Genomic DNA, 121,896 nt, shown 5'->3' with positions numbered 1-121,896 from the left:
TTCTGTATTTTGCAAAAGAATAAATCTATGAATAAAATGCTGGGGTTGAAGTTCCCATGCAAACAGCACTTCCCACAGTGATTCTATTTTGAGAATGGATTTCAGTGCACAATTATTCACCAATAAGAAAGTCGTGTTTTTGTGTGTTTTGTTTGTTTGCAGGTATATTTAAATATCTTTTATTTTGCAAGATGGCAACCAGATAGAGTAGTTGCTGAAATTCTCACTCACTGTTGTCGCCCCAATTCTCTGGATGGTGTGACAGATTTTGTGAAGAGCAGACCTCTTTGGAGCTCAGCATTAAACAAAGTGAAGGGGCCTCATTGTGTCAAGAGTATTTTAATTGGCTGTCTGCATTGTGTGTACTCATTAGATAATTGCCAACCTTCTCCTTCATCTCGTGTTACACAACCTGGTTACAGAGAACAGTGTTTGGAAAAGGGATCACTAGGACGACTGGCTGCTTCAGGACTTGAGAAACCACCAGGGGAGAGAGAGGGGGCGAAACCCAGAGGGAGGAATTGCCAGGGAAACAAAAGGCCCTGAGATGGTGAGGAAAAGCAAGTCAGCAGAGTGAAGAGCCCTGGAGGGAGGAAGCACTGGAAGCTCCCTCAGAAGTTGAGGTTCAGAGAAGACAATGAAGACACGCATGTGCACAAATAGGGTCGGGCAGACAGAGGAAGCTGCAGCAGAAGCAGGTAGTCACAGAGGGCAGCCTGCCAGGGGCGCGGGGGCTGGCGGGGTGGAGGTAAGCGGTGACCTGAGTACTAAGCCAGCTCTTTGTTCAGAGGGCTCCTGAGAAAACAGAGAACTGGGGGATGGGGGTGGCAGGCACTTCCCCCGCACTGTGGGAGGGAGGAACATGCAAGCCAGAAGTGGCGAGCCTGGTCCACCGAGACAGAGGCAGGCTTTTCAGAGGGCAATGACTCATCACCACAGTGCACCAGGACCAGGACAATCATGGACGGGGACTTGGGAGGGGCGCTGGGCTTGGAGGCTAAGGTCATTGCAGTATGACGTTGCCCCGCCCAGGTACAAATGGGCCATGATTCCAAAGATGGGTCTTAAATCAAAGAAAAACAAAAACAGTATTATCAGTGTTGGATTCCTCATCTTGCTCTGTTAAAGATTTTCTAAAAAGTATTTATGTCTGAAATCTAATCCACCTTGTAAAGAAGTCACTGAATGTGTAATAGCAGGGGAAAAAAAGGTGTGTGTGGGGGGTGGAGGCTGTACCCAAATATCCATCAGTAAGGCAACAATGAAACAAATTATGATACCAGACTAAGTCACACTGTGAAGCAGCTGAAAACAAGAGAGGTTAGCATGTATGCTGGAAGGTAAATCAGAGTGAGGTATGAGGCCAGTGGCTGTGCATGTGTGTCTGAGAAGGGCGACACAGGGGACATGCGCTTCAGATTGTAGACAGTGATGATGGACTGGGGTGGGGCAAAGGGAATGACAGGAGAGGAGGAGAGGAGGTGTCTTGATTTGTTCCTAATATTTTTATTGTTTGTTTACTTGTTAAAAAAAGAAAAAGTCACCAAAAGTTCTGACAAAGATGACATGAAGGAGAAACAGCAGAAACAGGAGTCACTCTAGATTTGCAAGCTCCTCCATGAGAAGGGAATGAAGGAGTCCGGAAGTGTCTGTGGGAGTAAGAAGTGACTGCTGAGCCGGGAGGGCACCTGCGATCGTTCTGAGAAGGCGCTTCTTTTCGCGGAGTGGATAGAAACTAGAAATGACATGTTGTAATTCATAATAACAACATGTTAGGTCTTGTCTGTGGATCTGGAAACATTTTTAACACAGCTCCTCTTACCCCTCTGAGTCAGGCCGATAGCGTGGTCCACGGGGAAATTGAGGGCTGCTGGTCAGGCCACTCAATGGACCATTAGGAAGACCAGACCTAGAACTCTGAGTTAGAGCCTGCTTGAATTCTGGAACAGGTTGCCTCATATTGTCTTAGAACGTTAGCTCTGAAAGCCACCTGTACACAGACAGAGCCAGTCCTGCCTAATGTCTGCTTATCTCAGCCTCAATGCCATTTCCTCAGAGCTGCCTTCCCTGACCGGCTCCAATCTCGCGTCCTCTGATCCTGCTGCTACTCCCTCTTATTGATCCCCACGTGCATCATTATAGCTGCATCCGGGCTCACTGCCTTCAATGCAGCCTTCACGCGCCCCAGGCTGCACGCCCCGCCTGGGCAGGGGCCCGCCTGTCCTAATTGCTTACCACCACATCCCCAACACTAGCATCTCCGGAATGATTACATGATGAAGCTCATCGAGTCTTCCTGTGAGTTCTTCTATCCCAAACTGGCATTTGAAACTTGGTGTTCAGTAGCGGGGCTGTCAGGAAGGTGCTGGGGGCATTTCTTAAGCAGATCAACAGGTGAATGCTTAAACCCACAGCCCTGGTGGCCCCAGTAGTATGTGTGATTCAGTCCCCATGGCCTGGCATTTAGATGTTTGGTGAGACAAATGTCAGCCCACGCCCAAGACTCAGGGTGCTTTGCTGCAAGCCTGGTGGTAGAAGTGGCACAGGGGCGCACCCAGAGGGGATGGAGGAACGCAGGTGACTGCATCCATCAGCCATGTGTCCTGCCAGGCTCAGGGGAGCCAGAGAACAAATAAGCGGTGGTGCCCACGAGGTTGAATGTCACCCCTACTCCCTCCTCCCCAGCCCCCAGCAGCAGCCCCCGCCCTATTGGAATGATATCCTGAAAACCCCACTCAGAAGCCAAGGGGAGTTTCCAGCTATTCCCATTTACCTTGGAGGAGGGTATTTCAAACTGCTCTTTGGGGGTGAGATTTTGCTGAACTCCCCCTAGGTCCATCCCACCACCAAAATAACTAGAAACAATGGCAGCAGCAGATGTTGCTCCAAGCTGCGCAGGGTGGAGGCTGCATCTCCCACTCGTGCTCCTGTGTAGGAGTCAGCCAGTGGGTGGGAGGGAAGGAGAGGTGGGTACAGACTGAATGGTACATGGCCTTAAAGGTGCCCCAAATGTTGCTGAGAAATTCCTATGTGTCAGAACTGGGCTCCTGGTGCTGTGTCAGGGGCTCCCTCCTTCTACCCTCAGCCTTTTCAGGTCTACTTCACAGCATCCTTGTAAAGATAAGCCTGGTGGAAGCTTGCACCTCACTCTGGGCACAGGCCGCCCTTCACCTATAGCCTCACCTGCATTGCCTCGCTTCCTTGGCCAGACAGGGTGATGCACTGACAATTCCTGAGGTTGGGGACTTCTGTATGTTAAGCCTGCATTGTCTCTATGTAACTTCACTCAATTTGTTCCCTGGAGCCACGCAGAAGTTCTGCCTGACAGCCTTTCTAGCATCCTGGACAGTCGATGATTTGTTTTTACCCCTAAATTCGTTTATCTCAAGCCACAAGTAGAGAGAGTGACACAGCCGGGAACCCTCGAGGGTTAGGCTGCCAAGATTTTTGTGCCTCTGGCTGCTCAGCCAGAAACTTCTTTGATTTTATGGATTTCAAATGAGAACCACCTTACCAGCCAAGTTAAGTCCAAGTGCACCACGACCAATGGCCTCTGAAACTAGTGGGCAGGATTTTGGGGAGGCCGTGGTACAGCTCCTAGGATTGACGAAGAGGAAAGGCAGGTTCCCTTGGGTACCTGGGAGAACCAGGCCCCGGGGCTTCTCTAGGGAGGGGTCTGGGTGAGTGGACTATGCCCTGTGTGGACTGAATTAAAGGGGCCCCCATCCTCCTCACACACACACCACCACCACCACCCTGCTGTGGAACATTTTTATTTTTTCTTGGTGGAATGGGAGAGCACTTTTCAGTTACTGACGAAACTTCCGTATCACAACACTATTGGATATTTGAGAACCAAGAATCACTTGTCTTCCTTCAGGTGAGGAAAATAAGTTCACTTCTCAAGAAATGTACATTTTCTCAGAAAACACTGATACAATGGACGCAGCAAGGCATAAAACCATAAACCAGGGACTATTGAACCAAGTAATTCCGGAACTTAAAGGTCAGCGAATGTGTGTCCCACAAGGAGGAGAGATTGCCACGCCAGACAGTCACTTCTAGATGACATTCTGACATTTTGCAATCCCCTGTTGGAGGAGGCGAACCACACCATGGAGGCTAAGATTCAGTCACCTCCTCATTCCAGGCTGGTGGTGTTCTGACATTTCCAGACCCAGGAATCTGCCTACAGCCCAATTGTATGATCTGCTCTGCAATTTACTAGCTATTATCCACCCTCTCCAGTCTCAGTTTACTCATTTGTATCCTGAAGCCTCAACAGATAATTTAATGATTAATTGAATTACTGTAAGCATGAATGCTCCAATAGATAGTGGGAGCTCATTAATATTATTTTCCCTCTTCTCGAGGTTTCCTCAAAGAAAGCGTGGGGTTAGGGGAAGTCAGTAACTGCAGACTTCCTCACTGGCTCAGAGGCAAAGCCCCCTAACCTATATCCTGACATTGGTGATGTCAGCTGCTTCTTCCTGAATGTTCGCCTGCTTCTGGTATAAGGATGTACATAGTTCATCTCAACCTCCCAAGAGATGGATATTAGTATGGCTATTTTTGCAATTAAGGAAACTGAGGCTCAGAAAGATGAAATAGCTTATCCAAGGTCACAGAAGTAATCAACAGCAGAGATGGACTTGAGACTCTGCTATTAACCCCTAGACAATGCTACACCCCTTCACCACCATGCAGCAGAAATCTCCAAAAATGGGTGAAGCACACACAGCTTTAGGGCAGCAAACCCATTCAACCTCAGAAGAATCTTGGCACACTCTTTTTGGGGAGTTCTAGATGGCCACACGTATGACCAAAGCAGTTCAAGGTGAAGGTCAGGGGCTAGCTGAGAATGGGAGACTGTCTTTGGCGGTGATTATGTCGAGGACTGGGCTGAAATACTGTAAGTGGTTACTGAGGGTGCAGTCTCTGCCCTAGGAGAGTGTGGGGGCAGGGTGGTGAAGGTGCTTAATTGAGAGGGGAGGGTGAGAGAGGGGTGGACAGGCACTTCCAAGCTATCAGATCCGGTGCTGTTCCGTAAACAAGTGCAACCCTCAGCTCCCTGGAGGGCCTGGGGAGCAAATGTGCGCATCTCGGCCTCTTTCCCAGCAGCTGTTTGCTGGAGGACACAGCCCTGCCATCTCTGGCAGTCCTTCTCCAGGCTTCCCCAGCCCCCAGCTCAGGAAGTGGAGCTGCTGAGAATCTCTCCTCCAGCCTGGCCTCCTGCTGAGAGTGTCCTCTGCTAGAGCATTTCCTGGCCTAATTAAGCTGGGTAATGAGTAGCTAAGAGGGTGGGGATAAATGCCCTAGGCGGCTTAGAGCAGGACAGTTTATGACAGGGGCGTCTGCAGCTGGTGACACTCTTTGGAAAGTTATTTCTCAGAACCCTGGGAAGTTGCATTCTGTTTCCACAGCAGAGTGAACCCCAAGGTAAGCACAGGGAATACCGCGTCCTCAGAGGGCCTGGCTGGGGTTCCTGAGAGGCGAGTGGTGCGTGGTGCTGTGGGTCTGGGGGAAGGGCTGATCCAAGCCGCAGAACAGTCTGGAGCCACCCAGGCTAATGCCCTTGGCTTCTCCCCAGGCTGGGTGTCCTTGGTGAGCATGTTTGACTCCCAGGGCTCCCAGGGCTGGGGTTTCATGTTTCGCCTGAACGATAGGACTATTACTATAGGCAGTTTCCTAAGACCCCATCCAGCTCAGAGGAAGGCAGTCTGAGCTACACACATCCTGACTCCTCTTTGGGCCTCTCTTAAGGTGCTAAAAATCGTGTCCTGGAAAATACCAGGCACCCCAGCAGCCAGGAATGGGCTGGGGGAGCGTCCAGGCAGGAATCCTGTGGGGAAGGGGAAGGCTGACACCAGGCCTGCCCTTCAGAGACACTCAAGGGCCAAAAGTTGACAGTTACCACCCCAACCTCTGCCGCAAGAACTCAAAACCCACCCCAACCAACACACCTAGTCACCTTCGCTATTGCACCTGTGTCTGTTTTGTGTGTCTGTTTAATCACCTTGCACTCACTTGTTAATTGCCCAGGGCACACCTGTGGCATGTTGGGAGAAGCGCTGGTTGGGCCTGGGTTCTGGCGCCAGTTCCATCACGCAGCCCCCGAGTGAACTTAGAACATCACATGACCTGTCATCCATCACATTCCCACTGGTAAAACGAGGGCTTTGGAGATCCTAGCATCCAGTGTGACGAGCCCGCAAGCTCCACTGCGCATGCATGGTGGGTAAAGGCCAACACTGCGCCACGGTTCCCAGGCCTTTCAAATTAGGGAAACCATTTGCACTTTTACACTGAGGAATAATCTGCCCGAATTGTCCTGTAGAGCAGAACTATGTCGAGTGAACATTGCTGGTGAAGGAAGGGCTCAGTCTCCCATACCCCTACAATCAATATTTTGGATCATTTCTAATTTCCTCACTAAGGCCTATTTGGCCATGTCCTGAGAGCCCAGTTCCTCCATTGCACCCTTGGTGCCTAGAGCCCAGGGCCAAAGGAAATTTATGGGGATCCCTGCCTTCTTTTTTCTCCCCTCATTGTTCTCATAATCTCATGGACTCTCTTGGCCTCTTGTTTCTCTTTTCCCCCCAGTTTTATTGAGATGTAATTGACATGACATCATATAAGTTTAAGGTGTAGAACATGATGATTTGATACATACCGGTATTGAGAAATGTTTGTCTTTCTAAACACTAGTCAGATCACAAATAAGCCGGTATTTCCCGTTTTTCCCTCTTGCTATAGTTGTCCACAGAGTAGAAGGAGACTTGGTGGCCAGAAGCCTGACCAGGGAGTGCAGCCTGAGCTGCTCCACCTCTGCAAGGATGCCCAGTGCTCTCAGAATTCCTGGGGGAGGGATCCTGGGGTTCAGAAGTGGGAGACCCTGGCCGGACCGGCCGGGAGCTTCTACTCGTTGACTTTGCCAAACGTCTGTCTAGCAGGGAAGCCTCCGGTGTGCTCCAGCCCTGCAGCAGCTGGGCAGGCCCAAGGAGCCAACTCGCCCTGAATACGTATGTAATCCTGGTTAAAAAGAGAAAGGGGAAAGGATCTTGTAATTTCCCAGGACACAGACAGCTGAAATCTGATACTCTTGTCCAGGGAGTCCTTTTACTAAGAAAGGCTGAGAGAGAGAAAGAAAAAGAAAGAAGGAGGGTGTGTGGGAAGCCATTGAGGACCAGGGGCCAGCAGGAAGCACTGAGCATAGTGGAATTCGAGCCCTCTGTGTGTCACCCACCTGTCCTTGGCCTGACGCCATTGGTGAGAGCCGAGACACACTTCTCCCAGTGTGGAGTGCAGCAGTGGTTTTCAGAGGACTGTCTGCCCCCCACCTCTGCTTTTTAGGAGTTGCTGTCGCTTCTGTAGGAGGCTGGGAGCTCCTCCTACCCTTCCCCACCTTTTGTGTGAAGGGGTCAAATAATGCTGTTGAGAAAAATGTGTCAAAGGCCAATAAGAAGTATTTCTTTCCTTTGTTCATTCATCAAATATCCACTGGCTAACTGGATGAACAAAAGCAACACCACTCTCTATGGTCAAATGTAAGGTCAGAGAGGGAATGACTCCAACCTGACTTGAAAGAGTCAGGGTTGTTCATCTGTGTTCAACTACAAAGAGTTGTGGGTACCTATTAGGCTAAAGCTAGGGGAGGGAGGCTGCTTTGTGACCAGCTATGTGCTAGGTGCAGTTCTGCGAGACACAGACATGTACAGCAAAGCATCTGTCCTTGAGGTATAGTGTGCCATCTGGCTGGAACAGCAGGGCTTCTAGCCCAAACCATTAAAGGACAGCATACAGAGAGGTCCATCCAGTGTGGAACCCAAATGTGTGATAGGCCCAGTGAATGGCCCCGTGGGTCAGCCCTGGTGGACCCTGTGGAGAAGGCTTCTTCCAGGTGAAACATCACCTACCCGGCTCTCTGAGCCAGCAGCCATTTATTGAGCTCCTACAGGGTGCCAGTTGCTGGCCTAGGCACACCGAATATGCTGTGAGCAGGTCAGATCATCACCCCCTGGTGGAGGTCCCCCTGCAGGGTTTCACTGCGCTCTCACATTGTATCATTTGTTTGTTTGTTTGTTTGTTTTCATACCATTTCATACCATAAGCATCCAAGGCAGTTTATAATTATTGGCACCATACCCTAAAACCAAAGACCAGCTTAATGGTTGAGGTCCAGCCTGTAGAGGAAGCTGAGACAAGAGAATCATTACATCAGAAAACCTAGATTCAGGTGAACACTATAACATCTGAGCCTAAAAATCATGTCTGATCTGCCCCGGTGGTTGTGTCAAAAAGGGAAACAGTGTGGCTGATAAAAAGGAAGCATTTTTTGTGCAGGTTCCTTCTTTGGGGAACTAACGTCCAGGCTTGCTTCTCACCACTTCTCATCCCACACACACTCCCAGCTACAGAAGCACAGGTGGCACAGCTCCTTTAAATGTGCGTTCCCTCATCAGGAACGCTCTACCTCTAACCTGGGCGAAAGACCACTGGCCATGCTGCAAGACCCAGCACACAGGTTACCTGGCGGGGATCCGGGCCCTGAGCCTTGCCTGTGTCCGTGCCCCTCCCGCTGTGCTCTGCCACAGCCCTCCGAGGGCACTGTGCTGCGTTCTTGTTTCCCCACCATCTGGTGAGCTTCTCCAGACCAGGAGCCCTTCCCTCATCTCTGTGTTCCCAGGGCATAGCAGAGTCCCTGGTGCAGAATAGCCAATCAAAGTATGCTGGTAACGATTTTTTTATTTTTTTGCAACTAATTGATGAGACGGCGATGATAATGGTGGCACTAAATCTTCTATTTTGAGATTTGGATCTCTGGTATAATTCAGTTTGGGACTTTTTGAAAGCTTTCTTTTCTTTCTTTGCCTTCCTCCCCTGAGTCTCCAAAGGGTTCCTCTAACTCTGGGTTTCAAACTTAACCGGTGCTTTACTGTTTACCTGAGAGGGAGCGAAGGAGAGAACTGACTGACAACTACCTATGAAGGCGTCCCCTGCATTAGTAAGGTCGTGGGTCGTGGACCCGGCCCGTGGAATTCCCGGCGCCCCATGGGCATTCCCAGGCGTATCCACTGATCCACTTACCAACTGATATCCTGGCGAGTCACTGGAAATGCTTCCCCAGAAGCATTCTTCCCCAGAAGATCAGATAAAAGGCGAAAGTAGAGGAGATAGGGAGCAAGAGAGTAAAGGGGAGTCTCACCTTTCAGCCTTGGGAGTCCTCTGTGGAGAATAGGTTGGGCTTTCAGGCTTTCGGTCCCACTGGAGAGGTAGTCCCAGGCAGAAACCGTCACTAATTTATGGTGCTAACTGTCACCAAGCACCAAGGTAACTGCCTTACATGTACTATTTCATTTAACTCTTACAATTACCATGTGGCCTAGGTGCTATTATTACGCCCATTTTACAGATGAAGAAACTGAGATTAAGTGACTTGCCAGAGAGCTAATACTAGTGGAAGCAGCTGTCAAACTCAACCTGACTGACATCAGAGCTACTGGAGAATGAGGCATTTTTCATTTGTGGCCTTTGATTGGAATTATTTTTCTCTTTAACTAGATTGTGAGCCCTTGAAGGAAAGGAGAAAACGCTTCTTTCTATCCCCGACAGTGGCTAGTTCAGTACTTTCCATATAACAGTGTGGGGACAGAGTCCCAGAGAGCAGTTTCCAGGCTCTCGGCCTCACGTGGAAAGGTGCTGGCTCAGTTATTAGATGGCCATCAGCTATAATCAGATGGCCATCTGCTGTGGCTGAGTGGCCATCCTCTGTTACCGGTTAGCCATTAGCCACTAATAGAACTGCCGTGGCTACGCTAGGGGGTTGGTTGGTTGGCAGAGAAGCGGACGGCGGATTGCAGATAATGTGGCTCCTGCTTCCTGTGTCTCTAACCCAGCTGCCAGCAAGAATATAGTGGTATGAACCCCATATCCATGGCTCTGTTGGTGTTCCTTTTTGGCCTCACCATATCCGGAATTCTTGTGCAGGGAGCAGGACCAGAGTCTCTGCATGACAAATAGGAACTTGTGAAATATTTTTTGGCAATGATAGTTCTTAACAAAGATATGTGGAGAATTATACTGCTGGTTTGCAGTGCAGTAAAATGGAACTTTACAATGCCCTAATTACCCAGTTGGTTTAACCACATTTGTGGTGTTCACAGGCCTTAGGACTTATAGCTGGAAGGGACCTTAGAACTCAGCAACTCCGCTCCCACACTCAACAAAGACCATTGCAGAGAGATGAGATGGCTTGTGTAAGGGCATGTAGCTCATTAGTTCAGTTACAGAATAAGGACAGGAACAGATCTGACTCCTGTCACCCTGAATCATTTTCCCAGTTGATTCAAAAATTCACCTCAACTCTAGAAACAAGGTGAGACTAAAGTCCAGAAGTGGGAAATTTCCTCAGAGGCAGCACTCCTGGGGGGTCCTGGGAGGTGCTGTCTCTCCCTCTCCCCTCCCACATCTGCCTTCTCGCGGGGCTGGGAACAGTCTCTTTCACTGAAAAGAAAGGTTTTTCTTTTTTACTTTATTTTTTTTTTTGGTTGGTTTTCTTTCTTAAAAGAAGGTATTGGTGAAGAGCCTTCCTTCTGTCCTTTACTGACTGACCCCCTGCTATGAGCACAGCCTGGGTCCAGACTCCTAACGGGAGGCTTATGCTCCCAGCTCCCAGCAGTGGTTCTCAAGCAGGGGTGATTTGACCCTCAGGTGTCATTTGGCAGTGGCTAGAGACTTTCTGATTCCCATAACTCGGGGGACGGGTGCTACCGGCATCTAGTGGGTAGATGCCAGGGAGGCTGCTGAAAATCCTACAATGCACAGGCCCCCACAACAAAGAATTACTTGGCCCAAAATGATGACACTGAGGATGAGAAACCCTACAAGTAGAAGACTGTCCTCTGACTTCCTCTCAGAGAACTTTTCACCTGGTTCTTCCTCCCCTATCTACTGGACCTACAAGTGCTCCCTCACAATCACTGGTTTTGGAACCCTTTGCTCCTGCCACTTCCTTTATCCATTGGCCATTTGGTGTTTCCATTTTGTCTCACATAGAATACAAAAAAAAAAAAAAAAAGGAAACTATTTTATTGAGCACCAAACAGGCCCCAGTGGAATGCTTGGTGTTTTATGTACGTTACATCTACTTTCCTTGTCACTTGACTTCACCTGAAAAACATAGAGTAGTTAGTTACAATTGTGAAGTAGGTAGTATTTCCATTTTACCAATGAGAAAACCAAGGCTCAGAGAGGTTATGTAACTTGTCAAGGGTCACACAACCATTGTTTCAAACCCAGCTCTGAGCTATCTAGTCCAGTGGTCCTGCTACTTTCCACAAAATAGTGAGCTATGCAGACAAATTGGAAACGGTAAATGGAAGGCAGGTTTGTTTTCCAAATCCATTCCCTGCCTTGTTTTTGAAACAATAGAGCTCTGAGGAAATATGGAAGCTTGGAGGTAAAGACAGGCTGGTATACTGTCTTCCTAGTTATAGTGTCTTAAGATGCTCAGAACTCAGGTGAGCCAACAGTAACCCAAATTTAAACTCTAAATTGCCAAGGAAACCTCCGGGGGATCTCCATCACCCAGCTTGCTGCACACACCCTCTCCCCGGGGGGAGGTACTAGGGCTCCTCTCCAGTCTCCCCCACTAAGGCCCCCAGGAATGCCTGTCATTGGCACTGGGGACTTATTAAACAGCACCAGCTCAGCTTCTGACTATCAAACCCAGAGTCTGTTAATAAGAGCAAGAGCCATGTGTGTGTGTGTGTGTGTGTGTGTGTGTGTGTGAGAGAGAGAGAGAGAGAGAGAGAGAGAGAGAGAGAGAGAGAGAGAGAGAGCGCCCGAGCACGCTACTACTAGAAAGGTGGCCTTTATTCAGGGTTTAAACTGGGCCTTGGCCTCCTGGCCTCTGATCTGCTTCCTGCTGCCCTCATCCCAGGGATCTGCCTCTCTCCTCTGAAATGGAGCTGGGCCCCTCCTGGCTTCTGCTCACATTAACCCCTTCCTTCCAGCTTTCCTGTGCAGGGGCTCTGGGCCAAAGGGCCAGACACTCACTGGCTCCAGGGCTGCGGATGCCATAAACTCTTTTTCCTTGGGGACCCCAGAGCTCCACGAATTACTTTCAGAAAGCACAACTGATTTGTTTGAAATGGCTCTGGGAGGAGGGAGAGCCCAGGGCTCTGTACACATGTTCCTCATTTGCTATTGGTGGGAGCAGGGGGTGGAGGGGGGCTGAAGTGGGGGGTGCTGGGGTTGCTGGGGAGGCAGGCACAGGAGGGGAGAGAGCAAGCTGCAGCAGCTGCAGCTGGGAAGTTTGGCTTCAGGGAGGAGTGGAGGGAGAGAGGGCAAGAAGAAGGGGTGGGACTTGGGGACGGCGGTGTCAGGGGGGAGGAGGGAGCAGGTGGTGACTTGTTTATCTGCTCAGCTGTTTTGTGTCCAGGAGCTGAGAGAGACAGAAGCAGCTGGGAGGAGAGAAAGCAACCGGCCAGGGGCCCTCTTGGTCCTTCTGCCTTAGCCACAGGTTCTGAAACCAAAGCAACACCGCCAGAGAGTGACTCATGGGGGCATAACCTCACCCGTACCCACTCAGAAGGGTTTCTTTGGGCCCCATATGCTAGTTTCTGCTATGCAAACACCTTGGCAATGCCCTCCCTCCCAGCCTTCCTGAGCGGTTACTACTGGGTAAGCAGCCCCACTGGGTTACTACTGGCAGCGACTCACACAAATATCGCCGGTCTGGTGTACTCCCATCTGTGAGCGGGCTCTGTCCTTGGGGGCCACACTAGCTAGCTCCTAGTATTAGCCCAGACCAAACCAGTGAAAACTGTCTCTGGTGGAAACTGGATGGCTGCCCCACCCCAGTTCTCTTCTCCCCAGTGCCTCCCTTCATTTTCAGCGCAGCCTCATTTGGGTTCCCAGTGTGTATGTCTCATTTGCATGCTAAATTGTTTAGAGACAAGGCTGGGTGGCTACTTAATTTGTCTGATGTCTTTTGACCAGGTTAATAAACACCTCCCCTCTCAGCACATGAGAATCTGGATAATAGTTAGGCTTTAATTACAGTGCAATTTCAAAATTTTGCTTATTTCCCCCCGGCCTTGGCTCTTTATCCACCTTATCATTTTCTTGTTGTTTGTTTGTTTGTTTAAATAAGAACTTGTGCTGGGATTTCTACAGATAATTCCCTCTCCCCTTCCCCAGGCCAGTCTGATGCCAGAGGACTTTTTCTGTCTCCCCTGTGGTTCACAAAGGGTCTATGTCCCTGGCACTGGGCCTGGCAGTTGGTGACAGTGTAAGAAACACAGATGCCTTTTGCCTCCTCTCCCATGTAATCGGTGGCCACCGGCTGCTTTAAGCAGCTGAAACAATTCAGGAAGAGCACAGATCCCAGCCCGCTGCTGTCTGGGTACAGTGGCCCTCGGACTGCAGGGCTGGAGAGATGGGGAAGGCTGTGGAGCAGTGACTGGGAGATTTGGGGAAGGAGGACTAGTAAGACTGGCAGTACAGGACTGTCTCCTGGGAGAGTCTGGCTGGAGTGGGAAGAGCTGGGAATATGGTGTCCGAGGCTTCGTGTCAAGTTAGTACCTACCTGCTTGGCTACTCACAAGTCAGGTGGTCCTGGCCAGACACCTCCCCTCTCTGGGCCTTCCCATGTAAATTGCAGGGTTAGGGGCTCTGATCTCAGGGTCCTTTTCTACTTTCCAGATTTTCTTGCTTTTAGAATGCTACTTTCTTTGTCTATAACCCATTTCCTTCTCCAGAGACCAGGTAGCCCCATAAAATTACCCCTTGCCGGTGGTTGGTAACACAGGCTGTTTTCCTGAACCCAGATGCTCCAGCTGTGGCCCCACCTAAAACTTTCATTATGAGGAAGCTCTGGAAGTTTCCCTCTTACAGGTCAAGAGTCCTAAAGGGCAGAAGAGCCAGGATACCATCTTCTTGAGCATTTCCTGTGCAGATTTCTGCAGAATCAATGGCCCTTCCACCAGATCTCTTGCACCACACCTCCCTCCAGACAAGCTTCCTGAGCTCTACTTTATGGAAGTCAGGGTTCTTTGCCTTCAGGTGGATGCCATTCAATTTACCAAGAGTTTGTTTGTTTGTTTTTTAGCACTTACTTTGTGACTGACATTGCTGGACCCAGAGGAATACAGAAAACATACATGACGTATCCTGACCCTTACAGAGCTGACTGACCTGTTGGTAAGCCAAAATGTACACATGAAACCATCAGGGGTAATTCTGTCACACATCTCCCGTTTCTCCCTGCAACTTTAAAGGACTTGGGAAAGGCAATCATCAAGCTGACTAATAAATGTATTTGAAAGGCGATAGTGGGACGTCTTCCTTATATTTAAGAAAGCGGCCACGAGGAGTTTATTCTGGCAGGTTGCACTTAGAAGTGCTCTGCTAACTGCACTTGCAGTCCTAACAGTGACCCCAGGTATTGTTTACTGAGTGCCTGCTGTGTGGACCATGCACTTTGGCAGATGTGTTACATATAGCATCTTACTGGAGTCCTCTCTGGAAGAGATACTGTCAAAATCTCCATTTCCAAAGAGGAAATTTATGCTCAGAGATCAATAGTTTATGCTCAAGAGTTTTTGGTGGAACCAATTTTTGAGCCTGTCTCTGTGAACTCCAAGGGCAGGGCTGGCATTCTAGATGAATTTCCAGGAGTGGCTGATCCTACAAATGTCAGTTGTAGGTGATATTTACCTCAGCGTCTCTGATTCAAATGTCCAAAGGCCCGGAACCTGTAGTCCCCACTTTGGTGGCCTTCTCTGCCTCCGTATGAGGAAATCCAGCTGTGATGAATCTGGTTGCTGAATTTCTTGGGATCCGGCTTTTGTGTTCCTCGATTCTCTGTGCTGCTGGTGATGGGTCAGCCCTGCTGAACTTGTGCCTCAAGGGGATGTCCATACAGGGCTGTCTGGTCAGCACGGGCAGCTGGAGTTGGCTTTGTTATTTGCTCATTTCAACTGGATTAAAAAACACTTTGAATACCTATTGTGTGTAAGACCCTATCCTAGTGATGGGGGTTTTGGTGAGGAGATAGACGAGCCAGGTATGGGTTTTCTCCTCAAGGAGCGTACAATCTCTAAAAATATTCTTCACATCTCTATGTTTCTCCCACTTTTTCCATCTGAGTTATGAATAATTTTGTCAAGTTTGATAAAATTGTTTGCTAGTATTTTATGGAAATTGTGCTAAATCTGTTCACTGACTTGCGGAACATCAACCTCATTTCTATTTTTAAGGCCAGGGATAACTTTCTACTCTGGGAAATGGTTCTAACTACAGGGCCCAGCCTTGCTGCTGATTATTTTACTGTTATTTCTTTTTTGCAGCTTTATTGAGATATAACTGACACATAACAGTATGTAAGTGTAAGGGGTACATGTTGACTTCACGCACTTGTACCTTACTGTGTCAGTCACCCTGTTCCTCTTCACACTGGGAGAGATGCCCAGCAGGGTTCTTGAGTCTCTGTGCAGGGTCTGTCTCTCCCAGCGGCTGCCCTTATGGCAGAGACGTTTATCTCCAAGATGCCAGCGAGGAAGCTGCCTTGTTGTCCACCCCTAGAACCAGTGCTTCCTGGTCTGGTTCTAGGGGGTGCAGCAGACTCGAAGTTCACTGGAGCCTCAGAGTCCAGGCTAAAACAGCAGGGGGCCCAACAGGTGGGGCAGAACACCGAGAGAGGGGACCAGGTGGGCAAGACGTCACCAGCAGAGGCCCTAACTTCAAGTCTCCCTCTTATAGTCAGTCAGCTTCATTGAATTTGTAAACTTGTTATAATTTTTTTTCATTTTCATTATTTTTGAAACAGAGAAAAACAGAAAGAGTAGTAAAAGGAATATTCATATACCTACCACCTAGAGTCAACTGTAGTTAACATTTTGCCATATTTGCTCTGTCTATCTATAATATCAATCTATCTATCATCATATAGATAGATAGATTAGATGATAGATAGATAGATAGATGATAGATAGATATTTCTGAATCATTTTAAAGTAAATTACAAACATTGTGACTTTTCTCCTTCAAATACATCTCCAGAAAGTAAGGATATTGTTCTATATAATCATAATATCATTATCACACCTGACAAAATGAACAATAATCTAATTTAATCTAATAACAAGGCCATATTCAAGTTTCCCCATTTGCCCCCAAATGTCTTTTGAAGCTGGTTTATTGAAACCAGGACCCAATCAAGGCTCATGCATTACATTTTGTCTTTATTTCTCTCAAATCTATTTTAATCTAGAGAAATTGCTTCTCCTTTTGTGGTGTCTTCGACTCTTGAAGAGATAGATCAGTTCTCATGTATAATATTCCATATTGTGAATTTATCTAATTATTTCCCCATTGTGAAATAATTCCTTTACTTGTTCCTTTATCCGTATATTTCCTCTACACTGAAAGTCATCTAAAAGGCTTGCTGAAATTCTGATTACAATTTGTTAGCAAGCGCACATTCCAGCATTGCCCTTGGTTCTAGCTTAATAATGGAGGCTGTCATCAGGAGGCTTTTCCCAGGGCAGACAACAGGCAAGAAGGAGGCAGAAGGTGGACTGGGAGGAGCCTGGCCCTTCCCTTGGCAGGTGATACAAACACATCTCAGAATGTGTGCCAGTGCGGAGGGTCTTCCTTTATCAACTGGGGCTGAAGAGGTGGCCTCAGGCTGAGGACTCTGGTGTGAGAGCCCCATTGCAGAAAACACTTGTCCAGACTGCTGTAAGCTGCAGCTTCCGTCCCCTCCCAGGAGCTTGGTGACAGCTCTGACCCTCTTGTCCTGGATCTGAGTGGCAGTGGTGTAGCATGGTGTAAGGGATAGATAGATAGATTAGATGATAGATAGATAGATAGATAGATAGATAGATAGATAGATAGATAGATATTTCTGAATCATTTTAAGTAAATTACAAACATAGTGACTTTTTTCCTTTGGAAAAAGACTTTGGAAACAGTCAGACTGAGCTCTGTAACTTGCCAGCTTTTTGGTCGTGGGCCAGTCACTTGAATTCCTTGAGCCTTGCTTTCCCTGTCTATGAAATGGGCATTGCATTAGGTTGGTGCAAAAGTAATTGCGGTTTTTGCAATTATTTTTAACCTTTTAAACCACAGTTACTTTTGCACCTACCTAATAATTATCCTACTTAACAGAGTAGTTTTAGGGATTAGTAATAATGGACCAGAGACACCTGCTACGTGGTGGGGGGTGCTCAGTAGGTAGAAGCTAATGTTAGTGAATAGAGCTTTGGGCACCGTGATGGGCCAGTGGCCAGTACTTGAGGCTGTCCCCTTTACATCCCAACAATAGTGCGACTGAATATTATTCCCCCAGGTGTTGGGGCAGGGTGAGCTCGAAGCAGCTGTAGCCTTCCTGACATAAGGGACTATTCATTCTCTAATTAAAACAAGCCAGTGGGTGGAGGCTGGCAGCAAACAAAGCCACTTCGTAGGTCTTCAGAGCTGACCACTAGTATGTGGTTATGAAGGGTGACCATCTTTGGTTGTTTGTTAATTTAATCCAGGATTGCTAGTGGAAATACATCTGCTGTGACAAGGTCTGTGCTTTTGTTGCTTGTTTCTTTGGTTAACCTCGCTGTCTTTTGCAGAACAGTTTTTAGAGCATATCATTTGCACATAAACTCTGGAGTTAAGATGAGGAAAAGCTCACCTCTTGAGATTTTAAAACAAACTCCAACATTACATGAGAAACCCACCCTAAATATGGTTAATGAATTGAGCAAATGATGGAAACCAGGGAAGTGTCCTCGTGTTGGGAACAGGATTTGTGATTAGAATATTACACTCATCAGGATGCTTTTGGTTTCAAATAATAGAATGTGTAACTAGATGTGGCCTGAACAATGGGGTACATCTTATCTCGCATAACAAGAAGTCCAGAAGGGGTGTCCGGATGATTTGGCAGCTCGACTCCTTCAGGGCTCTGTTTCAGCTTCTCTGTGATTCTCTCGGCTTTGCCCTCATGGTCTCAAGGTGGTTGCTGCTGGAGCACCAAGTGTTACATACCATTGTGACAATAAGCAAAGATGGCAAAAGGGGGGAATCTGCTCCAAAAGCCTCCCCCAACTAATGTCAGTGTCCCCTTATGTATTTCACTAGAGTAGGTCCTATGTGTCCTACTCTAAGCCAATCACTGTCCAGGAAGCCTAGGTCCCAGCATGGGTCAGACCAATTATAATTTACTCCCTAGGGCTGGGTCCACCTTCCCTGAAAATACTGTCACTCTGAACAAAATAATAAGGAACAAAGGAGGAAATGGGTGGACAACCAGCAATGTCTACTTTAGTAACTAACGAAAGTCATCCTCTGATCGACTCTGTCACAAGCCCTCTGAGAAATGTGTCTGCATTGAGTCTAGCAAAGGTAAGCCAAAAGCAAAGTTTGAGAGATTCCACCTTTATGTGTAGGGAGAGGTGGATTCCAAAAAGAAAGCAAGAAGCCAACCCTGAGCTTTCCTTTGCCACATCAGGAACCCTAATTATGACGCTCCAAAATAAGGCACGTGGCTTTGTTTTCAGAGAAGGCTGCACAAATGAAAAGAACAGCTCTTTTTTGGTGAGGACCAAGAATTAGCTTTATAACAACAAAGCGCCCACAACGGCTCTGCCATCTGCCAAGAGCCCTGGAACCAGGTGTCTGGGGCGGCAGGGCAAACATTTGGGACCGTGGTTCTGGGGACCCCTCTTGGGCCCCTCACTGATTTCATGAGGAACTAGAGAGTACATATTTGACTGAAAGGGACAGCTACTAGTTTTGCTTTGTATGAAGGAGGGTCTAATTTTGCCCAGTCTTCTGATTTTTCAAGAGAAGTTAAAATTTAAAATGTTTATGTGAAATTGTCTCATTTTTAAAAGCTAGAACTTTTTTTTACAAAAATTTTAGATATGTGGACCAAACACAATATTGTGGGTCAGATTTGACCTGCTGGTAAAATGAGCATTATTGGGGTAATGAAAATGTTCTAAAACATACGTAAGCTAATGGTTGCACAACTTAACTTGGTAAATTTATTAAAAAATCATTGAATTGTACTCTTGAAATGGATGAATTATATGATATGTAATATATGCCTCAATAAAGTATTAAAAAATTGGCTTGTGGGCTGTAGGTTTGCTGCCGATGGACCAGAATATTATTCCTAAAACCTTTCCAATCCTGGTTTTGGTTTTTGTCAAGGCACCAACCAGGATGGTAGCTGAGAATTGATAACATCAGTTTATGAGGGAGGAAAGCCTAGCAGGTGGGCAGTGGAGTCACCTGAGTTCAGTTCCCCCTTCCCCAGTGACCTTGGGCTTGTTAACTCTCTGGGCTAGTCACCTTCTCTAGACTCCGTTTCCTCATCTCTGCAATGGGTATGATAATAATAATACCTAGAAGAGTAAATGAAATAATATGTAAAGCATCTGGCGTAATATAAGTTCTCAAGTGATAACATATTTATTACTAGGAGTTCTTGCTACAAAACACACTACCCATTTAGTACCTGGACTATGGGTCTCCTTTTCCTTCCTGGGAGACAACTTGAACTCAAGTCCACTGCCCTTGACTGAGGTGACTGAGGTACCATGCTGACGCCCCAGGGGGCCATGGAAGGAGGCTCTCAGGGCTCAGGAATTCTCAACCCACGTTTTCAGCACAAAGATTTAGATTTGGAATTTCCCAGGCTCCTACCGTGTTTCTCTGAAAATAAGACCGGGTCTTATATTAATTTTTGCTCCAAAAGACGTATTAGGGCTTATGTTCAGGGGATGTCCTCCTGAAAAATCATGCTGGGGCCTATTTTCCGGTTAGGTCTTATTTTCGGGGAAACACGGTAGGAGCTGTGTGCATGTACTGAGGGAGAGACAGCAAACTAGTGTTTCTTGGGAAGCTCAGATTTAGGCTTTTCCTTAGGAACTCAAGGAAGATTGATTAGCATCCTTCTGTTCCTGTTCAAGTTATATTCAAGCTGAATCAATGCTTTTGATCAACTGCTAGTGTCCTTTGGAAGTCACACACCAGAGACACAGGGAAAGTTAAACGGGGATGCCGTGTCCTTACAGCTGCCTCCCATGCAGTTAATGTTTCTGTCGGGCTCTAGCAGTGGCCTATGTGGGGCCTGCTCCTCTAGGGTTCCCGGGCTCTGGACAGCTTGCCCTCTCCACCTCCATTTGTTTGGTTTTGCCCTACTGATCTCCACTCCACCCCAACAAATGCTACTAAAGGGCCCTGGGACATTCACCTTCTCTCCCAGTAAAAATAAATTCTAATTTACTTGGTTCTCACAGATTTTAAAGATATTCCCAACATATCACCTGAAATGAAGGTACTTTGGCCATCACTAGGGCCGGGTCACTGCCCTGTGCATTCATGTACATAAGGGAGAGTGAGGCCCCACTCGGGAGCCCTCAGCATACCCGAAGAAGCAGGTGGCAGCATTCCCGCCAAGCTACGAGCTACAAGCGATGCATGCACCGTGAACTGGGGGTGAAAACAGAGGGGCCTTTCAGAAGGCTTGTGTGGTGTTGAGGAGAGGTGGGGAGGTCCGCTGCACTCCCAGGCCAATCTGGACCCCGAGCCTAGAAATTATGGGGAGAGAGTGTGGGCACAGAACCAGGAGAGCAGTTTCCAGGCTCGCGGCCTCACGGGGAAAGGGGCCGGCTCAGGGAGTAAATGGCCGTCAACTGTGATCGGGTGGACATCAGCTGCGGCTAGTTGGCCGTCAGCTGTAACCAGTGAGCCCTGGTCCACTAATATAACTGTAGTGGCTAGGCTAGCAAAAAAATGGGGGCTAGCAAGAAGATGGTGGCTGGCAAGCGTGGAGTGCAGTTAGCACGGCGGGTTGCGGACAGTGTGGCTCCTGCTTCCTGTATCTCCAACCCAGCCGCCAGCGAGAATATAGTGGTGTGACTCCCCTCTCTGTGGCTCCGTGGGTGTTCCTTTTTGGCCTCACCATGTCCTGCGTTCTTATGTGGGGAGCGGGAACTGAGACCCCCGCATGACATCTTGCATGACAGAGAGAAACATGTGTCAGGCCAGACAATCTGTTCTGGTTCTCAGTACCCTGGGCTCTCTGTCCTCTCTCAGGTTCAGTTTGTCTAAATCTATAGGCTCCTCCCCTTTTTCCTCCTTCCCTCCCTTCCCACATCCTGTCAGCTGATGCCCTGTGCAATCAGTAGTCTCCTAAACCAACGAGGGCATCATGTACAGCAACTGAACTGAACGCTGCCAGAGGGCTGAGGGGCCGGAGGTACGGTGGGCATGGGGTGTGGGTTGAGCCCATTTGCCCTGTCCCTTTGCAAGTTCCCTGTCAGCTGTGTCTGCAGAGCGGGACAGGGAGTCCCTTATGTCACCCACCCCCACGGGTGGAAAGCTGACTGGAGAGAGCTTTCAGTTCACATTTGGTGGTAGGTGGTGGGTGGCAGAACAAGACCCACAATTATCTTGTGATTTTAGAAACTTGAAATGAAACTGGAGATCTTGAGTTGCCCACGTGACTGAGGCTTTCTGACCAGCTTCACTGTTTGGAACAGAAAAATCTATCGCATGAACAATGGCGCAGACTAGTGAATACTTTGGTCAGAGTGATTCAGCTGTTGTCTACCTGCCGCCTCATTGATCTTCCTCATTCCGAATTCCAACAGCAATTGAAGTCTATACCACACAATTTAGAACTTGGTTATATATTGCCTGGTGGTGTTCCTGTTGTCTCGTGGGGAGTTTGTCTGGCCTCCCCAACAAGAATGATAGGCTCCTTTAGGACTTGCTCAAGTATGTCTGATACGTCTTTAACCTGCACACCCCAATACATGTTTGTTGATTGGATCAGACAGGGCCTGCATTGCAGGGGACCTGCTCTCATCTTTCATGGCTTTACCTTCACAATGCTTGGTGTGGAGAGGTGCTCAGTAAATGGTTTCTACACAAAGGACTGATTTTTTTTTTCTGTTAACAAAGGACAAGACAGAACTTTCTGAAATTTTGCAGGGGAAACTTGAATCAAAACTTGACCTGCTGATTCTAACCTCTCCGCATTCTCTCTGATAGTCACTTCCTTCAGCTAGTGAAATGGATTGGGGTTAGTAGTATTCCTTACTCAGATACTGTTGTGTCCCTCCAAATTCATGTTGACACTGTAACCTCTAGTACCTCAGAATGTGACCGTAATTGAAGAGCAGGCCTTGAAAGAGGTGGTTAAGTTAAGATGAGCCTGTTAGGGTGGGCCGCAATCCAATCTGCTGGCTGTCCTTATAAGAAGAGGACATTTGGACACACACAGAGGCTAGATCAAGTGAGGACACAGGGAGAAGGCAGCCTCTGAACCATGAAGAGTGGCCTCAGGAGAAAACAAATGGGCAGACCCTTTGGTTTTAGACTTTCAGCTTCCAGAACTGTGAGAAGGAAATTTCTGTTGTTTAAACTAACCAGTCTGTGGTATTTTGTGTGGCGGCCCCAGCAAACTAATGTAGATAGAGAAGTTGAGACCCCTTCAGAAGGGAAGTAACTTCTGTTACAGAGACAGTGCCCAAACGGTCTGGAAATCCCCCACTGTTGTGTGTTCACATGTGTGGGAGTTGCCAAACAGGCACTGCAGTCCCCCTCAATCCTGGGTTTACTCCTGATGCTCCCTACGAACAAAACAAATGTGTCCGTCCAGAATTCTTCCTTACCCTGGCCTCTCCAAGCCCTTTTCCACGCTCTTACATGCTTGCCCCCACATCCGTTCCTGCTCCCTCACTGTAAGGAAGTGCGGGGCTCAGGCTACATTGTGGTTGAGGTGGCTCCTAGGAACATACTCCCAGGGCTCAGTTCTGTGTACAGGTGGATGGCATCAGGCTGCCCATCCACAGGTTGTCTAGTTTAAGCCGTTACTACCATCAGGCAGGTCGGAGTGGGTTAGGGGTAGGCAGAGGCCAAGTTCCAAGGCGCCAGCCAAGAAGCTATATCTAGGGGTGGGCATATGGAGAAGTGAGTCTAAACAAACCATGGGAAAAGACCAGACATAATGGGCGGAGGAGCGAAGGCAACTGGTGATTGGAGGCCTGCTCAGGCCACTTGGAGAATGGCCTGTTTGTCTAAGAGATCCTGTGACAGGCCTGGGCCCACGGGCAGTGGTGGGCAGACTCCCCTTGCAATTTAAACCCCAGAGCTCTTGCTTGTGTTTCTGTCAGACACCGTTCTTCCTTTTTCTCCTACAGATACCTGGGAAAGCTGTTTTCTCACCTGAGTTCCTATTTCCCAAGGTCAGTTATGCGTCATACATACTCTGCCAACTTTTGCCCAACTGAGTACGCAAACTCCTTTCAGTTTCTTAAAAACATTTTGCAATAATTGCAGGCAACTTTTGGTTCACTTGGGTGTGCCTTGTTTGTAATCTAGAATAGAGTTTTCTACCATGTTTCCCCGAAAATAAGACCCACCCCGAAAACAAGCCCCAGTTAAGTCTCAGCCAGACGGACGCATTTAGTACGTCATGACGATGTTCTAGAAGAAGAGGACATGACTGTATTTGAATAAATGTAGATTGTTGTACATGAAAAAACAAGACATCCCCTGAAAATAAGCCCCAATGGAGCAAAAAATTAATCTAAGACCCGGTCTTATACCGGGAAACACAGTACATAGGCCTTTAACTGATGTAGAGCAGCACTGCTGAGGATGGCGGCACGGCCACATTACACAGTCCCCACCCCTCCTGGCACAGTCCCCACAGGGCATAACTGGGCTGTGTCTGTGGGTGTGGCATGCCAGCTGAGCCTCTGTGAAAGGGCAGCCTGCCACCTCCCTTTGTGACCCGCTGAGTGTGCCTAACATTGCAGGGGACAGTAGCCCTATGTTTGTGCTTATCCAACACCAACAAACTTTCTTTTGTTAACCTTGAGCGCTTGAGACTGACTCAGTGGCCACTTGGAGATGCGCTCGGACAAATCCAGGACCCTCCCCGTCTTCTGAAATGCCCTCCTCTCTCCCTCTATCAATGCCATTCCTCATCCTACTCGTTTGAAGGCGAGGGCACATGAGGGTTGTGGACCTTGAGCGTGCAGCACAATCATCGGAGGCTTACAGACAGCTGGCGGCCCTACGCCCTCCCCCCTCAGAGTGTCTAGACAGTAGGTTTCAGAAGAGTCTGAGATTTTGCATTTTTTACTAGTTTAAAGGTAACACTGACAATTCTGGTCCAGGGGTCATACTTTGAGAACCACCAAGCTGGGGAAATAGACTGTGACATCTCTTTGAGTATGTATAAATAAATATTTGATTGTGCCATGCTTTCCTGAACACGCTCTCGAGAATGTAAGGAAAGCCTGGACCAAGATCATGGATAGGAGTAAACACAATAGAACCAATAGTGGATGTTTGGCCATAGTTTGCCTGAAAATGTAGATGGGACTGAGCATGATTTTTCACAGGCCTCTTCTTGACTCATGCTCCAAATTTCATCCAAGGAACAAAAATTACAAATAAAGAGAGTTTTCTGAGCACCAATAAAAAGTTATTATTAAACAAAATACTGAATAGCATATTAGTTTTCCATTGCTGATGTAAGAAATGACCACAAATAGAGCAACCTACACCCTCAGACACAAATTTGTTTCCTCACCATTTCTGTAGACCAGGTGGGGCTCAGCTGAGTCCTCTGCTTAACATGTTGCAAGGCCGAAATTAAGGGTCCTGATTGGAGACTCTGGAGACTAGTCTGCTTCTAATCTCACTCACATTGTTGGCCAGAGCCTGTTCCCTGAGGCTGTAGGACTGAGATACCCGTTTTCTTACAGTCTGTCAGCTGGGGGACAATCTGTGGTCCCAGCGGGTGCCTGCTTTCATTCTGTGAACGAAAAAGGGTCCACAAATGAACCTGACAAGCTCAGGGGAGGCCTGCATGGCGGGCCCTACGAACTCAAAGACCGAAATTAACCACATAGGATGGTCTGAACATAAAAATTCCTAATTAAAAACGGGTCATGGCAGGTAGTCACATCCTTGGCCTCTAGCTTCCTTGACAAAGGTCAATCTTTGCCTTAAGTGAGCCTGTCTATTGTCTTTTTTTCATCTAAGATAACATACCCTTAGAATGTCAGAGTCATCCCTTTTTCAGGGCACAGCCCACCACACCAGAGCACAAGACTACAAAACACTTCCTTGTTATCTTGTTCCCCAAATACCACCCCTATGTGCTGTAAAATGTTAATTATAACTATTCTGTACCCATCAATGCAAAACAACTATGTGTTTCTCTATTTTACTTTTTATCCCCACTTTGCTTTTTTCCACCCCCTTAATCTACCACCAATGGATTTCATGTAACCATCCTTACGTCTCCTCCTTTGATTCTAACATATAAAATAGCTGCCAAACTGCCATTCTCCTGACCATTTTCTTAATCTGTTGAGATTTTGCTTCCCAGCAATTGTCATCAGTTTGACTCAAATAAACTCATTAAAGTTCTCTGTAGGTTTGGACATTTCTTCAGTGGACACTTCCCAGGCTTTCCACATGGCCCCCTCCACCCCTCCAGCAGTAGCAACTGAGTCCCTCTAGCCCTTCAAATCCCTCTGCTTTCTTCTGCTGAATCTCTGACTCCAGCCAGAGAAAGTGCTGTCCTCATAAGGGGCCATGTGATCAGACTGGACCCACCCAGATAATCCAGGACGATCCCCTCATTTTAAGGTCTGTGACTTGAATGACATCGGCAAAGCTTCCTTTGCTATAAAACACATTATAGTCACACAGTCGAAGGATTAGGACGTGGACATCTTTAGGGAGCTATTCTGCCAAATAAATAATATGGTTGAAAAAGACTCAGAATAACAAAAATGTTTACAGAAAAGTCTTACTCTCATTCCCCGTCCTTTCCACCTGATTCCTCACCCATCCTACCAGCTAGCCACTACTTTTAGTTTCTTGTGTATTCTTCCAGAGTTGCTTTTTATAAACATAGTCATGCATGTGAATAGTATTCTTTCTTCTCCCTATTTACATTGAAGGTAGCATACTGTACACTTTTGTACTTTGTTTTTTTCTTTTTAAACTTAAATGTAGTTTGGAGACATTTTTCTTACAGTGCATAGAGAAAGATGTTTATCTATCTTTATAAAGCATAGCATTCCATAAATGGGTACTATAATTTGCTTGCCCTGTCTCCTATTGATGGACTGCTGGTCTGTTTCCCATATTCTGCCACATAATCAATAGCTTTCAGTGACTAACTTCATACAAACAACATTTCTTGCATGTGACCACTAATTTTTTTTTTTAATTCCAATATTTCTAAGGCCTAGTGACAAGTTGGCTTGGTGACAGTCTCTTACAGACACCCAGGCAGCTTGCCCGGGAAATAGAGGCATTAGTGTGAATTTGTGAATTTGAATCATTGTTGGACCTGGATAGTCTCAACTCCTCCAAAAGCATCTCAGCTTTTCTGTAGGACATCTGACCAGCCTGTATGCACTTCCCCTGCCCCCATAGTACACACTTCCAGGGGGTGCCATTAACCTCAAGTAGATGTGAATGGCACATCCTGAGGTTATGCCACCAGGAAGCGTAAGCTGCCACCCTGTCCCCACCCCACTTCGTCCTGCTGAGCTACTCTGACCAGAAGGAAATTCCATCTTGGGTCCTCCATTATTATTCCCTCTGGTGGGTGTTCATGCTCTTACCTAAAAGTGTCACTTCCTCTGACCCTTTGGAGGTCTCTGGCTCCCTGGCGAGTCCCTCCTTTCATATTTTCTCTGAGTTTCTTTCAGTTGTCTGGAGAAGATTCATAAACTGATTCTTCTTCACCTAAAATAGTAAACTCACATTACCGCAGGGCTTTGGGCACAAAAAGCACAGACATCAGCCTCTTGTCTTAAGCCAATTTCCTGTCCCATCCCCCACCTCGGTGAGCAGACATCTCATCTCTGCCCTTTACTATGGTGGTATCTTGGTTTTCTAACGTAATCTGTAATCCGTCTGGAAGACTGTTTGAGTTCTGAAACGTTGGAAAACAGCCGACAACTAGGCCTGAGGATCTTGCACTCAGCGGAAGCCGTGTGACATGTTTAACTTCTGAGGCGTGCTCGAAAACCGAAGCCTTTACTTCTGGGTTTACGGCGTTGGTAAACCGAAATGCTCATCAACGGAGCCGTTTGAAAACCGAGGTACTGCTGTATTTGGTTCTGTAGAGGCCTCACTTTCAGCTTCATTATGAGACAGAAATGACTGAAGAGCTCCTCAGGTGACCTGCTCAGCTCATTTCTTCAGATTCTCTCTGATGATTCACCAGCAATGAGTCTCCCCACCCCCAAAACAAAGCTCCACTATTACCACTGCAAATGACTCCAAAGGGGAGTCACTGCACACTCAGTGTCAGTCATCCAGGGAGGAGCAGTGTTGCTCCCTAACCCAGATCTGGAGGCTAGAGAAAAAGCAGACTGAGAAACAAAGGCAGGGCCTGGAAACTAGGAAGATCAGAGGACAAACAGTGAGATTAATGCAAATCTACATATCTTAAATCCATTGGAATGGATTTCCTGTCTCAGTGCATCAGATGGGGCAGGGCTCTAGACGGAAGTTAATATGCACCGGCACCTCCCAGCACCACAAAGTATCCTTTACGCACTTTACCACTGCCTTGCTTCCATCCTTCTTTAAACTTTCCACCTCAGGACTTTTGCACATGTTCTTCCTTGGCCTGGAATGCTTCTCCTGCTGGCTAACTTCTATCCATCCTTCAGAACTCATTTTTAATGTCATTTCCTATAGGAAACTCTCTTGCACCTCCCTGCTCTGGGTTGGGTCTCCTATGCTATTCTTAAATGTAATTATTTTCATATACATGAAAATGTATATGAAAATACATATGAAATGTATATGAAAATGTATATGAAAATACATTGTATACAGAGGGTGCAAAAAATCTATACACATTTTAAGAAACATCTCCTACATGTATACAGAGGGTGCAAAAAAATGTATACACATTTTAAGAAAGGAAAAAACTGTATTAAAATTGTAATACTCAATATATACCAATAACAAAAGATCAATACAACTCACATTTGACTTCTGCAAGTACAAGAGGAGCTCAAAGTGGTTACCATCAGCATCCAGACATTTCTGATCACAGTGAACTACTGCTTGAGCAACGTTAACCAAAGTGTCTACTTGTATCACTGCTCATGCTGTTTCAGTTTCTTCTAGAAGTATCGCCGGTGTAGCTGGTTTTCTATGGTATACCACATCCTTTTAGGTCCTCCATAGGTAGAAGTCAAGGTGTGTTAAGTCAGGAGACATTCTAGAATTTCAAATACCACTTCAAAATGGTATTGCTCCCTAAACGACAACTGTGCTTCTGCCATTTTCTTTGACTGTCCTGCCTGTCGCATGGTGACACTAGCATTCATTTGATTAATGCCATCTTTTGAGTGAACGTATTACTACACATCGCTACTGTAATTCTATTCAACTTTGAAAAGTAATACATAGATAACATCTCTTAAAATGTGTATACATTTTCTTTGGCACCCAAGTATAATTGGGTAATCATTTATCCATGCTCTGTCTCTCTCGATAGACAGCAAACTTCATGAGAGCAGGGGACACACCCATTACATTGCCTGGCATATGGGAGATCTCAATACATGGCTGGTGAATTAATGAATGAGTAGAAGGAAAGCGGAGGCAAAGAATCAATCATTGCGTCCTCAGTGAGCTCTTAATAAATACCAGCTTCTGGAAATGACAAAATAAAATTCAACATCGTCCCATGATCAGGAAATCTGCAGTTGAGCACATTCTCAGAAAGAAGAGTCAGGATTTGAGTATGAGAAATGCTGACGGGGGAGAAAGACAGGGCTGTGAAGGCAAAGAACTCCCCATTTGCTGAGTTACTGCCTTCAGTTTGTGAGGCAGTGTGTTCCTGTCCTAGTTTTGTCCCAGACGACCCCTTGGTTTTCTGTGTTCTTTCTACACGCTGACTTGCCCCTAGAACTTTTTATCAACTCTTCTGGGTTCTAGCATCCCCTTTCAGTCTTTTCCTTCTCTGCCCCAGTGGGTTTTTTATAATGCAGTGGAGCCCACCCCAGTTGGCCCCTTCCCTCCAGCCTGAGTCAGCTCATCACCCTGACAATAAATGGCACTTAAAGATTCATTATTTTCATTTGCATTTAGAAAGTAATCCTCTTGGCCCTGGGGCAATCACTTGTATTATGACTTTGAAAATATTTAAGGCCCCTGCATTTACATTTTAACACAGACCTTGCCAGGTTCCCATTTGGGGATGGAGTTACCCCAGATCTCTCCATTTGCATCAGGGCTAATGAAATGTTGCCTAGGAGGTTGCTGGGGCATACCTATAGTACAATTCCAGCTACAAATTGATGATGGTTAGCTGGAGGAGGCAGGTGCACACGGGCACACACAGCCCCCAAGCCCTGGCCTTGAGCCCACAGGTACAGGCCCCAACCTACTCACCATCCTGACTGAGACGCTGGGAAAATATTTGGAGGGTCTTTGCTAAGTCTTGGAAAGAAGGTCATAATTGTGGAGGCCATTCTAAGCCCTATTTGAGGGTGGTTTTGAAGACAGAGATGGCCCCATTCCCCATCTACCGACCTCCTCCTCTTGAACTGGTCTCTGGGGTAATTTGGTCTCAGCTCAGAACTTCCCAGTTTATCACTGTCCACAGATGGTTTTCATCTTGTGTGCCTCAGTTTCTCTATAAAACAGGGCTGGAAGCACATTACCTTTAGCATTTGGAGAGGGGAGTAAAGAGAATGTGGCCCTCAGGGGACAGGTGCCCACACGACGAGCAGGGCTGGTTTGGTGGGCTCAGCCAGTGCCTTTCTGATGCTTCTATTTAGGAAAGGCTACAGTCCCTGGTAATTGTTAAAAACAACAACAACAACAAACACAACAGGCCAAAAGGGAGTTACTTTCGCTAAACCACATCATGAAACCAAAGCTTAATAACTAACCTAATTGTCGTTTCAGCCTCCCCCAGGAGTGGAATTTTAAACCAATCAGTCTGGAATTCCATGGTCAGCCTTAGTGAGGTCATCTGCCTGAGAAGACCTCCTGACGCCCCCTACGGGAAGGTGTCCTTGCCTGAAATGATCCACTCTTAACTTCATAGTCTCACCCTCTCTCTGCCTAGAAAAACCTTCCATTTTGTACAACTCATCAGAGCACCCTTCTAGTTGCTAGAGGGCATGCTGCCCGATTCATGAATCGCTTAATAAAACCAATTAGATCTTCAAGTTTACTCACTGAATTTTCTCTAACGAGGCATTCCTTTCACCTCATGCTCTGTGAGCAGAGGACCCAGGCATTGTCTTGACAGGTGCAGTTCCTCCTTAGAAAGTTCCTCATTGAGTACCGAGAGATTCTGGGTGGTTGGTGAAAGCACAGGGGTTTGGAGACGGGCAGAACAGCTCTGATTATGTTTTATAAGAGTTTGTTTGAGCCAGAGTGGCAACATAGCCGGGGAGCAATGTCTCAGATGCCCCGGAGGATAACAGTTTTGCAGCTTCTTTCATGCATTTGAAATTAAGGAGGGGATGTAAGGAGATTACGTGGAAGTGGGAAAAAGCAAGACAGTCATGGGATTACAGGATACTTAAGGTTATATGCTGTCTCTTGAGGGGTCTGAAAGGGTGGTCAGGAATTAGAAGGAGGGTTCTGAAAGGGGGCATTTCAAAGGTGTGTTAACCTGGATGCACAGAAACAAAGGACAGGGTTGTTTGAAGCAAAGATAAGCCTTTGCTACAGAAGTTACATGCCTGGGACGTGACTACCCACCGTGGCCTGCCCAGTTGGGAACTTAGGATCAGATCACCCTGTGACGTTACTTTCCATAGCACCTCTTTTTCATCCAAGCGTTTATATGCAGAACTCTGCTCAGCTGGCCTTTGCTGACCTCCTGATGCCCCTCCCCAGTAAACACCCCAGGGCAGCGGGGAGCTGGACGGCCCCACGGGCAGCCAAGGGCGCTGCTCAGGGGCACGCCGAACCTCTCCTCCTTTACGAGGCCGCCACCAACTTCCTCCCTGACTCCCGAGGAACTTGGGTCTTTTGACGCGTGTAGATATATGTAGGTAGCCATATATTGGTGTTTCACTTTTTCACATGCACCTGCTTTTGGCAATGCAGTGGTTTTCAGCCTTGGCTGCACATAAGAATCACTAGGGAAGCTTTAAAAAAACAACAACCAAGTCCCAAGCCCAGGGACTCTGACTTAATTAGTCTGGGGTGGGGCTAAGACGTCAGTGGCTTATAAAAACTTTCCTGTACTGTGCAGTCCAGGCTGAGACTTGAGGGCTGGGACCAGCATTCAGCGGGGCTTTCTTCAGTCTGTGTGGATGGAAGGGTTAGTCACAGGGTCCTTTGCAAAGCAAGTGGCCTGAGGGCTCATACCGGCCCCTGGGCAATCCTAGGGGGAAGGGCAAATAGGAGTGTCCCGTAAGAAGGTGGTGAGGGCATGTGTGGCGGGACTGTCAGCTTGTTCACTCCTGGAGCCACCAGGAAGGTGCTTCTAGGAGGTGTATGACGCACACACTGCCTCCTGCTCCTCTGTGTGAGGAGATTGAGGTCCCACACGCAGTCCCTCCTCCTCTGAATGATCCTTTGTGTGCTTTGTTTCTGTTTCACACTCCACCTGTTTTCTCTTCTCTTCCTAGGCGGCTTTAAACAAAGGGCAGGTTTAGTGTACTGGTCCCAGCTCAGCCACTTACTGTGTGACTTGGATCGAGCTTACCATCTTCTCTTACTTGAGGTTCCTCATCTGTCAGACAGGGATGAAACACTTGCCCACCTCCTAAGGTCACCATGGGGATTACATGAAACGGTTGGTGCCCACTGGAAAGGCTCGGGGGATGTCTGCTATGGCTGCTGTTTTTACCTGGTTCCACCTCTTGGTAGCTGCAGAACTGACTATACAGGCTGGTTTTTGAATCCCTGTGGCCTCAGTGTCCATATCTTATGCAAGACAGACAATAATAGGTCCTTTGCAGAGTTGGAAGGCGTTAGTAGGTTAGGGGCAGAGCACAAAGGAGGCGGTCAAGAGCATGGGATCCTCTGCTTCCCACTCCTCCCTCATCTCAACCTCATTCTTCTAGCCCCTCACCTCTCTGTCTCTAAGTCTTCTCTCCTTGCTCAGGCTCCTGCCTTGATCCTCCTGAATCGTCATAGATTGGGAGGCTCTGGATAGAGTTTTTGGGATTAAGGATGCGATAGATGGAGAACAGGGATAAGGAAATGCACTTTACGGGTAAAAGACCTGCTTAAACCAGAGTAACAAAGAGCCATCAATGAACACTTCCGGGCCGGCCTGGTGGCTCAGGCGGTTGGAGCTCCATGCTCCTAAATCTTGCCGAAGGCCAGTTCAACAACTAGAGTCCTGCAAGGGATGGTGGGCAGCGCCCCCTGCAACTAAGATTGAACACGGCACCTTGAGCTGAGCTGCCGCTGAGCTCCTGGATGGCTCAGTTGGTTGGAGCGCGTCCTCTCAACTACAAGGTTGCCGTTTCGACTCCGCAATGGATGGTGGGCTGCGCCCCTTGCAACTAGCAACAGCAACTGGACCTGGAGCTGAGCTGCGCCCTCCACAACTAAGACTGAAAGGACAACAACTTGACTTGGAAAAAAGTCCTGGAAGTACACACTGTTCCCCAATAAAGTCCTGTTCCCCTTCCCCAATAAAATCTTTTAAAAAAAAAAAAAATGAACACTTCCAAATACCCTGTTCCTATGCTACTTCAGTGACAAGAACTGAAGCCTGAAAGAAGTTAGGGAAACTATGCAGCTTCTTTCATTCATTCATTTCTTCATCCACTGAACAAACATTGATGGAATAGTTACAGTGTGCAGGCACAGTGCTTGGGGAACAAGAGGGGAACAAGATGGTCTCTTATATCAGACAGAGCATCCTCCTGGTAGAAACACACAAGTACTTGGAAGGTTTCAATATGGCATGTTAGTGCTAAAAGAGGTGTAACAGAGTGAAATGCTGGCCTCTCTGACTCCATTTTGTTGAAGCCTGCTTTGTTCCCATGGCCCTTGTTTGTTGAACAAGGCCATGCTTAGCCTGACATGTAGCATTAGAGGAATTCCGCTTGCTGCTTGAGTTTTACAAAAACATAGCGTTATTGGAAACTGCCTCTCCCAAGGAGATAAGGGAAATATACATGATTTAACCTTGTGAGCAGACTCACATCAACTAGAGTGAACAGAGCAAGAACAAAGCAATCTTCTTTGGACCCCTGCTGGTGCCCAGCTGTTTGCAGTCGTCAATCAACCTCCAATTCCCACCTTCCTTGATATAAAAGAAGCCTGAATTCTGTACTTTCTTAAAATGGTTCTTTAGGATGCTAGTTCACCATTTTCTTGGCTCGCTGGCTTTCCAAGTTGTTTTCCTTGCACTGACACCTTGTCACTCAACTCATTGGCTGGCAAGCAGGATGAGTTTGGACTCAGTTACAGAGGCTGCTGAGCACGGGAGCCCCTGACCTGGTCTTTGCCCTGGGAGAGGGATCAAGACTTCTGAGAGTAAAAGAAGTCCAAGCTGAGATTGGAGTTGGCTAGGTGAAGGGAGAATGAAAAAGTTTTCCGGGCTCAGAACATATGAACATGTGAAAAGGCTTGCGGCCAGAAGGAGCTTGTTTGGGGAATGACAGAGAATTCAGTATGATGAGCTGGCGATTGTGGGTGAGCAATAAGGCTAGTGAGCTGTCATGGGGGACGTATGGAGGCTCTTTAGAAGAAAGTGACATGATCTGAGTTGCTTTACTAAAGTTTCTCCTCCAGAGAGAATAAAATCCTGGAAGGGATTGTGCTTTACAGACACATAAGATGGAATTCTTGGTATATAGGCAGTGCTCAGTTGGGTGGGTAGTTAAGTTTGAAAGGCAGCTGGTCCTTTTCTTTCCCTGCTCAAGAATAACCCAGAAACCATCAGACCAGGAAGTGTGACCCGTCCTGCAGTTGCCCTGTCAACATGTGGTAATAAAAGTCCTTCAACCCAAGAAGGCTAAGGTCGCCATGTCTGCAGGAGAGGAAATGTTGGCCGAAATGTGCACAATCACACTAGAGGCCATTTCTTGTCTTTGGATCCTAAACCCACCTTGAAGGTCTTAAGATGCAGATATGGGCATGATTGATGATGAATCCCTGAACAAGCCAGAGGAAAGGACCAGAATATGGGCTCACGAGGTATAACAGGTGTAACAAAGAAAAAGGCCCTGACCACTCCCCCCAAAAAATAATAAAAATAAGAATGGAACAAAGGTAAACGTTGCAAGACATTCTGGTCTCATTTACCTCTTCCGTATTACACCAGGTTAAGAAGACCCAAATGACTACAACCTGAAACAAACACTCACAATTTTCTTTTATTCCATATTTTCATATTCATTCATCCATTCATTCCTGCCTGCCTGCAGCAGCAGATGTTTTGGGGTGTCTGCTCTGAGTCAGGCACTGTGTAGAACATGACAGTGATAGCAGCTTTCAATTTCAAATAGAGGCATAGGTGAAACAATTGTGGAGATGCATAAACATAGAATTACAAATTGTGATTCTATGGAAAATAAGAAAATAAGAAAGGGATGTCATGAAAAGTGTAACAGAGGGACTAAATTTACATTGGAGAGTGTTCATTGAAAGCTTCCCTGAGGAAGAAATATTCACCTTGGGGGCTGAGGGATAGATAATATAGGAGGAGTTAGCCTGCAAAAGGAGGGGAAAGACCATTCCAGGCAACAGGAATTACACTGAAAACTTTAGAGTGCAAGGGTTCACTACATCGGAGGTACCAGAAGGTTTGTCAGTGGACCATAGGAAACAGGTGGGGAGCGAGATGGTTCCAAGACCACATGAAGCATGGCCTAGCGGCCAACAGAGTTTTAGATTTTCCTCTTACTATAGTGGGTAGGCTTTGAAAGTTTTTCAGCAGAAAGGGACAAGAAGGACATGCCGAGATTTGTGGTTTTAGATCTGGAGAATAAATCGAAAGGGGACAAAGTTGTTTTTCCTTGTTACCTGCTTGTTCCTTCTGATTCCTCTTACTTAAAAAAATTAATCTTAAACTCTTGATGAGGAAAGTCCTAATTCCTCTATATTTTCCGTTTTGGATATCTTCTTGTTTACTAAACGGATGACCTTTTCACTTTTTTGGAGATGACAAGGAGCCCAGAGGTTCCACCTGTTTAGGAGCAGCAGAAGTGGAAGTGCCAGGGGATTTGTGGGTATATTGGGAGCAAAAAGCCTTGAAAGGGGGGCTGGGAAAGAAAGGGGTGCATAGCAGGTATGTAGACCATGTATGCAACAGAGAAGTCACTGGGACAGCCTCATGTCTTAATTAGTCTGGCCCGGGTGACAAATTGCGTTACTTCTGATAATATGTAGTAATGGCTGAGATTTACTGAGAACTTCCTCTGCTCTTTTTAATTCTCACAATGGACCCTGTGGATCTTGCGAAAGAAGATGCGTACTAAAGAAGGGCTCCTGGTGGCTAACTGGGCTCAAATTAAAAAAAAATAAAAAAGAGTCTAGCAGCTGTCTCTACACAGGGGCCTCTAATGCAAACTGCACTTCAGGGAGAAGCCTGCACTGAGCAGCCCGCCTTCTGCTCTGTGTTCCTGCCAGCCCTTATAAAGGAATTCCTGGAATTGTATTTCAACCAAGAGGACTGAGACTTTCCCTGTCCAATAGGAGCTGTGCAACTATAACCCAATCAGCATCTTCACCAACCAATCAGAGGACTCCATTCTGGCCAATCAGGACAGTCTTTCAGCTGTCCTGATTGGTCAGAATGGAGCCACTCTCCATTCTGATTGGCCAATCAGGGCCAATCAAACAGTGAGGATTTGGAGTCCTCATTTGCATGAGGTTGGACCAATTAGGGAACAGGGGCAGGGACTTTTCTTTATATATAAGCCAGCTCCCCTGTGGCTCTGGCAACCATTTTCCCTTTCCACCGAAAACTGAAGACTTAGTTTCCGTGGCTGGGCTGGAGTTGAAACACCCATGCTATCTTGCTAGAGCAGAGTGGAGCAGGCAGAGCAGAGCTCACTAGTGCAGGTGGAGCACACCAGAGCAGAGCAGGGATGCCTCGCCCCAGGTCCACCTCACAGCCGTGTTGTTCCACAGCCGTGCTATATCGTATTTGAACTGTTTGCACTGACTAAAGTTTCCTTCTCACCACACACCAAATTGGGGATTCCTGTTAGCATTGAATTGGCACCAACAATCATTGGTCGACAACCCTATAGAGGAGGTGCTTCTCCCTTACTGTCCTGCCTCCACATCCCTGATTTCTCCTCCTAAAACATTTACCTTATATTATGTTATTTTACCCTCTGTCCAGGGGGTTGCCCCCACCACACTTTACAATGGCATTTTGAGGAGGAGTACACTTCCCCAAAATTCATGAGTGGATTTTAGAGTGCCTCTTTGTGGTACTTGCTGTCCAAAAGCATATTTTGGACCCCACAAAGACGGCGTACACAAACACATACCCTGCCCCCAGATAAGCATAAATCCACACATGCACATAAACACAGAAATGTGTTATGACCTCCCAACCCACAAACAGAGCAGGACACCAACACACACATGCATGTAAACACACACAGTTGAGCTTACTTGCTGCCTTGGCCCTGGCAGGTCCCATCTCCCCTGCCTCTCTTCAGAGTCCTGTTCAACATGAGACTGGAAGGAAATGAAACCCGACTTGATAGGAAGTGAAACACAATGGTGAGCTTTTTTCTCCTGCTTCTGACACAGCTGTTAGGGGGACTAAGCTAACAGTCTACAATTTCTGGAGCTGCTCAGAGGTAACAGGGATGCCGTGGGGTGGGGGTCTGGGTAGAGCACTGGGCTTGTCAGGTTACTGAGGGTAGCTGAACATTGGGTGCTTGGCCCTCTCTGGCCCTCACCTTTCCGTGGGAGGGAAGAAACATAGGATTTCTCCCCAACAGATTTTTGAAAATGGTTGTGGGCTCAAGGACATTTACTCAGAATCACAGATGCTTATGGTCTGTTCCTAGTTTGGAAACAAAGTATTTTTATAGGGTTTTCATTCACCCTCCTTTCAAAGTAAAGAAACATTTCAGAGAGAGAAACAGAGAGAGAGAGAAGATGAAGTAAATATAGGAATAAGGGATGTTTTTTCCCTGTGCTTGACCAAGCTGGACCTGACCAGTATTAGATAAATTTTGTCTGGCAGGCCAAGAAAAATCCCCAGATGCTGGGCCACAAGAATACTTCTGGGGTCTTTAGAGAGGATGGGGTGGAGATTTTGGAACTTGGTGGCCTGTTATGTGTCACTAGGGAGAAAGGGACAAGGGTCTGGGGCCATTGAGTGGAGGATGCAGCTGCGTGTAGAGGGAATGGTAATGTGAATATCACTGTCCTCTTGTCCTAGAGGTTTCAGTTGCAGGCAAATACTGTAGTCTGAGGAGAGATTTAAGGACTTAATGAAGTTAAGGGGTTCTTCAGAAGTCTAACTCTCTGATTCCGGGCTACAGCCCCTACCTTAACTGTGAGACTAGAGTAAATTGTCATCCACTTCCTTCTTAAAATTCCTTCTGGGTGTCTGATATACCCTAGAATAGTTGAATGCTAGTCATGGAAAGAATCTTGGATATAATGTATTTCAATGATTACCAAACTTTCCATTTTTATCATATCCCTGCACTTCTATTTACTTAATATTTGTCTTTAAATTAACTTGCTTTAAAATTTTTTTATTCAACCTAAACAGTGATATTTTGTATCACTGGTGATACATGTATCACGCTTTGAGAATCACTGATCTAGTCCAATTCACCCTTTTACAGGTGAGGCAACCGAGACCCGTAGACATTAAGTGATTTGCCCAAGGTCTCACAAAGAAATAATATTATGGGACTGTTCCTGAGGTCTCCTAATTTACAGTCTTGATTCTTTCCAGTATGACATATCATACTTTCAACTATGCAGAAACAATTCTGACATGTAATTCAAATAGATAACGCACATAAAGTGCTAAACATAATGTCTGGCAGGAAGAGACTCAGTAAATGCAAGTTTCTTTCCCTCCTCCCTCAAATCCTGCTCACTGACTACCTGGCCTAGCAACTCTCTGGAAGCTTTTAGGATTTTTTTCATGCTAATATTCTGTAGCTAATATGCTACATCTTGGTTTCACTGTTGAGTAATTGATGGTGCTGTGCTAAGTGCTCAACAAATCTGATCAGTCTAGAGATACAGGTCGTCAGTTTTGGAACAATTTCTTGTGTTTCCTTTATCATTTATTTTTATTATTTGTATTATTTATTTCCTTTTTTCTGCCATCTGTTCTTCCTTTTTCCTTCTGAAGTATCTGTTATTTGGGTGTTGGGTTTCTGAACCAATAACCATCTCATTTTCTCCTCTCCTATTTTGTCTTACTTTCTAAAAGATTTTCTTCACTTCCATCTTTTAATATTGGTAACTCAATTTAAAATTTTCAGCTTCATATTTTAATTTCTGAAATGTTTCTCATTCTGTTTATTTTTCTGTTCCTGTTTTATGGACTTTATAGCTTTTCTGATCTCTGTAAGGATATTAATTATAATTCTTTTGACTTTTTCTCGTATCTCCTGCATCGTCTCCATTTCCCTTTAGTTCCCTCTCTCTGTGTGTTATTTTTAAGTTTCTTTATCACGCTGGAGCCTTGCTTCATATGCATTGTGATACTTCGTTCTCTGGTTATATTTCAAAGTGAAACACTAAAAATCTTATTGCAATGTCTTGCTCTATGTGTGAGCTGGGCGTGGTGACCAAAAAGCTCCACTATAAAGAGGCCTCACAGTAACCTTTTATTTGGGAAACCTCTCCTTTTCTGTACTTTGGAGGTCTTTCTCTGGGGGGGTCTCAGAAAAGAATCCTTCAATGTGCTGCCTCCTGGTAATCTGAGAACAGGGTGTGAGAAGGAAAATCGACACTTAAATCTTTAGGTTTCCACTTATGTACTCCCCTTGTTTAGCTCCATTGAGTCTTCATTTGAGCAATTTCCTCTTCCAGGTGTCTCAATGTTGCTGGGTGGCCCATCTGGCTGGCCAGCCCTGCTCTCTCTGCTTTTGGCAGCCGTGATGTCTTTTTTCTGCTCAGCCATCTCCATAGATGAAGCACGAAAGCAGCTGTTAATGAGAGAGAAGATGATGCAGTTGGGGGGACAGCTGGTGCTGAAGAAAGAAGAGGAGCTGGCCAATAAGAGGCTCATGGCCCTCAAAAAGGCTGAAATGAAGCAGTTCATGAAGACCCAGACGTTCCACCCAGCATGCACTTTTTCCAGGCCAAGAATCTCATTGAGAAAAGTGAGGTGTTTAATATCCTGAAGAAGATGCCAAAAGGTAGAGGTTTGGGGGATGATTTTGGGGTTCTGGAAGGTAGGGAGACACTGAACTTAGAGCTGCTATTGTTCTAAATGGAGCTGAGAGAATGCCCCTCAGCTACTCTGTGCCTTGTTCTCGCTGGCCAACTAGGAAAGGTGGGTGTTCAAAGGTGGCTGTCGCTTCACCCTGGAACCAAAACCTGTTTCCTAGGGGACTCAGCCTCAGAGAGAGAGCAGGAAGCGGGCCCAGGAATACTGGTCTTTCCTGACAAAGCTGAAAAAGTGTCCGCCCATAAGATAGTATCGTGGGCCTACAGGACCCGAGTCTTCCCTTCGCATCTCCCCTTGCACCCCTTCCTTCTAGCCTTCTTCCAGGGGCTAAGTTACCATACAGGATACATGAAATAGTGTCCTAGATAGTCACATTTCCAGTAGTCTATTTCTACAGTATAAACACATTTCTTGGATAGTAAAATAATCATCCTGCACACAAAAGCAGCGCTTTGCAGCTTACAAGAACTTTAACTTTTTAATTTAATGTTATAAATAGAGAATAAAAAAATAGAAGCTGTGAGATTGGTAAAGTAGCATCCCCAGTGGAGAATGTAAGGTGTAGAGAAGGTGACACACCAAAACTCACACGCTGGGACACTTGCCAACGGGCCAGTGTCAAGGCCAGGTGCTAAGATGGAGCAAGAAAGACAGAAGGACAGTGTATACTGTGCCTTCAGGAGCACGGGTACAAAATTGGCAGCAGGTCTGAAGGACAAGCATAGGGCCCTCAGACAGTGAGACGTGCAGGTCAGCAGCTCCTGCGGGAAGTAAACGGGTGGGGCGCTGGGGGCAGGTTGAGGGGGTGCGAGTGGGAGTTGAGGCTCATTCTTATTACATCCCTTCATGCAGTGTTAGGGGGCAAGGGCTCATTTCAAAGTTTGGATTCTCAGTGGAGAGCTAGAAGCTGATATAGCCCCAGCTTGAACCCCAATCTTTTGCTTCCAAGCCTGATGCTCTTCCACACTACCATACTGCCTCTCTTGAATGACACCACCCATGGCTCCTAATGAGTGAGGGAGAGCCAAGGAAGCCCCATTTTAAACCAGATCGAAGAAGGCAGTGGTGGTCCTGGGGAGACAAGGCAGGCCTAGAGGTTTTTGAGCTAGAGGGGAAAACGTACATCATGTTCAGTTGTGAGGAACTTGGCCAGATGGAAATCCCTGTGCTTCCCACCTCTTCTTATCCATCTGCCTGTTCTCACGGCCTCCTCGGCCTGGCTTCTGGGCTCACCCCACACCTCGCCCTTCTTCTTCCTTTTCCAGGGGCTGCCTTGCATGTCCACGACTTCAGCATCACGAGTATGGACTGGCTGGTGAAAATGTCACCTACAGGCCCACTGCCATTTCTGTCTCACGCCAAATGGGACCCTGATGTTCAAATTTGCTCACCCCACTCCCCCACCCCAGCAAAATGTTCAGAGTGGATTTGTTGGAGAAGTATCGAAAGGGGCTGCAGAACGTCACTGAGTTTGACAACAGTGAGTGGTGGTTCAGAATGTGTCATGTGCCTGTCACAGGCGGGTAGTGTGCAGGTGTGTCTCCCTTGGGACAAACCCATATGTAAAGATGTGGCCTTAAAATAATCAAGAGGCTTTTCCTTTTAATTTTACTGGATACTTTGCTTTACAAAGGCACTCAACAGCTTTTCTGTCCCTAGGAAGTTCCTGGTACATTTGAAATCTAATTTGATCTGCAAAAGGTATTAACAGCAATACTGTGGTTACATCAAATGAAATTTGTCTCAATAAGAGCACACAGAAAAAAAAGTTCCCAGCTTCTGGAGTAATGACAGTCCTGCTGGTGGATGAAACAGCTTAAAAATATGACAGAGCAATTTCTTAATGAACAATACCTATAGTAACAATATAGGTATTAATTATTTTAACCATAGAACCATCTACAGAGTGCTTTCATGAGGTTATTTCCTTTTACAAATAAGAAACATGAAGTTCAGCATCGTTAAGGGAGCGGCCCTAGGCCACGCAGCTGGTAAATGGCTAATCAGGGATGCAGACCTGGTCATGGAGGGCCACGTCAGAGCCCCCGCAGCAGGGCTGCCAGAACAGAAAACCACAGTCTGGGTGACTTAAACAATAGAAACTTATTTTCTCACTGGTCTGGAGGCTGGAAGTCCAAGATCAAAGTATGGGCAGGTTTGGTTTCTCCTGAGGCCTCTCTCCTTGGCCTGCAGACAGTCACCTTCTGTCTGTGTCCTCACGTGGCCTTTCCCCTGGGCACGTGCACTGCCACTGTCTTTGACAACACTCCTATTGGATGAGGGCCTCACCCTTAGGATCTCATTTAACCTTAATCACTTCCTTAAAGCCCCCGTTTCCAAATACAGACATGCTAGGAGCTAGGGTTTCAATATATGAAGTCGAGGGGATACAATTCAGTGCATAACATCCCCCAAGAGAGCTTGGTCTAGGATGTAAGTACGGTGGGGTCAAATTGGCTAAGCATGCAGAGGGGAACAGGGAGCCTGGCTGCTGGGAACTTCCCACCTGAGCTCTCTCCTGGGGCGTACAAGCAAGTTTCAGGGTGGAGGCCTCCATCCAAGAGCCCGCATGCTTCCTTGGCCTCTCACCACTGCTCACTATGATGCATCCTGGTTTCTTCCGGGTGGCAGACACAAGGTGGGCAGGATTCCTGAAGGTGCCTGGAGGCAGGGCCTGAAGCACACCTGCTCAGCTCACCTCCTTTGTGTCCTGGACAGCCTCCTGAGGAATTTCACTCTGATCACCGAGAACCCCGAGGTGACTTATGCAAACCAAGATGTCGTCTGGTCCAAGTTTGAAACCATCTTCATTACGATCTCTGGCCTTGTCAGCTATGCACCGGTGTTCAGAGACTACATCCTGCAGGGCCTGGAGGACTTCTGCCAGGACAATGTCTTCTACCTGGAGCTCAGAGCCATGCTGCTCCCGGTGAGCCCATCTCCTCTCCGCTGTCCCGCTCTGGCTTGACTCTCAGGTCTTACCCTGTAGGTCTTCACAGACTCCCTACTCTAGTACCAGTCCAGGACTGAATGACAGCCTGTCCCCAAAGGGACATAGGCCTTTCCAGGGGCCACCATGAGCAAGGAAACCTGAAATGGACTGGGCTTGTCCTAGCCAAACCGTGAACATGACCTTCACTGCCTTTTTACCTCCCTTCTCTCATGGTCCCCCCTTCTCACCTACTTCGAGCTACACAGAGCCTCCTGGGTGTTCAGACGCTGAGCAGTGCCTTGTGCTTGGACCTCTCTTGATCTGTCTCCTTTCACGTCAAAAGTTAGCTTTCCTGAGTCCCTCCGGACAATGCTCTTTGTATGAGACAGCTGAAGAATCCGGTAAATGGCTCTAGGGGCGTTTAACAGTAGGAACTGGGAAGTCCCTGTGGGCCCTTTCTGTGGAGCTTGGTTGCATTTTATCTGGGGTTGTCTATGGGCAATGCTGCCATAACAGAGGAGCTGGGGGAAAGCCTTGCTCCCTCCCAGGTTTCCCATATGCCCATGACAGCGTCTCCTAGCAGAGCTCAGGGTATGGCTGTGGTGGACTAGCAGGGCTGGCTTAGGTGTCTGTGAGGAAGGTAAAGGCCTGCTGGCCCTTCCTCTGAGGCTGGGGCCCCTTCCTCTGCCATCGTCTGCTCTTGGTCCAGGCCCTGATGGCTCCTTGCACAGCGCTTTCCCCTCAGGGTACCACAGACTCTCCTTGTTTCCTATTTGGTCTACCACAGAAGTGTCCTCCCTGACTTCTCTTCAAATCACTTTACACCAACCTTTTCTTTAATCTCGGTGGAATAACGTTCAACTCTTTGACACCCCAACCCTATTACTCTTTTTCTTCCACAAACCTCTTCCTTTCTCCCTAACTCTTCCTTTCTTTCTCTCTCCCTTTCTTTTTTCACCTTTTCATCAAACACCCGCAAGCTTCCACTCTGTGTCAGGCACTATGCTAGGTGCTAGGTGGACAAAGTCGTAGAGGACAGAGCCCATGTCCTTAAGAAGGAATACAGTTTCTCTCTGGGAGACTCCTGGGTAAACCAATCCATGTGACAGATGTTCTTCCAGATGTTAAAGAACCATTTACAGGGTGTAGAGAGAGAACAAAGAAGGAAATGGCCAGCGTTCCCTGCCGGGTGCGAGGAAAGACTGAATGTGCGTTACAGAGGAGAGACAGCGCCCCGTGAGTCCTGGAGGACGAAGGCGGTTCGCTGAGGGGAAGGCAGAGGTGGCCGGAGGCATTTCCATCAGGGGAGCCGCGTGAACAAAGCGATAGACACTGTAGACACTTATTTGGAGCCTACGCGGGGCTGCAAGGAGCTCATCATGACTAGATCCTACGATTCTAGGAATAGGCACTGAAAAGAAGACCGGGAGGTGGACGGGCGCATTAGGAATAGTTTGGGTACCATGTTAAGGCTGTCTTCTGGAAGTGAAAGGGAGCCCCTGGGTGGTGGTAAGCAACAGAGTGTGAACACATCTGCAGCTTAGGAAGATCACTCTGGCAGCACTGGGGAGAATGGATTACAGTGTAAGAGTCCTCCTGGTGTAAAGGGGAGAGGACTAGAGCCTGGAAGACCAGTAAAGGGACCAGGGACGCTGCGGGTGTAAGATGAGGGCCCGAATAAAGACAGAGCAATGAGGAGGAGGAGATGGAAACAGCCCCGTGCAGGAGCACGAATCATAGGGCTGGTGACTTGACTACATGCGCGAGGATCCTACTGTGACTTGTTGGCATTTGGCCTGAGTTGATTGGTGGTGATATTCATGGAGAGAGGGAGTGCAAGAGGAGGAACAGGATAGGGAGGAAGAAATGATCGTTTTGGTTTTGAACTTGTGGAGTCGGAGGTGCCCACAAGATATCCACATGAAGATGTCAGGCGGTGGTTGAATACATGAGTTTGGAGCCCAGATCTAGCCTGGTAACATAAATTTGACATTTATCTGCAGAAAGACGTGATCATTAAAACGGAGAGCGGGTGAGGTTCCCACAGAAGATGTAGGATGAGAAAAGCAATAGGCCAAGAGGGAGCCCAGCAAACGGCAGCTAAGACGAGCAGTTTATGAAGCGCACTGGGAAGGAACAGTCGTGGAGACAGGAGGGCACGAGGATAGAGCTCTTCCAGGGCTAAGGAGAAGGGCTTTCACATGACAGTGCGAAGTCAAGAGAAATGTGCTGGAAAGAGCCCATTGGGTTTGGAAATTAGGAGGTCACTTTTGAGTAGTTTCAATGGTGTGCTGAGAAGGAGAAGCCCAATTTCAGGAATAGAAAAATGAAATGCAGGTGATAAATTAGAGCTGGGTTTGGCTGACTAAAGACCTTGCCTGTGATTTAAGGAAGGGAAAGACGGTGATAGCTGGAGAACACAGGGTCTAGGAGGGCCCTTTTTAGGGTGGGACTTACTTTGCATTCATAAGGAAGGAGCCTGGAGGGGTTAAAATAGAGGGGATAAAGAGAATGAGAGATGACAAGATGTTCCTTGGGACGAAAGAAGAGGTCACTCCAGCATGCAGGGAGTGAGACTGTCCTTGAACCAGAGAATGTTCGCCTGGAGGAAAGCAGGTGATGGGGCAGATACAGACATTGGAAGGGTTAAGAGTGTGGAGCTGAGGGAGGAAGTTCTGCCCGCCTCCCCTGTATTTCTGTAACAGGCAAGTCAGACATTCCCCAAGACAGAGGGGCAGTGAGGGGAGAGCAGTGGGTGTTTGGGAGAACGAACTGGGGGGTTATGGGGATGGATAAGTTGCTGATCCCAGAAGGGAAATCCTAGAGCTCTCAGGGCCAGCCTAGGATGGAGACCAGACCTCTAGTAGTCCATGCTGGTATGATTCCCTTCTGTACTACCCCCCTACAGGAATAGAAGATGATTTGATGGAGCCCCTGGTGGCAGGACAAACAACGTGGAAGAACTGGGGTGAGGACCTGCTGGCAATGCCTAGGGGGTGGTAGCAGGAATGCATAGTGGATGTCAGCTGGAAGGCACAGGGGTGGGCCCATGAGAAGGGCAGGCAGAGGGACACAAGGGAAAGGCACAGGGACTGGCGGGCAGCTGCTAAGGGAGTAAGCCACCTGGAATGACTGGCGGTGGGGAACAAACTGATGAACTGGGCTTTATCAGAAGTGGAGCTGCTTGGGTGATACACTCCGAGGTGAGACCCATGAAGTGTGGGGTCAAAGAGGAGTGTGTGTCCTTGGGAGGCCGCGTGCCCAGAAAAACCTAGGATGAAATGTCTCAGGACAAAGGCAGGAATTGGGGTGCAGGAGAAGGGGCCTCTTCTAAAGTTAGCTGAGGAAATGGGTCTTTGGAACACTCCAAGAAACGGTTAAAGATGACTTTGTTGGCTTGATTATAAGGAAGGAAGCTTGGAAAGAGTGAAATGGAAAGGACTAGGAAGAGTCCAAAAGAAGGGAAAACTATCCAAAATATCTATTAAAAAAAAACCCGAACAAACCTGGCTTAAGTCTTGCATTTGGGCCAGAAGCAAAGGCTGATGGGCATTTCCAGTACTATGAGATGGGTCAACCTCAGATTTACGGACGGTAGCTGGTAGAAACTCAGGCCTCCAGTTGGAGGGAGGCATTGATCTGGTGAGGAGAGCAGCTCTAGGTAAGTGCTGCTAGACACTTCTTTTGATCGGTCTATTGAAGAGAACTTTCCCAAAGATTTTTTTCCGGGTGTGGGGGGAAGATTGGGGTTGGTGGGGGTGGGCTGGATTTCTGAGTTGTCTATTTGCTGGTTTCACAAGAGTTTGTGCTTTTTAAAGGTTGTAAGTTGTTTGGGAAAAGTGACCTTTGGGTAGAGTTCTCTACATTGTATCCAAATTAGTCTTCTCATTCAGTCAAATATTTATTGAGTATACCAAAGCCTGACCTTCAAGTTTGTGGCAGGACCCACAGGATGGTGTTATTTTGGTTTTGTTACCATATTCTGCGATTTTATAGGCTCAGAAATTTTATTGTTTATTTACCCAGAGGTGGTAGGGCTCCAAAGGACTGAGACACATTGACCAAATTCATAAGAGACAGATGTATACATAAGAAAGTTCAAGTGCTGTTTTTCACAGAAAACTGTCTATCAGACCAGACGTTTATGCTTCCTGATTGGGAAATTCTCTCCTTGAAAGCAAATCTAACCATTCCTGAAGCCAGATTATAGCCAGAGGGTGTTGGGTGAGCCAGAAAGCTAATAAGCCCTGTCACTGAGTTCTGAGAATCTTAGGGAGTCCATAACAGTGTTCTTAACCTTTGGAAAATCTGATGAAAACTATCACTCTTTTCCCAGGAGGGAAAAAAACCCTACTAGAATAAATTGTCTATTGAAATGTTTTCACATGTATCCATATACATCTATAAAATGTTTCTGGAAACAATGTAATGTATAGCAACAGACATTTTTGCGTTCTAAAAAAAAAAAATCCGTTCTGGTTGGGATTCTTAAACTGACTTTACTACTCCCAGTTTGATTTAACGGGTTCAAGGATCCTCAAAGGAAGGATACACCTGCTCCAAGAACTAGTCATTCCAGTTTGTGGGTCAGTGCTCCTTTCTCTTCTGAAACAAAAGCTTCTTCAAGTCTCAACTCTCCCTTTCGTTGCATCCCGGACTGACCCAGCTTTTCCTTTAGATATGTTAATACCCTCCTTGAGGTTAGCTCAAGGTGTGTGTGTGTGGGGGGGGGGAGGGCGTAAGGAGTACTGTCTCAGGTGACAGTGCTTATCTCCACCACAATCTTATGTTTGTTTGATAGTTTAACTGGGAGTAGAGACTTGTATTTCTATATGAGTTCTTTGGAAGTGGAAATGAGGCGTACCTTTGTGCCTTAGTAGAGCTTTCATAAGTTTGGTGAGCAGAGTAAGTAAAGACCTGGGTACAAAAGAGAGGATCCAATCCATCGTCTATTAAGAGAAGGATTTCTGAAGGAGATGAGCTGACATCGGGCCTGGCCAGTGTAGGATATTAGAAACTACTCTTCCCAGAGTAATTTATTCCCATGTTTTGGCGTGGAAAACCCTTCTCTGTCCAAGCATGGGCTCCACGCCCTCTTAGCCCACCCTCCCCCTTGGCTCTGGCTTAAGCCCCACCTCATTGTGTGCCTGTGGGGGTCCGTGCCTTGCCGTAGTCTCCTGTAATGTTTATTTCCAGCACCCGCTTTGGTTACCTTGTGTTCTTTGTGTCATAACATCGAAACCCTGGTTTCCCCACTAGAGGGTGGGCTGTTCCAGACTGGCACCAGATCTCACATTGCCTGCTGTCCTCAAAAGGCACCAGTAGTGATAATCATGCTTGCTGATGGTCCTCGAACGTGGGTGTGCATGTGAATAATTCGGAGGTGCTGTTTGGACCCTGACCTCCCAGGATTCTAATTCTGTGCTCTTGGGTAGGACCAGGAAGCTGCAAAGTTTACCAGCCCCGCCCCCTCTGCCCGGTGATTCTGTTGCAGATGGTCTGACTGGGACCGCACTTGAGAAAGCAACTTCTTCACCTTGACCTTTCAAAGCACTGTATCCACATCGCCTCACTTGAGCCTTACAACAATCTTGCATTTTACAGATGTGGAAATTGAGGCTTGGAAAGGTCAAAGAACTTGACCAAGGTCATGTTGATGGTAAGAAGTGACGAGATGGAGGCTTTTTGAGCACTCTGGCAGCCACACTCCTCAAAAAGAACCCCCGAGCGGGCATCAGGCTTGATTCTCTAGTCCCTTCGCTGGGAAAACGAGACCCCCAGGTGCGCTAAGCTGATGCTTTTTCCGGGGCGCTGGACCCTACTAGGGGAGTCGCTTCCTGTTGGGCAAATCCTGGCTGCTTTCCCGGTGTGGGGAGTGGGGAGACTCCTCAGCCTTGGCGGAGCCTTGGGCCCTTGGCGGCGGAGGGCAGCAGTGGGAGGGACAAAATCATGGAGAGAGTTTGGGTCTGGGTTGGTTTGGAGGCTGTTGACTTTTATTTTGAGCCTGGTGGGGAAGTATTTGCTGAGAAATTGTAATGGAGGGACAGAGAAAGGCCAGAGCCTGGTTTCCTGTCCAGCCCTTCCCCTTTTCTGCGGCCAACCCAGCCCAGTGGGGAGACTTGGACTCCAGGGCATTTACCCTGGGACCCTGCCCAGCTCTTCCTCTCTCCCCACCCCCCTCCCTCCTCCCTCCTCCCTCCTCCCGCCAGCCTTCCTTAAAGGTGGAGAGCTGCTGGGATTTGGGATTCTGGTAGAGGCTGAGGGGGATGGGATTTGACCATTTGTTCTGGTCTGACCCTGGAACAAAGGCCTCTTGCCAATAGAGACTCTATGCCTTAATGCCCCCCATTAGCCCGAGTAGGGGAGCCATCCACACATTAACAACTAAAACCCGTCGGCTCTGGAATTCTTTTGCTGAGCCGCACCACCTCCCCCTCCTGCTTGTGGGGCTGATTCAGGGCCTGGGATGATGTTGATGGACTATCCTGGCTGCTCAGCCTCCTATTGTGTTACTAATACTCGATAACAAAGGCTACTTGCCTTTAGCGACAGTTGCTAGGCGGGTCTTATCTCCTGGGCTCCAGTCCCTTCCCCCACGGCTGGAATCTGAGGCCCGGACTGGGTCCCCGCCTGTCTTCAGAGTGGAGCTCTTATAGCCCAAGAGGGTTATCAACAGGAGATGGCCCTGCTGGCACTTACTGATGGGGGGTGGGGGGTCCTAAGGAAAAGACCGGTCAGTGGCAAAGAGGACCCATGACGGTCGTTCCAGACATTTCTTGGCTGCTGTCACTCGTGTAACAAGCAGTGCTCGAGCTCCCCTCACTCTCCACCCCCTGGGTTTTTTCTGGCTTCTTAGCAGACCCTTCATTAAAATTTCCACCTGGCTTTTTGCTGAAGTGACCACTGTTTCATGTTATTGGTGTTACTCTGCAAGAATATTAACAGAAGCATTTACTTACCATGCTGTCACTGTGCTGTTTACCTGTCTGTCAAATCAGCAAAAATAGTCTGCCTGAACCCTCGCTGTGCATTATACATTAGAATCACCTGGGGAAGTTAAAAAACAAACAGATTCCAGCCCAGAGATTCCCTGGGTAATTCGACTGTGCAGCCAGGGCCAAGACTCTGAGATCCCCTGACACTAGAGTATAAAGGTGAGGGCAGGTCGCTCATGTCAGGAGACACTCGGGGTCAGCAAGATTCCAAACCTCAGCAGACCTCCAGCTCCAGCTATGCAGTAGGACTGAGTTTCTTAACCTTTTTAAGTCTCAAAATTCTCATCTGTAAAATGAGACCTACCTAAGAGTATAAGTTAAGATATATGATATAAAGCTCTCGGCATATGCCTGGCACACAGTAGAAGCTCAGTTAATGCTTGTTAAATGAATCATGCTGTAGTGGTCAAAGCTATTTGCATTGGCAGTTAGAAATTCTGAGCCGTTCCTGGTCTGATGCAAACGAATTGTGTGACCTTGAGCAACTCTGCTCCCAAATTTCCCTTCAGTTCCTTCCAGCTTCAAAATTCTAGAATTCCATGATATCATATATATTATATTATATATATATATAATATATATACATATATTATATATACATATATAATACAACTTTTTATATATATAATATTATATATGTACATATATATATATAATACAACTTTGTAATCTTATATTGGCTTATAAAAGTAGTATGTAGTTTGAATAATTTCCCCACCAACTTACAGTTCCTCAATTAAACTATAATTAAAACTGAAATAGTCTAAATTGACTCCACTGTGTTTTTAATTCAAGAAGTCTTGTTACATGGATATAGCAGATTTCATATCATTTAGTCTCAGATGAATGACTGACACAATCTTCTTGAACTTGCAGATCGTTCAATTCTTAGATCTTCACTCATCTTCCTAGGACAACAGCAGATTTTGAGTTGTTTTTCTATATCTGGTGCTAGATTGGTAATCATAATAGTAGTAATAGTTATCATCTCTAAGTGCTTTACAAATATTAACTCCTCTGGTCCTTGCTACGTATGACCTTATGAAGTGTGATTGCTTTGGGACAGATTGTATCTCCACTGGGACCTGGAGCCCAGGAGACTGACCAGAAGCCCCAAATGGCTGACAGGTTTCCTGCAACACCTGGCTTCACAGCAGGGCGCTGAGCACAGAAGCTGGGAGGCTGGGAGGCGTCGTTTGTCTTCCCTGGGAAGCGGCTCTTGCTTGTTGAAGTGGGGGTGCTCTTGAGCGTTCAGATGCTGTCCTAGGTGCTTCCATTACCTGCAGTTTCTTGGCCAGAGGCTCAGGAGACCAGGAAACACTTTGGATGTGGCTTCAGCCTCTTTAGCCCCAGGAGCCAGATCCCTCCTCTGCGGCTCTCCTCTCCGTGGGATTGGAACTCCAGGCTTCTCCAGTGATAAGTACTGGAATGACAGAATTGATGATTTGGAACCACTACGCTATGCAAGCCCCCATCAGGCCTCTGGTTGCATTATTTGCATATCTCTACATACTTGATTAATCTGTCAGGGATCATCTTTTAGGCAGAATTGCCACTTGTTGATTTTTTTTTAAGGCGGGCACAGCTCACAGTGGTTCATACGAGGATCCAACCGGCAACCTTGGTGTTATTAGCACCACGCTCTAACCAACTGAGCTAACTGGCCATCCCTGTTGATTTGTTTTTAAAATTTCTTTCTTTTTGTCTCCCTTCTGTTTTGCTAGCACTGCTCCACCAGCATCCATCTATTCATCCTTCTCTAAAACATGCTGCCAGGGGCTTAGTACTTTTGAAACTCCAAGGGGACAGCACTCTTCTTAAGTTAATGCTTATTTATGGAGCTCCCACTTTGGTGCTATTGGAGGGGAGGTGGGAAGATCAAAACTACCCCCAGGGCTTTACCAGCCAGTGGCGGTGTCTGGGCAGGTGGCACAGTAATGACCGCAGTCAAGGCATGGGTGGAATTCTGTTCTTCCCTTCTGCAGATCAGGTGGGTAATGCCAAGTAACAGTTCTGGGTTGGGTTAACGCAGCGGTTCTCCAACTTTTACACTAAAAAAATTGTTGAACGTCCCAAAGAGCTTTTGTTTTTGTGGTTTATATCTGTTATACCCTGTATAATATAGCCTGTGTTAGAAACTACAACTGAGAAATTTTCAAAGCTACAAGACTACACAAGCACACAGTCCATTATTTGTCAGAGCAGTGTTGTCAAACATGGTGCAGCTCTGGAAAATTCTGAACACTCATGAGAAAATAAGAGTGTAAAGGACAAATAACATCTTAAAGTTTTCATGAATGGAGTTTTGACTTTTTATACTGCCTGAAAAAATGTAGGGCCCACAGGGGTTCCCCAACCGTACTTTGAGAACCTCTGGGATACAGCATATAGGTTCTTGCAGCATCAAGGATCTGAAGATTCTAACAGTGCCTGAAAGTCTGTTTAAGCCTTGATCAGTGACAGGAAAAGTTCTCCTTTTAAAAATCCTTGGTAAAGCAGGAGAGAAAGAAAGTAACTTTTCCTTTATCTTCTTGGTTGTATTCTTGGGGGCTACAAATTAAACTGATGAAAGCTATACATCAAAAGGAGAAAAGATACAAATTTTATTCGACATTAATATTTAATTTTTATGTGCATGGAGGCCTTCATAGAAAAGAGGTGAAGACCCAAAGAAGTGGGTAGACCAGGTGCTTACATACTATTTTAAGAAAAGGAGATAAATGGTGGAGAAGTGACAAGACAAAGGAAAAGGGGTTTGGGCTTCTAGGGGCAGTAAACTGTGGGAAGACAGACATATGGGGAAATAATAGACAGTCAAAGTTATTTTAGTAAGGTGTGTTTGTGCAGACCCACCTCGCTGCTGACTTTTTGTCTCTGTGATAAGGGTTGTCCTGGCACAGGACAGGGGAGGTGGGCACCTCCACAAACAGAAATTTGTCCTGCTTTCAGGCAGATAAGAGGAGGGCAAAGAGCTCTGTCTGTATTTGCTGCTGCTTAATTGCCTTCAGCTTAAAATAATCCTTTTGGAAAAGTGGCGTATTTGGGATGGCATACAATCAGGCTGTGATCATACATACTACTCCCCTGCAGTGGCTCATAACACTAAGGGGCAATACTAGACCTTGAGCCTAGCACCCACGGTTCTCCCCTCTGGAAAGGCCTGTCAGCCTTAACAGTCAGAAAGCCTGAGACGTCCACCCCGAGGCTAGCAATCAGGAAAATTCCAGCTGCGATCAGCGGGCCGGGTGGGCTGTGGAGGGGAGTGTATAGAGTGCCAGGCGTCACTGGGGCGGGCAGCAGGAGGAAAGGGAGAGCAAGGCGAGTGGGGCAAGAGAAGGGGCTGGAAACAGCTGCCTGCTCACCCCACTTCCCGAAACCGAAACCGGGGCAGCAGAGCAGAACAGACGAAAGAGCAAAAAGGCCGTTCTGTGGGCCTGAGCAGGAGAGGCCAGCTGGGGGTGCTGACCAGGGACAAAGGGCAACTCCTGCAGTAGTGCAGCCCGGGGGACGTGGGAGGCGCCCTGGGCTGGGGAGAGTGGTGGGCATTGAGAAGACAGCGTCCCGCTGCTATGATGCCAGGGGAGCAGGAGCTGACCGCAGTGAGGAGAAAGGATTTTTCTTCTTTACGGCAATGAGCTCCCGTCCTGCCTCTCGCTGCTGCCGCTCCCTGAGCCCCATCTGCCTTGGCTCTGTGTGGAGCCACTGCTCCCTAGGCCAGGTCTAGCAACCCTTTAGCCACAGACCACCTGGAATGAACGTGTTTGCTTGAGAGCAGCCTCCCTCTTTCTGTTTATCAAACCCTACTCACCTCACCCCAGGGCCATGTCCCCCGGGAAAGCTTCTCTGATCCTATCCAGTTAAACAAACCCCTTCTTCCTCTGAGATCCCATGTACCTCCAGCATTTAATTCTACCTGCTTTATATCATAAAAATGGGGAGAGTCTGTCTCTCCACTAAATTGCAAACTCCTTGAGGCCAGGCATCCTGTCCCATTAGCATTTGTTCATGTCCCCCAAAGCCTAGCCCAATTCCTAACATACTGCAGGTGCTTAATGCCCATGAAAATAACTAGAACCTCCTGCATATCATTTCTTCCCATCCTGGCTCACCCTACAGTCTCGGCAGAGATTCCCACACCCTGTCCTGACCTAGAACTGCCCAAACACACTACCCCCCGGAGGGAGGTGAGACCTGGGCCAGGGACGGGGAGGCTGAAGGAGCCGCAGGGATGAGCCATGGCCCCAGCCCAGTGCCCCTGACAGAGGCCTGGAGTGGCCCAGCTGCCAAGTGTCACTTTAGAGAGGACGCCTTCACACTCCTTCCTCAGTATGCTTCTCCCTCTCCCACTGCATCTTTGTCCTTCGTTTTGACGACTGTTTGTTCTGGCTCTTCTAACCATGTCTCTTTTGGGGTCCCTAGTGGCTGTGGCCACCTCAGGTATGTACCACTCAGGTGGGAGAGGGGACATGAAGGAGGTCCTTGGCTTGTGTCCTTGCCTCAGCTGACTTATTCTTCCTTCATTATACAAGTACTTACTGAGCACCTGCTATGTGCCCGGCACTGTCCTAGGAACAGGGACACAGCAAGACAGGCAGCTATCCCAGCCTCATGGCATCAACGAGCATTGTCCCAGGGGGACCGAGGACTTCTGATAAATGTCAGAGACCATCACAGGCATTGAACAAATAAATTGCCAAGTGCAGCCTGGTGTTAGAGGTGCTTGGTAGTGAAAATGCAGTTGTGCTCTGCTCACCTCTGCTGTCTGTTTGGGACCACGCTTCTTTCCCCTCCCAGGTGTATGAACTGAATGGGACGATCCATAACCAAGAGTGGTCAGTGAAGACCTACAAAGAAGTGGCTTGTATGTTTGCAAAAAAGCATCCTGGGTTTATTGGAATCAAAATCATTTATTCGGATCACAGGTGAGAGAAAAAATGGCTGAAACTGCAAGAGTTGGGAGAATGGGATGTAGGCGGAGCCCCTAGGCGGGGAAGGGAGAGGGAAAGAGAAAGGGGTGAGAAGGGAGGCTGGGGGCCAGAGACCCCTCAATACCAAAGAGGTGTGGGCTCAGCATGTGCACTTGTGTGTGAGTGCAAAAACCTATCTCTGAAATCACGTGTAGTTCCAGTCTTTACAACAAGACTGAAATGAAGAACTGGAGCGATTTTCCAGATAATTCTAGGTTGTGATCCCACATCTGCCTGGGTGACTCAGTTTGGGTATGTTATTGCCTGAATATTCAGATAATTGGCCCGTTTCTTTGTTTCAATTTGCCACGGGGATTCTGTCTAAAATCAACCATGTGATGTGTGTGGCCATATGCGGGGCCTTGATTGGTAACCAGGCCCTGAGTGACAGCTGTCTCAGCCTGTGTGTGGAGACCTCAGAGTGCGCGCACATGTGTGTGTGTCCTGTTGGTTTGAAGAAGGATCATTCTTTTCCTAAGCAAGTGCAGAAAACCTTATAGCTTAATTTTCTTCCAGATTTTACAAAAGTAAGCGCTCTCTCCTCTTGTCAAAGAGCAGGCAATCTAAGGCCTGTGACCTGGCCAGAGCTGGAGATGCAGGGGTAGGAGCCCGATGGGGGTCACACCTGTCAGGGCAGGGGGAGGGCCTGGGCTCTGGAGGGCAGTCAGACTTCCCAGGAGCCTCCTGCCCTCCTGTGGATCCTCAGGAGCTGAGGCCGCACCTGTGTGCTGGTCAGCCAGGATGGAGCTTGCAGGATGGGCCCATCGGTTCTGCTCAGAGGCAGGAGGATGTTTGGGCTGAGCTGCAGTGTCCCTATGGGGCTCTGCAGACGAGGGAATGTGCAGGTGTGGGGGGACAAACAGGTCCACAAAACTGAGGACTGGAACAAGTGAGCCAGCTGCTGGGCAGAGACCTTCCTCCCATCATGGAGTTGTTCCAGGCCTTTTTTTTGGTGCATCTATTGTCATGCTGCTTGTTGTGTCTCTATGCTGGACTTGAGGGGAGAGGGGTGCAGAGCCAGGTAAGAGCCTGGTTACGTGCTTTCGGGAGTGCCCGGCTCTTGCTGACTTAATCAGGAAGAGAACATGTAGTTGTCAGGTCCAGCTGACCCACAGGGACTTGGGAGACCTGTGGCATAGGTGTCCAGTGAACAGAGAGCTGGCCCCTGTACTGCACCCACTTCCAGGACCCACCTTCTTGGAGATGCAGGTCAAATTTTGGACAAGGCCACTTTGCTTCATGCAAATGTAGGTCAGTAAAACTTGTCTCATGGGTTCCTTTACCTCACCTGCTTTTCAGAGACTGTGGGTCCCTCTGCAGCCAGCCAGGGAGGGACTTAAGTGAAATATCTCTTAGCTGTAGCTACTTAAAGGGATCACAATAGCCCAGCTGGGATGGGTCATGGGGTCAGTGGTGCTGAGGGTTTGGGAAATGTTTGCCACGTATCCTGGACTGGACCAGACTGACCAGCCGCAGGCACCAAGGGAGCGGCCGGGTGGGGCGCACGGCTCCCTCAGCACCGAGTCACGTTGTCTCCCATGCTTCTCTCTGTCTCTCTCACAGATTCAAAAATGTGTCCCTCATCATGAAATCCGTCCAAACAGCCATGACACTTCGAACCAGATTCCCCAGGACGGTGGCAGGGTTTGACCTGGTAACCGTCTGCGCAGCAAAGCATCTCTTTGTGAAGGGCAGGGCAGCGCCCGTGAGACCCTCTGAAGAGGCACAGGCTGCCAAGCCAGGCCTGCTCAGCGTTCAGCGCTGATCCTACCAGGGGTTTGCAGGGGTCGGACAGCCACCAGCGAAGGGAGAGCAGGGAAGGCCAGACTGCTAAAAAGGAATAAGGAGGGGAGTTGGGACGATGTGGATGGACGGGTTTGTTCCCATCCCCTGCCTTCTGCCGCTGTTACTAGCCTCTGCTCACCTGCATCTGCTCTCCTTCTGCTCCCCCAGCCACGTATGAAACTGGGCGTCCATAGGTGGTGTTGCCCTCTCACCCAGTCAAAGCCATAGACGTGCTAACAGCCAGGCCACACGTCCCCTGTGCTGGCTCGTTACTCTCATTAAGGAAGCTAAATTAATTGGGACTAACTGGCTAACAGGACTGACGCCCTCTTACAGAATCTGACGTTTTACTGGAGACTGTGCATTTGCTTGCAGGTCAACCAAGGAGTAGATTTCAAGCAATTGTTTTGTTTGGATCCAGGATGTCCTCTGGGATCCTTGGGGGTGTCTCAAAGGATCTGCTCTCCAGAAAGGGGCAGAAGCCCCTCCCACCTCCGCTTTTCCGTCTGTGTGCAGCACTGACACAGGGGCCTGAGCTGCAGAGCCTGCAGTGTAGAGCTTCTGGAAGAGTCCGTACAGGACTGTAATGGACAAATCCTCATGGGAAACTGGGGTTCGAGGGGGGACAGGTAGTTGTTCAAGGGTTCACTTGCAAGTTTCTTTCAAGCCTACACTCCATTCTATCATGTTGAGTATCCATATTTGCTTTATTATAAAAATGTGTCATTGCCCTCCTCCAATTATAATTGGCGTTTTGAAGGAGGTACCCCTTTTGCCCTAAGGCACTCTTACTACCAGCTCACAGCTAGCTACAAAGCCCCAGGGCACATGTGGCTTAGTTGAAAAGCATGATTTGGGGTGGTTGCTGTTCTGGTTAGTTATAACTGAGTGGCTGAGTCACAGGGGGACTCTGCCAGGAAACTGATCCACCTGGGGACCCACCGGGGATGCGTGGCCGAGCTGCATCCCGAATCCTCCCAGTCCAGGGCTCTTCTCTCGCTCCCTCACTCTCTCTCTGTTTCTTTCACTGTCAGTTTCTCACTCTCTTGTTCTCGCTTTGTCTCTCTGTCTCTCTTATTCTCTTATTCTCTGTATCTCTTGTTATTTCTCTTGCTCTCTCTCCTTACTGTTTCTCCCCACCAAGGAGCTCAGGGTTAAAGCTCAGGGCTTGGAAGGTGGTGTGAGAAGACAAGATGGGAGGGACCGAGAGGCTACCAGGTACAGTCTCTTACTCAGGGGGAAATTTGGGGCAAGAATGCGCTCTCTTTTCTGTCCTAATCTGCTACTGGTCATTCTTAAAGGGCTGGACAACTAACGCCTCAAGGAGAAGTGGCAGGGTACAAGGAAGGGTGTTCACAGGCTGCCGGCAGCACCAGCAGCAGAGTGAGACATGGGACAAGCAGAGGGCTCCACTGTCCCTCCTCTCTGTCCTGCAGGTGGGGCGTGAGGACACTGGCTACTCCTTGTACTACTACAAAGAGGCTTTGATGATTCCAGCCTCACAAGGCTTCAAACTGCCTTACTTTTTTCATGCCGGAGAGACAGGTAAGCCATGCGGCGATCATCGGGGGACAGAGGTGGGCATGGATGGGAGGTCTGCTCATTATCACTCAAGACAAGTGACAGGACACTGGGGCAGTAGCGTTATAGTCAGTAGTCGCTTCGTGGCACCTGGCCATTTCGTATGTGCCATCTCATTTAATCCTGACAACAGGGTTAAATGCTAATACTAATACTAATAAAGTATTGGGCACTTTACATGTATTATTTCTGACTCTCACCCCAGTCCTGCTAAGAAGGTGTTCTTATCCTTATTTTATAGACAAAGAGCTTAAGTCTCCAAACATAGTACAATCAGTCCAAGGGTAAAGAGCTGTAAGTAGTGCAGTTTGTATTTGAGCCGTTTCTGATCTCCAGTTTATAATGAGAGAATTGTGCCTGAGAGGTTAGCTCACCTGTTCACAGCCGCACAAACAGGGACCAGACCCAGGCCTGCCCTGGCATCTAGGAGGCTCTGTCCAAACTCATCAGTGCTGAAGAGGAGACCTTGCCCTGCCCAAGCACCCGACTGCTACTGTTTCTGACATGCCATTAACCCAGCATGTCGTTGTTGCCCAAAGCTCAATGCGAGAGCTTGGTCAGCTTTCAGCCCCTGCCATCTTTCAATTCTTAAAACGTGTAAACCTTAACCAAAGGAGTCTCAGATCATGGCTGCAATTTCACGTCAAAATGAAGATTTGGGGGGACTAGACAAGGAGGAAATCTTGGTGCTGACCCCCTTGGAGATATGAGGAACTTGAATTTCACAACCTTGGTTTATTACGCCACCTCTCAGAGGAAGGTGCATTTATCTCTTTTTCTTGACATTTCAAGTCAATTTAGATCCAATTTAGATCAAAGCTATTCCAGGAGATTTAAATAATTGTGACAGGATTGGGTAAGGGGGTTGGGAGTTGTTAACCTTGAAGAACTTGCGATCTAGTTGGGAAAATCATACTTACTGTGTGAAATCATTTCAACAGTGTGAAACACTAACGCAGGATCCAACCAAATTCCAAGATGAATGGTCCTAGGAGAAGATTTTGCTAGGACGTGGGTATTTAATACCCAAGACTAATGTCCTTATTTATTTATTTATTTATTTATTTATTTTTTATGTTTTAAGAAGAAATCTTTGAAAAGAACACACTAGGTAGGAAACCAGTGAAAATCCACCTAAAACACATGCCCTAATCAGCAAAGGGAATTCTTGGGTTTTATTCCTAATAGACAAGTGGAATTTTCATATTTTACACATGGATCAACTAGGATGCTTTTGGCTACCAGGAATGGAGTACACACATCCATTTTACAATAAGGTCATCTATTATCTCTCATAATAAGCAGCCTCTGCTGTCCTCACTGAGTCTGGGATTTCACCTTACTTAGCCATGGGATAGTGAAGTCACCTTCAGAGATGACCACATCCAATGAAGCAAAAGATGAGAAGTTTCCTCCAGTGCATCTCTTTTTATTAGGGAGGAAGCCCCCAGAGTTCCTCACAAATAACCTATCAGGCCAGCACTAGGACTATCCTAGCTGCAAGGGAAGCTAGGAAAGTCAGGACCTGTCATTTTCACCCTCTAAGTAGGGCCCTACCAGCAAGGAAAGTGAGTGAGGGTGGCTGGTGAGTAGGCAGCCAGTGGCGTCTGCCACTGCTTCGTTCATGCTGGCCATTGCAGTCTTGCAATTGATATTGTCCCAAGTGGATTGTTAAAGATACAAAGTAAGTACATACAAATAATTATATTGACAGACTCTGCAACACATTGTTATAAAGATTATAAACATAAAATTCCCAGAAAATAGTACTGGGAACAAAACAAAAAAAAAAAAAGGAAAAGAAAGAATACAGACTGTGGGGTCAGATAGATCAAGGTTTTAAACACAGTTTTGCTGCTTGCTAGCTGAGTACCTTTGTTCAATTTATAAAGCCTACGTGCATTTCAACTTCGTCTGTTACATATGAGTACACATACATGCATTCATACATACACACGTATAAAATAAAGACACACCTAACATTGTTATAAGGAAGATGTGTGTGTGTGTGTGTGTGTGTGTGTTTGTGTTAATGTTTATTTATGTTCCTTTTCTTACTTGGGGGGGCTGGAGTCTTTATCTGAGAATGATCCAGGGGTCAGATCCGGATGGACTGAAGACTACCCCTTTATCCCCAGACTGGCAGGGTACATCCATAGATAGAAACCTTCTGGATGCCCTCATACTGAATGCTACCAGGATTGGCCATGGATTTGCTTTGAGCAAACACCCAGCAGTCTGGACTAACTTATGGAAGAAGGACATCCCCATAGAAGTCTGTCCCATCTCCAACCAGGTAGGCATGACCCATGGGACCCACCCAATATGAATTTCTCCCCCAACTACAACGTCTGCTCTAATTTTCCGACTTTTTCCTGTATAACTGCTCTCTCCTTAACTCACCTGTTTTATATATTCCTCCACACTCACACTCCCATTACTGAAGTTATTTAGAAATGGCCCCTTACTTAAATCATTCATAATAATGAGGCAGCAGCAAGGGTCCTGAGTGGGGCAGAATTTTGGGCAAAGCTGTGGACAAAACTAGGGGGACACTGAGGGAGGCCAGTGAAGGGGCGGTGTTGTAGGCACGGCCATTCCCGCCGTGCTGGGGCCCTCTGTGAGCCTGCCTGTGTCGCTGTGTTCAGAGAGCTGCTCTGAGCAAGGCCGAGAGAGACCAGATGCTTGTGCTGATGATGGACTCGGAGAAAATTAGGAAGAGCACGGGAACTGGCTCTGTTCCTGTGTTAGGACTTCACCCAGAAGTCACCCCAATGTCCAGGATGGGGATGGGGATAAGAAAGAAGCTGATTATGTTTATGCTTTGTGGTCTTTCCTTCCTTGTGATGGCTTTTCATGGATCAAAGTTTTTCTTTCTCCTTTGCCTCCTATTGGGCAGGTTCTGAAACTGGTGTCTGACTTGAGAAACCACCCTGCAGCTGTCCTCATGGCCACTGGGTTCCCCATGGTGATCAGCTCTGATGACCCAGCTATCTTTGGTGCAAAAGGCTTGTCCTATGATTTCTATGAGGCCTTCATGGGCATTGGTGGGATGACGGCCGACCTGAGGACACTCAAACAGCTGGCTATGAACTCTATCAAGTGAGTGACCCGTGTACCTCCCAGGTCCCCGCTCCCTCTTCCATCCCACAACTTGTGTTTACCTCCGTTAGAGGTTTGGACCAGAAGCCTGGAAAGTTTGTGTGGGTTTTCTCCACGTTGTTTTGTTATTGCTCTTGGGCTGGGGAGACATATGTTTCTGCAAGCATCTGAGATTCCCTCATACTTTCGTCCTGCTCCCCAACCCCTTCCCTGGGGCTGACCTGGGTGCCTCTTCTCCTGCAGGTACAGTGCCCTGTTGGATAGTGAGAAAAAAGCTGCCATGAAAACCTGGGAGGAGAGATGGAATAACTTTGTAGCTGATCTGGCCAGGAGGCCAAAGTGAGATGACAGCCATTTATTAACCCGTTCCTCTGCTTCCCTCCACAAGCTGTCTCCACTTTCTCTAAATCATTCTTGAATCCACTCCAGTATAGTTTCCGCCTCCATTTCTTTATAAAAACTGACCTTGTGAAGGTTATCAATGGCCTCCATGTTACTCAACATCTCAGGAACACCTTGATCAGTTGACTGAACTCATCTTTTTGAAATATTTTTCTCTCTCAACCTCAGGAATATCAACTTTCTTTTTGGTTTTTATCCTTTTTCTCTGGCCTGGCATCTGGGTCCCTTTTCCAGATGGTCTTTCTCTATCTGATCTCTGTGTTGCGTTTTCTCAGCACTTACTCCTTCCTCTCTTCTGTTCTTATCTCTTTGTTTCTCTCCCCTTCTTTTCTCCTCTTTTCTCACTCAATACTGTTTTACTAGGTAGCCTCATTAATTCTTTTGCTTTTAAATACCATTTATTTGCCGATGATTCCCAAATTTATTAATCACTTAGACAGCTCACAGGAATCTCAGAAACCTACTACGAGCAATTTTGAAATCTCAATCTCTTCCCTTTCAACCTTTCCCTGGTTTTTCCCATCTTGGTAAGTGGCACCTCCATCCATTCCACCCAGTTGCTCAAAGCAGAAATTTCCAGTGAAATTCTTCATACTGCTCTTTCCCTTGCTCCCTACATCAAAATGAATCTTGAATACATCCATGCCTCTCCACCTCTTTTGGCTGAGTTCCAGCAGCTGTCACCTCTTGACTGAATTACAGTAGCCTTCGAATTGAGCTCCGCTTTCGTCTCTTTGCCTTTTCCAATTCACTTTTCACAGAGCAATGACTTTTTAAAAATTAAATTAATTCAGGGTACTCCATTGCTTATAACTCAGTGTACTTACAAAATTCCAAATGTCTCAACAGGGCATAGAGCATCCTGTTTAATCTGGATCCCTTCCAGCTTCATCCTACACCAGTTGTCTCTAATGCACCAGACTCTGGCCACACTCTCACTGGTTTTTGTTCCTCAAATATCCTAAGCTCTATCCTGCATCAGAGTTTTTCTCATTATCTCTGCCTGGAATGTTCTTTCTTTCCACTTTTGTCTAACTAACTCCTGTTCACCCTTTGGGTTTCAGGTTTCATGTCACTATCTCAGAAAGGTTTCCCAGACCCTCTAATCTGTTTTCTCTCATGGCACCTTGCTTATTTCCTTCTTATTACAATTTGTAATTTTATATTTATTTCTGTGTTCATAGTCTTCCTCCCACTATAAGCTCCATGTAGGCAGGCACTAATGATTATTTCATGTACATTATAAACCCAGAGCCCAGCTCCATGCCTCAAACCTAGTCAGGACTCAGTGAACGATGTGTTGAATGAATGGGCTTAACTTGTATGTATTGAGCTGGTTGCTAAGACAGGAGGGAGCAGAGCAGAGTTTCCCCAAACAGAAGACCTCATGTGATCAGATTCTGGCTCCTAGCCTGGTCTTTGGGAGAAGGGAGGCAAGAAGCCATCCCTGTCCTCACTTGACTAAAGATGTGAAAGAGAATCAAAGACTTCCTTAAAAGTCCCAAGTGAATATCTTCTCATCCATCATCCCTCACCTGCATCTGAGCTCTTAGGCAACAGCCTACCATCTCTGCATGTGTAGTCTATCACTACAGGCTGATACCCAGATGAGACAAGGTGACCTCTAAGATCTTGTTTAATTCTGAGGGTCTTTGATTTATTGCCTTAACCAATTCTAGTAGAGAATGCATAGGTCCCAACTCAGCTGACTTACATTTAATAAATGGTAAAAATGGAATTTAGCAGAGTGGGCTTCTGTAACAAGTTGCCATGGCTACAGGAGTCTCCCAGGAGAGTAAGGTCTCTGGCCTGGACTGTGTGTGATCTCTGATTTGGCAAAATAAACCAGCTATAGGCTTGCCTTCTTGCTTGGTTCAATAGGTTGAGTCCTAGCAGATAACTAGAAACACCAACAGAACCAGACCCTGAGTTATGAAGATCTGGGAAACAAGTTGTAGCCCCCTCAGACCTGAGTAATGGTTCTTTTTTCTTTTTTTTTAAATTTATTGGGGTGACAATTATTAGTAAAATTACATAGATTTCAGGTGTACAATTCTGCATTACATCATCTATAAATACCATCGTGTGTTCACCACCCAGAGTCAGTTCTCCTTCCATCACCATATATTTGATCCCCTTTACCCTCACCTCCGACCCCCCACCCCCCTTACCCTCTAGTAACCACTAAACTATTGTCTGTGTCTATGAGTTCTTGTTTCTCATTTGTTTGTCTTGTTCTTTTGTTGTTTTTGGTTTATATACCACATATCAGTGAAATCATATGGTTCTCTGCTTTTTCTGTCTGACTTATTTCGCTTAGCATCATACTCTCAAGATCCATCCATGTTGTCACAAATGTTCCTATACATCTTTTCTTACTGCCAGATAGTATTCCATTGTGTATATATACCACAACTTCTTTATCCATTCATCTATCGAATGACATTTTGGTTGTTTTCATGTCTTGGCCACCGTAAACAAAGCTGCAATGAACATTGGAGCACACGTGTCTTTATGTGTAGATGTTTTCAGATTTTTTGGGTAGATACCCAGGAGAGGGATTGCTGGGTCATATGGTAATTCTATTCGTAATTTTTTGAGGAACCTCCACACTGCCTTCCATAACGGCTGCACCAGTCTGCATTCCCACCAACAGTGTATGAGGGTTCCTTTTTCTCCACAGCCTCTCCAACCTGAGTAATGTTTCTGCCAGGGGGTAGAGTAAACAAAGCTAATTTCACTCATTCCTCTTATAGAATTTTCTAGAGGGTACCCTGACATATATGCCTTTTGGAAAAAGGTGTGTAAATGAAATCATGCTACACTTGGGGGCTTGCTATTCATTTATTTTATTTTATTTTTAATTTTTTTCCCCTTCCGTCCTCCTCTGCCACTTTGGTGCAAGCCGTTATTTCTCAGTCTAGTTGTGTAGGACACAACTCCCTGGCCCATGCTGGTATTATGAGCCTTGTACTACCCTCCCTCCCCCAGCTGAGGCACTCGTTCGCCGCTCACAGCTGCCGGCCACTCACGATGGCTGCTGGCCGCTCATGGCAGCACACAGTAGCCCACGGCAGCCCACGGCAGCCCAGCTCCAGGGAGAGCCGTTGTGGGAATCTTAGTGGGAATCGAACCGGCGACCTCGGCGTTAGGAGCACAGTGCTCCAACCACCTGAGCCACCAGGCTGGCCATCTGATTCCTTTCAATGGACTATAATCTATTACTATTGTTACACTATTCCAGAGATGGCCATGGGAATCCTGTTACGCTGGCTCCTGTGATTCTTTGATAAATTCTTATAGTAATTTGAACAGTTCCTTAATTTTTGACACAATAAAATGTTCTGCTTTCATTTTGTACTTTTCTTGACTCATGCCCGAGATCAACCATTTTTCCAAAGACCTCTGGTTCCTTTTAGTAGAGAATAATATTTAGAAACTTTGACCTGGGCATTAGATAGGTCCATCGCTACTGGTATATGTGTGTATACACACAAATATAATTTTTATATGTAAATACACATAAATGTGATTGATATATATTAAAAAACACATGCATTTATACACGTACATTTATATGTATTTTCAAATTTATCTATGTAAATTTATCATAGTATATTATCTATGTATATGATACATTTATCTATGTATATATACATAGATACATGTATATATCTATGTATATCTATGTATATTTGCACCCATACCTCCAATTCCATTCAATACCATAGGGTTTATTCCAACCTCCACCCTTCCCATGTCTGTAACTCTGTTCCTCAACAGTGAGAAACCTGCCTCCCACTATCCTCAATGAATCTTCATATTTGTTCATTCTCCTTGTATGTAGTCCATCTTCGACCCTCACGGTGGCCACCACTTTAGCTGCCCCCACAGGTCTCATTGGTCCCAGGTGCCTCAATGAAAGAGAGGGGAGCCAATAAAGAAAAGAGAAGGGAAGAGAAAAGGAAAAGCTTTGGAAGAAAGAGAAACCCATGGACTTTCTAGAGCTTGAAGTGACCTCTAGAATGGAACAGATTTGCTGGTCTTATTGAAGCTTCTGTTTCAGAGGCTCGCACATGCCTCTTCTAAGAGAAATTGTGTATTAGTGATTTTAAACTCTTTTTCTTTAAGAGGATCCTTCAACTATGTATAAGCCTCAGGGGCCCACAAAATCTGGATCTGGCGCTGCTCTGGGTCAGGTCTTCATTTGGAATTAGGAAAACAAGTGGGAGCTACCCTGGGCTGAAAAGACTAGCTAAAATGGGATAAACATCACAGGGTCCTTAGCCTGGACGGCAGCCTGCAAGTCATCGCCCAGCTGCTGGAGATGCCACCTAAAACACCTTCAGGAAGATGTGGCTGTTAAAGCTCACCAGCATAGGATTCTGGAACTTGCCTCAGTCACCTAGTCCAGGAGTTTGAAAGACTGATGTGGTCCTTGCCTCTCACAAGAATTGATCACTTGAAGATTAGATACACGAACATGTAAATGTATCTATAGGCCAAAAGTAAGTTAGCATGCTAGATTATAAATATTGTTTTCACATACGTAATATATGTTACTTTAAATAGCAGTCATCCTAAAAATAACCTTTGTCAGGGAAGGCTGTAAATAAAACGTAGGCCTGGAAGGGCAGCTGAGGTGTCTGGGAGCATGGTGGGGGATGGGAGCCATTTTGGATCGGCTTTGCCAGGAGCTACATCCAAAGCCCTCAATACTCACCCACAATGTGCTGCCAGGGCAGAGCTGCTGGGTTTCATTGTGTCCAGGATTTTAGCCAATAGCCTCTTCCGCCTCCACCTCAGGGTGGCCTGGATCCAACTTTCCAAAGGACCTTTGCCTGGGGACTGTCCAGAGACCTTATGTTAAGAGGACGAGGTGTGTTCTGGTTCAGTCAGATCTCCCTGGGGCTAACTACGCCCTTCGGGGTGGAAAAGGTGGGAGGACTGGAATTTTCAGATTCACAGTAGGATATCAGAGTTAGGAGAGGCCTAAAGATCATCTTATCTAACTTCTTTGTGTTACAGAAGACTAAATTAAACCCCAGAGGGGGTAAATAACTTTCCCAAGGTGACACAGTACGTGACAGCAGGTTTCCTGAGTGGAGCTCAGGGCTCCTGTAACACAGGGCTGATTCTCTCCTTGTCTGAAGAGCCTCTCAGGGGCTTTATGCAGGAATGGGATCCCCTAAAACGCCTGGTGGTCCCAGCTCAGTTCTCTGGCTCAGAGGGAGGAGTTTGGGCAGCCTCAGTCCCTACCCTACCCTCAGACAACCCCGTCCACCCCCTCCTTGCTTCTCGAGGCCAGAACCCATCAGCCCTACTGGGAGCTGGGATTTCCCTCCAGGGACAGACTGACCCCTCCTGTGACCTCTGGCTCTCCTTTGGCGGCCTCCAATCCCGGAAACAGCCTCAGTTTCCTGTCCCCCCCCCCCTCCCGCTGTCAGGAGGAATGGATTCTTGGAATCCAGGGCCTCAGCTCAAGAGCCTTCCTTTTGTCCATGGTCCCAGGGTGTAGCGCAGGTCTAGGCCAGCCGCCCCTCCCCCCGCAGTCTCCTCCCCCATACCAGTGACTGCCATTTAGTGGGAAATGGCCCGAGACTGAAGCATATGAAAAGCAAATGGCGATTAGTGTGAGACTGAGGATGGCAGGAAGGGTCTTTCCCCGAAGGAGCCTCGCCTAGTCGGTCACCTGTGGATGACGGCGTATGGACTGCGGGGTGCTGCTGACCCCTGGTGGCTACTCGCGGAACCACAGGAATGCCTCCAGCATCTCTGCACTCTGTTTGCTTCCCTGTCCTCTACTGAAGCCTCTTGTCACTCTTGGGAACTACACTTAGTATTTTCTGACTGTAAAACATGCTTGTGGTAGCAAATTTGTAAACTGCAAGAAGTATAGACGAACACAGATGTCAACCAATTCCACCGCTGTTGATATTTTGGTCCATTTCCTTTCCACAGTGAATAGTCCTCAGGTCTCATTCCAGTCCCCTACTTCTCTGCCTTGTCACTTACTACTAATTCCCTCACATGCTTCTGCTGCCACAACACCCCTTCCAGATAGAAAGGCCTTTGATTTTAGACCATCCTGTATGCTGCACAAATTTAGAGTACATGGTACAGGGTGGGAGAGTAGTTTCATCACAATTTAAAATTTTTATAATACTTAAAAATTTTGGGGCCCCAAATCTCCATGTGGTGGTTGAGAATCAGGAGGAATAGCTTGGCCATGAAAGTTTGCTTCCACCCGGATGAGTGAAGAACCCCAGCCCCACACCAGTCTCCCCAGACTGGAGTATTGCTGCCAGAAAGAGGAGCCTCAGATCTGAGTGGGACGGAGGCTGAGGAGAACCCAGATGTCCTCTTAAAGGGCCTGCACATAGACTCACTCACTCGCAAGCACTCACCCTGGGCTCCAGCGGAGGGACAGTGACTGGTGAGAGGGGATGTCAGACAGACTGAGGTGTGTGGCTTTGTGGTGAGGGCTGAAGGACAGTTGCTATTTTTCCTCTGTGGTGTCCTTCTCCTCCCCCCCACCCCACAACCCCCACCCCCCACCCCAACCCCCAATGCAGCTGGCAGGCGGGTTTATTTTTTCCTCTGTTCAAAGCACCCCCTCCACTCCCCTGCGCCACGCCCATGACCAAATCTGAATCTGAATTGATGACTCACTGAGACCCCAACCACACCCAAAAAATACCACGGAAGCTTTATCAGAGGTTGAAGCTCACGGGAGCCAGCAACTGGCAGCAGGCCTCAAAAGTGTCCTAGCTTTTTTGCAGAGATACCCCGATGGTACTGGTGCAGCATCCTTGTTTCACAGCATGGCCTCTATCACATGACTCCAACTCCAGCACAGGCAGCAACCAACCATGGATCACTTTGTAGCTCCTACCATGTAGTTCCCAGGGTAATCCAGGCATGGGCTGACCTGGGCCTGCACCGAGCCCCTCCCAAGAGGCCCCAGAACCAACATACTTGAGGTTGGCTTCAGTCCACAGCAAAGCACCCAATTAGGCCCCACAAGCGGCACACACAAAGGATGGTCTCCCGGCACAAGAGCCCATGGTGGGCAAATCTTTCTCCATGGGTAAGCCCCTGCACAGCAGTCTCAAAGTTGTGGACATAACCAAATCTGATAGCCAGTCAGCCTGAAGGTCAATCCCACCCACTACATGCCAATAACAATCAAGGCTCAATATACAGGATAGCACACACAACCCACACAAGGGACAGTCTTGGAGCACCTGGTGCAGGTGACAAGGGAGATTATCCAGGGCCCCACAGGGCATCTACTACACAAGGCACCCAGCAATATCGGAAGGCATAGATCTACCCAAACACAGAACAAACACAGAGAGGCAGCCAAAATAGAAACAAACAAACAAAATACATCCCAAATGAAAATCAGGAGAAAAACTCCAGAAAAGAACTAAATGAAATGGAGGCAAGCAACCCATCAGAGTCTGAGTTCAAAACAATGATTATCAGGAACTTAGTGAGAACTTCAATAGAACGATAGCAAGCATTAAAAAAAGGCATAGAAACCATAAAAAAGACCAGTCAGAAGTAAAGAATACAAAAACTGAATCAGGAATGCACTAGAAGGAACCACCAGCGCCTAGATGAAGCAGGTCTGAATCAACAATTTGGAAGATAAGGTAGCAGAAAACACCCAATCAGAACAGCAAAAAGAAAAATGAATTTAAAAAAAAAAGAGGATAGTTTAAGAGACCTCTGGGACAAAATCAAGCATAACAACATTCATATCATAGGGGTACCAGAGAAGAAGAGAAAGCAAGGGATTGAGAACCTATTTGAAGAAATAATGACTGAGAATTTTTCTAACCTGGCAAAGGAAGTAGTCATACAAGTCCAGGAAGCAAGAGAGTCCCAAATAGGATGAACCCAAACAAGACCACACCAAGACACGTTATAATTAAAATGGCAAACATTAAAACAAAGAGAGGATCCTAAAAGCAGCAAGAGAAAGGCAACTAGTAACTTATAAGGGAGCCCCAGAGATTGTCAGCTGATTTCTCAACAGAAACTTTGCAGGCCAGAAGGGATTGGCACAAATATTCAAAGTGATGAAAAGCAAGGATCTACAACCAAGATTATTCTACCCACAAAGCTATCATTTAAATTGATAGACATATAAAGAGCTACCCAGCCCAAGAAAAGCTAAAGGAGTTCATCACCACCAACCAGTATCATAAGGAATGTTAGTGGGACTTCGTTAAGATGGGGCAAAAAGATTAAAAGTATGAATAATCAAAATGGCATAATTATGTATCAACAATTATTTTCAATGTAAATGGATTAAATGCTCCAATAAAAAATATAGGGTGGCTGAATGGATAAGAAAACAACCCTTATACGAGAGGGTGACAAAAAAATGTATACACTTTTAAGAAAGGAAAACACTGTATTAAAAATTGTATACTCAATATATACTGATAACAAAAGATGAATTACAGTCATATTTGACTTCTGCAATTACAAGAGGTGCTCAAAGTGGTTTACTATCAGTGTGATTTTAATACAGTTTTTTCCTTCCTTAAACAATTTTTGGCACCCTCTGTGGTCAGAGAGACACTTGATATGATTCAATTTTGTTAAATTTATTGAGACTTGTTTTGTGGACTAACATGTGATTTATCTTGGAAAATGTTTCCAGGTGCACTTGAAAATAATGTATATTCTGCTTGTTTTGGGGTGAAATGCTCTAAGAATATAAATTAAAAGCATCTGGTCTAGTGTGTCACTTGAGGCTTCTGTCTCCATGTTGATTTTCTGTCTGGAAAGACCTGCCCATTTGTGTCATGGGATGTTAAAGTCACTACTGTGATTGTGTTTTACTGTTTACCTCTGCTTTTACATTGATAGGTATATAGTTTATTGTCATTTTATTATTCATATTTTTGATCTTCATTGTTTGTTTATTTTCTCTCCTTTTTGGCTTAAAGAAGTCCTTTATAAGAAATTTCTTGTAATACTGGCTTGGTGGTAATGAATTCTTCCAGCTTTTTATTGTCTGTGAAGTTCTTTATCACTCCTTCAATTTTAAGTGATAGCCTTGCTGGGTAGAGTAGTACTTGGTTGTAGGCCCTTGTTTTTCATTACTTTGAATATTTCCTACTACTCCTTCTGGCTGCAAAGTTTCTGTTAAGAAATCTGCTTATTAAGGGGGATCAAATGTATGTGATGGAAGGGGAACTGACTCTGGGTTGTGAACACCAATGGGATTTATAGATGATGTGATACAGAATTGTGCACCTGAAATCTATGTAATTTTACTAACAATTGTCACCCAATAAATAAAAAAATAAAAAGAAAGAAATCTGGCTTACAGGAGCTCCTTCGTAAGTAACTAGTTGTCTTTCTTTTGCTGCTTTTAGAATTTCTCTTTGTCTTTAACCTTTGCCATTTTAATTATGATGTATGCTGGTGTGGGCCTGTTGGGTTCATCTTGTTTGGGACTCTCTGCACTTCCTAGGCTTCTATGTCTTCCTTCACCAGGTTAGGGAAGTTTTTCAGTCATTATTTCTTCAGATAGGTTTCTTGATCCCTTGCTCCTTCTCTTCTCCTTTGGTACTCCTATGATGCAAATGTTGTCATGCCTGATGTTGTCCCATGGGCCCCTTAAACTAATCTTCATTTTTAAAAGATTCTTTTTTCTTTTGTTGTTCCAATTGGGTGTTTTGTACTAGCTGTCTTCTAAACGGAGATTTGATCCTCTGCTTCGTTTAATCTGCTGGTTGATTCCTTACAGTGTATTCTTCATTTTAGTTATTCTGTTCTTTATGTCTGACTGGTCTTTTTTTTATGGTTTCATATCCTTCTTATGCTTACTATCTCTTGTTGAAATTTACTAAGTTCTTCAAGCAGTTCTATAACCGTGTTTTAAACACTGTGTCTTGTAGGTTGCCTTCATTTCATTAGTTCTATTTCTGGAGGTTTCACCTGTTCTTTTATTTGGGACATGTTTTGTTTTGTTTTGTTTCTTCATCTGGATGCCTCTGTGTTTGTTTTTATGTATTGGTAGGTCTCCTATGTCTCTTAGTCTTTGCTTGGTGGCCTTATGTAGTATGGTCCTGCGTGGTCCAGTGGTGCAGGTTCCTGATCTCCTGTGCGTGTGTGTCAGGAGGTGTCCCTTGAGTGTGTTGTGTGTGTTCTTCTGTTGTAGTTGAGCCTTGATTGCTTTTGGTACATCAGTCAGTGGAATTGATTCCAGCCCTTACTCACTGTGAGGAGTGGTTGTGCTCACACTGTATAAGCTGCTGTGTGTGGCTGACCCTCAGAGGGGGATTCGCCTCTATAGGCTCTTTTGCCTATTCATACCCCCTTTGGGTATACCTCTTGGGAGCTAACCAGGTAGTGCTCTGGTTGTGATCTGAGCCGGCCTCTGAGTGTGTTGTTTCTGGGGTCTCTTGAGCGGGGCCCCTGTGCAGGGCAATTCCAACCTTGCCTGTGACTGGCCTGGGGCTACCTGGTAGGAGCCACAAAGTTATATATGGTTAGCTGCTGCCTGTGCTGGACCTGGAGGCATGTGGGGGTGGCCTTGCTGTGAACCAAGGCCAAGTGCCACCAGTATTGGGCCTGCGGCAACTTAGCAAAAGGCCTTAGGCTTCGAAGGGTTATTGCTACCTGTCAGCTGCCCGTAAAGCTCAGCTGAAAGAAGCTCCTTATGTGCGTGGGCAAGGCTGGTTGACCCAGTGTTGAGAGTGACTTCAGTGACCCAGCCCTAGTTCGGTGTGGCGGGGTCACAGGGAGTCAAAAGATGTGGCCAGTGGTTTTTACAAAGTTAATGCAGATTCAGTTTTTGTGCTAATGCTTGTCCTGTGACCATTTCACAAAGTGCCCTTAGAACATTACAGCCAGCCACTGCTTGCCTCAGGCTTACAGATATCCGAGAGATGCCCAAAAAAGTCCGTGGTGCAGATTTTGCCTACCACCAAAAGTTCAGTGGGCTGCTGCAGGCTGTCTGTTGCTATAAAAGACTCCATGTGGGCCGGCCCGGTGGCTCAGGCGGTTAGAGCTCCATGCTCCTAACTCCGAAGGCTGCTGGTTCGATTCCCACATGGGCCAGTGGGCTCTCAACCACAAGGTTGCTGGTTCAACTCCTCGAGTCCCGCAAAGGATGATGGGCTCTGCCCCCTGCAACTAAGATTGAACACGGCACCTTGAGCTGAGCTGCCGCTGAGCTCCTGGATGGCTCAGTTGGTTGGAGCGCGTCCTCTCAACCACAAGGTTGCCAGTTCGACTCCCGCAAGGGATGGTGGGCTGTGCCCTCTGCAACTAGAAAACGGCAACTGGATTGGCAGCTGAGCTGCACCCTCCACAGCTAAGACTGAAAGGACAACAACTTGACTTGGGAAAAAAGTCCTGGAAGTACACACTGTTCCCCAATAAAAGTCCTGTAAAAAAAAAAAAAAAAGACTCCATGACTTGTGGGGCAGGGCTGGCCACCCAGGCACAGAGAGTGCCCCTGGCAATGCAACTCTAGGTGGGCACTCTAGGTGGGCAGGCTGGGGTTCCAGGGAGCTACAGCGTGTGGGTGGTGGTTTTACAAAGTTAATGCAGTTTTGATTTATGCATCGGTGCTGGGCCAGTGACTACTTCGCAAAATGCCCTGAGAACACCACAGCCAGCCAGCACTTGCCTCAGGCCCACAGGTCCCTGAGAGCTGTGCTACAGGTCACTGTCCACTACCAGAAGTTCCCTGGCCTGTCATGGGCTGTCCACTGTTGTAAAAGGTTTCCACAGCTTGTGAGGTGGGGTCGGCTGCTCAGTAGCTAAGAGTGTCCTGGGTGATGAAGCACTAGCTGTGCAGGGTGGGGACACAGGCCGTCACTAAAGTTTGTGATTTGGCCCTTGGGGGAGGGTTCAACATAGAAAAGATGTTATCCTCCTGTAGGTTACACGTGAGTCAGGCTCTCCACAGGGATAATGCTCCTGTCCCTCCAGCCCTCATCCTGAAGCTACACAACTCAATCTTTCCTGTATGTCTCTGGCACCTCTCAAGTTGCTGCCCCTCCACCAGAGACCAGGTGAGTGTTTGTACGCTAGTGAGTCTGTGTGCAGGCTCTTTAAGAGGATGTCTGGATTTCCAGCTGCCTTCGTCTCACTGGGATGGGCAGACAGAATCCTTGCTGATTTTCACTGCCAGATGTTTTCACTTCTCTTCCTGGCACAGGAACCCTGGGCTGGGCAGCCTGATTTGGGGCTGGGACCCCTTCCTCTTCTGGGGGAACCTCTGCCACTGAGGTGTCCCTCTGATTGTTCAACCACTATCTGTGCATTTGAGGTCAGTCCGTTTTGTATCTCTTCCCCTCCTTCCAGTCTCAATATGACCTCTTCTTTATATCCTTAGTTATAAGTTTTCTGTTCAGCTAGTCTTCAGATGATTTTTGAAGTTGATTGTTCTATATTTATTTGTAATTTGGGTGTAATTTGGGATGCAGTAGGCATAGTGTTTACCTAATCCGCCATCTTGTAACCTCCTTCTTGGCTGACATTCTGTTCTTCTATGCTTTAACGAAGAGAACACTGAAGGGAAAAACCATGGTCTGGAAAGGCGATCAGAACAGTGGATAAAGGGGAAGGAGATATCATCCTTTGAAAAAATATCAAACCCTGAGTTAATCTTGGAAAAGATACCTTCCAGTGAGGACCCGTTGGGAGACCCCAGGGCCTGGTAAAAGACCAAAGTCTTCAGCTTAAAAAGTAAGACTAGGTGTGATCTTTGTTATGGTTTTACTCTCACTGGAATGGACTAGATGCTTTCTAACTTTTTTTTTTTTTTTAATTTATTGGGGTGACAATTGTTAGTAAAATTACATAGATTTCAGGTGTGCAATTCTGTATCACATCATCCATAAATCACACTGTGTGTTCACCACCGCTTATTCTAACTTTGAGTTATATCTCCAAAGAAACCATAAAACTTATTTGGAAAGATATTTATACATATTGTTTCCCCCACTTCTTACACAACAGGTAGCATATCATGTATACATGCACCTTGAATTTCTTTTTTCTTTAGCTTTACAATACATACTCAAAATTAAGCCATAATCTGCATAGAGAGCTCACTCATCCTTGTTTTGATTGCACATCTTTGGGATAGAGTCTCAGAAGTGGGATTAATGGGTCAAGGAGTAAACACATATGTAATTTTGTTAGATTTTGACACATTTGCCTCTCTAGGTGTTCCCTTCCTAGAATTCAACAATGTATGAGAATGACTGTTTCCACCCAGTGTTGCCAGCAGAGTGTTATCAAACTTCTTGATTTTTGGCAATTTGATAACTGAGAAATAGCATCTTTGTACAATATTAAATTGAATTTCTCTTTAAAAGTCATTTTTATTTCTCTTGTGTGGACCTGTCTATATTTTGCCCCCCTTCGCTTTTTTGTAGACTTTAATTTTTGGTCTTTTTCCTCTTGCTTTTCAAGAGTATTATTACATCTTGAGCTCTAATATAAAGCAAAATAATTTTCCCAGTTTTTCATTGTCTTTTGACTTTGCAGTGAAGGCTGTTTTATTTTATTTGCCATGTGAAAGACTTTTATGTTTTGTAATTGAATGTATCAATCCTTTTTAAAAGAAAATGCTTCTGAATTTTGACTCATGTTTAGGAAGGTTTCTCTACTCACAGGGTACAAAGAAATTAACAGGTTTTCCTCCTATACATATCAAGTAACAACAAGATATAATTTTAAAGAATATAAGTATCTCTACTTTTGGGAAAGGGGGGGTGGAAGGGAGAAACAGAGTGGGGAGTATGAGGAGCTCAGCTTCTGCTCACGGGGCCTCTCTCAATTTGGGAAGCCTGGCATTCAGGACCTGGGAATGCTGGTGCTCCTGTCTAACTCTGTCTAACTTCAGTTAGTGGGTCTCAACACGGGTGACTGTGCCCCACAGGGAACATTGGGCATATGTGGAAATATTTTTGGTTGTTCCAGCTGCGGGAAGGAATACTATTGTCAGAATGCTGTTAAACATCCTACTATGCTCAGAATAGCTGCCCACAACCAGGACTTATCATACTCAAAATGTCAGTAGAGGCAGAAGAATCTTAGCTCCGCCCTTCAGACCCTCCCCAGAGCCCCCAAGCAAAGCAGCAACAGAGACTGAGACTAAGGAGGTGCATATCATTCTTTGTTTGCATTTCTGTGGCGCTGCCACCCCTCCCTTTCACTTGGAAGTCTCCATTTGAGCTGCTCACTGCTGCTGACCAGGTCCTACAAGTAGGCTGTCTGTCATTACTCTCTTTTTGTTTCTTAAAATTGTCGAAGCAGCCAGCTCATTTATCTCACGGAGCATTTCCAATCTGGAATTGTGGACTGCATTCCCATGGTATTCCTTAACATGTTCCTCTGACCCCTGTTATTGCCTTTGAATTGATGGTTGGACCTAGATAGAGTCTTGATAAGATTTAATTTGATTCTTTGGGCAGGACTATTTCATAGGTGGTGGCATTTGCATGCCAATGGAGTCTAAGTCCTGTGACCTGCCTAGGGCTGGACATGCAGGGGCAGCAGCCCGATGGGGGTCACGCCAGTCAGGGCAGGGGTCGGGATTGAGCTCCGGAGGACAATCAGACTTCCCAGGAGCCTCCTCCCCTCCTTGTGAGGGCCTGGGGCCCTCAGGAGCTGAGGCCGCACCTGTGTGCTGGCCAGCCAGGATGGAGTTTGCAGCATGGGCCCATTGGTTCTGCTCAGAGGCTCCCTGGAGGTCAGAGGCAGGAGGGTGTCTCGGCTGAGCTGCAGTGTCCCTATGGGGCTCTGCAGGAAAGAAGCTGTATTTGAAGTGTGCTGGCACTGTCCTGACCTGTATAGACTAGGACCGTGGCTGGTAGCTTAAAATACCCAGGATGGCAGGTAGTGGGGAGTCAGAGAAAATGCTTTGAGCAGGGAGGAGTGGACCCCTTGGCCTGGCTAAGCAGCCAGTCCAGGGGTTCACTTGGACATCACTCACTTCCAAATGATGAGAACTTTGTCTTCTGTTGTTTCCTTTCTTCCTCCCTTTTCTTCACTCATCTCTCTGTTGTGTCTTTTAAACTTTTTGATCATTCTCTTGCCTCTTTCTATTGCCTCCTGTCTCCCCAGTTTCTTCTCCTTTCCTGTTTATTGTCCTTTTTTCCCCTCAGAAATCAACCTGTGCTTAACATGGACACATTGATGGAGCACTAGGCCTCAGAGGGAAGCCGGCCAGTGAGCTGGGCTGAGCTGCCAGCTCATTTCCTGAGTTGCCAACATGCTACCTCCTCACTGCCTGGGCTTGGACCATGGCCAGCTCAGCCCTGAGCACAGGTAAACCCTCCCATGTCTGGGTACATGGCCCCTCTCTCGGACGGCAGTTCCCTGGAGCAAGTGGTGAGGGGTGGGAGAAGATGGACATAGGTACAGCAGAACATGGGAAAGGCAGGAAAGACTGGGCACTTCTGAATTCAACAATGTATGAGAATGACTGAGCAGGAGCACAGGGCAGTGAGGAAAGCTCATCAGGTTGACCAGGTGGCTTCCTCAGCTCTTCATTTTTTTCTACAGATGGGGCAAGATGTCAGAAAGTCACCCTCTCCCCAACTGGGGGTAAGGAGGGCGAAGATTGGAGTGGGGGCAGTTCAATGACAGTGCTTTAGCCTGGGAGGTTTAAAGTTGTTTTGTAAATGTTACCTGGCTACAAATCAGGGTCACATGGTCCAACTGAGACTGGGTTACCATCACAGCTTGCTGACCAGAACTCCCTCCACCATCCCAACTGTACCACTGACCCTGGGGAAGCTTAGGTAGGTCCTTGGAAGTGCCTGTCTCATCATTTTCCAGACCCTGGGTACAGCCAGACTGAGGGTCCTGACACCGTTTAGGAATCAAACCACATCCCCTTCAGCCTGGATTAGCATGGCCACATCCTCTGCCTGACTTTTTCCAAGCAAGGGAGACATACGCTTGAGAATATGTAGGAGTGAACTTGTGCAGGTAGCTCTGTTGAGTACTGGCGTTCAGAGCCCGCAGGATCCCCCCTGACCTGTCGCTCTGCCCCTGTCGTTATCATGTCCAACTCTTTCTCTCCTCCCCACTTGCAAAACTTGCTTTCAGGATATAGGAGCAAGCGTCAGTTATTTAAACCATGGAGTGAATTTTCTGTGTCCCTGTTTTCCCTTTCTTAGGTCAAAGTTCTAATCGTGGTATACAAGACGATTCCTTGCTTCCAGAAGGGCTTGAAGGATTCAGGAGCTGGGCCCCTGGAATCTCACTACCAAATTGGTGGCCAATTATCCCACTGACCCGTGGGGTATGGGAAGGCATGGTGGGGGTGGCTACTCTGGGGCCAGCGGGAGGAGGCTGCTGGGGTTTGAAGGGTAAGTCAATAAGTGAGCCACTCACTTTCCTGCTTAAATCTCACTCGGTTGAAAAATAGACCTGGGACAGATGGAAATCAAAATGTTAGATTTCTTACTGCTAAAAGCCTTTTGGAGAACATGGCTTATTTGGGAGACAAAATGGGCTTGCTAACTTGAATTATACTTATCCAGCCATCAGTGGCACAGGTGGAAACCCCAGCCCTCCGCATGACAGGGACAGATTAGAACACCCAGGTACCTGATGGGCTGGTTCCCAAAAAAGAGAAAAGACCGAGACACATAGGTATGTTCAGTTCTTTCTCACAAGCTCACCCAGCAGGTAGGTCACGTGCCCTCTGCCCTGTGTGGAGAAAGGCCAAGAGTGTTAATAGGAGTTCCTTTTTCAGGGAAACACGAGGAGGAGGAAATAAGTATTCCTCCCCAGCAGAGAGGAACTCCACCCTCTTCTCAGGATTCTCCTGCAGCAAGACTGATTGGTGTCTGGGGAAAGTGGTGTGTGTGTGATAAACCCTCCTGGATTCCCTTGACTGGTCATTTGCCAGGCCCACTCACCTGCCTGTTGTCTGTTACCCATTCTCCACTTTTTTTCTTCCAGCCACAGCATCCCTTCTATTCCTCTACCTGGAAGCCATGAACTATCTGATTTTTTTCTTTTTCTGCCTTCTCCCGATGTGAGGTATAAGATGCCAGTTCCACAACCCCCATATCCTTTATTCCCTTCTTCTGTGGAAAAGGAACCCCTGATTTCAGCCAGGCATAAGGCTACACCTTCCAGCCTTCTTTGCTGCTAAGTATGGCCATGTGATTAAATTTTGGCCAAAGAGGTGTAAGCAGAACTGGTGTATAAGACTTCTTGGAATTGTGCCTGTAGGGAGATGGTGTACCCCTTTTTTCGTTTCTTTCCTGGTGGCTGGAATGTGAACATAATGGCTGGCGCTTGAGCAGCTATCTTCCAAGATAGTGAAGATGGCAAAGGAGCAGAATAGGAGCCTGGGTACCTAAGTTTGTGGAGCCACAATATCAAGCCTGTGTCGTCCTCTCCCAACTTTGTTCACATGAGAGAAACACATTTATTGCTTACTTAAGCCACTGGTCTTTGGAGGTTTCTGTGAGTTGCAGCTAAACCTAATCCTAATACAAAGTATATGTGCAGGGTGCGAGCAGGCATATGTACACATTTGTACACACAAACATGTGTAAGTAAGTTTATAGGAAAGTAGTTTATGGATATTCATCATTTTGCTGCAAGTCACCATGATAGGAATTATGAGTGGGACAAAGATGAACCAGAGAGGGACTCTGCCTTCAAGGGTATTTTTTTAGTTAGATTGTTCTTAACATCTTTTGGCATAAGAACCCATAGAGAATCTAAGCAAGCCTGATCAATATTTAAACACACACACACACACACACACACACTATTAAGTACAATAATCTTTCCTGAATAAAACCAGTCCATTTTTGGTTTCTGCCAGAGATAGCTGCTGTTTTATGGAGTTCAGTGCAAAGCTGAGACAGACTGAAAGCAAGGCAGACCCAGGTAGGAAAAACACCTGACCCAGGCTGAGAATCTCTGGAGATGAAATAGCAGTGATAACAATACAATTTTGATCAGTAAATACATTATTTAACTATTCTTGTGTCACAAATTACTCCCAAACTTAATGGTTTAAAACAACAAACATTGATTATCTCTCAGTTCCTGAGGGTTAGGAATTCATGAGGGACTTAGCTGGGTAGTTACATCCCAGGGTTGTTTATGAAATTTTGGCCAAGGTGTTTGCCAGGGCTGAAGGATTTGTCTCCGAAATGGTTCTCACACTTGACTATTGACAGAAGCATTCAGGTCTCCATCCATGGGCCTCTCCAGAGGGTGGCTTGAGTATCTCTCTATGACTTGGCATTTGACATGCTTAGAATGAGTGATCCAAGCAAGGGCAATGTGAAGCCACAATAATGTTCATGACCTAGCCTTGGAAATCACATGCCACCATTTCTGCCCCATTTTATTTATTAAAAGTGAATCATTAAGTCCAGCCTACTCTCAACAGGAGGGGAATTAGACTCCACCTTTTGAGAAGAGGATTGTCAAATAAATTGTGGACATATTTTAAAACCATGACACCAAGAAATCTACTAATTACTAAAGTAGTTTATAGGTAGTTTGATAGTAGGAAGAAATTAAACACATCCCAATCCTGGAAAGCTATGTCCCCTGGCAGGGTTTATGTGTTGGGTAATAGTAAGTTTGGCTAATATGAGTTAGTAATCCTGCTCAGCTACGGTGAACTGACATAATTAAGACCTTGGTATAATTAGAATCTTCATAAATTTGTGAAGACTTGTTTGTGGACTATGATCTCTCCTGGAGAATGTTCCATGTGTCCTTGAGAAGATTGTGTATTCTGTTGCTTTTGGATGGAATGTGCTGTATATGTCTGTTAAGTTTATGTGATCTAACATGTCATTTAAGGTCAATGTTTCCTTATTAACTTCCATGTGATGATCTATCCATTGATGTAAGTGGGGTATTAAAGTCCCCTGCTATTACTGTATTGCTGTCTATTTCTTAACAAATAATTTTTGTAACAAGTCTTAACAAATTTAAGAAGATTGAAATAATATTAACCATGTTTTCTGACCACAAGGGTATGAAACTAGGAATCAATTACAAGAAAAGAACGGGGGGCCGGCCTGGTGGCTCAGGTGGTTGGAGCTCTGTGCTCCTAATGCCAAAGGCTGCCAGTTCAATTCCCACATGAGCCAGTGGGCTCTCAACCACAAGGTTGCCGGTTTGACTCCTCTACTCCCACAAGGGATGGTGGGCTGCGCCCCCTGCAACTAACAGCGGCAACTGGACCTGGAACTGAGCTGCACCCTCCACAACTAAGACTGAAAGGACAACAATTTGACTTGGAAAAAATCCTGGAAGTACATACTCTTCCCCAATAAAGTCCTGTTCTCCTTCCCCAATTAAAAAAAAGAAAAAAAGAAAAAAAGAAAGAAAGCAAAATAAAAGAAGAAAACAGGAAAATTCACAAATATGTGGACATTAAACAACATGCTAGAGAGCAACCAACGGATCAGTGAAGAAATCAAAAGAGGAATCAAAACTACCTTGAGACATATGAAAATAGAACATGCCAAAATTACGAGATGCAACAAAAGCAGTTCTAAGAGAGAAGTTCATAGTAATAAATTCCTACCTCAAGAAACAAGAAAAATCTCAAATAAACCTCCTAACTTTACACCTCAAGGAACTAGAAAAAGAAGAACAAATGAAGGCCAAAGTCAGTAGAAGGGAGGAAATAACAAAGGTCAGAGCAGAAATAAATGAAATAGAGACCAAAAAAACAATAGAAAAGATCAATGAAAACAAGAGCTGATTCTTTCAAAAGATAAACAAAATTGATTCTTTCAAAAGATAAACAAAATTGATAAACCTTTAGCTAGACTTATCAAAAATAAAAAGAGAGAACTCAAATAAATACAATCGGAAATAAAAGTGGAGGTGTTATTTTTGTACTTTCTGATACCAGAAAGTACAAAAGATCATAAGAGACTACTATGAACAATTATATGCCAACAAATTGGAAAACCTAAAAGAAATGGATAAATTCCTAGAAACATACAACCTTCAAAAACTGAATAATGAAGAAACAGGAAATCTGAACAGAAAAATAACTAGTGAGGAGATTGAATCAGTAATCAAAAAACTCCCAACAAACATAAGTCCAGGACAAGATGGCTTTACTGGTTAATTCTACCAAACATTCAAAGAATGAATACCAATCCTTTTAAAACTCTTACAAAAAATAGAAGAGGGAACACTTCCAAACTAATTTTACGAGGCCAACATTACCCCGATACCAAACCCAGACAAGACACCACACACACACACACACACACACACACACACACACACACACAATCAATATTCTTGATGAACATAGATGAAAAAATGCTCAACAATAAATTTTTTTTTTCCTCTTCTTCCGCCTCTCTCCGCCACTCCAGTTCAAGCTGCTGTTTCTCCGTCTTGTTGTATAGGACACAGCTCTCTGGCCCATGCTGGTATTATGAGCCTTGTGGTCAGCTGCTCACAGCAGCTCTCGTGGGCTGCCAGATGCTCACGCTGGCCACTGGCCACTTATGGCAGCACACGGTAGCCCACGGCAGCAGCACACGGTAGCCCGTGGCAGCAACCCATGCCGACATCTGGCTGCTCACAGCAGCTCAGCTCCAGGGAGAGCTCGTTGTTCACAATCTTAGCTGTAGAGGGCGCAGCTCACTGGCCCATGTGGGAATAGAACTGGTGACCTGGCATTAGGAACATGGCGCTCCAACTACCTGAGCCACCGGGCCGGCCCCCTCAACAAAATATTAGCAAAGCAAATTCAACAATACATTAAATGGATCATATACCATGATCAAGTGAGGTTTATTCCAGGGATGCAAGAATGTTTTCAACATCTACAAACTAATCAATGATACACCACATTAACAAAATGAAATATTAAAAAAACCATATGATCATCTCAATAGATGCAGAAACAGCATTGGACAAAATTTAACAAAGTGGGCACAAAGTGAACGTACCTCAACATAATAAAGGCCATGTATGACAAGCTCACAGCGGACACCATACTCAATGGTGAAACGCTAAAAGTTTTTCTTCTAAGATCAAGAACAAGAGAAGGATGCCTACTATATCACTTCTATTCAACATAATATTGGAAGTTCTAGCCATAGCAATCAAACAAGAAAAAGAAATAAAAGGCATCTAAATTGGAAAGAAGTGAAACTCTCATTATCTGCAGATGACATGATATAGATAGAAAACCCTAACGACCACCAAAAAACTAATAGAATTAATAAATGAATTCAGTAAGTTGCAGGATACAGAATGAATATACAGAAATCTGTTCCAATTCTATACACTAATAATGAATTATCAGAAAGAAAAATTAAGAAAACAGTCCCATTTACAACTGCATCAAAAAGAATTAAATACATAGGAATAAATTTAACCAAAGAGGTAAAAGACTTGTACACTAAAAACTATAAAACATTGATGGAAGAAATTGAAGAAGACACAAATAAATGGAAAGACATTCCATGCTTTTGGATTAGAAAAATTAATATTGTTAAAATGTCCATAATACCCAAGGCAATCTACAGATTCAATGCAATTCTTACAGAAATTATTTTGTCATGCAGCTGCCTGGCTGTCTGTCCCCTCGTGCCTACCCCTAAAAAGAAAGAACAGTCTGTGAGACTATTCCTTTAAGGGGACATTGCTTCACCTTTATGCCATCTCCTTGTTTGGCCCCAAAGGATGGCTGGCTAGCCAATGACGGGTAAGATTCCTCAAGAAAGGAACGACCTAAGACAGGCACAGTTATGTGGGGACCACCAGGAGAATTCATGGGGTTGATAGAGGTGGGCACAGACCCCCACCTTCCCCCGTCTAAGGAGAGCTTCTGCCTCTGTGGCTGTATTCCTTCCCACAACCTGCTTGGAAAGTGGTTCTAGATGTGATAACATCAGTTCTCCATCTCAGCAAGTTTCAGCGCAAAGGTTTTGTCCCCTGGGGAGGTACAAACAACAATTATTTATACATCATGGGATTTTCGACAGGCAAGGGTGATTGGTTTGAACCAGTTTTCTGGTATGGTGTATGAGACTCACAGACCGTAGGAAAAACAATGCTACTTCCTTGTATGTGCATCAATAAAAGCCACCAGGTGGCCCAATTCGGGGCTCTCAGTCCTTTGAGGCTGTGAGACCCTTGGCCCCTGTTTCAAAACTTTCTTGATTTCTGTTTCTTTCTTAACCCTTTGCCACCTCTTCTCGTTCTCTCACTGCCCGTGTTGTGCTGGACGTGACAAAATTCCAGTGGCATTTTGCACAGAAATAGAACAAACAATCCCAAAATTTGTGTGAAACAGCAAAAGACCCCAAAGAGCCAAAACAATCTTGAGAAAGAACAAAGCTGGAGGCATAATGCTCTCTGATTTCAAACTATATTGCAAAGTAATAGTAATCAAAACAGTATGGTATTGGCAGAGAAAAGACACATAGATCAGTGGAACAGAATGGAGAGCCCAGAAATAAACATATACAGTTAATTAATCTATGACAAAGGAGCCAACAATTTACAATAGGGAAACAACAGTCTTTTCAATAAATGATCCTGTACAAGATGAAACTGGACCATTATCTTACATCAAACAGAAAAATTAACTCAAAATGGGTTAAAGACTTGAATGTAAGACCTGAAACCATAAAACTAGAAGAAAACATAGGTGGTGAGCTCCTTGACATTGGTCTTGGCAATAATTTTTTGGCTTTGACACTAGAACCAAAGGCAACAAAAGCAAAAACAAACAAGTGGGACTGCATTAAGCTAAAAAGCTGCACAGCAAAGGAAACCATTAACAAAATAAAAAGGCAACCAGTGAAAGGGAGAAAATATTTGCAAATCATATATCTGATAAGGGGTTAATATCCAAAATATATAAAGAACTCATACAACTCAATAGCAACAACAACAATAGCAACAACAACAAAAAAACACCCCAAACAATCTGATTTCAAAATCGGCAGAGGATCTGAATAGATATTTTTCCAAAGAAGACACAGAGATGGCCAGCAGGTACATGAGAAGATGCTCAGCATCACTAATAATCAGGGAAATGTAAATCAAAACTACAATAAAATATCATCCTGCATTTGTTAGAATGGTTATTATAAAAAAACATAAGAAATAACAAGTGTTGGTGAGGATGTGGAGAAAAGGGAACACTTATATACTGTTGGTGGGAATAAAAACAATATGGAGGTTCCCTAAAAAATTAAAAATAGAATTACCATATGATCCCACAATCAACAATTCTATGTCTAGGTATTTACTTATCAGAAGAAAACAAAAACACTAACTCAAAAAGACGTATGAACTCCCATGTTTAGCATTATTTACAATAGCCAAGATATGGAAACAATTTAAGTGCCAATCCATGGATGAATAGATAAAGAAATTGTGGTATAGGAGGAGACCCAAGATGGCAGAGTAGATAAACACTGTGCCTGCTTCTTTCTGTGAGCAAATGAAAATTATAACTAAATTATAGAACAATCAACCTGGAGAACCACCTGAAGTCTGGCTACACAGAAGTTTTATAATTAAGGATATAAAAAAGAAGCCATGTCGAGACTGGTAGGAGGGGCCGAGATGCGGAACTGGCGAACCCCAAACCTCTGTGAGGTGGTTTAGAACTGAGGGAACATCTCAGGCATGGAGGTTCTCCTCAGAGGAACGAGGGGCCCCAGCCCCACACCTGCCTCCCCAGCCCAGAGTACTGGTGCTAGGAAAAGGAGCCTCCACAACATCTGGCTGTGAAAAACAGTGTAGTCTGATGGAAGAATGGGTAAAGAGGAGGTGGTCTGACAATTAAGTTCTGACAATTAAGTCAGACAATTAAGGTCTGACAATTAAGTTCATGAACTTGTTGCATTGATGTTGCTAACCTTTTTTGATATCAGAGGGATTATTCATTATGAATTTGTACCAACTGGACAGTTAACCAAGTGTACTATTTGGAAGTGCTGAAAAGGCTGCGTACAAAAGTTAAACGACCTGAACTTTTCGCCAACAATTCATGGCTCTTGCATCATGACAATGCACCAGTTCACATGGCACTGTCTGTGAGGGAGTTTTTAGCCAGTAAACAAATCACTGTATTGGAACACCTTCCCTATTCACCTGATCTGACCCCCAAGGACTTCTTTCTTTCCCCAAAGATAAAGGAAATACTGAAAGGAAGACATTTTTTATGACATTCAGGACATCAAGTGTAATATGACAACAGCTCTGATGGCCATTTCAGAAAAAGAGTTCCAAAATTGCTTTGAAGTGTGGACTAGGTGCTGGTGTCGGTGCATGGCTTCACAAGTGGAGTACTTTGAAGGTGACCATAGTGATATGCAGCAATGAGGTATCTAGCACTTTTTCTAGGATGAGTTCGCGAACTTAATGGTCTGACTTCTTATATACAGTGGAATATCGCTCAGCCAGGGAAGGAAATGGTTTCTTGCCATCTGTGGTGGCAGGGGTGGACCTGGGGGGGGTATTGTGCCGTGTGGAGTATGTCAGACAGAGAAAGACAAATGCAATGTGATTTCACTTATATTTGGAATCTAAAGAACAAAATAGAAAGAAACTCATAGATACAGAGAACATATTGATGGTTGCCAGATGGGAGGAGAGCTGGGCATGAGTGCAAAAAAGGAAGGGATTAAGAAGTACAAACTGGTACTTACAAAATAGTAATGGGGATGTAAAGTAAAGCACAGGAAATATAGTCAATAATATGGTGATAACTACGTATAGTGCCAGGTGAGTAGTAGACTAGTCAGGGAGATCGTTTCTTGTTTTCTTTCTTTTTTTAAATTAAAGTTTATTGGGGTGACAATTGTTAGAAAAGTTACATGGATTTCAGATGTACAATTCTGTATTACATCATCTATAAATCCCATTGTGTGTTCACCACCCAGAGTCAGTTCTCAGGGAGATCATTTCTTAAATTACACAAATGTTTAACCACTATTCTGTACACCTGAAATTAATATAAAATAATATTAAATGTCAAATGTAATTGAAAAAAGGGGGGAATAAGAGGTCCAAATTTCTGGGTATAAAACAAATAAGTCATAGGGATGTAATGTACAGTATAGGGAATATAGTCAATAATATTGTGATAATGTACTACAGTGTCACATGGTTGCTGGATTTATGGTGATCACTTCTTTAGGTATATAAATGTTGAATAACTACCCTGTTTCCCCGAAAATAATACCTAGCCGGACAATCAGCTCTAATGCATCTTTTGGAGCAAAAATTAATATAAGACCCCATCTTATATTCTATTATATAAGACCAGGTCTCATATTACAGTAAAATAAGACTGTGTCTTATATTACAGTAGAATAAGACTGGGTGTTATATTAATTTTTGCTCCAAAAGATGTATTAGAGCTGATTGTCCAGCTAGGTCTTATTTTCGGGGAAACACGGTATGGTTTACACCTGAAATTAATATAATAAAGTATGTTAGCTATGTTTTAATAAAAATCTTAAAAACTTAAAATAAATTGAAAAAAGAAAATATGGTGTATACATATATATGTGTATATATATATATATATATACACACACACACACACACACACACACACAGCGGATGCCAAAAAATGTGTACACATTTTAAGATAACATCACTTTTGTTGGCATATATATATATATATATATATATACACATTATTCAACAATAAAAGACAACGAACATTTGTGACAACATGGACCTTGAGGGCATTATGCTAAGTTAAATACGTCAGACAGAGAAAGACAAATACTGTATGACCTCTCTTATCTGTGGAATCTAAAACAAACAAACAAAGAAACAAACAAACACACCAACCCCCCTAAAACTAAGCTCATAGATACAGAGAACAAGAGAACAGTTAGGGGTGGGTGAAATGGATCAAAGGGGTCAAACTTCCAGTTATAGATAAATTAAGTCCTGTAGATGAAAAGGACAACATGGTGACTATAGTTAATAATCCTGTATTGTTTGTTTGAAAGTTGCTAAGTGAGTAGTTCTTAAAAAAAAGAAACAAAAAATCTTAGCTTTTGAAGCTGCGGACCAAAGGGTATTGCGAACCTCTGAGTTAGCAGAGTTCCTGTTCATTCCTGATGCCACCTCCCTTCCTCCTCCTAGTGTTACATACATTGTAGGTTCATCTATTCTTAGTATAACTACATCCAGGGACAGGTCAAAGGGTCTGGAAGGGGGCATCCCACACATTTCAAACGGTGGGAACTCCCAGCTGTGCTCAGTAGATGTTTTGTTATCCCACCCTCTCTCAGGACCTTGTATTATACAGTCCTATCTTAACCACTCTACAAAGTGTAAGGTTTGGTGGATTACTTATATATATAGTTTCCCCAGGCATAAGCATAGAGCCCAACAGGAAGGAGGACTATAGTGAATATTTACTGAAAAAAATACAAGAATTAACAATTGGCATCCGACAAGCATTCCTTGATTGGGCACTTGAACATCAATAGAAAGTATGGTCTCGCACTCTTTCCTCCTAATCAAGGCTTAGTTTCCCTTCACAAAGTTCCCTCCCCGAAAAGTCATCAAGGACTTAGGTCTGAAACCTACTATCCAGGAAGTCATCAGGTAACATAGGCCGTGCTAACAGTGCACAGAAGGCTGCTGACCTCAAGTCTCTGTTTACTAAGCGGCCAGAACTTGCGCCTTATCGCTGCTCGGCCCCGCGCGGGGCCGTGGTCCCGGACACGCACGAGGGACTACAACTCCCGAGAGGCCCCGGGTGCCACCGGCCTCTGACTGGATGCGCGGCGGGGGCGGCCACGGGAGGGGCCAGCGCAGTGCGCACGTGCGCGCCAGCGACGGCCCGATGGCTGTGTTTGGCTCCTTCTCCGCGGTCCGCGCAGTGCCCTGGCTCTGGCGGCGGGCGGCGTACGCGGCCGCGGGGCTCCGGGGCCTTTGCCCCGGGAAGGGCTACGCTGTGGGCCCCGCTCAGGTGAGGACCGCGCAGGTGAGCCGGTCCGCAGGTTTGTGGTGAGGCCGGGAGCGGCGGGAGGGAGGGACCGCCGGCCGAGCCGCTCCAGCATCCCGGGCCTCCCAGGAAATGGTCTTGATGAGGCAAGTGACCTCAAGCGCGCTTCGTGATTGCCTTGAGCACAAAGTCCCCTGCGCGCCCTGCTTCCCCCAGACTCGGGCGATTTGTCGTCTTCGTCCTGGACGAAAAGTGACTGCAGCCGGAGCTTGAACAAAATAGACGCAAAAGGCGCACCGAGATTGTCTCTTGGCGTCGTGCCGCTCTTCCTCCCTCAAGTTACTCTGCAGTTTCTTCTTAATATTTTTCTGGCCAGGGTGTGATTTCTGCACTTCCTCTTTGATTCCATGTTGAGAACCATTTGATTACGATTTTCAACTACGTGTGAAAGCGATTTGGGGACTCGCGATGGACTCCCCTCCGGGAGCACCACCTGTAAGGGGACAGACACCCCAGAGATGAGTGTGGGTTTTGTGGGATTTTTTTCCCTTTGGTCCCATTCGCTTATGGACCTGCTTGTATGAGCAGCTGTTACATGTGGAGTGTAAGGAAAGATCTGGGAGGCGAGAGGAAAACTGGCGCAGGGGCCTTAATTTGTGCCACGTACGTCAGTGGTATCTACTAATAATTCTCTCAACTTTGGAGGTGGGTATTATGCTGGTGTCAGTAAGGAAGCTGAAGCTTGGAGTCAAGTTTGTAATACTTTTTTAAAAGCTTAAATAGCTGGTAGACAGGGCTCTAAGCCACTCACCCTCACTTTCCACTGGACCATTTTGCCTTTTCGGTTAGGGGAATCACTTTGTCTTCTAAATTCACAATGTCCGTATGTAAAATAGATATTTTACATCTGTATAACGCTTTCACAGTAGCCCTTTGATGTATTTTAAATTTTTTATTTTAAAAAACACATAGCATTTACTTACTGCCAGATACTATTCTAAGTACTTTACAATTATTAATTTGTATAATTTTCATAACAACTCTGTGAGGTAAGTACTATTATTTTTCCCATTTTACAGATGGGGTAACTGAGGCACAGATGTTAAGCAACTTATCCAAGGGCACACAGCTGATAAGTGGCAGAATCTGGTGCCAGAGTTCTAGCTCTTAACAGCTGTGTTGTAATCATTTTCCATACAGAGCAACCAAGATTGAAAGAACTTAGGTGACTTGGCCAGGGTCACAGAGCTAAAAGTGGCCAAGGTGGAAGCATGGAATGAGAATATGTTGATAAAAGGACTTTGTAAACCAATGACATAAACAATTATTGCTATCATTTATAACTATTGATTCTAGCGTTTTTGCAGGTTCTGAAATATCTTTGAGTGGTCTTTCTGATAGAAAGAGTAGAAAAAGGGAAAAAGGGATGAAATATATCATAGAATTTAAGAAGTATTAGCTTTAGAATTGAATCCTGTCTGTACCGTTTCCTGGCTGTTTGACCTAAGGCAAATTACATAGCTTTCTAAGCTTCAGTTTCCAATATATGTAATGGAGGTCTTGCTTACTATGCAGTGTTTTTACGAGAATATATGTATGGTACTTTTTGTGATAAACGTAGAGTACTTTGCACAGTGACTGGCATATAGTAAGTTACCGCAAATGTGGAAGGTGTTGGAGGAGACAGTGATAGGGACTATAGTTGTAAGTAATGCTGTTCTAGATCAGAAGCAACGACACAAAGGAACATCTTAGTCCATTTCAAATTAATCTTAAAACCACACATTTTATCACTGCCACAATATGAACTTTAATTAGAGGATATAGCCCAATACCCAAGATTAGTTTTTAAAAAAAATCAAGTGATAGAGAAGAAAAATCAGAATACAGATTAGAGAATTAAAAGAAAAATAGAAAAAAAAGAAAAGAAAAAAATTACCCCTTTGTTCTTTTCTCTAGGTACCTTCACTTTTTCCCTTTATTCTTCTATTTTTTTGTTTCTTTTTTTATATCTTCACTTAAAAAAAAAGTACCAGAGTTTATTTTTTATAGCAGTTTTTAGGTGTATAGAAAACTCGAGCAGAGAGTAAAGTCCCGTATTACCCCCTCCCCACAGTGCCCTCTTACGAACATCTTGGCGTTTGTGTGGCACGTTTGGTACAGTTGACGTGTACCTTCACTTTCTGTTTTGCTGAGTGCGTGGTTCTCTATGTACATTCTCCTGAGGGTGGGAGGTAGTGATTACTCACTATATAGGTTAGAGATGAGGGACCCTCAAGGATGTTGCTGAATTGTCCTGAAAACCTTCCTGATCTAAGTGGCAGGGACTGAGGATTCTTGTCTAAGAGAGCAAATCTTATGACTAGAATAGTCAAATTTAAGGCCAGTAAGCTGAGACCACTTAAGACCATTAAATTTTGCAGTCATCAGCACAGGGAACTGTTTCATTTTTTTTAACTATGTAAGTTTTCAGAAATCCAAAAACAATGATACAGCAAATTCTTGAATGACATCATTTCGTCACCAGGTTGAGGAGGTGCTGTTGGAGCTTAACTCTTGTTAATATCAATCAGTCTTTGGTGGAACTGGTTTCATTATTTGTCATTTGCTTAAAGTCAGTACCTACTGATGGTAAGTGCAGACTTAACTGTATTGTGAACTCCATAGACCCATCTTCCAGGCTCAGCAGTCACTGACGTTTCGCTCATCTCCTCCCCCAACCCTTTTGTGCGTGCGTGTGTGTGGGTGTGTGTCTCTAAGATTTTAAAACAAATTCCTGACTGCGTGTCATTTCAACCCTAAATTCTTCTATGTGTACTTCTAAGAAAATAAGGACATTTTGAATATAATCACAATGCCATTATCATACCTAACAATATTAGTAATTCCTTAATATTACTTAAAATCCAGTCCTTTAAAAATTTTCCCTGATTGTCTCAAAATTATAGGCACATGACTTTTACATTTAAACTTTCAGAACAGTATACGCTGTGTCCATACTGCGCAAGAGAAAAGGCAGATGTGGGCTAGAATGACACAGGCCTTACTTACCTCAGGGGACCTGCATTCTAAGAGTCACTAACTCTTCCCTTGGGAGGGGTAGAATGGTCAGGAAGTGCCGAAGGGGAAAGTGCCTGATTTCACCCTAACCCTTCATCCTTTCGGGCATTCAACATTCAGTCAACCTTTACTGAGCGTCTACAGGGTCTAAGCACTGGGCCAGATTTGGGGGTGTGAAGGCAGATCACACCCCCTCTTCCTTTAGACCCCTGTGGTGATTCTCTTTGAGAAGAATAAGGTGATGGAATTGGAAAAGAGCTATGGTTCCTTTATCCAGGAAAAATCCAGAGTTTTAAGGGGTTTTATGGCCACCCTGAAATCTGTCTGTGGACCTCAGGTTAGGACCCCCATTTTAGTGGGGTTTGTGGAGGAACAGGGAGGGGTGGCAGAGATCCTGAGAGCCACTCAGTGTGCACGAGTACACTGAGTACAGAGAAGAATCAGAACGCATGTGGCCGGGGCCTGGCAGGAGGTGCGGGCCTGCCCGGTACCTGCTGATCCCTGCCGATCCCTGCCCTGTTCTGAGGTGGTGCTGTCTGGGCCCCTGAAGAGCTCGAAGGCTGCAAGCGCTTGCTTTTTCCGCTCACGCTGACTGCGCTCCTCGCTCTTTTGCTGGTGACTCTTACATGGTCTGTCCGTAAACGGTCATGTTCTTTCTCCCTGGTTCTCTGTGAGCCTCACTTCTGCTTACTCGATGCTGGTGCTTCTCAGGCTCTCCTCTCTGCTCCCAAATTGCAGCTGTCTCTGAGAGCTGAGACCTTGCGGGTTTTCTTTCCTGCAGGCCTGAAGTGGAACGTGTCTGCCCATCAGCCGCCCAGCTGCTGCTCCTCCAGTTCCCTGGGTCAGTGAGTGATACCAACATTCACTCTCCCACATGCCCAGATGCCGTCCCTCCGCCCTGCACCTGGTTGTTACCAGGCCTGGCTGTTCTGCCTCCTGTGTATGATCTGCCCCCTTGGTCCCACCTTGACTCTCCCAGTCCACTCAATCCATTCTTCACCCTGCAGCCAAGGTTTTTCAACAGCACCCGTCTGATGATGCCGTTTTCCTGCTTCAAACTCCTTGTATTGACCTGTGGTGGTCAGACCCCCGAGACAGGCTGTCAGAGCCCCTCACTTCCCTTCATTGCTGAATGTGATGCTCGCTAGAGGCCATGTGCTGCCTGTCTCTCCCCACTGAGCTGTGTGGGTGCTTGTCCCGCGGGTGCTGATGGGGCTCCAACAGATGCTTGTCAGTAAGCGCGCGTGTTCAGATCTCTCCCTGCCTAGCTCAGAGCCCTTTTCTAAAAATGGCCTCTGTTTACTCAGAACTTACATACTTAGGATTGATTTGCACTTGCAGAAATGCTGCAGTTTAGTGACTTCGTGTTTCCTAGGCTAGTTGTTTGTTCTTTCACACCAGCAAAAAAGCGAGGGGCTGGAGCGCAGTTTGTCTGTGTCCTGTCCTGGGTTGCTCCTAACGGAGGGGTCCTGTGCGCAGAGTAGGTGTGTGCGGTAGGAGTGGCTTCACTTGACATCGAGAAAAGGAGAATAGCAAACAGGTTAGGTTGATTTTTTTTTTTTTTTTTTTGGACAATTGAAAAACGCCTTGTATGTTAACAGTTTATAAAATAAGAAATGGAATGAATTTTTATAAAAAGAACAGTGTTTAACTTTATAAATCCAAGAAAGGAGATTGAGATGAGATACTATTTATTTAGTTTCAGGTATGCAAAGCAGTGTAGTAGACATTTACACCCCTCACAAAGTGATAACTGTCCCCAGTCTACTACCCCTCTGACGTCGTATATAGCTGTTACAATACCACTGACTATATTCCCTACACTGTACTTCACATTCTGTGACTCACTCTCTCTATACACACACACACACACACACACACACACACGTGTGTATATATATATGTATATATGTATATTAAATTACAGTTGACGTTCAGTATTATTCAGCTTCAGCTTCAGGTGTACAGCGCAGTGGTCAGGCATCTACACCGTCTATGACGTGATCCCCCTGATAAGTCCAGTGTCCATCTGGCAGCTTGCATGATCTTTACAACATTGTTGATTCTATTCCCCAAACTGTATTTCATATCCCCCTGACTATATTGTGACGACTAATTTGTACTTTCTAATCCTTCACCATCTGCCCCCTCCCCACCCCCCTCCCATCTACCAACATCAGTCTTTTTTCCCCTATATCTCTGAGTCTATTTCTGTTTTGTTTGCTTGTTTATTCTGTTCTTTAGATTTCACATATAAGTGAGATCATATGGTATTTGTCTTTCTCAGTCTGACTTATTTCACTTAGCATAATGTTCTCTAGGTCCATCCATGTTGTTGCAAATGGTAAGATTTCATTCTGTTTTATGGCCAAGAGATACTATTTTTTTTAACTTTTAAATTAAATTGTTTGATAATTAACAAACTTTTTGATACATGTAAAAAATCAATATTGGCAAGGGTAGAGGGCATTACTAGTGGCCACGTGAGTTGGTACATGTTTTTGGAAAGTACCTGTTATGTCATTGAAATGTTTGTACCATTTCGAATGATTTTTAAGAATAATTAAATAATTTAGCTCAAGGAAAAATTCATAATATGGAAAAATCAGCAAGCATGAAGAGGTTCCTTACAGCATTATTTATAGTAGCAAAAATGTAGAAAACCCTAAGTGTCCAAAAAGGGGAAACATAATGTTAGTAGATTATTCACTCAGTATTCGAGTTTTATGGAGCCAGAAGTGATGATGAGAGCTATGTATTGATATGGAAACTAACCCAAAGGTACTACCTAAAAAAGGTAAGATGGGAAAGGAAGTACAACATAATGCCATTTGCGTGTCAATTGAAAAAGAACAAATTGTTACTATGTATTTGTAAAACATTCCTGGAAAATATGTAAGAGAGGGAATAGTATTAAGTGGAAGAAGGAGGCAAGACACTTAAAATTTTTATATCATCTCTGGTTGTTTCTAAACTGCGTGTGTGTTGTTATAAAATTTAAAAAGATGGTTGTGCAGGCTATTGTAACAGATAAAAATGCTTGTATATCAAGCAAAAAGAACAAGATGAAAAATTGCACATGTAAAGTGTAGTTGTAGCTACATGACAAACATAAGAATAGAAGAAGAGATGAAAGGAAAATATTAATTGGTTGTGTTAAAGTGCTGGGATTATATTTTGAATGTGTCTGTTTTCCAATTTAAAAATTCCTTTATGATAATTATACGGACATAATTTTTAACAAAATGGTTGTGTGTTTAAAAACACATGAGAAAGGACTAATTGTTTGTTATGGATGGATTTGCTGTGTCAGAATCGCGGTGTCATTGTCCCGGAGAGCTGCCGCGGAGCCCTCCCCTCCCCCCCTGCCCCGCCTCCCGACTCAGGCGGTGCTGGCTCTCCTCCCTCCGCAGAGCCCGCCTGCCTTTGGGTTCCTGCTGGACATCGATGGGGTGCTGGTGCGAGGCCACAGAGTGATCCCTGCCGCCCTGGACGCCTTCCGCAGGCTGCTGAATGCCCAGGGGCAGCTGCGGGTGCCTGTGGTCTTTGTCACGAATGCTGGGAACATCTTACAAGACAGCAAAGCCCAGGAGCTGTCAGCCCTGCTGGGCTTCAAGGTGAGCAGGCAGCCAAGGCGTGGGAGCCCAGGGACCTGGGTCCCAGTGGAGCTCCCACTCCAGCCCCGGCTGAGCCTTCTTCCCTGGGCTGGGGCACCGTGTTGACAGGTGCGAGGGAATGGCCAGTGGGGTCAGCACACATCTTTCTGCCCTGCTGGAAATGCAACTTGAAGTGCAAGCCCAGCCCCGTGAGTGGAGCGTCATCAACAGGGTCCTTGTTTCCAAGCATGACTGCGTACCCACCGAGCACAAAAGTCCTGCCCATGGAGCTGGCACTTTCAACCTACTGTCTTTCTATACATTTCTTTTCTCCTGGGCGTCAGACTTGTCTCTTTTGGCAGCCCCTGGAAAGCAAGGGTCACATTTTTCTGAATCTGCACACACCAGGTGGGACTGAAGTAACAGCCCTGTTTCTCGTATAAGACGAGCACACTGCGTGGCCCCCAGAGCTGCCCCCTTCACCCACTTGCAGCTCCCCGTGCATCCCCGCATTGGCACCTTCATTCTTCTCTGCCGAGGGTGGCTGTGGTTTTTGGAAAGAGTACTGTGGAACCAAGAGAGTAAATAAGGTGGCTGATTGTGAGGGCGAGCCTGCTTGGGGATGAATGCGGGGAGCAAAGGCATCAAACTGGTTCCCTTCTGTGGTTGCCAGAGCGGGTTTCAAAAACAACATCATTCTGAGAAAAGGCTGCATTGTCATAGTATGTGTTGAAAAGCCAAGCCTCTTAAGTAGAACTGAAGACAGTCACGTGAGAGGTAGGTTTCTGTGGCAGTGACAGAGACCGGGCACGTGGAGCTTGTGCCCTGCAGAGGGCAGAGCAGGATGGGATTGGTGCGTGTCAGAGCCGTGAGCGATGGCGTTTCTTCCTTGCTTGTTTGTGTGGCCGGAGCCACGTCAGACACGTGCGGCTCACTCCTGTTTGGATAACTTTCTAGAAGCTAGGGAGGGGGGCTTTTTCCCCCCCCTTCTTTTTCTGGGCGTTTTGTTTTTTTTCTTTTGGAGGTGAAAGAAACTGCCACCTGTCTCCCATTGTTTTCCTTCAGCTGTGTGTCTTTCTCTGTTCCCCTCTACCTCCTGACTGTCCCTACAGGTGGAACCAGACCAAGTTATTCTGTCTCACAGCCCCATGAAGCTCTTCTCACAGTACCACGGGAAGCGGATGCTAGTGTCTGGGCAGGGACCCCTGGTGCAAAATGCCCGAGCGTATCCTTTGGTGCTTCTCGCTCTGACTGAAGAGGAAGGGGCGGGGCTGGGGCCTTTCCTCCCATGGTCGAGGGAGGCTGTTGTGAGATGGGGTGCCAGGGTTCATGGGGTGTTTGGGGCCTTTGAGGGGGGTAAGACAGCCCTCAGGTGTGGCCAGTCCTGGTGCCTGGTGATTTCCGAAAGCCAGGCCGCTGCATCAGAATCTTCTGGGGAGCTTAAAATACAGATTCCTGGAGAGTCTTGAGTCACTAGGTCTGAGATAAAAATAAGCGGTCTGTATTTTAAGAAAGAAAACGGTGATCCTGTAATTAGTTTTGGGAATGACTGCTTTCGCTTTGCTGGGTCAGCTTATCCGTCAGTGTTAATTAAGTATCTACAGTGAACTAACTCATCCTTGGGATATGCGCACACTTGAGAAGCAGAAGACTTGTCCCTGCTTCCAAGCAGCTTATTTATTTGCTGCTCCTGCAGGCCCCTTGGAGCCCTTCCTGTCACCAGCGCTGTGCTCTGGGCTCTAATGGGGCAGGGCCAGGAGAAGCAGTGGGAGTGCGACTTAATCAAGGGGCTCAGATTGGAGGGAGCAGGAAGAACACCCGTCTGTAACAGCGGAGTATTTCAGATGGCGCGGGACTGAAGACTGAAAGAGCGGGGGAGGTTCTGGGTGTCCCAGGTGTCGGGGGGACAGGAACATCCGTGGAGCAGGACTTAGCTGTGGCTTCATGGAGGGCATGGCGGTGCCACAGGCGAGGGTTCAGGCTTTCCATGCAGGGGCAGCAGCTAAGGAGGCTGGGAAGGGAAGGGATGGTGAGGGCCCCTGAAGCAGGAGACTGGATGGGAGGATGGGGAACAGGAGAACAGGAAGCGTGTGCTGGGGGTAGGAAACCGCAGAAGAAAATGCAGGCAAGTGAGTGAGTTCATTGTGAGGGCCGTGGGCGGTCTGCAGGTGCTCTGATGGGGCATCATTCGTGGGAAATTCATTTTGAGCGTAACCTGAAACCATGTCCAGTTAAGTCTGCAAGTGGGAGTTGACGACAGCAAAGTGGAGGCAGGTCTTGGAGGCATAAGCCTGGAGCTGGCCCGCCTCTCCCCAACCTGGATGAATCTGATTCATCTTAAAGCTTCAGCTCAACTCTCACTTTTCTAGGCCCTTTGTCCAGCTCCCCAGGCCACCGAGCAGTCACCTCTTTTGCCCTGCTGGGCACACAGTGGCAGCACTGTTCACTGAGTGCTGACTTGGCGGGCTTTGGGCACCCCGGCAGTGCCCAGCGCCGCGCCGGCCCCAGGGTGCACCCCGTGACAGCCCGCTGGTGTGTCGCTGTGGAGAGTGCAGCCCTGCTCGGCCTGTCGTCCTGCCCTCCTTGTGGGGCTCTAGGGGCCCACGGGTTCACTGGGGTTGGGGAGCAGTGTGAGCAGGAATGGCGGGTTCCCCTCACTTTGAAGGCGTCTTTCCCCAGCCTTGTCCAGCTTTGCTTCCCTGACCGCAGCCTAGACTGGGTTTCAAGAACGTGCTTACTGTGGATGAGCTGCGGGCGGCTTTCCCCGTGCTGGACATGGTGGACCTCCAGCGGCGGCCAAAGAGCACGGTGAGGAGGGCAGCGCCCTCACTTGTGTCCGCTGTTCCTTCACTGCTCCTCTTGCTGACCTTGCGGCCCCTCCTGCTTAGAGCTGCAGCTTGTCCGTTTCACAGAGCTGCCTCTGTGAAGAGGCGTGTTTGGCCAGGGATTTGTTCCCCAGATACACCGAGTGGCCCAGGGGAGCGCCGTGCTCCTAGGGCTTTCCTTTCTGCAGTTTCCTTTCTGCAGTTTTGCTGAGCTAAGAACCTTCCAGAGCTCTGGCACCTCCTCCAGGTAGTGGCTTTATGGCTTATCAGCTGGCGCTCCCGGTGTTGCTTGGGAGAATCATTAACCTCTGTTAAATCTGTCACTGCTCTACTTTATCCTAAAACGTGTTACGAATACTCGTCTTTGTGGGGAGCCGGTCATTGTAACGGGGGTTCTGAGTGTCTGCATGTTCCTTTGGGCACGGCTCGTGTTTGAACCACTGGTTTGATTTTTTTCTCTCTTCTGCTCAGTAGTCACAGGGCCTGTCATTGCCCCTCTCAAGTGTGACGCCCATCTCTTGGGAGCCCCCGGCCTCTTCTTCCTCATGGGAACCCCACATATATCACACAGCCCACATTTTAAGTCAGACCACTGTCAGAATGTGATGAAATGTGTCAGAAACAAATAGGCTTACTTTTCTTTACTTACATAACTAGTCCTCCTTCTTCCGGAGCTTTCCAGTTCAATAGAGCATTTTGAGAGCTTTCTCCCAGAACCATGCAGATTATGTGGAAAGCAGAATGTCAGCGTTGGAACAGATCTCAGAACACCTCTGAGACTGAGCCCCACACAAGGGAAGTGACTTACCCCAGGTCACGTAGCTGGTCAGTGGCAGAGGCAAGTCTGGGGAAGGAGTGGAAGGGGTTGGTAAAGTGAGGGTCCTAATCCGACATCAAGAGAAATGGTCTGTCAGCCTGATGGCCTCCCTTTTCTCCATAGGCTCACCTTCATTTTTAGCTACCTGATTCTAGACTCTTGCTTAGCCCGTCTCTTGCCTCCTGGCTTTGCTGGAGAAGGACAGCTGACCAGCCCTTCCTCCTGGCTGACCTCCATCTGTGGTACCCCTCAGCATGGTCATTCTCTCTTCACCTTTGTTCATGAATCTTCTTCCTCAGTCCTCTCCGGCTTCTCCTCAGCTTGGGCTGGACCAGGGGGGTGGTCTTCGATCCTGCCTGGAATGCAGTTTTCCTCTCACCCTCCTTTGGAAACCAGTGTGTGATTGGTTGGTAGTGGAAAGTAACCGTTGCATTGACGGGACTGTTCTTTGTCTCTTGGCAGCCCCTTCCAAGGAACGACTTCCCTGCCATTGAAGGTACTGAGGTCATCTCCTTGTTTGGGCGAGGGTCTGGGCTGTCCCTCCTCCTCCCAGGGCTGTCGTCGCACGACTGTTTGCCTGCAGACAGCAGGGTAGGCAGGGGGCACCGGGCCTTAGGCATCCGGGGTCTGCTCTCGGATCTGCCCCTCACTGCCTCGGACATATCTGCTGATAATCTTTCCTTCCCATGTCACTTGCCTTATTATTCCAGAAAAATCATAAGCTTAGAAAATCTTACAGTAGAAAGGTACCTAGATGTAATCTAGTCCAGTGTTCTTTGGCCCCTGTAAACCCAGTTCTCTCCTTGTGTAACAAAAATATTGTTGTGTCCCCTTTATTAACCTGAAATGAAATTCATAGATAATACGTCTTTCCATATACATATATTAAAAAGTAATTAGTTTAATATAAAGTCCTAATTGTAATAGCGAGAAATAAAAAGAAAAAAATTTAGTAAGGTAATATATATTTCAATATGTAATAATTATCCAAAAAGACAAAGTGAAGTAGTAAAATGATTGTACCAAACATAGAATCACCATGAATGTTATGGCTGCAAATGCGGACTGATAATATGTTTCTAGGTGTGATACAGGTGTGTTTTATTGGTGACTCAGAAATTAGGGGCAGCATTGTCATTGGTGAAGTGATTTTGCAAAATAACTCTTGGTAAAATTTCTTTTCCTTTTTTTAAAAAAATTAGTTTCAGGTGTGCTAAACAATGTACTAGTTAGACATTTACATCCCTCACAAAGTGATAACCCCTCTCCTCATACTTGGTAAAATTTTGAAAAAATAAAGTACAGTCTTCTCTTGATTTATGTGATAGTTGCATTTTTGGAAAAATCAGTGTTTATTAAAACTACCAAAAATGTAGAATGGAATTAAGGTTTAGGCATAAAGAGGTGGTTTACCTACTGAATGCTACATGGGCACTTTCAAACGTGAATAGACGTGGGCAGGTTTGATTGCCCAGGAGCCAGCGTCCCTGGCCCCTCCCCATCCTCGCCAAGTGTCAGTCATTGTGAGGCTAAAACACATCCTCCAGCTGCTAGGACACCTCCCGAGGCAGCAGTGGTTCAATTCCCTAGTCTCCGAGCTGGCGCTACAGCTTCCATTTGTTGAGTCCTGTGTGTCCTGCGCAGGTTAAGTATTTATGATATCTCATTTTTATCCTCCTAACAGTAGTAGGTGTTGTTAGTAAACAGTCAAGGAAGTTGAGGCTTGGAGAAGGTAAAGAACTTGCCCACAGTCACAGGGAACAGTTGACAGAATTAGCCTTGGAATTTGGGTCTCTGTCACTCCAAATCTCCCTTCCCTGGCTGTTAGGTTTATATTGGCCCCTGGGCTCAGAGAGAAGTGGCTGAGGAAGGGGAGCCCTTTGCCAAGTACCTGTAGGTCAGGTGGTGCGGAGAAGGGCAGTCAGCAGGAGGAAGCAGGCCTGGACTCGCTGTTGCCTGTCTTGTTTTTAACCTCTTCTGTGAAGTACAGTGGCCACAGTGACAGGGGAGCCCTTCGGAGGTGCTTTCCTGGGCCCTGGGCTTTGGTCACCTTGGGTGGATGGGGAGTGACGCTTTCAAGGCTGGTTCAGGGCACCGTGCCCTTGCCAGCGTGACTACTGTGGGGGAAGACCTTGTGGTTGGGGGGCGCCAGCTGGCCTCAGGTCCCCTGAGGGCTGCCCGCCCACCCGCCTGCCGCAGAGGGCCGGCTGAGGGCCTGCACCCTCATCCCTGTGCCTTTGCTCTTTAAAGGGGTGCTGCTCCTTGGGGAGCCAGTCCGCTGGGAGACAAGCCTGCAGCTGATCATGGATGTCCTTCTCAGCCATGGGAACCCCGGGACTGGTGTGGCAACAGCTCCCTACCCCCATCTCCCTGTTCTCGCCAGTAACATGGATCTCCTTTGGATGGCTGAAGCCAAGATGCCCAGGTGAGGACACGGCCCCGGCCTCGACCCTGGTGGCCCACTTCCAGCTGCTGCTCGAGCAGCCCTGCGACAGTTTCGCACTGTCATTTGATGCTCGGGGCCTTCAGACCCGTCCCGGGGTAGGCCCTGTAGGTGCTGCAATAAGGTGGCTTTTTGGAAGGGGTTTCAAAGTCACTTCAAGTACTAATTATTAAACAAAAATTGCAGCTTACTGAGCACTGAAGATGTACTGAGATAATCTTTAACAAATGGCCCTTACCCTCCAGAATTCAGCTTCTGAGGTGTATCAGTGCAAGTGATTCACCTGCTTTTCCTTCCAAGCCTTCACCCTGTGGCATTGATTCTTCCACTGTTTGTCTTCTTTTGCCTTTAAGAGGTCATGGCAGGGGAAAGCAACAATTGTTCTGATGTGTGTATGGACCAGAGAACTCAGACCCGGTGGGCACGTGACTTTCTCAAAGGCACACGGGTAGTGAGCAGGCTCATTCCCTGTTCAGCTGTATAGACCTCAACTGCCCCGTTCCTGTCTGAGACTGAGCACAGTATAAACAGCCCTTTTTCTGACCCTCGAGGTGCTTTCCTGCAAGGGCAGCTGACGGCTGCGACGTACTGTTTGGCTGCTCTTACCCGCAAGGCCAAAGTCTAGTTTTCTCTCATGTCATTGATCCCAATGAGCTGGGTGAGTGTTTCATCATCGGGGCAGCAAGGCCTCAAGTCACACGACTCAATAGCCCACAAGAGATGGGGGGTAGGTGTTGTGTCTTGTTACTTTTAAAGTATGTTTCTGTAGCTTGAAATTAGGAATTTTTACTGAAGTATTCTTCCTAGAGTTATTCCTACACTAGCTGAAGTGGGTTTGGTTATATTGGCTGTGAACTGAATAGTAAAGGGAAAATTTCAATTTATAAACCAGATTTGAGATGAATCTTTCATCTAATAATTTAAAAATTGTAAACAATTTGTTATATAAATAAATGACAGAAATATAACATCAATATATTGTGCAGTATCAGTTCAGATTTTTATCCGCAAAGGATAAAAACCCAAAGCGTAAGTATCTTAAACAAGGTAGACGTTTACTTCTTTCTCATGTGACAGAGGTCTGGTAGGCAGCCCAAGGCTCTTGTGGGAGCTCCAGCCGTCGTCCTCACAGGCCTCTTGGTCTCCTGCTGTGCAATGCTTTGCACTTTACTGCGCAGTCCAAAATGGCTGCCCGAACTCCGGCCATCATAGCAGCATTCCAGCCAGCAGGAAGGAAGACGGAGGGTAGAGAAGGGCATCCCTTCCTCAATTTTAAGGCTACTTCCTAGAAGTTTAGTGCAGTATTTCTGATTTCATTGACTCTGGCTATAGTGCAGTCACATGGCTGCACACCTGGCTGCAGGGGAGGAAGGGGATGCAGCTTTTTACACCTGGTAGCAATATGTTCAGCTGAAAACTGGCACCAAGAAAGAAGGGGACAATGACAACCAGTGGTCTGCCACAAATCTAGAGCAGAATTTAAACTTATGGAGTCCAAATGCCTGGGATGTAATCCTAACACTTTCACCTTGGGCAAGTTACTTAATCTCTTTATGACCCAATTTCTTCACTTGTAAAATGAGAATAATGATCTCCTGGGGTTTTTCTGAGACTTAAATGTGGTATGTCATCTCCAGTGCTAGAACAGTGCTCAGTAAATGTTATCAGATAATAGCAGGTCATAAATGTAGGTAATGAGTGTAATTCTTACTAGATAAAAGTAATTGCATTTTGAGCTGTCACCACTGGGGCCCTGCAGTGAAAGGTTGGTGTGCCGGGTTCTGCTTAGAGAACGGCAGGTGCCCTAGAAGAGCCCAGGAGGGAAGACTGAGCTGCTGAGCTGTCTTCTCTGGCAGGTTTGGCCACGGCACCTTTCTGTTGTGCCTGGAAACCATTTACCACAAAGTGACAGGCAGAGAGCTGAGATACGAGGGCCTGATGGGCAAACCCAGCATCCTCACTTACCAATATGCAGAGGACCTGATCAGGCAGCAGGCGGAGAGGCGCGGCTGGGCGGCCCCCATCGAGAAGCTCTATGCTGTAGGGTAAGCTCTGCCCATGTCCTCCACCCTGTCAGGACTGCCCCTCTGCCTCCCCCTTCTCCCGGCCCTTGTTTCCCTGTAGCTAACACACCCTCCTCGCCCCACAGTTGCCCGCTGTGCTCTGTGCCGTACAACACTGAACTTGGGTTTTCTCTTCTTTCCTTTTCCGGCATGGCTGCCCCTGCCAGTGATAACCCTATGTCCGATGTCTACGGTGCCAACCTGTTCCACCGGTACCTGCAGATGACGCAGCATGATAGAGCAAAGGAGCTGGGGGCCGGTGAGCTGTGGAAGCAGCGGCCCTCAGCAGCTCAGAGCTGCGCCTCCATCCTGGTGTGCACTGGCGTGTACAGCCCCGAGGCCCCAGGCTGCACAGAGCCTGCCCAGGGCGGAGAAGAGCCTCCCTTCCATGGGCACCGAGACTTCAGCTTCAGCCCAGGGCTCATAGAGGCATCGCACATTGTGAATGATGTGGACGAGGCCGTGCAGCTGGTATTCCACAAGGAGGGCTGGGCTTCGTAGTGAGGACTGGCCGCTGGGAGCAGGCGGGAGGGCCCGAGCTGTGGGGAGGCCCGTTTGCTGGCTTCTAGCCGGCATCCCCGGGCATCACATCAGGGCCTGCTGCCCACAGCTGTGGTACTGCTGGTCACTTGGAAGATGACACTAGCTTTTTTTTCCTGCTGGGAGTAGCCACAGAATTGTACCCTGGGTAGCATTTTGGGTAGACTGTCAGCATTTCCCGGGCCTACTTCCTGTCTGTCTCTCCTGGCAGTCTGACCTCAGCCCCGTCCCTTTACCCGTGTGCCTCAGTTTCCTCCCATTTCAGTAGGGACTTCTGGAAAAAGGGGAGGTAATATGGAAATTTCTGCAGGACCTTTGCCTGCATGCCAGCAAGGTGTATAACTATCATGCACATGCTACTTTTTTTTTTTTTTGTATTTCAGCTTATTGCCCAGAGACTTGGGCGTATTTTTTTTTTAATTAAAATAATCAAATATTCATTATGCCGTCTCTTGTGAAGCTCTATCTGGAATGTACTAAAAAGTCTTGTGGGGGCAGGATAGTGGGTGAGTAGTGTGGGTGAATTTGAGGCAAAGGTGGCATTTTACTCCCATAAGGTGCTGAGGTCTCCTTTCCCACCTCTGTGTGCCTCCCACCTCCGTCTGGGCTGTGAAACACGTCTGTCTAGGAATGAATTATGCCCAGGCTTTGGCATATATTTAGCAACTTCCCTGATTGGGAAAAGAAAAAGGACCTTATTTATGGTTTGTCCTAAAGGAGGAAGCTTTTCCTACAGTGATTCTAGAAAGTATGTGTTTCCTTCATTCTTCCCTCTAGGAGTAATCAAATTCCATTTTTTCGTGGCCTGTCACCCATGACCTTGCATTTGCCAATCCCCATGTCAGTTCTTGCCTTCATCTTTCTCCAGCAGTTGTTTGCTATGACACAAGCCAATTAGTTACCCCCTCCCCTCTTTTTAAAACACTCTTTACTTGGCTATATCTGACTGACTTCTGTTTTTTTTTTTTTGTAGTTTAAATTTTGCCTTTCTATTCTCTAATTCTTTTTTTTTTTTTTAATTTATTGGGGTGACAATTGTTAGTAAAATTACATAGATTTCAGGTGTGCAATTCTGTATCACATCATCCATAAATCCCATTGTGTGTTCACCACCCAGAGTCAGCTCCCCTTCCATCACCATACATTTGATCCCCCTCACCCTCATCCCCCCCCCAACCCCCTTACCCTCTGGTAACCACCAAATTACGTTCCCCAGATTAATTTTCAAACCCGTGGCCATCCTGTGGTCACCGACTGCCCTCCAACTGACTGACTTCTTGACACCTCGGTTTGGATGCCTAGTAGTCCTTTAGAGAAGAAGGAGCGAAGGAGGTTGAGAGAGTGGCCAGTGAAGTAGAAGGGGACTTGCGATCTGGTGTTCTGGAGGCTGAATGAAGAGCATATTTCAGGAAGGAGGCAGTGACGAGCTGCTCACTGAGCGGCAGAGCTTCCCCCGTCCACAACCAAACGCAGCCCATCATGCTCCTGCAGCACCCCCAGTAATCTCCTGCTGCAGCCCTCCCACTTCAGGCAGTAGCGGCTCCTCCCCTCTCGCGTGGGCTGAAGGCTTGGACTCATGCTGGTCTTCCCTCTCTCTGTCATTTCCCAAGTCCAGCCCATCAGCAAATCCTGTCCGCTTTGCCTTCTGAATGGATCCAGAGTGAGCACTCTCCAGCCTTCAGCATCACCCTGGACTGTTGTCGCAGCCTGGAATCTGGCCTCTCTGTCTCATCCCTTCCCTCCCTCCCACTGTTCTGCACTCAGTGGCCCAGAAGTCAGATCATAAGTTTGATCTATTCTCTGATCAGAACCCTCCTGTGACTTTTCTTCTCATTCAGAGTAAAGCCCAAATTCTTCACTGCAGCACAAACTACCACTTCTGCTTCGATCGTTTCCTACCAGCCACATTCACTCCCTTGCTGGTCCCCTGTACACACGCCTGCCCTGGGCTCTCTGCACTTGCCACTCCCTCTGCCTCACTTCCAGGACCCTCAAATCTTGCTCCATCCCTTCTTTTTTCTCATCACTTCTTAAAGGTGGAGAAAAAAAGATGGTGGATATGTCGCCTCAAAGAGATTCCCTCAACGTCCTATAAAAAAATACCTTCTCAATTGTTAGTAAAGTTACATAGATTTCGGGTGTACAATTCTGTATTACATCATCTATAAATCCCATTGTTTGTTCACCACCCAGAGTCACCCCAATACACTTTAATTAAAAAAGAAAATCCCTTCTCCTGCTTAATTTTTTTCCCTAGTCCTTATCAGTCCATGACCTATATTTACTCCTTATTCTACGTTTTATTCTAAAATACAAGCTCCGTGGACTTTATCCATGTTGATTCCCTGTATCCCACACCTCCATGCCTGGTCCTTGGTGGGGTTGCAGATCCTATGAGTCCTCCTACAGGGTCCTTAGAGACAGACATGGCTTCCTTTCCTTCCTTCTCCCTTAGGGAGTATGGCAGAGTGAAAGAGTATGGGTCTTGGAATCAGACGGGCCTGGAATCAAATCCCAGGTCTGCCACTCACTAGCCGGATAGCCTTGCGCGTTTCCTTCACTTCTCCAAGCTTCCGCTTTCTCATCTGTAACATTGCTGTTGGCAACGTGTATTTCATAAGTGAGCTATTTTAGGCAGAGTACTGTGTCATTCAGGATTTTGTTCAGCTGCTTGTTACAGAAATCTGTCTGCAGTGGCTTGAACAAATAGGTTGGTTTTCTAAACACGAAGTTCAGAGGGAGGCATTTCAGGTAGGGGAAATAGCTCAGGGGTCTCATCAAGGACTCAGGTGCTCGCCCACTGTCCTTAGCATGTATGTTTGTCCAGTTGCAAGGTAGTAGCGGTATGTTTTCAGGCTTCTCATCCACATTCCAGGGAGGAGGAGGAAAGGGTGAAGATTCTTTAAAGAACTTTCCCAGAAGTTCCACTTTCGGGCTTGCAGTTCTATCCAGTTGAGTCCAGCTGGGTCACATGGGCACCAGTAGCTGCAAGGAGGTGGTTCTGGGGGCACGTTGCTTCTCAGACACAGTCAGGGTCTGTTTGGAAGGAGGGCCAGTGGAGTGGGTACTGCGTAGGCTACTGGGAGTTCAGCTCTAGCGCCTGGGACCCGGAAGGCAGGTAACTGATTATTTCTTCAAGAGCTCTGAGGAAATGGGTGAAACCCTGGCCTCCGAAGCACCTTGCCTAAGAAGCACCTGAGCCGCTAGGTTGGGTAACAGTCTTGCCAGCTTACACTTGCTTATCAGTTAATGTTTTCCAAACTGTTTTAAAACACATTCATCCACATTTTATTAGAGCCTCACAAAGCCCCTAATGGAGAGAGACAATTTTTATCTATCCATTTTTATGCACAAGGGCATCAAGGCAGAGAATATTCATTCTTTCATTTTAGAAACATTTATTGAAGATCTATGCCAAGTACCATTCTAGGCGCCACAGCAGTGACACATCATTGGCACAATGCCTGCCTTCGTGGAGTTCACCTTTTAGTGACGATGGGTCCAAAGTCAGTTAGTAAATGAAGGGGTTGGGTCTCAAGGTGAATCTCCTAACTGATCCCAGTGCTGTCCTCAGATATGCACCGAAGACCCTCCCTACCCTTAGCCAGCCCACTGCCCTTCTTCTAAGCCTTGTGTTATGTCCGGGAGTAGCTTCTGTTTCGGATAGAGCCCAGGTGAGCTCTCCTTGGGCCAAATAGGTTGAGCTTACCAAATAGAATGACGGATGAGTGCAGAAGTGAGGTGGAAAATAAAGCCAAGGATGGTTATGTGGGAGGAATCTTGCCAGAATCGAGAATCCTTAGCTACAGAGTGAGGTGACAGAATGACAGTGTCTCTTTGTGTCTGTCTGCCTCTGCCTCTGCCCCTTTGGCTGGGAGTCGTTCTGGCTCTGTGGCCTCTCCCCCTTTCTCGTGTGGTTTCCTAAAGAGCGAAGCTCTTCGAACTGCATGTCCGAGCGCAGGGCCAGCCACTCCGCTCCAGTGCCAGTCTTGTCTCTTAGGGGCTTCCAAGACTCTCCACCAACTGCTTGTTTGCTCAGCCCCAATCTGAATGCAAATGTTATCATTCTATGTTTTGATGGAACCAAGTGAGTACAAAGACTTTGTAAGTCAATTTGAACAGGAAGTAAGCCCATATTTATAATAAAATTGTTAACTTGGAACAAAACTAGACCATCAGGTGTTCCCGTTGAACAGAGTCTTTCTGGTCATTGCCTTGGGAGTCAGAAGGTAGGGGCACTTCCTCGGAGCTCCCCTTGGGGACAGCAGCTTCCTGCCTCTGGGCTGCCCGGGGCAGGTGCAGTGAGCAAGCTGATAACCAGGCTCCCAGCAGGGCTAGGGTTGCTGTAGCAACCGGATGTTGCCTTGAGGGCAGAATTTTAAAATATCTCGGCTATAACCGTTATTTTCCCCCCCAGTCACTCTGTTACTTCCCCAGTACGGCGATGCTTCTGAGGCTGGGCCATGCTGGGACGACTGTTTCTCCGCCTGGAGCTCTTGGCAGCTTCTTCAGGGATTGGAGGTGGGAGGATTGTCTCAGTGTGTGAACTGCTGGGGAGCTGACAGAGCTTCAGCTTTTGCTTCCAGGCTCCTCCAGCTCTTGGTTCCAAAAGCCTTATGTCATTTTTTCTTTCTTTTTTGAGAGGCAGAGAAGAGGGGGTCTAGCTTGAAACACCCCCCCTGCTCCCACTCTGACTTGAGCCCGGGCTTGTACCCTACCAGGGCAGCCTGAGCATTCCAGAGTCCTCTCTTTGGAGAGCGGTGGGGCATGTCCCTTCCTGTCTGCTTTTCCCTTTTGTCTTTCTAACTTCTCTGCTGGCTTTATTGATTCACTCAACAAATGACTGCCGAGCACCTACTGAGCCCCAGGATAAGAAATGAGAAACTGCCCTTGTCTTAGAGGAGTTCGTCAGTCTCTTGACCCTGGATTTGACCCTATCAGATTTCAAACATTTTTTTAAAGTTACAGTAATTTAGACAATGTTCTGTTGGCAGAGGGAGGGATACAAACCATGGGACAAATCATCACTCAGAAACACTAAGTAAAATATATGAACACACATGAAAATGTGGCTTATTAAAATGTTTATTTCTAGCTCATTTCACAGTCTGATTTGGGTTTGGTGGTGATTCTTGGGCTTTCCCCTCTCTGTGGGACTCAGGAATCCAGGCACCTCCATCCTGTGGGACCTTCAGCACATGGTCTCCAAGATCTCTGTGGAAGAGACAGAGAATAGATGACTGAAGGGGTTCATGGCCAGACGTGGTAGTGCTGTCCATCACTTCAGCCCATATTTATTGTCCAGGAACATGGTCCCAATGCACCTCCAGAGAGAATGGGAAATATGGTCTTCCTCTATGCTTAGGAAAGGAAATGGGATCAGTCAGCAGCTAGCCTGTCTCTGTTGCTGTATTATAGTTTACTAGGATAAAGAAATCCTGTTTTGCATAGTGTCTGTTTATTTAATTTTTAAATGAAGAGATCAAGCAATGTAAGGAATAAAAAATGTGTATTAGAATTATTTTTTGTATGACTAAGTCTTCTTTTTAATCTGTACAGTTTTATTTTTTAATTTTTTTTCTTATTGACATCCTCCCACCCCATTCCCCGTTAGCAACCATCAGCTTGTTTTCTATCTATGGGTCCGTTTCTGTTTTTTTAACTTTTTATTATTCATTCTTTTGTTTGTGTTTTTAGATTATACATATAAGTGAAGTCATATGGTATTTGTCTTTGTCTGACTAATTTCACTTAGCATAGTACCCTTTAGGTCCGTCCATGTTGTTGTAAATGGCAAGATTTCATTCTTTTTTATTGCTGAATAATAATCCATGGAATATGTACACCACATCTTCTTTATCCATTCATCTATTGATGGACATCTAGGTTGCATCCATATCTTGGCTGTTACTAATAATGCTGCATTTAGCTGAATTTATCTTTTCGAATCAGTGATTTTTTTCTTTGGATAAATACCCAGAAGTGGAATTGTATGGCAGCTCTGTTTTTAATGTTTTGAGGAACTTCCATACTGGCTGCACTAATTTATAATCCCATCAACAGTATATGATGGATGGTTTGGTTTTCTCTGCCGGCACTTGTTGTTTGTTGATTTACTGATGATAGACATTCCGACAGGACTGAGGTGGTATCTCATTGTGGTTTTAATTTTCATTTCCCTGATGATTAGTGACGTCGAGCATCTTTTCATATGTCTATTGGCCATCTGTCCTCTGGAGAAATGTGTAACCATTTTTTAATTGGATTGGTTTTTTTTGGTGTTAAGTTGTATGAATTCCTCATATATTTTGGATATTAACCCCTTGTGGGATATATCATTTACAAATATCTTCTCCAATTCAGTAGGTTGTCTTTAAGTTTCTTTCTTTTTTTTTTTTTAAGGAGGGCGCAGGTCACAGTGGCCCATGCGGGGATCGAACCGGCAACCTTGGTTTTATTAGCACTATGCTCTAACCAACTGAGCTAACTGGCCACCCCAATGTTGATGGTTTCTTTTGCTTTGCAAAAACTCTTTAATTTGATATAGTCCCATTTATTTATTTTTCCTTTTGTATCCCTTGCCCGAGGAGACATATCCAAAGAGATATTGCTAAGTGTAATGTCAAAAGGTTTACTGCTTATGGTTTCTTCTAGGGTTTTATGGTTTCAGGTCTTATGTTTAAGTCTTTAATCCATTTTAAGATTTTTTTTTGTATGTGGTGTAAAAAAGTGTTTCAGTTTCATTTCTTTGCATGCACCTGTCCAGTTTTCCCAATATTACTTATTGAAGAGACTGTTTTTATCTCATTATATATCCTTTCCTTCTTTGTTGTACATTAATTGATTATATAAATAAGGATTTATTTCTGGGTTCTCTATTATAATATATTTCATCGTTCTATATATCTATTCTTTATGCCAGTACCATACTGTTCTGATTATTGTAGCTTTATTGTATAATTTGATATCAGAGAATGTGATACCTCCCACTTTGTTCTTTTTCAAAATTTCTTTGGTTATTTGGGGTCTTTTGTGGTTCCATATAAATGTTAGTGTTAGTTGTTCTAATTGTGAGACGAATGACATTGGTATTTTAATAGGGATTGATTTTAATTCGTTTATTGTTTAGGTAGTACGGACATTTTAACAACGTTAATCCTTCCAATCCATTGACAAAGTATATCCTTCCATTTATTTGTATCTTCAGTTTCTTTCTTCAATGCCTTATTGTTTTCAAAGTACAGATCTTTTGCGTCTTTGGTTAAATTTAGCCTAGGTATTTTATGCTTTTTGATGCAATTGTAAATGGGATTGTTTTTTAAATTCTTCCTTCTGATCATTCATTACTGGTGTACAGAAATGAGTGCATTTCTGAATATTGATTCTGTATCCTACAAATTTACTGAATTCATTTATAAGTTCAAATAGTTTTTTGATGGAGTCTTTAGGTTTTGTATACATAGTATCATGTCATCTGCAAATAATGAGAGTTGTACTTCTTCCTTTCCAATTTGGATGACTTTTGTTTTTTTTGTCTTGTCTGATTGCTGTGGCCAGGACTTCCAGTACTGTGTTGAATAGAAGTGGTGATAGTGGGCATCCTTGTCTTGTTCCTGATCTCAGAGGAAAAGCTTTCAGAGGAAAATTTCACCATTGAGTATATTAGCTGTGGGTTTGTGGCCTTTATTATGTTGAGATATGTTCCTTTTATACTCACTTTTTTGAGAGTTTATATCATAAATAGATGCTGGATTTTGCCAAATGCTTTTTCTGCATCCATTGAGATGATCATATAGCTTTTATTTTGTTAACGTGATGCATAACATTGATTGACTTATGGATGTTGAACCATCCTTGCATCCCTGGCATGAATCCCACTTGGTCGTGGTGTATATCATTTTAATGTATTGTTGAGTCCAGTTTGCTAATATATTGTTGAGAATTTTTGTATCTATGTTCATCAAGGATGTCAGACTGTAATTTTTTTTTCTTTCTTTCTTTTTTTTTTTTGGTAATGCTCTTATCTGGCTTTGGTATCAGGGTAATGCTGGCTTTGTAGAATGAATTTGGAAGCATTCCGTCCTCTTCAATTTTTTGAAATAGTTTAAAGAAGGATAGGTATTATTTTTTTCCCAGAATGTTTGGTAGAATTTACTTGTGAAGCCATCTGCTCTGGGACTTTTATTTTGGGAGAATTTTTGATTACTGATTCAATTTCATCGTTAGTAATTGGTCTGTTTAGATTTTGTATTTCTTCCTGGTTCAGTCTTGGAAGGTTTATATACTTCTAGAAATTTATCCATTTCTTCTATATTGTTGAATTTGTTGGCGTGTAATTGTTCATAGTATTCTTTAATAATTCTTTGTATTTCTCTAATTGAAAATTTTTTAAAAAATTGGCATGTTTAATACCTAATAAAATAATAAAATAGGATTATAAGTGCTTGAATATTGGTAGAAAACATAAAACCTTCTGCACGTGGTAAATTTTGTGAGAAACTTTTAATTACTGATTCAATGTCTTTAATAATTAAATTTATATTTAGAGTTTTCTACTTCTGACAGTTTACCAAGGTCATATTTTTCTAGGGAATTTTCCATTTTTTTCTCTAAGTTTTGAAATACATTGTTGTAACATTGATTATAATTTTATCATTAAAAAGTGCTACTGTTTCTGTAGTTAGATCTTGTTTTTCATCCCTAACATTGCTTATTTATGCTTTCTTCCTTTTTTTCTTAATAAATCATGTCAGATACTTGTGTATTTAAGTCAGTTTTTATTATTTCTGTTCTTTAATTATTTTCTTCTTTATGTTTTCATTGCAATTACTCTGTTGTTCTTTCTCTAATTTATTAATTGGGATGTGTATCAGTTTTCAGTCTTTTTTTTTTTTTTTTTTTTTTTTTTTTTAAGGAGGGCGCAGCTCACAGTGACTCATGCAGTGATCAAACCGGCAATCTTGGTGTTATTAGTACCACGCTCTAACCAACTGAGCTAACCGGCCACCCCCTTTCTTTTTTTTTTTTAACGTGAACATGTAAGGCTATAATTTTTCTTCTAAGTTTTGCTTTGGGTGTGTCCCATTTGTTGTTGTTGTATTTTTTTTCTTAAAGATTTTATTGGGGAAGGGGAACAGGACTTTATTGGGGAACAGTGTGTACTTCCAGCCCTTTTTTTCCAAGTCAAGTTGTTGTCCTTTCAATCTTAGTTGTGGAGGATGCCTTTCAGCTTCAAGTTGTTGTCCTTTCAGTCTTAGTTGTGGAGGGCGCAGCTCGGCTCCAGGTCCAGTTGCCGTTGCTAGTTGCAGGGGACACAGTCCACCATCCCTTGTGGGAGTCGAACCGGCAACCCTGTGGTTGAGAGGACGCACTCCAACCAACTGAGCCATCTGGGAGCTCAGCTGCAGCTCAGCTCAAGGTGCCGTGTTCAATGTTAGTTGCAGGGGCATTGCCCACCATCTCTTGTGGGACTTGAGGAATCGAACTGGCAGCCTTGTGGTTGAGAGCCCACTGGCCCATGTGGGAATCGAACCGGCAGCCTTTGGAGTTAGGAGCACAGAGCTCTAACTGCCTGAGCCACCGGGCCGGCCCTTTTTTTGTTTGTTTGTTTGTTTTTCATTTTTTTTTTATTAGTTTCAGGTGCACAAGACCAGGTAATACTTAGACGTTTATCGTTTTTATCCCTCACACTATGTGAACCCTTTCCCCCCCATGCACTATCCCTCTGACATCGCACAGAGCCATTACATTTCCACTGTCTCTATTCCTAATGCTGTACTCCGCTTCTTGTAAGTATATACATATGTATGTATATATGTGTACACACACACACACACACACACACACACACATATAAACTTGTAGTTGACATTCATTATTGTTCAGCTTCACTTTCAGGTGTACAGTGCAGTGATCAGGCATCTACATCATCCCTGAGGTGGTCTCCCAAATGGGACACATGTCCATCGGATACCCTACAAAATCTTTACAACGTTATTAATTACATTCCCCAGATTAATTTCCAAACCCCGTGGCAATCTTGTGGTTACTGACTGCTTTCTAATCCCCTCACCTTCTCCCCCACCCACCCCCCCCGCCCCTCTAGCAACCCTCAGTTTTTCCTCTTTGTCTCCAAAACTGTTTCTGATTAGTTCATTCACTCATTCTTTTCTTTAGATTCCACATATAAGCGAGATCATATGGTACTTATCTTTCTCTGTCTGACTTATTTCACTTAACATAATGTTCTCTAGGTCCATCCATGTTGTTGCAAATGGTAAGATTTCTTTCTTCTTTATGGCTGCGTAGTACTCCATTGTATAAATGTACCACAGTTTCTTAATCCAGTCGTCTACCGATGGGCATTTCGGTTGTTTCCATGTCTTGGCTATCGTGTATAGTGCTGCAATAAACATAGGAGTGCATAAAGTGTTTTGAATTAGAGTTTTGGATTTCTCCGGATAGATACCTAGGAGTGGTATTGCTGGATCATAAGGTAGATAGATCCATTTTCAGATTTTTGAGATACCTCCATACTGTTTTCCATAGTGGCTGCACCAATCTGCAATCCCACCAACAGTGCACAAGCGTTCCCTTTTCTCCACATCCTCGCCAGCACTTGTTGTTTGTTGATTTATTGATGATAGCCATTTTGACTGGGGTGAGGTGGTATCTCATTGTGGTGTTGATTTGCATTTCTCTGATGGTTAGTGAGGTTGAGCATTTTTTCATATGTCTGTTTGCCATCTGTATGTCCTTTTTAGAAAAATGTCTCTTCAAGTCCTCTGCCCATTTTTCAATTGGGTTGTTTGTTTTTTTGGAGTTGAGTTGAGTGAGTTTTTTATAAATTTGTGATATTAACCCCTTATGGGATATGTCATTGGCAAATATCTTTTCCCATTCAGTAGGATCCGTTTTTGTTTTATTGATGGTTTCCTTTGCTGTGAAAAAACTTTTTAATTTGATGTGATCCCATATGTTTATTTTTTCTCTTACTTCCCTTGCGCGAGGGGATATATCAGTAAAAATCTTACTCCGGGTAATGTCTGTAAAGTTTCTTCCTTTATTTTCTTCTAGGAATTTTATGGTTTCAGATCTTTAAGTCTTTAAGCCATTTTGAATTTATTTTTGTATACGGTGTAAGGAGGTGGTCCAGCTTCATTTTTTTGCATGTGTCTGTCCAGGTCCCCAGCACCATTTATTGAATAGACTGTCTTTACCCCACCGTAAATTCTTGCTTCCATTGTCGTAGGTTAAATGGCCATATAGGCATGGATTTATTTCTGGGCTCTCTATTCTGTTCCATTGATCTGTTTTTATGCAAGTACCATGATGTTTTGATTACTGTAGCCTTGTAATATAATTTGTTGTCAGGTATCATTATACCTCCCACTTTGTTCTTATTTCTCATGATTGCTGAGGCTATCTGGGGTCTTTTATGGTTCCATATAAATTTTAGGATTATATGTTCTATTTCTGTGAAAAACGTCATTGGTAGTTTGATAGGAATTGCATTGAATATGTGTATTGCCTTAGGACATTGTAACTATATTAATTCTTCCTATCCATGAACATGGGATGTGTTTCCATCTATTTGTATCTTCTTTCATTTCTTTCTTCAGTGTCTTATAATTTTCTGAGCACAGATCTTTTACTTCTTTGGTTAAATTTATTCCCAGGTATTTTATAGTCTTTGAAGCAATTGTAAATGGGATTTGTTTTAATTTCTCCTTCTGATGTTTTATTATTGGTATATACAAATGCAACTGATTTCTGAATATTAATTTTGTATCCTACTTTACTAAATTCATCTATCAGCTCTAATAGTTTCTTGGTGGAGTCTTTAGGGTTCTCTCTATATAGTGTCATGTCATCTGCGTACAATGACAATTTTACTTCCTCCTTACCGATTTGGATGCCTTTTATTTCTTTTTCTGTCTAATTGCTGTGGCTAGAACTTCCAGCACTATGTTGAATAGAAGTGGAGAAAGTGGGCAGCCTTGCCTTGTTCCTGATATTAAGGGGAATGGTTTTAGCTTTTCTCCATTGAGTATGATGTTAGCTGTGGGTGTATTCATATATAGCCTTTATTATGTTGAGCTATGATCCTTCTCTTCCCACTTTCCTAAGGGTTTTTATCATAAATGGCTGCTGGATTTTGTCAAATGCTTTTTCTGCATCTATTGATATGATCATGTGATTTTTATTTTTCATTTTGTTAATGTGGTGTATCACATTAATTGATTTGCAAATGTTGAACCACCCTTGCATATCAGGGATGAATCCCACTTGATCATGGTGTATGATCTTTTTAATGTATTGCTGAATTCTGTTTGCTGATATTTTGTTGAGGATTTTTGCATCTATGTTCATTAGAGATATCGGCCTGTAGTTTTCTTTTTTTGTGGTGTCTTTGTCTGATTTTGGGATCAGGGTGATAGTGGCCTCGTAAAAAGTGTTTGGGAGCCTTCCCTCCTTCTGAATTTTTTGAAACAGCTTGAGAAGAATAGGTGATAATTCTTTTCTGAATGTTTTGTAAAATTCATTTGTAAAGCCATCTGGTCCAGGGCTTTTGTTTGTTGGGAGATTGTTGATTACTGATTCAATATCCCTGGTGGAATCAGTCTATTCAGTTTTTCTGTTTCTTCTTGAGTTAGCCTTGGAAGGTTGTATGCTTGTAGAAAATTGTCCATTTCTTCCAGATTGTCAAATTTGTTGGCATATAGTTGCTCATAGTAATTTCTTAAATTTTTTTGTATTTCTGTGGTATCTGTTGTCACTTCTCCTCTTTCATTTCTGATGTTGTTAATTTGGGTCCTCTCTTTTTTAATGAGTCTGGCTAAAGGTTTGTTGATTTTGTTTACCTTCTCTAAGAACCAACTCTTGGATTTATTGATCTTTTGTATTGTTTTTCTGGTTTCTATTTCATTTATTTCCGCTGTGATCTTTATTATCTCCTTCCTTGTACTCCCTTTGGGCTTATTTTGCTGTTCTTTTTCCAGATCCCCTAAGTGTGAAGATAAACGGTTGATTAGTGATTTTTCTTGTTTCTTTAGGTAGGCCTGCAAAGCTATGAATTTCTCTCTTAGGACTGCTTTCGCGGCATCCCATAGATTTTGGGTCGTCGTGTTCTCATTTTCATTTGTTTCGAGATGTCTTTTGATTTCTTCCTTGATCTCCTGGTTGACCCATTCATTATTTAGTAACATGTTATTCAGCCTCCATGAATTGGTGTGTCTTCCAGTTTTTTTTCCTGTAGTTCATTTCTAATTTCATAGCACCGTGGTCAGAGAAGACAATTGGTGTGATTTCAATTTTCTTAAATTTATCAAGACTTGTTTAGTGGCCTAACATGTGGTCTATCTTGGAAAATGTTCCATGTGTGCTTGAGAAGAACGTGTATTCTGCAGCATTGGGGTGAAATGCTCTGAAAATATTGATTAAATCCAAGTGGTCCAATGTGTCATTTAAGGCTGTTGTTTCCATATTGATTTTCTGTCTGGAAGACCTGTCCCTTGTTGTCAGAGGTGTGTTGAAGTCCCCTACTATGATAGTGTTACTGTTGATCTCTGTCTTTATGTCAGTCAATATCTGTTTTATGTATTTAGGTGCTCCTATGTTGGGTGCATAGATGTTTACTAGGGTTATGTCCTCTTGTCGGATCGATCCCTTTTTTATTATATAGTGCCCATCTTTGTCTTTTAATATGTTCTTCATTTTAAAATCTATTTTGTCAGATATAAGTATTGCAACTCCAGCTTTTTTCTCATTTCCATTTGCATGAAATATCTTACTCCAACCCTTCACTTTCAGCCTGTGTGTGTCTTTTGATCTGAGGTGAGTCTCTTGTATATAGCATATACAAGGGTCTTGCTTTCTTATCCACTCAGCCGCCCTATGTCTCTTGATTGGAGCATTTAATCCATTTACATTTAAAGTAATTATTGATAGCTACATAGTTATTGCCATTTTTAAATTTGTAGTCAGATTGTTTTCATCTTTCTTCTATTTACAGAAGTCCTTTTAGTATTTCTTGCAATGCTGGCTTGGTGGTAATAAATTCCTTTAGCTTATTCTTTTCTGGGAAGCTCTTTATCTCTCCATTAACTTTAAATGATAGCCTTGCTGGATAAAGCAATCTAGGTTGTAGGCCTTTGTTTTCCATCACTTTGAGTATCTCCTGCCACTCCCTCCTGCCCTTCAATGTTTCTGTAGAAAAGTCATTTGATAGTCTTAGGGGAGTTCCCTTGTATGTAACCCTCTGTCTTTCTCTTGCTGCTTTTAGGACTCTCTCTTTGTCTTTAACCTTTGCCATTTTAACTAAAATATGGCTTGGTGTGGACCTGTTTGGGTTTATCCTGGTTGGAACTCTCTGCACTTCCTGGGCTTGTATGTTGGTTTCCTTCATCAGGTTAGGGAAGTTTTCGGACATTATTACTTCAAATATATTCTCGATCCCTTGCTTCCTCTCTTCACCTTCTGGTATTCCTATGATGTGCATGTTGTGCTTGATGTTATCCCAGAGGTCTCTTAAGCCATGCTCATTGTTTTTTATTCTTTTTTCTTTCTGTTGTTCTGTTTGGGTGATCTCTGCTAACTTGTCTTCTAAGTCGCTGATTGGATCCTCTGTTTCATCTAACATGCTGTTAATTCCTTCAAGTGAGTTCTTTATTTCAGTAATTGTTCTTTAGTTCTAACTGGTTGTTCATTATGATTTCTACATCCTTCTTTATGTCTTCTCTAAACTCCTTAAATATTCTTATCATCAGTGTTCTGAACTCTGTCTCTGATAGGTTGGTTACCTCTGTTTCATTTGGTTCCATTTCTGGAGGTTTCTTCTGTTCTTTTATTTGGGACATGTTTCTTTGTTTCCCCATTCTGGCTGACTCTCTGTGTTTGCTTCGATATATTAGGTAGATCCCCTAGAGTTCTTAGTTCTTGCTGGGTTATCTTATGTAGCATGTGTCCTTTATATTTGACTTGCACCACTTCGTTCTTCTCCTCTGCGTGTGCTCCAAAGGTGACTCTTGTGTTGTGTATGTTGTCCTGTTAAAGAAGATCTTTAATTGCTTTTCACTTGTGAGTAGGTGGGGTTAAATCCTAGGCTGACTCGTTGTGAGACTTGGCTCTGCCCACCAGAGGGAGTTCTGCTGCGTGAGGGTTGACCACTTAAATGTGGTTTGGCCTCTATGGGCTCTTGTGCCTGTAGAGAATTCCCTCTGGGTGTGTGACTTGTGGGTCACACCCGGTAGTACTCTGGTTTGGTCTGGAGTTGGCCTCTGGATATGTTGAATCTTGTGCCTCTTAAGCTGGGCCCTGGTAGGGCAATTTCAGAACAAAGCAAATCACCAAGCACAACAACAACGACAACAACAAAGAAAAAATCAAATACCTTCACATGTAAACCCAACCGACAACCCCCACTCAACACAGGCAAAGATATCAAAGATACAAAGACAAAACAAAACAAAAAGCAGTACCAGTCTTGGCTTAAGCCCACTAGGTAATCTCCAGGTTGTCCTCTGCTGTACCAAACAGTCCCCTGCGTATTGTGCAGGCAGAGCCAGTCACCTGATGCCCAGAGTGACGTTGGGACTGCAGATTCAGATGCGTGGGGCTGAGGGGTCTGGATGGTAGTTTTTACAAATTCAGTGCAGTTTCTGCTCTTGTCTGTACATATGCACACTGAGAGTAGCACCACCAGCCCTGTGTCCGGTTCTCCTGAGTCTTAGGGCACTTCTTCCTTGTGTGTGTGTGTGTGTGTGTGTGTGTGTGTGGCGGGCGGGAGATTTCAGAGCTGCTGAAAGCCCAGAGCTGTGTCTGCCGCTTACTGCTGATCCCTGGGAGTACCTCAGCAGTTGTATTTGCCCCGCCCTAGGCAGGTCATAAAGGGTTGGGGCTGGTGATGGAGGGGTCTTCTTTCTCCCAGCCCAGCCGTGTCACACTCTTCCCGCAGGCCAGAAAAGGTGGTGGCTGGGGGTAGAGGAGTCTCTTCTCTCCTAACCCAGCAAAACTCACACTCTTCCCAGCCTCTTCATTGGGTCAGAGCTGCCTGTCAGTCTTCCCAGAGCCTGAGTACTAGGGCTCCTCTGTAATCTGACACTACTCCTCAGTTCAGGGGCCAGTTTAAATCTCTGGAAGGGCGGGGGCAGGATTGGAAGAGCAGGGGTGGGGTGGGGGGGAGGGGTACAGGTATGGAGTTTGTGTCCTTTGTCCGACCTAGGGCCCAACTGGCTGTCCCCCTCACGGGAGAGATCAGCTGTGGGACACAGGAAAAGAGCCCACCTCCTGGCTTTTGTGTTCTCTTTTCCCTCCTGGGATCCCCTGCGTCTCTGCAGCTGCGGATGCCAGCGGCGTTTCCACAGCCTCAGATGCGGGCTGCGTCTCCACTCCGCTTCCTTCCCTCTTTCTTTGCTCGCCCAATTTGCCCACCTTCAAGTAATCCTTGCACGAGTCTCTTAGCTGTTCTGCGTGATGAGCAGAGAGTCCTTTGATGCATTATAGATATCCCGTTTGTGATAAGATCTGGAGGAGAACTCAGAAAGTGCGTCCCGCTGCCGCCATTCCTATGACGTCACCCCCATTTGTTTTGACAAGTAGTATTTTCATGATCATTTAGTTCTAAATATTTTCTAACTTTTGCATTAGTTATTTGGAAGTATGTTTTAAAATGTCCAAATGTATGAGGAATGGTCTGTTATCTTTCAGTTACTGTGTTTTAATCTAATTGCTTTGAGATCAAGGAATATGGTCTGTACATGGTCAGGTTTTGTAAATGTTGCACATTTATTTGTAAACTCTTTATAATATCTAATTTTTTGGGTATAGAGTTCTATATTCAGCCATTAGATCAAGCTTATTAAGGATGTGGTTAAACTTGTATGTACATTTTATCTGTATATACAATATTTTATCTCTTTGATGTATCAATTGCTAAGAGATGTGTTTACATCCCCCACTATAATTAGGTATTTGCCAGTGTCGCATAATATTGTCCATTTAAAAAAAAATTTTTTTTCCATTGAGGCATAGTCGGGGACATTGTGTTTTTCCAGGGCCCATCAGCTCCAAGGTGTTGTCTTTCAGTCTAGTTGTGGGAGCTTAGTTCCAAGTCCAGTCACCATTTTCAATAATTAGTTGCAGGGGGTGCAGCCCACCATCCCATGTGGTAATTGAACCGGCAGCCTTGTTGTTGAGGCCTCGTGCTCTCACCAGCTGAGCCAGCCAGCCGCCCCTCTGGAAGCTCAGCAGCAGCTCGTTGTCTTCAATCTAGTTGTGGAGGGTGCAGCTCACTGGCCCATGTGGAAATTGAACTGGCAGCCTTGCTGTTGAGAGCTGGTGGTCTAAACAACTGAGCCATCTGGCCGCCCCTCCAGCAGCTCAGCGGCAGCTTGTTGTCTTCAGTCTAGTTGTGGAGGGCACAGCTCACTGGCCCATGTGGGAATCGAACTGGCAACCCTGTTGTTCAGAGCTCGTGTTCTAACCAAAGCCATCCAGCAGCCCCTAACTGCTCTTGATATAGTAATTCATTTACCCCTTGTAACTACTGTATTTCCCCGTAAATAAGACCAGGTCTTATATTAAGTTTTGCTCCAAAAGACGCATTAGGGCTTATATTCAGGGGATGTCTTATTTTTTTCATGTACAAAAATCTACATTTATTCAAATACAGTCATGTCATCTTCTTCTGGAACATCATCATAACTCTCCAAACCCCGAATTCCGGCTTGAATTTCTTGCGACTCCATTTCCTGTAGAACCATTGGCCCCAATCTCTCTTGTCCAGCAACAGAGCTCTCCCTAAATGAGCACTTCTTGTCCATGTAGCCTGCTCGTAGTGCATTGGCAACACAGCTGTCAGTGACTTTATCCCATGAATTCTTCACCCGTCACGACCTCTTGCAGTCTAGGCTTCATAAAGTTTCCTCGCTAGTATCTCACCATTCTATTTTCAATGTAGTCATTGATTTCCTTGCGCAAATGGTCCTTGAATGGCTAGTTTATTGCAATATCAAGAGTCTGGAGATAGGCAGTCAGTCCTGCGGGAATCATTATTTGATCTATTCTTCTCTCTACAAGGAAGTTCTTCATGTCTTTAGCGTGGTGAGTGCTGGCTAAATCCCAGAGTAGCAGACCTCTTTGGCCACCTCGCAAAACAAGTGGCAGCATTAAATCGACCCACTTCCTTGTAACTGCTTGTGTGCACCAGGCTTTTTTGGTTTCAAGAACATAAATGCCTGAAACACGTTCAACCTTGTCTTTCTTGCCTTTAGTGATGATTAGAGGTGGGGCTTTCTTTCCATCCAGATGAATTGCCAAAATACAGGTAACACGTGCAATTTCGTAACCAGTGGAGGGAATATAGATTGACGATTGAGATCAGTTGTCATTTTTAGATCCTTGGCCCATAAACACTGCAGT

General features: G+C 45.6%; 2 protein-coding genes across 2 annotated transcripts; both read left to right on the top strand.

The window, feature by feature from the left end:
- Window positions 1-458: 458 nt before the first annotated feature.
- On the top strand, window positions 459-63,262 carry ADA2 (adenosine deaminase 2). The gene is given in 16 exon segments (XM_033118102.1): window positions 459-698; window positions 14,114-14,205; window positions 23,220-23,264; window positions 39,046-39,285; window positions 39,288-39,374; window positions 40,672-40,744; window positions 40,746-40,816; window positions 40,819-40,830; window positions 40,833-40,890; window positions 42,125-42,335; window positions 54,128-54,255; window positions 55,864-55,954; window positions 57,522-57,630; window positions 59,805-59,962; window positions 60,566-60,768; window positions 61,012-63,262. Coding segments are annotated over 13 exon segments (1,533 nt in total). The 5' UTR covers window positions 459-698; window positions 14,114-14,205; window positions 23,220-23,264; window positions 39,046-39,053; the 3' UTR covers window positions 61,112-63,262.
- A 24,731-nt stretch (window positions 63,263-87,993) lies between these two features.
- On the top strand, window positions 87,994-103,888 carry HDHD5 (haloacid dehalogenase like hydrolase domain containing 5). The gene is made up of 8 exons (XM_033117707.1): window positions 87,994-88,156; window positions 94,606-94,809; window positions 95,901-96,013; window positions 97,503-97,596; window positions 98,893-98,926; window positions 100,681-100,855; window positions 102,730-102,918; window positions 103,104-103,888. The coding sequence occupies exons 1-8, from the start codon at window positions 88,031-88,033 to the stop codon at window positions 103,435-103,437; spliced, it is 1,269 nt and encodes a 422-aa protein (XP_032973598.1). The 5' UTR covers window positions 87,994-88,030; the 3' UTR covers window positions 103,438-103,888.
- Window positions 103,889-121,896: the final 18,008 nt, after the last annotated feature.

The sequence above is a fragment of the Rhinolophus ferrumequinum genome, chromosome 10, assembly GCF_004115265.2.
Source record: "Rhinolophus ferrumequinum isolate MPI-CBG mRhiFer1 chromosome 10, mRhiFer1_v1.p, whole genome shotgun sequence".
Classification (NCBI taxonomy): domain Eukaryota; kingdom Metazoa; phylum Chordata; class Mammalia; order Chiroptera; family Rhinolophidae; genus Rhinolophus; species Rhinolophus ferrumequinum.
This window is presented reverse-complemented; position numbering and strand designations above follow the sequence as displayed.

Coding starts and splice junctions, on each gene's coding strand:
- HDHD5 (XM_033117707.1), top strand. CDS start 88,031: ATGGCTGTGTTTGGCTCCTTCTCCGCGGTCCGCGCAGTGCCCTGGCTC. Junction 88,157..94,605: donor ACGCTGTGGGCCCCGCTCAG/GTGAGGACCGCG, acceptor CTCCCTCCGCAG/AGCCCGCCTGCCTTTGGGTT. Junction 96,014..97,502: donor CTGGTGCAAAATGCCCGAGC/GTATCCTTTGGT, acceptor ACCGCAGCCTAG/ACTGGGTTTCAAGAACGTGC.